Source organism: Palaemon carinicauda, chromosome 41, assembly GCF_036898095.1.
Source record: "Palaemon carinicauda isolate YSFRI2023 chromosome 41, ASM3689809v2, whole genome shotgun sequence".
NCBI classification, from domain to species: Eukaryota; Metazoa; Arthropoda; class Malacostraca; order Decapoda; family Palaemonidae; genus Palaemon; species Palaemon carinicauda.
Window position 1 is genome coordinate 21,160,523 of NC_090765.1, and position 144,179 is coordinate 21,304,701.

General features: G+C 39.9%; 2 protein-coding genes across 6 annotated transcripts in view; both read right to left on the reverse strand.

Annotated features, from left to right (window-relative positions):
* Nucleotides 1-4,106: 4,106 nt before the first annotated feature.
* Nucleotides 4,107-116,686, reverse strand: LOC137632294 (tubulin alpha-3 chain-like). 3 transcript variants are annotated; one of them, XM_068364201.1, is made up of 9 exons: nucleotides 116,583-116,686; nucleotides 68,689-68,735; nucleotides 38,570-38,792; nucleotides 38,194-38,366; nucleotides 37,659-37,787; nucleotides 37,028-37,227; nucleotides 25,427-25,601; nucleotides 25,023-25,175; nucleotides 4,107-4,933 (listed from the first exon to the last, which is right to left on the reverse strand). In XM_068364201.1, the coding sequence occupies exons 3-9, from the start codon at nucleotides 38,748-38,750 to the stop codon at nucleotides 4,634-4,636; spliced, it is 1,311 nt and encodes a 436-aa protein (XP_068220302.1). In that variant the 5' UTR covers nucleotides 38,751-38,792; nucleotides 68,689-68,735; nucleotides 116,583-116,686; the 3' UTR covers nucleotides 4,107-4,633. The 3 variants fall into 3 exon arrangements, with proteins under 3 accessions (XP_068220302.1, XP_068220301.1, XP_068220300.1); XM_068364200.1 differs by lacking the exons at nucleotides 68,689-68,735; nucleotides 116,583-116,686 and adding an exon at nucleotides 65,783-65,941; XM_068364199.1 differs by lacking the exons at nucleotides 68,689-68,735; nucleotides 116,583-116,686 and adding an exon at nucleotides 41,068-41,091.
* A 9,018-nt stretch (nucleotides 116,687-125,704) lies between these two features.
* Nucleotides 125,705-144,179, reverse strand: part of LOC137632295 (cyclin-T-like) — a 42,802-nt gene continuing 24,327 nt past the window's right edge. The window contains exons 4-8 of one of the 3 annotated variants that reach the window (XM_068364203.1): nucleotides 140,287-140,332; nucleotides 134,241-134,331; nucleotides 131,696-131,975; nucleotides 128,690-130,971; nucleotides 125,705-127,188 (exon numbers count right to left, since the gene is read on the reverse strand). In XM_068364203.1, coding sequence (XP_068220304.1) covers nucleotides 127,138-127,188; nucleotides 128,690-130,971; nucleotides 131,696-131,975; nucleotides 134,241-134,331; nucleotides 140,287-140,332 — 2,750 coding nt within the window. In that variant the 3' untranslated portion in view covers nucleotides 125,705-127,137. Of the gene's footprint in view, nucleotides 127,189-128,028; nucleotides 130,972-131,695; nucleotides 131,976-134,240; nucleotides 134,332-140,286; nucleotides 140,333-144,179 lie in introns of those variants that run through there. The other 2 variants (XM_068364202.1, XM_068364204.1) reach the window with 2 other exon arrangements.

The window sequence follows — 144,179 nt, forward strand, 5'->3', positions numbered from 1 at the left end:
ATCTGTTTATATGCACATAAGATCTCTATTAAGCACTCTTAACCTGTGGAAGGGGCCGTTCCTATTCACTTAGGGACTCTCATGCATGAGTGCTCACTTGTTCACAATAGCTCACCTGCCAGACTGCTTATATCAGATTTACATAGATACAGTCCCCTGACCCTGTGTGCTCTGGCCTCAAGTGCTCACTTGGGATCCCATGCTCTCTGGAAAAGAAACCAATTGCCATTATGTGTTTGCTTCACTAATCATAAGAGCTTACCTGTTTGAATGAACTTGCTTGTATGAGAGAAATCTATAATTCGTGATCAGACTCTGCCTAACCGAAGGAGTTCCTTGACCTTAGAAGTATAACCCAGGGACAAGACTGTCCACATATCCTTCCAGAGTGAACACGCAAGCACCTTCAGTGGTACAGGTCTTAAGGAAAGGGAGCCCCTTTGCTGTGGCTGCCATGTTCCATACTAAGACAAGAAAGGAAATGGGTTGAACTTTGACGATCTGCGAATCATTCCAATTCCCCCATGAGTCTAGGGACATATATCCAACTACTTAGGATTCAGGGCCTGTGCCAGCAGAAGCAAAAACCCCTGAAATTGAATCAAGCTTCCAGGGTACCGAACAAGACCTCATTGACCGCTTATTTGGGGCTCTGCTGGGGTTGAGACCCACTGTGGATTTTCCCTGGTCTGAACTTGCTCTTGAAGCAATCAAGAATGCCAACGTGAAAGTTTTTGGATGAAGTAGTTATCTGATTAAGCTGTTTGGAAAAAAATGCCCTCACTCTCTAGGCAGAAAAGATTTTATGCACCTGTGGAAGCCACTCCTTCCCCTCTGCCTATTGAAGTTGACGTTATGACCCTGACTCCAGGGATCTCATTAGAAAGATTCAGGGTTGAACCTTCCATCTCCTCAGCTTCTGAGTCTATCACCATGGAAGCTACTTCCATGACAGACCTCCTGGTAACATCCTTGCTAGGTCATGAGTCAGGTGCAGTGACATAATTTGCCTTTTGTTTGGACCTTAAAAGCAAAAGCTTTACCGACCATTTTGGTTCAGATTTCAAAGAAATATCATCCTGTCATCCGAAGTTGGAGAAATGCCCTGCCTTTCAATCAGAGGTAGACAAAGTGCTTGACAAAGGCACGCTACAGGTGGTACGGACCATATATCCAGGCTCTTAAAAGTACCTGTTCCTGGTGAAAAAGTCAATTGGGGCACTGGTCAATGAATTCTCCCCCTTGAACGGTTGTGTTTTTCAGATTCTATTAAAAATGGAGATGGCATGCACTGTACGAGTGGCTGTCAGGAAGGATGACTTTGTTTTCTAGACCTAAAAGTTATATACTTTCAAATACCAATCCATCGGTATTCGAGGAATTTCTTCCGCTTTATCTTTTGGGGGAAGGTTTTCCAGTTCAGAGTCCTGTGCTTCGAACTATCAATTGCCCACAAGTGTACACCCACATGTTCATGCTAGTCTCAACTGGGACTCATGAGGACATATCTACTGAGGTATCTAGATTGGTTGATCCTGTCTTCTCAAGAGATCTATCCTTCAACATACTGGGCTGTTTTCCCTGTTGGAGACCTTGCTCTTGTAGTATGCTGCTTTTCCAAGTAGGGTTAGCTTTGCTGGTAATACAGTAATAATAATGACACCTCTTTTTGCCCAATCTTGGGATTATAGTAAACCGAAATCCAACCTCATGCACAATGTTGATAGATACTGTACCTTAGCAGAGAGTTTTTCCATCAGACGATTGCATTAATAGATTTGAGAGTAGCAAGATGACCTTTCATGTCAAAACAGCTATCGGCTCTGCAGTTGCACCAACTTCAACACTTCGTCCATGAGGAAGCAACCACCTACCCACTTTGTTCAAGTAGAACAAGAGGTATGTGATGATCTAGCCTGGTGGTTATGGACCAGACCCTCATCAAGGGAACACTTCTGGAGTACCGTCTTTCAGAAATGCTATTGTTTACAGATGCATCAAGTGAGGGATGGGGATCACACCTAAGGAGTTAAACTGCCTTAGGGTGTTGGTCCAAGATGAGAAGAGGCTACTCATGAATTTGCTGGGAGTTAGAGCCAGCACTCCTGACACTACCACTCGTTCCAAAAGTCTTGAGAGACCACTCGTTAACGTTGATGAGCGACAACATTTATTCAGTTTGCAGTAGCATACATTAACAGGCAAGTAAGTACTGTTTCACAGCAGAAGTCTACTGTTTCACAGCAGAAGTATCACTAATGGCAATAGGCAATGCATTGGAGCTGTCAGGAAAATTTATTCAGGACAAAAGAACCGCAATAGCCTGCAAGCTTAGAGGTCCTTCAGTATGTAGTGACAGAGTTTTTGACTTTGTGGGGTTTCCTATCAGCAGACAAGTTTGCCCGAAGGGTTCACAGAAAACGTCCGGTTTTCTGTTCGACAGTCCCAGACTAGTTAGAAGATGCCTTTCAACATCCTTGAGACACCCTTGAACGCCTATGCTTTTCCGTCCTTTTGCCACATTCGAAGGGTGGTCAACTGGATACTGACTACCTTGAACCTCAAGTAACCCAGGTAACTCCCAATTTACCACATGCCATAGGTTACCTGTACCAGATAATGTTCCTCTACTTTGTCAATGAAATCTGCAAATACCCCATTTCAGTGATCCCTGTCATTTCAGAGATGGAGACCCAGCATTTCCTCTGCATGAAAGGCTTTCTGCGAGACACTACTCGTTAGATGTCTGGATATCTTCGAAGACCTTGGACAACAATCTACTAACCAAAGTGGGAAATCTTTTGTGATCAATGCCGTAGAAGGGGGTACTTCTCTGATCAGAGCCTCTCTTCAACTCCCTCCAGACTTTCTCATCTATCTTTGTTGAGAGAAGCTCCTCTCAGTTACAGCAGTAGAAGGCTATTGCTCAGCCTTGAGCAAAGTCTTTTAAACTCAGACCTTAACCTCTCCTCATTCTTGGAACTGTCGAAAGTTGATGAGGATGTTTGAACAATTATCACCCCCCAAACTAACCCAAACCATCTGAATGGAATGTTACCGAAGTTTTAAGGCCCCTATAGAGGGTGCTGTATGAACATTTTACAGCTACCATCAGACAAAGTCCTGACTAAAGATTTACAGTGTTCTTGCTTGCTAAAACCTAGAACCCTGCCGTGGAAGATCCAAGCTTTGAGGCCTTCTCCATTTCCTCCCTTAGGGATGTGACCAGTGATCCAAAGGAATTGCTTCCCTGCCCTACCTGAAGCAAACCCATTCCTTCAGACTGAGGCTTCAAATCCTGTCTTTTAGCCCTGGCAAGAAGAAAATCTATTAAAACACCATATGTTGATTTTGAAATATAATAAATTCATGTTCCCCTTCAGCTGAAAATTTCCGAGAACCTGCACATGGTCACAAAGTCTGGGCAATTGGTGCAACACTAGCCTTTCAGAAGAACCTGATCATTGCGCAAGTGTTGAAGTAGGGTCTTGAAATACCAGACAACACGCAATTCTTTCGACACATCTGTAGGAGAAAACCATCTCAATTGTCACTCAAGGAGAGGAGAATGAGAGCACCCTACCATTGCTACCTACCAAACCCCTCTATTGACAGATATAGTCAGGAATCGATATACAAAAGCATCTATAAAGGTATTGCCACATCAGGTGCTCTCATTTTATAAGAATTTTCCAAGACCTGTTCTCTACCTTGCAAAAGGAATAAAATTATAAGAAATAAATTTAATTTCAAAATCTATACTTGCAGTCATACAGTGAGTTATTCTCTTGAGAATGTTCAGACTACCAGTTCAAGCCAGTGACTCGATAACGTCTGAAGAAAATGGGAGAGTACCAGTCAGGTGAATAGGCAGGAATTCTTTCCCGTTGCACAATATGCAGTTTTACCTGTACTTACCTTATAAAGAAGCTTATGGATGAAATCATGTCACTAAAGATTATCCTAACCTATTAAGAGAGGTTCATATTACATGTAAGAACAAATAGTACTGTATAGGTAATTAGAAAATTTTATACTACTGTATTTGGATATCAGATACAGTATTCCCTTCTGAATTAATGTAATAGGTTATCAAGAAAAATCTATCCTTTTTCAGTGCATTTAATTATTTTAGTGGAAATAGGGTTCACTATTTCCAGTAAACGGTACAAAAAGGTCGCAAAATTATTTCAAAAGCCTGGGAATAATCTTTTTGAAAAATGACTGAAAACTGGAATAAAGTACAGTAATCTCAAATTAGAATGTAATTATTTGATTTAATACATCTCGCTGTAAAGGCTTCCATAGACTTCTCATATAGAAAAAATGTCAAATTGCATAATCTTTGGTACAATTAAAGCTGTCCAAACACTTATGAATATAAAAAATGCAGTTATCACTTGCAGAATGAAGCATGTTTCAATATCTCCATTTAACTCCATCTTTTATGACCTCTCCCCACTGTCCCTCGAGCAAGACAAGGTGCTAGCAACCTAAAAATGAAGCACTTCCCTCTAAACTGTGGATGTGTTTGGGGATCACAAACAACTTTTCATGAAAGGGGTATTGAGCTTGACATCTAAGTGCACAGGTAGCAGTGGTGAGGCACAATTCAACACTCCTCTTTGTGTATCTACATTTCTTCTAATTCTTCTTCCTCACCATCCAGAATACTATCAATGGCCACTTCCTCGTAATCTTTTTCAAGGGCGGCAAGATCCTCCCTAGCTTCTGTGAATTCACCTTCCTCCATACCTTCACCAACATACCAGTGGACAAAGGCTCTCTTTGCGTACATAAGATCAAATTTATGGTCCAGACGACCCCAAGCTTCTGCAATGGCTGTAGTGTTGGAGAGCATGCATACAGCACGAGCAACTTTAGCCAAGTCTGCTCCAGGTACTACTGTAGGAGGCTGATAATTAATACCGACCTATAAAGAAAGTATATTACTGTATTAATTTTTCATAATACCCAAATAGAATAATTACAGAAAAGTTTATTATAATAGAATGGTTATATCATCCTGGTCATAGAAGAAGCATAGTTACAAATAATAACTGATGAATCAAAGAAATTAGTCAAAATAAATCTAAATAATAAACTTTGTATTTTTATGAATAGTACTTACCTGGCAGTTATATATATATATAGCTAAAGTCTCCGACTTCCGGCAGAATTTATTCGAAAATCGCGGCAACCGCCTTGTGGTGGTTGTGCGGTTAGGTGGTTAACAACCCTTACAGGGCGGTACCTGGAATCATTCCCGTTTTCTGTTCTTCAGATTATCTTTGCCCGACCTGTCTCCTGAGGGGAGGTGGGTGGGCTTTAAAATATATATATATAACTGTCAGTTAAGTATTCATAAAACTTTGTTTTATCATAAAAACTCCATTTTTATGAATAGTACTTACCTGGCAGTTATATGTATATAGCTGAGTCACACATTTGGAGGCGGGAACCAGACAGTAAACATCGTTGGGGAAACAACAAAAGAGTTGTAGGAGAAAGAGTTTTTCGAATCGCTTTCCCTACATTGCTGTTTTGGACTTCGTTTGGTGAAGTACACTGTGTTGGGATTTGGGAATCGTGTTTTGTTATTATTTTTTGTATTTTTTTGCTTTGTTTATCACGAGTGAAAAACTTCATTTTCGTGTATGTATGAGTGATGTATGCAAGGTGAGGTTACTGAAAGTGTTGGTTGACCCTTACACAGTTTGTATAGGTTGCAGGGGGTTTGAATGTGCACTAAATAATAGGTGCAAGGAATGCGAGGGTTTAAATGAAGATGATTGGTTAACTATTTACTGTAGTGCTATGTGCGCAAACTTGAACTCGATAGAGTTAGGAGAGCTAAATCAAAGTCAAAAGTCTGCTAGTGAAGCTAGCTTAGATTTATCTATTGACCCTTTAATTGTTACCTCTTTGGAAGTTGTTCCTTCCCCGAATGTAGTAACTCCTGCCCCTTCTACAGGATCTGCGCCTACGGATGACCCTCAGTATGCCAGGATGGCTGCTGAGTTGGAGGCCATTAAAGCACAAATTGCGGCCTTTAAAGGTAATTGTGAAAGTGATATTAGTGCTTCTGAAAGTGCAGTGGAGGTGGCGGCTGATCGAATCTGTCATACCCCTAGGTCTAGACCTCTACCAAGCTCCCAGGACCAAGGGAGAAGGTATCTCGAAAGCTGAAAGGGGGTGAGAGGTGCTTGTCCTCGGTCAGTCGTTGACTCAGACAGTCCTCTTGCAACCTCCCAGTGGCTATACGAATCAAGACCGACGAAGAGAAGGTGGGACCGGGATGTGCAGTCTCGCTCTCCTCTCCCGGTTCGAGTAGCCAAGAACCTGATCCTACGGAGGACAACTTCGATGTTCCTGTTAAGAGGACGAAACAGAGAGTCCTTAGCCCAGTTAAACTTGATAAACTTCCTGCTTCTACTGCCAGCGCTCCCAAACAGCTGCCTCCTTTGGAGCCACGAGACCCAGCAGAAGTTGCTAAAGCTTTCATGGCTGTTATGCAGGAACAGCTTTCATCGCTAGTGCAAGCTTTCAGCCGCCCTCCTTCCCAGTCCGTCAGACGTAAGGATGTCTCTTTGCCTGTTAAGAGATCGTCTTCAAAGAGGGAACGAAGTATCTCTCCAAAGAAACCTCTGCGCACTTCGTCGGCCGTACGGCAACGCACACCCTCTTCATCGGTGTGACGCCAGGTCGTTACTTCCTCTCGCTCTCGGTGCCAGGACGATATTGCCTCTCGTTCTCGGTGCCAGGATGATTCCGCTTCTCGCTCGAAGCTCCAGGACGATTCCACCTCACGTTTTAGGATGCAAGATGAATGCAGCCTGCATTACCAGGACGAATGCAGTCTGCCTTATCAGGACGATACCGCTTCTCGTCATCAGGACGATACCTCTTCTCGCCGACAGGACGATAGCAGCGCTCGGCGCCAGGACGCAAACAGCTCTCGGTGCCAGGCTGCTTTCAGCCCACTTCTCCAAGATGTTGACCTTGATCAGGACCTCGATGATATGTCGGAAGAGGAAGAGAAACCTACCGACTCTGCTAGTGACTATAAGGTTCTGTCTCGCTCTCTTTTAGAACTTTATGGGGAGGAATTCCGCCTTTCGGCGCCTCGTTCTCCTCAGTCTCAATTCACCAGGAAGAAGGCTACGAAGCATTCGGCCTTCATCAAAATGAAACTTTCAATTTCTGCCAGGAAAGCACTTGCTAAGGTGGGTGATTGGATGAAGGAACAGAGGCAAGCGGTCAAGACCACCTTTTCTTTTCCACCATCTCGGCTCACTTCCAAGGCTGGTATGTGGTATGAGACAGGGGAACCTTTAGGTCTAGGAGTTCCTGCCTCCTCCCAAGGTGACTTCTCTGCTCTTGTGGACTCAGCAAGAAGACATGCATTGAACTCTATCAAGCTGATGTGGTCCATGTCAGAGCTTGGTCACCTCGTCAAGAAAATTTTCTGGGTTTTCGAGGTTTTTAGCTTCCTAGACTGGTGTCTCGGGACTCTGGCCAGGAAGACAGAACTCCTTGAAGGCACAAAGGATCTGACGAGTATCATGTCCTGCATGGACAAAGCTCTAATGGAAGGGGCTAATGAGTTGGCTTCCCTTTTCTCAGCAAGGGTATTGAAGAAGAGGGCCTTGTTGTGCTCCTTCACCTCTAGATCGGTGACTGTTGCCCAGAAGTCGGAGCTGTTTTACACCCCTCTGTCACACCATCTCTTTTCCGAAGCTCTGATCAGAGATAACTCCCTTTCTCTGGCACAAAAGGCTACTCGGGACCTTTTATCTCGGTCTGCCAGAAAGCCGTTGCCTGCTGCTACTGCTCCTCTGAAGAAGGAAGAGAAGAAGTTCCAGCAGCCCTTACGGAGTAGGGCTTCCTAGAGAGCGGATTTCAGGGGGAGAAGACAAGAGTCAGGGCTAAGGACCAGCAGAGATGCATTTAGGCCCCAATCCAAGAAGTGAGATGTTAGTCCTTCAGACAACAGTAGGGGCAAGACTGTCTCGTTTTTGGCAGTCTTGGAAGAGGAAAGGGGCAGACACCTGGTCCCTCTCGATCATCAAGGAAGGTTACAAGATCCCCTTTTTGAAGAAGCCTCCTCTCTCAGACACTCCCCTAGCCTTAGTAGCTCAGTACGCCGACACGGGGAAACAAGAGGCTCTTCTGGAGCTTGTCGACCTGATGTTGGTCAAGGGAACAATAGAGCCAATTCGGAACCTTACCTCCCCATGCTTTTACAATTGCCTGTTTCTGATTCCCAAGAACTCGGGTGGATGGAGACCAGTCCTAGATGTCAGCTCTCTGAACGCCTTCGTGGAGAAAACAAAGTTCTCCGTGGAGACGACTCAGTCCGTGCTGGCAGCAGTTCGTCCAGGCGACTGGATGGCATCTCTCGACCTGCAGGACACTTATTTTCACGTCCCCATTCATCCAACTTCAAGGAAATATCTGAGATTTGTGATTCAAGGCAAGCTTTCAATTCAGGGCACTTTGCTTCGGTCTCAGCGCAGCTCCTCAAGTTTTCACCAGGCTAATGGCGACCGTGGCAGGCTGGTTACATCAGGAGGGGATAAGGGTATCCTTCTATCTGGACGACTGGATGGGATAAGGGTATCCTTCTATCTGGACGACTGGCTGATCCGATCACAGTCGAAAGAAAAATGTCTGGAGAACCTACAGAAGACGTATACGATGACTCAGGATCTATTTGGGGATAGTTCTGAATTCAGTTCTTTTTTGGGCTTCTCCCTCCCAGGAAAGGCAGACCAGGTGCCTAGAGAAAGTCAGAGGAATTTTAAAGAAGCAGGAATGCTCAGCGAAGGAGTGGATGAGTTTGCTGGGAACTCTATCCTCCCTAGAGCAGTTTGTCTCATTGGAGAGACTGCACCTAAGACCTCTGCAACACTTCCTTGCAAAGGTATGGAACAGGAAGACCCAGAAGGACTCCTTTTCTTTTCCCATTCCGACAGAGATCAAGGATCTTTTGATATGGTGGCTGGACCCAGCTCTGTTAGGAGAAGGGATCTCCTTGTACAAGAAGAACCCCGACCTAGTGTTATTCTCAGATGCGTCGGAGTCAGGCTGGGGAGCAACACTAGGGAACAAGGAGGTCTCAGGTATTTGGGAAGGAAGTCAGGTCAGTTGGCATATCAACAGGAAGGAGTTGATGGCCATTTTGTTAGGGCTAAAGGCTTTCAAAACCTCGGTGTCAGGGAAGACTGTGGAGATCAATTCAGACAACACCACAGCTCTCTTGTACATCAGGAAACAAGGGGGAACTCACTCCCTCTCTCTCTTCAGAACAGCGAGAGAGCTTCTCCTTTGGGCGAGCGAGAACAAGACTCTGCTGTTGACGAGGTTTGTTCAAGGGCAGAGACACATTAAAGCAGACATGCTCAGCAGGAAGGGACAAGTTCTTCCCACAGAGTGGACTCTCAACCCGCATGTCTGTCAGAGCCTCTGGAAGTTGTGGGGCAGACCTGTAATAGACCTTTTTGCCTCCAACTTGAACAAGAGGATCCCTACCTACTGCTCCCTAGTCCCGGACGAAGAAGTGGTAGCAGTGGACGCCTTCTTGATGGATTGGACGGGGATGGACATGTATGCGTTTCCCCCGTTCAAAATCATCAATTTGATTGTCAGGAAATTCGCTCTCCTAGATTCGGGACGAATGATTCTAGTGGCTCCCTTCTGGCCTGCAAGGGAATGGTTCACCGAAGTGGTGGGCATGCTGATGGACTTCCCAAGAAGACTCCCGGCAAGTCCAGATCTTCTCAGACAGCCCCACTTCGAGAGATATCATCAAAACCCCCTCACTCTCAAACTGACTGCCTTCAGACTCTCGAGAAGGTCGTTAGATCTCGAGGCTTTTCGGCACAAGCGGCGAAAGCTATTGCCAGAGCAAGAAGGATCTCGTCACAAAGAGTCTACCAGTCTAAGTGGAAGACCTTTAGAGCTTGGTGCAGGCGACACAAGATTTCCTCGACCACTACCTCTCTGAGCCAGATTGCAGACTTTTTATTGTACCTCAGACAGGATGTTAAGCTGGCTGTATCTACCATCAAAGGATACAGGAGTATGCTCTCAACCGTATTTAGGCATAGAGGCCTAGAGTTGTCTCAAGATAAAGATTTGCAGGACCTCATTAGGTCTTTCGAGACTATGAAACAGGTACAATTAAGACCCCCATCTTGGAACCTGGATGTGGTGTTTAAGTTTCTGTGCTCCAAAAAATATGAACCTATCTCGCAAGCCTCTCCGAGATGTAACAAAGAAAACCCTCTTTCTTATGACTAGCGACTGCCAAAAGGGTCAGCGAGGTCCAGGCGATTGAGAAGCATGTAGGCTTCAATCAAGATGGAGCGGTTTGTGCCTTAAGGTTCGACTTTCTTGCCAAGAACGAGAACCCTTCGAAACCCTGGCCTAGGACGTTTGAGGTCCCTAACCTCACGAACCTAGTGGGTCAGGAGCAGGAGAGACTCCTTTGCCCAGTTAGGGCCCTCAAGGCTTATTTGGCCCACACTAAGAACGTGAGGGGTGCATCCAACTCGTTATGGTGTTCAGTGAAGGATCCTCAAAAACCCCTATCAAAGAATGCTTTGTCCTTTTTCCTGAGGGAAACTATTAGGGAAGCCCACCTCTTATGTGAGGCAGAACACTTCACCCTGTTGAAAGTACGGGCTCACGAAGTGAGAGCCATTGCTACCTCGCTGGCATATCAGAAAAATATGTCAGTTAGGCAAATCATGAACGCAACGTTCTGGAGGAGCAACTCTTTCTTCGCTGCTCATTACCTCAGAGAGGTGAGAGTAGACTATGACAAGTGTTATACCTTGGGCCCATACGTAGCTACGGCTTCTGTATTAGGCAAAAGAGTTACTAACCCCACTCAACCTTAGTTTGTATGCCTATATGAAGGGTTTGTGTTTTTATGGTTGTCTGTGTTTTTATGGTTGTCTGAGGAACTTGTCTTGTGGTACAGTTCCCTCAGTCCAATAGATAGTTTATATCTATTTCTGCAAGGTTAGGTGGTTAGGGTTAGGAAGGTTGCAGGTTTTTATTATATGGGAAGGTAGTTTCTGAAGTCTAGTAAAGTTGTTGGTCTTACCCCTTTGAATTTGACAAGACTCGATTGAGTTGTTTGCAGCGTAGCAGGTCTACTCCTGGCTGAACATTCCTAAGGGAAAGCGACTTAGAGGCAGTAACCTTTGAAGTCAGCTATCTTAGCAGGTAAGGAATCAAGGTGGTTTTTTTTTTTTTTCTCCTACAACTCTTTTGTTGTTTCCCCAACGATGTTTGCTGTCTGGTTCCCGCCTCCAAATGTGTGAATCAGCTATATATATATATATAACTGCCAGGTAAGTACTATTCATAAAAATGGAGTTTTTATGACAAAACAAAGTTTTATGAATACTAAACTGACAGTTATATATATATATTTTAAAGCCCACCCACCTCCCCTCAGGAGACAGGTCGGGCAAAGATAATCTGAAGAACAGAAAACGGGAATGATTCCAGGTACCGCCCTGTAAGAGTTGTTAACCACCTAACAGCACAACCACCACAAGGCAGTTGCCGCGATTTTCGAATAAATTCTGCCGGAAGTCAGAGACTTTAGCTATATATATATAACTGCCAGGTAAGTATTCATAAAACTTTGTTTTATCATAAAAACTCCATATTTCTAGGAGGATATAGAAATGTGAACTTGACTGATTAATTTGCAAATTACACTTCATATATTTTGAACACATGCCTGCTCAAAGAGCAATATGGTTAGCAAAACTATTGTGATTCCATAGTGTCTGCTTACCCAAGCATTCCTTGTCAGCTCCACTAAGTTCAGTGGAAATTATTATATAGTTCACTAGCTACAATTACTCTTCACTAAAGTACATTATATGTAAAGGAGCACAGTAATAGAAGTATCTTATTGATAAAAAATAAATAAAATAAAAGAACGGGGATATTACTTTATACACGTTCTCTTTTAATAGGAGTGTTACTGTTGGCACTGCATTATATAGCGGATTATAATTGCCTATGCACATTACATTAATGACACTATAACAATGAACTCAATTGCTTATTAATAGTTACACTTCTGTTTCATTGTTCAACATAAAAGACATGAGTATGAAAAATAGCATTGTCTTATTAATGACCACAACCAGAGATCCTAGATAACTGTCATTTGAATGTTACTTCCCATAGGTTATCTTGACAATCTTGAGGCAGCTATAATTAATACACTGCTCCTAGCTAAACACTTCAACATAAAAGACATGAGTATGAAAAATAGCATTGTCTTATTAATGACCACAACCAGAGATCCTAGATAACTGTCATTTGAATGTTACTTCCCATAGGTTATCTTGACAATCTTGAGGCAGCTATAATTAATACACTGCTCCTAGCTAAACACAAACTCCAGGCTAAACACAAACTCCAGGACCAGACACAATAGTGAAAAAATAAAGACTTTGTCCCGACGCAAAATACAAACCTTACGAGTGCATTACTATTTTGGCGAAGCTGAAAACTAGTTGAAACTGAAAGATAAACAAGGTTTAGCTACCAACTGCTAGTTAGCGTGGGTAGCATTGTTTGTTTATCCCCCTGCTACCGCCAGCACTGGTGACTGTTAGTCACTTTTTAATTCAGCTTGGTAGAGTGTAGACATGTCTCACTCTCCCATTAACCTAAACTGGCTGGAACCGATTTCTTTTTCTATTCAGGTGTGCTTGCCTGTGAGGAATCAACCATGTAGGTTTGTCCGGGTTTGGAAGGGCACCGGTTTGGCACCTTCATCTCCATCGAGGAGACAGATCCCACGATCTCTGCCCTTCGTTCTAGGGTCACTCGTACACGGAGTCTCCTTGTAGTGTGTGTCAGGAGTGATCGCCCTCTAAGTGGTTGAGGTTTAGTAGGCGGAAGAAGAAGAAGGCTAAGAGGGATTCTTCCCCTTCAAGGTCAGCCTCGAAAGGCAAGAAGGCTTGCCTCCTTTCTCCTCCAGCTCGATCGGCTTCCTCCGAGGAGCGATTGGGTACGAGTGGCACCCTTGTAACGCCGGGACAACCTCGTGTGGGGTTTCCTCCCATCACCTCCCCTAGAGGGGCAGTGAGAGAGCCCTCAGCGGGATAGTCTTTTCAGATGACACTGTCCGTATGCATTAGCTCTCCTTGGGGTTACTGTAATGGGTCCTTTGTCAAAGGAGAAGTTACAGGAGATCCTGTGGTTGGGTGTGAGTGTGCACTTGAGCGCTGAGTCCTCTTCTGCTTAACCCAATTCCCCCCCCCCCCCCCCCCTGCTTCAGCAGGAGGACACGAGCAGTTGAAGATAAGCACTCCTTGGAGTAACTAATCACGAGATTGTCGGGTCTCGGGAACAAGCTTCGGCTTTGTTCCAGAGGTTGTTTGGGAGCTGATCCTCTTGCCAGCTTTGCCCGAAAGTGCTTTAGCAAGTGATGGGGATCTCTAACAACGATCCTCCAGTGGCAGCGGCGAAGGTTCCCGTCATTCCATTGGATTCGCCTAAGGGATCAAGCGATCTTTCTGACCCTAGGCAATTTAGCCTAGCTAGAGTGCCATTACCTCCTCCACTTCCTGTTACCAAGAGAGCCTAAAGGTATGAGGATTACCTCAAGGCTAAGGATCCGAAGATCACGAATTCCAACTGGGAGAGAGCGGTAGTGACTCGGATCACAGCCGCGATGACGGTTAGCGAAAGAAAGGTTGCTTTTCCCAGAAGGACAGAATCCACTAACCTAAGTGTAGACTCTCGCACCAAGCGCTAGAAGCCTTTTAGGATCAATTGCCGTGGAGATCCATCAACTAGATCAAAGGATACCTCTTAAGTTGTTTCCGAGGATTCTGAAGAAACGAAATCAATCGGGGAGAAGGAATGTTCTCTTTTGGACGAATTCAAGATTCAGCCAAGAAAGGAAAGACATGAAGACAAACATCAGACTCGAGGGGAACAGTCTCCTGTCTTGGCTGGTAACACAAGACTTTTACAGAGCGGCCTTCACCCTGTGAGAGCCCATCTGGCTTCCAAAAGGTTTGCCGTTGATAACCCTTGCCTTCCCCGGGCTACTACGGGTGTTAGCTCAGGAGAGGAAGAACCTTTTGACGAAGGTTCAGATCATTTGGATGGGGTGTTCTCTGCTTCTGTCAGCCCAAATTTCACACCTTTGGAACAAGATTCTGATCCGATCTTTTTGAAAGTTCTAGCTTGCATCAGGAATGTTAATAACCTGGAAGAACCTGATGACGTCCCAACCGAGGACAAAGATATGGTCCTGGACCAGTTTTCTTGCGCTCCTAAACTCTCTAGAATCAAGGTAGCTTTACCGTTGGAAAGGGAGTTAAGGCAGCAAAGAGGAGAGCTTGTGCCCAAGTGTCTGGTTCCTCTCACACTCTTTGTTTGGTAGACTCCTCTAGGTTACTACTTCCTCCTTATGTAAAGCAGAGGAAGTACTATGATGTAGTAAGTGACGATCCTTCCCCTTACCACTGGATCCAGCGATCGCATCGTTGACTCGGACATCTTTGGAAAAATTGACAACTTTTCCTATCCATTTTTCTACTGCAAATGCTGCTAACATAGAGTGGGTTGCAGTGTGCCTTGCAATCCGCCTCATGTCTGGACTACTGGTTGGGCATGGTCGGTTATTTGGTCAAGAACGAGGATTTCTCCACTTCTAAGAGGAGGGAGATGCTGTTCTCTTTCCTTCTTTCTGGTACGGGAACAACTGAGTTCTTGACAGAGAACGTGGTTAACCAATGGGTTAACTGGGTCTTGAAGCAACATGATGCAGTTTTCTCAAGAATTTAGAGACGGGTGCCAAGAGACACTCCTCCGACAGGTTGTCTCCTCTCACTCATATCAGCAGGCACCTCCAAGGCTGAGACAACCTTCTCCAAAGCCACAAGCCAGCCAGAACAGGGGATCCCAAAGCAAAAAGGACAGGACTCAGTCTCCCTTTCGTCACAGAGGACACAAAGGGAAGAGCAAGAAATCCTGGCGAGGACATCTACGCTATAGAAGGCAATCCCCTGACCAATCCACCAGTAGAGGAATGCCTAATGAGCAGACTCTTGGTTGCCTTCCGTATTAAGAAAGGGGTACATTATCCCTTTCACCAACTCTCCCTCTCCAACTGCGACAAGGTCCTATGCCAAGGGATCAGCAAAGGACCAGGACTTACGAGCTGAAGTCAGGACCATGCTACAGAAAGGCGCTCTTTTGCAAGTCCCGGGAGGGTCCCCAGGCTTTTACAATTGCCTATTTCTTGTAGAAAAGGCATCTGGAGGCTGGAGACCAGTTATAGACCTCTCAGCCCTGAACGAGTTTGCCCTACAGACTTCGATCAAAATGGAGACGGCACATATGGTCAGAAAGGTTGTCAAACTGAACGACTTCACGTTTTCGTTGGACCTGAGAGATGTTTACTTCCAGATCCTAATACTGTACGTCCAATATCAAGGAAGTACCTGCTCTTTATAACAGATGACTGGATATACCAATTCAAAGAGCTGTGTTTCGACCTGTCCACAGCACCTTTGGTGTTCACAAGAGTCTTTACTCTAATGTCCGCTTGGCCACACAAGAACAGCATTCGTCTTCTTTGTTAAATAGATGATTGGCTGATTCTGTCAGACTCGAGGGAGTCTCTTCTCCTCCATTGAGAAAAACTTCTGGCCTTTTGCAAAGATCTGGGCATCCTAATGAATCGCAAGAAATCTCAACTGCAACCGGTCCAAGAAATGGTATATCTAGGGATGAGAATCTAGACCACACTACGCAAGATCTAACCGTCCGAGGACAGAGCGGAGACTGAAAGAGGTGGCCCACGACTTACTCGCAAGAGACAAAATGCAAGCAGATCGTTGGCAGAAGCTGTTAGGACACCTAACTTCTCTCGAGAACTTGGTTCCTCACTGCCATTTCTGCATTCGGTCACTTGAGTGGCAGCTGAAGACCTTTTGGACTCGGCAGACAGACCCCCTGGACATACTACCGCCAGTAGGAACCGAGCAGAAGAGAGACCTGATCTGGTGGGTGTTAGACACCAACCTACACCAGGGAGTAGACCTTCCTCCTCCCCCAGATTTGATGCTCTTCAAGGATGTATCAAAAGAAGGGTGGGGGCTCATCTGTTACACCTGATGGCATCTGGGCTATGGTCTGAATCCGAAAGGCGGTGCCACATCAACCTCCTGGAAATGAGAGCTCCTGTTCTGGCTCTAAAACATTTCCATCAGCTCCTTCCAGGGCACCACAGTGCTGATGGATGACAACACTACAGTGGTAGCTCACATAAACAAACAAGTTCGCTCTTTTTCTCACCTCCTATGCCAACTAGCTGTAGAAATCCTAAGATGGATGGAAGAGAACTCTGTAACATTAACAGCCCACTTCATCCCGGGCAAGAAGGTGCTGCTGGACAATTTAAGCAGGTGGTCTTTGAATTAACAGATAGCCAACAAAGTCTTGACTTTGTGGAGTTTGCCGACGATAGATCTGTTTGAGACTTCTCTCAACCAGAAGCTTCCAGTGTCAGTACCAGACCCACAGGCATTCGGGTAGGATGCCTTCCAACATCTGTGGGACAACATGAACTTCTATGCGTTTCCCCTTCTGCCTAGTAAGGAGGCTACTGAACAAGGTCAGGACATCTCAAGATCTGATGATGACCCTAATAGCTCCACTATGGTAGCATGCAAAGAGGTTTCCCGACCATCTACATCTGCTCATGGAGACCAAGGGAACTGCCCCACTTTCCAATCTACTTAGACAGCCACACATGAAGATTTTCCACAGAGCAGTGACATCGCTACGATTTCACGCCCGGAGGTTGTCCAGCAACTCCTCGAAAGGAAAGGCTTTTCGACGTCTGTTGCTAGACACGTCAGGATACCTCCGGGATTCATCGACTACAGTGTACCAGTTAAAGTGGCAAGTCTTTTGTGGTTGGTGTCGTGGAAGGGGTATCCATCCTTTCAGTGCCTCTATTCTAGCAATAGCGAAGTTTTTACTGTACCTCAGGGAGGAAAAGCTCTATTCGGTTTAAGTGGTTAAAGGCTTTCTCTCGGCCTTAAGCCTGGTCTCTGAACTGAACGAAGTGAACATTTCCTCCTCGACAGAATTGTCCCGCCTACTTTGAAACTTTGAGCATTCTTGCCCTCAGTCGAAAGTTAGGCCACCCCCTTGGAACGTTGTCAAGGTCTTACACCTGAAAGGAGCCCTTACGAGCCTCTAAGACAAGCCTCGGACGAGGACTTGGCTCTAAAGATGGCTTTTCTGTTAGCCTTGGCTTTTTCAAGCAGAGTTAGCATGCTTCACAGCCTTTTCTCCGACATAACCATTCGAGGGTATTAGGACAGGTTACTCAGTTTCATTCAGGAGTTTATACTTTAAATCCAGTGGTAGCTGATGCCAGGTTTGGCTCCCTCCAGATTGAGTCTTTGGTCAGTAACAGACAATCCTGATCAACTGTTACTATGCCCCGAAAGAGCGCTGAGGCCAGACCTCATATTAACAGGCTCTTCATGAGCACGTGAAGAATCAAGAGGAGAGTCACAAAGAACTCTATCTTCTCGTGGATCAGGTGTGTGATTGAAAGAGCCACGGCTCAGGGTGCCATACAATCAAGTAGATGCCCCTGTGCACATGATGTCAGAGGGGTTAGCACCTCTCTGGCATTTAGAAAGAACCTCTCAATACAGCAGGTACTACTCACAGGCAGGTGGAAACGCTAAACAACGTTTACTGCTCATTACCTGCAGGACATAACCCACAGGAGCCTAGACTATTCTCAATTGGTCCGGTGGTGGCAGATCACAACGTGAACTAACACCTCGGCTCCCTTTGGGGACAAGTAGCAGAAGATCGAGGGTGGAGGTTACCCGCTGTTAAGTCTAGGATGAATGTGAGAGTGACTGGCTACTTCCTACTTTCTTCCTCCCCTCTCTTGGGGTTCAGCATCCGAGGGACTCTGCAAAGCTGACCTAGATTTTCTGCGGGCGCTTATCATGCTCTGTAAGTTGCCCACCTACCCAGGAGGAGGTTATGATCCCGACCTCCAACAGGGGCAGGCGGTTTGGTTTATGATTTTGATGCAATTTACTGTTAATCCCTTGGATAAAAACAAAATCTTTTTTCCCTTCCAGCAATTGATTACTCAGGCCGTCATCTAAAGAGGAAAACGTGGTGCGAGGATCCCTCAAAATTTATACAGAACTAGAGGCCATCCTGGGACAGTTACCAGCCAGTTTGACAGGACTTCCATCCACCTAAAGGCGAGTCTACACTCTTAAAGAGGCTAAGGTTTGCATTTTGCATCGGAACAGATTTGGGAGTGATTTGTATTTTCCAGATCATACAAACCTGGAGGTCTTTAATCATACTGATCCGACTAATGCCAACACCCTTAAATCCTTTACTAATTAATTAATATGTGATGGTTAGTCACCAATGCTGGAGGGGGGGTTAAGCATACCCCGCTAACTAGCAGTAGGTAGTTAAACCATGTTTAACTTCAGTTCAGACTAGTTTTCAGCTTTGCCAAAATAATAATGCACTCCTAAAGAACTCCAGGTTTTATGTTAAGAAAAATACAAATTACTCCCAAATTTTTCATGAAATATCAACAGCTACGTTGAAGCATTGAAAATTGCAAGCGGTGATAAGGTAACTCAACTACTAAGAGTGCTGGGTAACTGATTGACCTTTCTCTGAAGAGAGAAATAGGCAGCAATTGCCAAAAACTATACCACACCAAGAAAAACTATCCATAAGCATTACTCTGCTCCCTGTTCTAAGTTTTGTATTGAACAGAGTTCCCTTGGCTGAACCAGTGGACGCTGCTATTTCTGGCCTAAAGACAAAGTTGTATAAGTCCAAAATGACCGATCATCTGCAATTTAGTGTGACACTGACTGATCCTTTCCAGCTTAGGCAAGGGAAGGATAGTGTGTAAAAAGAACATATCCATCCAGTGAAGAGATTTTGGTATATATTCCTTGTGTACACAAGGGAGAGACAGTACATACAGGTAATGTATCTGGACATTCATGGGACAGTTAAAAATTTCCCTACAATTGTTCTCTAAGATCGTATGAGCGACACGATCTTCCGTTGTGAGTGTGAAGAGGATCCTAATTCTCTTTGTGATTATCCCTTTGTTATTGATTAGCGAAAGATTATTCTCCACACACTTGGGTTACACATTAGGTCACCTTGTTATGGGTCTCTGCATGATCAGTAAACCTCAGACTCGTTCTTCCTAAACTCTCAGTCTATGCAATAAAAAAAAATTAAAAAAATTCTAACTCACCGAGACCCTTTCATGCACCAAGATCTTCAAACATGCCAAGAAACATAATACAACACTAGATCTAAACATATGCTAAGATTAATGTACAACACAAGATGTCCTATGTGCTAAGACCTTCCTATGTGTTGTGGTAATAAGGGATTGTTACAGTACAACACAAGATGTCCTGTTTGCCAAGACCTTCCTATGTGTTGTGGCAATAAGGGATTGTTACAGGAGACTTTACAGAACTGCTCTCAGCACCCATATATGCACCAGGATACCAAGATGCCACATCACAATTGGCAGCAAAGCTCCTGTCCATCCAGTGACAGGCACATTAGTGACCCTACTGAGAACATCTCTCGCCACATTCTCAAACTTGCTCTTTAGATGTTCGGCCCCTATTGCTTCATCAACTTGAGGGCACTAAAATTGAGCTCAGGAAAGTTCAATCACCAAAAGGGAGTCTGATTTTAGGTCTGTTATCCTTTCATTCTCATCTAGATATTCCCCTGGTTCTGTGCTTTGTCCAGTTTGTAAGTACTGGTAGTCATCGACTTACGACTATTCAGCTTTACACCCATTTTTTGACGGTGATGATGTCACAAATCTGTCGGAAATAGTACACCAATGGAACAAATAATCTATTTTCTTTTATAAAAATGAACTAATTCCTCTTGGTGTACATGTCCATTTTAAATAAAAAATACATTAAGAAAAGTTTTAGTATTTGTCTAGTTCATAATGTGTGTCTGGTGACGTCATATTTCAGATGTAAAGGGGGCGGGTAAATAGTGATTTCCTTCCAGTAAGCTACCAAGTAATACTTTACAGTAATTCCTTGGTTCTTTCTCGTCCATAATTTGTTCAGGAATTGTGGTAGAGAACCGATTGGTTCGAAAACTGAAACTATTATTCCCATAAGACATATTGTAAACTAGATTAATCCATTCCCAAGTACCAGATAAATGTCCACATTCTAAAACTAAATACTGTATCAATATGTGAAAATGTGTATCTAAACTATTAAAACTGAAACTAAAAACTTGAAGTAAATTTAAACTTTTTGTATCATTTGCTTATCATTTTAACTGCGGTGTGATGGCATACGGGAATGGATGTGGAGAGAAGGAAGGGGTAGGGTTTCTGCTTTGAAGGGGAATCCCCTTCCATAAAAGCAGTGGGTAAATGTCCCTTGATGCAAAGTAAAAGAGGCAAAAGGGAAAAAACCCTTTTGCCTCTTTTACTTTGCATCAATCTCTGCAGTTGCTTTTCTTTTTCTACAACTAAGAACCTATCCATATTAAGTTGTTTCTTCCTTTGTTGCACAATTTTTCCTAAATGGTGCATAACACTCATTGAAAATGTTCCCGGAACAATTTACTACAATTGTATACGGGTGATATTTTTCAACAAAAATCTATAGTTTATCATTTTGCGAACATTTCATTAAGGCACTCGGAACCTCTTCCCTTCCTTCATCCTCTTTTGACGACAGTTTTTCAACCATATCCTTCTGCTCATGTTGTTGCAAGTGCAACAACTCTTTGATGGTTAATTAAGTAGAGTGGCCTTCGACAAGCTCAACAATAACAGCAATTTCTTCGACAGAAGAAATTGATTCAGACTGAAAGCCCTAACTCAGTCCTTCCAGTACTAATTCAGACCAAAGTTTTCGCCTTGCTGAATTTAATGTATGGTAAGTTATGTTACTCCTAGCACTCTTAATTAGATTTGCACAGCTCAGGATACCAAGCGTTCTTTCCAAAATTTTCCAAGTGTTAACTGGGTGTCATTTGTCCCTTTGAAACACTTCCGGAAGAGGGCTTTTGTGTACAATTTCTTAAAATTCGAAATTGCCTGTTGGTTTATGGGCTGAAGAATAGGTGTCCTATTCAGTGGTAGGAATTTCACTTTGATGAAACTAAATTCATCAACTAAATCATTCTCTAAACCTGGAAGGGGGGGGGGGGGGGGGTTTGAGCAGGAGCATTGTCCATGATTAAGAGGCATTTTATTGGCAACTTAACTGCCCGTAAGATATTCTTTCACTTGGGGGCAAAAACTTTTTGGACTTGCTCATTGAAAAATTGTCTGGTAACCAAAGCCTTGTGTTTGCGCGCCACATAGGCAATTTACTCTTCACAGATTGTTCTTTTTGAAGACAAGGGGGTTGTATGAATGATACACAAGCAAAGGTTTCATCTTACACTCACCACTAGCATTTACACACTCTAAAAGAGTGAGCCTATCCTTCATAAGCTTGTGCCCGGGCACAAGCCTATGTTATATACATACATATACATACTGGCCAGCATATTTTTCAAGAATAGCCCGGTCTTATCACAATTTATAACCTGTTCTTCCTTTATATGGTCATTAAATTCTTTCACAAAACTTTCAGCCACAGCTTTGTTCGAACCAACCTCTGCTGGCTTTGAACGTAAATAAATCACTTTCGGCACTTGTACTATGCGTTTTCTTTTCAAGGTCACTTTAAATCTGTGAGGCTTTTTCACAAAAAATAAGCTTCACTAATGCTATCACCAGCTAACTCCTTTTCCATGATGGATATAAGTAGCAGCTTTTCCATTTCTTCAATTACTTGAGACCTTTGCTTAGTTATCAGTCACACTTTTTTGCAACATTAGCTGCCTTTATCACGTCTTTGTTCTTCATGGAAGTTGAAATCGTCGATTTGAGAATGCCGTACAGTACTGAAAAGGGAGATCCGAGACACGAATGCAGTTTCCATGTTTTTAATTCAATTATTTTTCTCACTGTCTTCCTCTTATCTTTCTGTTCACTTCTGACTTTCTATGGACCCACAATTAACAGCTAGAGTTTATTTAAAAAAAAAAAAAAATTCAGATCAGCATAATCTACAACACAACACACTGCGTGAGTCTTCCTTTAATAGCAGGCCCGCTCAAAGTGATGCCGTGCAATTGGCGGGGACGCTGTTCGGCTGACTGCTGTTGGAGTTCCGTAAATCTTTTCGGATTCATATACATTTTCAATTCAAAATTTTTGGTCGAATACCGAATTGTTCGACTTGTGAAATGTTAAAGTACCGAAGTTCCGCTTTATTAGTAACGATACAAAGTATTCATGGGTCTGTATTGGTTATGAGTTTACTTATTGCAAATTTTACTATGCTATTTTTACTTTACTTGTTACTTCTCAGATAGTAGATCAATATAAAGTACTATAATAGTACAAATATTTTCTTAGAAATATATTTTCTTTCACATAAAAATGAGATAAGTTCATTCTTTTCTTGCAAGAAAACAGAATGGGTTCTACATACTTTGCAAAGTCATGCTTTGTTGAGTTGACGTCATACGTCTGGTCACGTCATATTACTGGAGGAGGGCGAGCTGGCAAACCGAGCAATTTATGCATCATCTTATTATTCCCAAGATCGAGTAATGATGCAGTGTTTCTGTGATTTGATTGTTGTTATAAGAATGAACTACTTAACCATAAATATATGAGAGAGAGAGAGAGAGAGAGAGACCCCCCCCCCTTGTCGGTACGTCATGAACCAGGGTTCATTGACGAGTAGGTGAATGGGGAGCTGGCAATCGGCGTGCTGGTGATCGGCAATCGGTGAGACTGGAGAAAGAAGAGTTGCAATAGGTCGCAATAGGTCGGAACAGGTCTGGATACGGGATGTGCCCTTTACAAGGGCAAGTATCCACGGCAGAGGCTCGCGAACGAGACCTCAACGGTGTGTCACGAACTGGAGTTCGTTGACGAGTGTGCGAGTCTGAAGAACCAGGTGTTTGGGAACGGTGGAGTCAAAGACCACGGTGACAAAACACCAAAGGGGCAGGAGGATCAACAAGCTGATCAACGGCAATAGGCCTCCGAGAGAGGTGAACACTCGCAGGAGAGACTTGCCTCGGACTTTGCTCTTCCCCCGACGGAAGTCGACTCGGCAAAGGGGGGAACGTAGTCTTAGGCGAAGCAACAGCAACAGCAATTGGTGTCGATGTGAAGAGATGAAGATGATGAAGGGAAGTTTTCCCTCGGAATGGATGGTAGTCCAACCCCTGGAGGCAGATCTCTAAGCAGCCAGTTCCTTGAATATGGTGTGCTAATCAGGAGCTGCCTATGGCGCAGAAGGACAGGAAAGTGATAGCGCAGTGACAGTAGATTACCCAGGCATGAACGGCACTGCTCTTCTATCTTAGTCAAACAAAGAAGAACGGCATCGCTAACTGAAAAAAAATAAAATAAATTATGTAACAAAAACTCCCTCGGGGGAGCACCTAGTCCGCAGACAGAAAAGGTGTCCTCCAAGAGAACAGACACAAAATAAGGACTGCACCCTCCTTTTCCCGGCCGACATCGATGGTAGGAGAGCAGCAGCGTAAAAACTGAAACAAAACAAGAATTACAATTAACCAATTCAGCTAAAAATGAGATCATGATGAGGGGTAGATGGAGAGGGTTTGGGCATGCTCTTTGCACTCCCAAGAGAGATTAGTTCACCAAACGTTTAGCTGGGCTCATCAAGGCACTAGAAGAGTTGGAAGACCCAGGGCTACATGGCTGAGGACTATGCAGCGCAAAGTAGGAGATGATGAAAGGAAAAGTATTGAATTAAAAGCTCGATAAAGATAACTGCCAAAATCTAACCGAGACCATTTGCGGTAATAGGCATAGGAGGAGATGATGAGCTAAAAATATTCACTAATCGGAAGAACCACTCGTCCCTCCAGCTGAAAAGTTAAATTACAAACAATTACAATTTCACTTAATTAATGAAGAAACCATTCGGAAGCGCAACCTAACCCACGAACGGGAAAAGTGCTCCCTCCACAGAGTATACAGTACTGCCGGCCACTCATGAAAGGTGAACGGTGAAGACCTTGAGAAAGAGTAAGACTGAAGCCAAGCTCTGAAAAGGCCACACTCCCTTCCCCCAGCAGAGTCCACATAGCTGGGAAGGAGACAACAGTTGAACGGTGGAGTATCCAAACAATGACGATTAGCCTTCGGCGGCGGTTGAGTCACATGGAAGGCTATCCGCCAACGAGATGACTGATGGTCAAGGGGGGGGGGGGGCCAAGGGGGGGAAGGGAAGGTTCTCCATCCTTGAGAACTTATCGTATTATGCTGTCACACACAGCACAAAAAGCAAAGTAAGCTCAGTCTCAGGTGTGTGAGCAGGAGAAGTAGCGAGCTATCCCAGCTAACTAGCAGGATGGGTAGTTAACCCTCGCTAAATTTTAATGGCTCGTCCTTGCAGCAAGTAATACCCCATATAAATAGCGTAGGTATGTATTCCAATTACGGAACAACTGGGTAATTTAATAAAAAAAAGAAATTGGAAAACATTATCAAGGCATCTAAAGCAGTGTTGTAACTTCTCCAAAAATCTTACTTTGTAAATTCAGATAAGTGTAATATGGATTTGAGGGAATAACATGGTAGCAATATACAGTTGCTGTTAAAATAGGACATGACTGGTGAATGTCAAACTTTTTTTCCATCTATCGACTGATTTAAATAATAGTATAATTCTTTACCAGTATGTATAAAAACACTTACGGATGATTTTAATGGTCTTGATCCTTTCATCAGTAGAATCCCAATTACAGATACCCTGTTTTGTACAACAACTCACTCACCTGATGATGATATAACAAAATAATGTGATTGAAATTGGAACTAATATTACCTTGAAACCTGTTGGGCACCAGTCAACAAACTGAATGGATCTTTTGGTCTTGATTGATGCAATGGCAGCATTGACATCTTTTGGGACAACATCGCCTCGGTATAACAGACAGCATGCCATATACTTTCCATGTCTTGGATCACATTTCACCATCTAAAAACAGATTTCTTAATATATACGCAAAAACTAAAAAAAATACATTTTAGTAAAAGGTAATCTATACAAAGTGGTCTTAAATGAATATTTAAACCATATTGCCTTCATTGATTATATATTATTACAGAGTAATATACTTTGAAAATATTTAGAAATAATGAGAAGTAAAATAAATACCAAATGAAAAGTGTCATTCTAAATATAGAATTTCATGAAAGAAAATATTCATCTACTAAGGAAATTCTTACTTGATTGGCAGGTTCAAAGCAGGAGTTGGTTATTTCAGACACAGAGATCTGTTCATGGTAGGCTTTCTCAGCTGAGATGATAGGAGCGTAAGTCACCAATGGGAAATGTATTCTAGGATAAGGTACAAGGTTGGTCTGGAACTCTGTCAAATCTACATTTAGGGCACCATCAAACCTGGAATGTTTCATTAACTTAAGTCATACTGGATGGATTTTCCACTTTTAACAATGAGAAATGAATATACAGCATGATTATTACAAATGTATCCTTTACACCATGAATTTAGTCACATAAATGTGGTATATATCTTATCTTAGACATATCACAGACTGTAATGGATTGGATTTATGAATTTTGGGCTAGAAGAGCTGACATTGGGCCCTGGGAGGCTATTCAGCACCTATGTGCAACTGGGGTAAAATATTGCTGTTGCACTAAGAAGTAGAAGTTGAGAAACTGGACATAAAAACGGGAACGAAGGTATTACTAAAAGAACAAAAGGTGCGTGAAGCTAGGGGACTAAAAGGTGCGGCAAAGACCTCTAATCCATTTTTTTTCCTTTCTTACATCTTGCTTTCCAATCTCTTCAACTTTTACCTCATGCTGTAACTAGGGTTTTAAATGAGTTACATATGGCTGCTGAATAGCCTCACAGGCCCCATTGCTGGGCTTTATAGCAGATATCTATAAAATCTATAAATACAATCTAAAAGACCTCTAAGTAATGCTTACAGTCAAATACTTATTTGAACTGATATCATTACTACCCTATGGAGTACACTGTAATGAACTGAAGTGCTTAATACTAATATTGTATTTTCTTTATTGCTTTTATTATATCCACAATCTTTCTGACACTCATATAGAGGCCAAACAGGTCACAGGCAATTGTCAAACCTAAATATCCCTATTTAATTTTTATGAAAACTGTACCATAATGTATTTGCTATCTGAGGCCAAATGTATATTCTTAGCTATGCCTTCATAACTTCCAAAAATTCCTACATACATTATTCCAAGATGATTCACCCATACTGAAAGTATGACCAAATATATATTTGGTCATGGTGATTTCTAGAGCATAACTAAAAGAGGCTGAAAGAAGGATTAAAAATGCAAGTTTTCTAGAAAGCAAATAGAATACTTGCAATTTCCTTATAAGGCATTTCTCAAGAGAAAGAATGCAGTTATAGTCATCATTATAATTACTAGCCAATTTCATGGAAAAGCAGGATGCTGCAAACCCAAGAACTCCAAAAGGGAGAGCAGCCAAGTGCTGAAAGGATATACAGTAATAAATAATGAAATATATAAGATAATCATTAAAAACAAATAATATATATGAATATCAGTAACAACTTTAAAATACTGTTAGGTCTATCATATATAAACAGTGAAATGAAACTTATGTCAACCTGTTCAATAGGAAAGCCCTTACCATAACAAATTTTAATTTCTGAAGTTCTACCGATTCAACTGCCAGATTAGGAAGATCATTCCACAATCTGCTCACAGTTGGAATCAAATTAACTGATAGAATTAACTGCATACCTAGTACTACTCTATGTACAGTATGAGAAGATATGAATCTAAATGATGGTCAGAATTATCAAAAGTACAAAAATATAACTGAATGACAGTGTCAGAGATCAGTATCTAGATCAGGGCTATGGAATTTCATAAACTGCAAGTTTTTGTCCAGCAAATTAAGATGAGCCAGTATCTCAAGACCTGACAGGAAAAAAAATTCTGTTCTGAAAACAGTAGAATGAAAGCATTAAGTATTTTCTCAGAATAGATTGATCACCAAAAATCTTGACACTTCAAATATGTCATTTTTTGTGCAATTGACGAGATATATTTGCCCAAAAAATATTGCCTAGAATTATAAATGAGGTGTATATAATAGTTAAATAGACATTGTCAATGCAGTGTTTGGATGTTGTGGAGCCTCATTCCTCGACATACACTCATACTGTACTGTACACCGAGTTTTATGGAGGTTTAACTTCCTCCCCCATAATTTACACCACACACTTATTTTAACTGCATCTCTATCAAGGGATTCAGCAATCACATGATATGAAACTGATGCAAGATGCAAAGAGAATAGAATCATCTGCATATGCAACAAGCTTGCTTTCTTGGCCAAACCACATACAGTATGCATATATAGTGTGAAAAGTAATGGGCCCATCAACGACTAATTTTTACAATCCTACTTAAAAACTAAAAAATTATGCTAAGAAAAGACCCTACCTTTTTTCATCTATTCAAGATTGAAAATAAGGGCCTCAGAAATAACAAGGTCAAAGGCAGAGCTTGAATCAAGGCCAATCCAATCATACACTTCCTGACCTCAATTAATGGATTTTTGAACACCACTTAAAATTCTAAGAGGGGAATCACTTAAAATTGCAAATTAGAGAACACCTACTTTAACATTTCGCCAAAAGATTTTAGACCATATTAAATTCATAGAAATTGGACAGTAATCAGCATGGATAGAGCTACCACAAACACTTTAAACTAAAGGAGTAACATTACCAATTCTCCAACAAGTGTGAAAAGAGCCTAGTAACTTGCAAAACATATGCAGACAACTTAAGAATTAGGAAATCAGCTGTCTTTATAAAAAAAGAGGAAAGTACTGTTTTGGTCTGGAACCGCATAAGCATCAAGGCCCCATAAAATTGTTTAAATTTCCTTGGAACGAAAATAGAAACTAATTAGTTTAGCTTCAGAAAAACAGGAAAGAGGGAGATTAAGCTTCTCATTACTCTGCTTACTGTCAAACACATCAGTCAAAAGTGGTGCTTGAGTGAGACTATCTGTTTTAAGCAAACGAGAAACAGTTAAGTCTACATCAAAGGTGCAAATTCATATTCCTGGCTTGTAGCAGAAAGGGTTTCTTCTATAGTCAAATTATTTTCATTATTAGTTGAAGCATAAGCTCTGTGAGTGACAGCGCTCAGTTGAGGATACCCTAATTATTCGAAGTTAAATCTGATCACCTGTATTACTTATAAAAAGATGATAAGCCTTCTGTTTATCCAAATAAATATGTCTATAAACATCACAAAACCCGGCTATTATAATTATGTTTATAAGGTTTTCAATTAAGAGAATGACAGGCTCAACCTTTTTATACAATATTGACCAATTCAAATGTATAAGATCACTCAAAATGCAATCTCAGTCTGCTTGAGATCTGATAAATATCTTACAAGAGAATGGCACATTAGTGACAGGCTACTCAGTCTTAATTACCCTACTAAAGAAACTAAGGCATGAACAGACATCGCAACTGGAGCACCAACCTTGCTTGTTATAGAAGCATCATGTGGATCTGACTTTGCTTAGCGCAGCTGCCGTAGCCAGGGGATCCACAATAAGAACCGGATTAATTTTATATTGCACATTATCAACACTACTCTAGGTGATAACATTTTAATGAAATTACAGCCAACGTCCTTCATGACAGAAACCTCAGAGGGCTCCTGACACGAAGAATGAAGTGGAGAGATCTCTTGGCTAGTTTCTTATGCCAAGAACAATATCTATCCTACTGAGAGGATGACCACTCCTTAAATATTGCACCTAACATCTTTTTCCTCGACACGACAGACATACCAGGTGAGGATCCACTTCTTACCAGCTTTTGAAGGTACCATGAGGGCGACCATTACGGCCCAGACAGGAATGCATCACATTCGACATAGTCGAAAGGCACACACAGTTAACTCGCGAATAATTAAAAAGAAAGTGACAAGGAATGTCAAAGATATGAGTACAAGCATTGAAAGGGTGAAGAGTTGGCAATGTGGTTGTCTGATCGTAGAAGTGAAGACAGGCACGTCCTACTACCTTACACGGCCAGAAGTGTTCAGCGTTGTGAGTAAACGCTTGATAGTTGATACAAGCGGGACGCGTTATGGGCAGCAGTTGGCTACCAACACAGCATTTTTTTTTTATTTTATTGTCTGGCCATAGAAATCATAAAAGAAACCCAATAATTGACTTGGAAGTTTGTATCTGCGTAGGAATAAATACTTTTTTGTGTTAATCACGTAATTCTGAATTCAATTAACATAACTTTCAAGAACATAACATCAATACTGACAAAACAATTACTGTACGGTATACTGTTCCTAATTTCATCAATTTTTTGCACCCTCTTGTACATTTCTAATATTGTTTTCTATTCACAAGGTATAAAGATTGAACATAGCAATTAAACAAAGTACTAAGAGAGATTATAACATCCAATTACTTCATGAGAGGTACTCTCTTGACATGTTTTAGGATACTTGTATGTAATATGTTATTTTTATAATAAAATAAATTTTTGAATATACTTACCCGGTGATTATATAAGCTGCAACTCTGTTGCTCGACAGAAAACTCTACGTTAAAAATCCGCCAGCGATCGTTATACAGGTAGGGGGTGTACATCAACAGCGCCATCTGTCGGGCAGGTACTCAGTACTCAATGTAAACACAGAACTCAATTTTCTCCTCGGTCCACTGGGTCTCTATTGGGGAGGAAGGGAGGGTCCTTTAATATATAATCACCGGGTAAGTATATTCAAAAATTTATTTTTTTATAAAAATAACATTTTTCAATATTAAACTTAGCCAGTGATTATATAAGCTGATTCACACCCAGGGGGGTGGGTAGAGACCAGCAATAATTGTTTACATTATTATGAGCTAAGGATTTTTTATTTCATTTTAGCAGTTATTCAAAATAACAAACATAAAATAAATAAGTACCTGGTAAGGAAGTCGACTTGAACAATTACTCTGTCTTTTTAAGTACGTCTTCCTTACGGAGCCTCGCGATCCTCTTAGGATGCTGAGCGACCCCTAGGAGCTGAAGTATCAAGGGTTGCAACCCATACAACAGGACCTCATCAAAACCTTTAATCTAGGCGCTTCTCAAGAAATGACTTTGACCACCCGCCAAATCAAGTAGGATGCGAAAGGCTTCTTAGCCTTCCGGACAACCCAAAAACAATAATAAAACATTTCAAGAGAAAGATTAAAAAGGTTATGGAATTAGGGAATTGTAGTGGTTGAGCCCTCACCCACTACTGCACTCGTTGCTACGAATGGTCCCAGAGTGTAGCAGTTCTCGTAAAGAGACTGGACATTCTTAAGATAAAAAGACGCGAACACTGACTTGCTTTTCCAATAGGTTGCGTCGATTATACTTTGCAGAGATCTATTTTGTTTAAAGGCCACGGAAGTTGCGACAGCTCTAACTTCGTGTGTCCTTACCTTCAGCAAAGCTTGGTCTTCCTCATTCAGATGGGAATGAGCTTCTCGTATTAACAGTCTGATAAAATAGGATAAAGCATTCTTTGACATAGGCAAAGATGGTTTCTTAACTGAACACCATAAAGCTTCAGACGGGCCTCGTAAAGGTTTAGTTCGTTTTAAATAGAACTTAAGAGCTCTTACAGGGCATAAGACTCTTTCTAGTTCATTTCCAACCATACGATAAGTTTGGAATATCGAACGATATTGGCCAAGGCCGAGAAGGCAGCTCGTTTTGGCTAGAAAACCAAGTTGTAGAACATGTAGCCATTTTGGATGAGAATCCGATATTCTTGCTGAAGGCATGAATCTCACTGACTCTTTTAGCTGTGACTAAGCATACCAGGAAAAGAGTCTTTAAGGTGAGATCTTTCAGGGAGGCTGATTGTAGCGGTTCAAACCTGTCTGACATAAGGAATCTTAGTACCACGTCTAAATTCCAACCAGGTGTAACCAAACGACGCTCCTTCGTGGTCTCAAAAGACTTAAGGAGGTCCTGTAGATCTTTATTGTTGGAAAGATCTAAGCCTCTGTGACGGAAGACTGATGCCAACATGCTTCTGTAACCCTTGATAGAGGGAGCTGAAAGAGATCGTTCTTTCCTCAGATATAAGAGGAAGTCAGCTATTTGAGTTACAGAGGTACTGGTCGAGGATACGGATACTGACTTGCACCAGTTTCAGAAGATTTCCCAATTCGATTGGTAGACTCTAAGGGTGGATGTTCTCCTTGCTCTAGCAATCGCTCTGGCTGCCTCCTTCGAAAAGCCTCTAGCTCTCGAGAGTCTTTCGATAGTCTGAAGGCAGTCAGACGAAGAGCGTGGAGGCCTTGGTGTACCTTCTTTACGTGTGGCTGACGTAGAAGGTCCACCCTTCGGGGAAGTGTTCTGGGAACGTCTACTAGCCATCGAAGTACCTCTGTGAACCATTCTCTCGCGGGCCAGAGGGAAGCAACTAGCATCAACCTTGTCCCTTCGTGAGAGGCGAACTTCTGCAGTACCTTGTTGACAATCTTGAACGGAGGGAATGCATATAGATCTAGATGTGACCAATCTAGGAGAAAGGCATCTATATAAACTGCTGCTGGGTCCGGGATTGGTGAGCAAAATATTGGGAGCCTCTTGGTCATCGAGGTTGCGAAGAGATCTATGGTTGGCTGGCCCCAGGTGGCCCAAAGTCTCTTGCATACATCCTTGTGGAGGGTCCATTCTGTTGGAATTATTTGTCCCTTCCGACTGAGACAATCTGCCATGACATTCAAGTTGCCTTGGATGAACCTCGTTACTAGTGATATGTCTAGACCTTTTGACCAGGTGAGGAGGTCCCTTGCGATCTCGTACAACGTCAGAGAGTAGGTCCCTCCTTGCTTGGAGATGTACGCCAAAGCCGTGGTGTTGTCCGAGTTCACCTCCACCACTTTGCCTTGAAGGAGAGACCTGAAGCTTTTCCAGGCCAGACGTACTGCCAGTAGCTCCTTGCAGTTGAAATGCATTGTCCTTTGACTCGAGTTCCATATCCCCGAGCATTCCCGACCGTCTAATGTCGCACCCCAGCCTACGTCCGATGCGTCCGAGAAGAGAACGTGGTTGGGAGTCTGAACAGCCAGGGGAAGACCCTCTCTTAGGTTGATATTGTCCTTTCACCAAGTCAGACAAGACTTTATCTTTTCGGAAACCGGGATCGAGACCGCTTCTAGCGTCTTGTCCTTTTTCCAGTGAAAAGCTAGATGGTATTGAAGAGGACGGAGGTGTAGTCTTCCTAGTGACACAAATTGATCCACGGATGACAGTGTCCCTACCAGACTCATCCACAGCCTGACTGAGCAGCGTTCCTTCTTCAGCATCTTCTGGATGGATAGCAGGGCTGGGGGCTGATCGTCTTGTTGTTCAGCAACGTCCTCATCAGAGGGTTCCTCATCCGAAACTGATGAGGAAACAGCAACGGAGTGGGCAACGTCTGGCTCGCTGAATCCGGTCGCACTGGTGGATGCGTGACGGAGCCGGACGCAATATCATGGAACTGCTGCACAGTCTGTGAACTGTCAACAACCATGAGTGCGCGAGGAAGCACAGCGTCAACCCGAGACTGTCTAGACCGTCTGGGTTGTGCAGTCAACACCCTACCGGGTTGCTGAGGTTGACGCACAGCGTCAAAACAAGTCACCTCTGCTGGTTGTTGAACGTCCTGAACGTCAAAAACCACCTCCGAGCGTCGCTTAATGTCAACGTGCGGCTGGCAACCCACACTGGGTCGCATCGGTGGAGTAACCACCTCAACTGGCAGACGCGAGTAGGTTACCTCAGCGTCAACAGGGCGCACAACCGACCGGTTGGAAGGTTGTTGGCCAGAAGGTTCTCCTCCGCATTTAAGTCCTCTATCAAGGACGCAAGCTTGGACTGCATGTCTTGCAGCAAAGCCCATTTAGGGTCTACGGGAGCAGGTGTGGCAACAGACGGGGTTAGCGACTGAGGCGGAACCGTTTACCATCCCTGAAAGCCTTGTTATGCGTGACAAAATAGTACAGCAAAACTTCAAAGGCTCGACAACAGCTGTGAAGTTGACCTGTAAACAACTTGGAGCGTCTCCTGGCTAGGCGCCAGGGAGAGTCTACCAGAATTGAGAAGTCTATCTGGGCAGAGCTATGAACTCCCAAGCCGAGAACTTCTCTCGTGTCATATCAGACTCTCGCTCTATAAACCAGTTTAAAAGAAGGGAAAGCAAAGGCTGTATCCCCGAAACTCCTCCTGGTGAAAAAACAGTCGCCTAGCCAACGTAACGCTCTCTAGGAGAGCGAGAGAGCACTCACTAGCTTAAAAACAACGGCTTCGAAGTAGCTAGGCCTAGTGTAAGCTCTGACGTTTAGGCGAACGAGGAGCAGCAGTTACAAAAAGATCCGGACGAAGATCCTTAAAAAAATCATCATGATTTAATTAAAGTCCATAGGAGGCTAAGCAGCTTTAGGCTCCTCTCCATCTGACAGAGTCCTCAAGGGAATATCAGTAGGAGGGAGAACAGCAACTTCCTCATCTACAGGAACCTTGTCCGATAAAAGCTGAGTCTCTTACTGGTGCATTAGTAGCGGACCAGAACGCAACGTCATGTAACTGCTTGACAGTCTGTGAACTGTCAACAACTGAACTGTCAACCACAACAGGTGCGTGAGGACGCACAGCGTCCACTCGAGACTGCTTTGACTGCCTAGACTGAGCAGTCAAAACAACTCTAGAATGCGGAGGTTGACGCACAGCGTCAAAACAAGTCAACTCCGATGTTAGTGAACGTCTTGAACGTCAACAGGAGCTTTAGCCAGTGGCCTAACGTCCAAATGCGGCTGAAAAACCACACGAGACCGCATCGAGTGTGGTTCTAAACAACCTGACTGACGTGACTAAGCTACGCCAACGTCAACAGTAAGCACAAAGGAACGTTAGGTTGGCTGAAAGCCAGGATATCGATGAGATAAACGGCTAGACTCAACGGACTAATCGGCAGAATAGTCTTCCATAAGGGAGGCAAGCATATACTGCATGTTTTGCCATACAACCCCTTAAGGATCAACGGAAATGGTTGTGGTAATAGACGAGGGTAACGTCTGTGACCGCAACACTTTGCCTACAAAAAAACTCTCTCGGAGTCTGTGTTACGCTTTTGTTAGGCGGCGAGCAGTTATCCGATGACTGCATAGGGTCAGAGCTGTCCTAATGGCTGTAACCAGGATGCTGGACCTGTCCTGAAAGGACTGACTTTCGCTTAAGGGCTCCGAAACCTTGTGACAGGTTTCTTATGCGAAAAGCCTACGGATGGCGAGGAGAAACAACGTCTCTCTCGTCTTATGGTAGGGGAGATCTTGGTAAGATACACCCGATACCATAGAGGGAAAACGTCTGTTCGTTGGTCAAGGCCTCTCGAACCCATAAGTCGTTTGACATTACTTCTCCCATGGGCTTGGGAGCTTGTAAGAGGTCCCGGACTAGGTGAACGACAGGCACGAACAGACGAACCCTCGGACGCAACACTGTAACACTTTGCGCCTCGGACGCAACACTGTAACACTTTGCGCATATCACTTTATCACTTCGATTTTCTGTTTTGCACTTATTTCTACCTGAAACACGCAATTCTACCCTTCATTAAAAGGTAGTAATTGCGAAAATAGTCGTATAATGCAAGCTCATAATACCAGCAAAAAACAGAAAACATATTTTAAGATAAAAAGAAAAATCAGTGGCTGGGAAAGAGACTAAACACTAGTTCATATAACTACGTTTTCAATCTCTCACCGCACATAGCCTGGGGACGAGAATAAAAACCTAAAAACGTTTTATCCTTCCTCCCCGTACAGCGACTAGGGACGTGAGTAACACGAGAACAACGTTACCCGCTTGAACGGAACGTTTTCTCTCCTCTCTCTCCCTCCGTCTCTATCTCTCTCTCTCTTTCTCTCTTGATTTCGCACCTAAGAGAAGAGCCCAATTATATATCGTCAAAAAAAAACATGTTATTTGACTAAAGGAAAAAACTGAAAGGTTTTTCAAATAAAAAATTCCTTTAAATTAGAATTTAAAACATTTAAGCTAAGAAAGAATGAACAAAACGTTAGAATCGATTTACTCTTACTGCAAAGTGAAACCGTGATACACTCTCTCTCTATCGTAACGATAGAGCGCATGTTGAACGTCCTGAACGTCAACAACTGCGTAGCATAAAAAACTAAACGTTCGTTCATCTTTGAAAACAGTACGAAGACTATCAAAGAAATTCTTTCATAAAAAATTACATTTAAAAAGTTTTAAATCCTTTGCTCTTTAAAAGCTAAAGACGATATAAAGGGCTCAACGTTGATTAACTTCGGTTTCCAAGTTAGGACCGCCTACTCTCAGGAAAGTTCTATATAAACAAAGCATTAAAATTTATTTTTATATGGTTATAAAAAATGGAAAGTTAATCGAAGAGGCCTAATAAAGGCGGAGAGATATAAAATATATAGAGGAAAATCTATAACGTGATATAATTACTAAAAGCCTAAACATACTTCCGTCTAAGGGAAGGGTCGGCCATTTAAAAGTGAAAGAAAGTCCATACTATCTTTGTCACCATAATTAAATCTATCCAAAACGAGTTCAAGTTTTGAGATGAAGATAAAACACCTGCATAGCGAAAGCTCAAAACTAGAATAGTGTACTTCACCAATAGTTGTGAAAACAAATCCAGTTAGCACAGCGAATTAGTAGGTCTTGCCGGTAGCCCGACAGAGAGAAAATTGAGTTCTGTGTTTACATTGAGTACTGAGTACCTGCCCGACAGATGGCGCTGTTGATGTACACCCCCTACCTGTATAGCGATCGCTGGCGGATTTTTAACGTAGAGTTTTCTGTCGAGCAACAGAGTTGCAGCTTATATAATCACCGGCTAAGTTTAATATTGAAAAAACACATTTTAATATGATTAAATTTACAACTTGAATAACTCAAAAAGAAAGCACAAAATAGTTTAGGTTTGGTGGTATAATAAACCTGATTGCTATAACTTAAGACTCACAAATATTCTTAAATTTACCTTTCTTGCCTAAACTAACGTAACCATGAGGAACTAACGTAACAATTTAACTAACAACATATTGCTTTCTCTTAATTCCTGGTGTTTCTGTATTGAGTTTCTACTAATTTCTTTTTTACTAGCATATATTTTCTAATGCTACAGTAAACAGCTTCAGCTCATCCACTTTACTTCTGCCAGAACAGGTATTAATACCAGTTCTACAATGCTAATAACTTTTTTTTTTTTTTGTATTCTCCTATAACTTATTTGATGTTAGTCATGAACATTATGACAAGGCTCCATTTCCTTGTTTTCTTTACCCTTTATTGTCTAATTCATTCTTTTCTTTCCTACTTCCTAATTACAGTACTGTACGTATTTCATTTTTGTTTTATCATCTTATAATAATCTACTGTATATAATTTCTACAGAAATACTGTATTGTATCACTTCCATAAATCAAAGTTAAAGTAATGTACTTCATGTGTTTGTTTTTTTAATAAATTATGCCTGGGTATTAGTCATATTTCCATTAATATGAGCATTTATCACCACCTTAAGTAGGGAAAAACATATTGTATAATAAAAGTTCAAATACAGTCCGCATTTAAAAGGCAATCATAAAAGCTGCTAAAGCAATGTACATAGTATTCTGTTAAATTACAAAAAAATTATGAAAAATATAAAATTTTAAATAATATAGAACAAATTAGAATAAAACAAAACAAAATTCAGTAATACCTGAGAGAAGCAGTGATTGAAGACACAATTTGTCCAATGAGTCGGTTGAGATTTGTGTATGTTGGTCTCTCGATACTCATGTTCCTTCTGCAGATGTCATAAATGGCCTCATTGTCGACCATGAAAGCGCACTCAGAATGTTCTAGGGTTGTGTGTGTTGTAAGGATGGCATTGTAGGGTTCGACAACAGCTGTGGAGATCTGCAATAGCACACAATTGAACAAAAATTATATTTAATCTGAATGCTATGTAACAGGACGGTATTTCAAAAAATTAGTACAGACATTTTATATTCTATTTAAACATACATATGGTTAATAAATATTTATACTAAATGCCTTTATATTAAAACCTACAGTATTTACTATATCTTGAAAATTTCTTTCACATGAAAAAATTTGGTTTAAAAATTATCATTACTTGTGATGCTAGTTGCTAAAATTGTGATTATTTTAGAAAACTTAAATCAAATCTGAATAATGGTGAAAAAAAGCTCTTACACATGACAGTAAGTATACAAGTGGTAGACACATAAAATTTTAATAAAATTTCAATAATGGTAAAAAGAAAAAAGCTGTTACAAGTGACAGCAAGTAAACAATTAAGTAGGAGACAGAAAAATCCTTCTCACCTGTGGTGCTGGGTAAATGGCAAACTCTAGTTTACTTTTCTTTCCATAATCCACTGAAAGCCTTTCCATAAGGAGAGAAGTAAAGCCTGATCCAGTGCCACCACCAAAGGAATGGAACACTAAGAAGCCCTGAAATATTTAAGGAAAACCACAGATAATTTAAGTGTTACAAGGTTGACAAGATGGCAGTGAACTACCCCCACATTACAATAGCCTGTCACTGGTTTGTTATAAGACGAGCACATAAATTACTACTACTATTTTCTGAATGATCATGGCTGTACCATACAACGTTTTTATATAAATTCAAATTAGTTCAAGTTATCAGAAAATTCCTGTTGAATGCAAATTACATCAGACAAAAATAATCAACAATAAAGTTATGAAGAATAGATGTAAAAATTACGATCACTTCCTCAAATATTCAAAGTAATTACTGTACATAAATGTGAAACCACAACCCTCTAAAAAATTAGGGATCAATAACATCACTATGTAGAGCAGTATTGTATATGCAATCATTCCTACGGCTCACCTGAAGTCCTGTGCACTGGTCTGCAATTCTCCTTGTCTTGTCCATAACAATATCAACAATTTCTTTCCCAATGGTGTAATGACCTCTAGCATAATTATTTGCAGCATCTTCCTTTCCAGTAATCATCTGCTCGGGGTGGAATAGTTGTCTGTAGGCTCCAGTACGTACTTCATCTACAATAGGAAAAAATAGCTTGTCGAGATGTTTCCTAGTTTGCTAAGCACCCAAATAATCTATTATTCTTAAAATTGCTTGATTAAAGTTCCAGTTACATGTATCTTACTAATATGATGAGATAATTTATACTGAACATTACTAAATACACTTACTACCGCATAATGAGATGGTAAAAAATCTCTTTCTCTCTCTCTCTTACCAATAACAGATGGCTCAAGATCCACAAAAATGGCTCTTGGGACATGCTTTCCAGATCCTGTCTCGCAGAAGAAGGTGCTGAAGGAGTCGTCGGCATCACCGGCAGTTTTGTCTGAAGGTATGGTACCATCAGGGCCAATGCCATGCTCCAAGCAGTACAGCTCCCAACAGGCATTGCCCATCTGCACACCAGCCTGGCCAACATGGATACTGATGCACTCACGCTGTGAAGAAATAAGAAACGGTAGTCAATAAAGTGCCAAATCCTTTATTACGGTGATTAGTGTATATTGTAAATCAATACTACATACTGTATTACAATGGTAAAACCTGAAAACTACAATATTTTGTTACATAAACTTATGCCTTATTTGTTTAAGGTTACAGTACTTGCATAAAGGACAATTAACAAAGAACCAATTGGTCAATCCACAGCTGAGGAAATTGTTGAAGATGAAATTTTAAAAGAAATAGTGACAGTGATACAAGCTTTTAGTGTTTTGCTTCATAATATCAATGACTGAGGAAATTAGTATCCTCTCTCACACTAAAAACAAATCGTTAAACTGGAGGATTTCCCCCAAAAAAAAGTTTTTTAAGGGTAAAATTATTCTGATATATCTGTAATGAGGTTAATTTTTGTGATAAAAAAATACAGAGTTTGGATTGCAGTGTGTATGGAAAATCATACTTTACTACTAACGAGGATGTTTAAGAGTTGTAGCATCCAAAGCTGGAAAAAAAAAGCCAATCCACAGCTGAGGAAATTGTTGAAGATGAAATTTTAAAAGAAATAGTGACAGTGATACAAGCTTTTAGTGTTTTGCTTCATAATATCAAAGACTGAGGAAATTAGTATCCTCTCTCACACTAAAAACAAATCGTTAAACGGGAGGATTTCCCCAAAAAAAAGTTTTTTACGGGTAAAATTATTCCGATATATCTGTAATGAGGTTAATTTTTGTGATAAAAAAATACAGAGTTGGGATTGCAGTGTGTATGGAAAATAATACTTTACTACTAACGAGGATGTTTAAGAGTTGTAGCATCCAAGGCTGGAAAAAAAAAAAGCCAGAGATGGGGTGGGAATATGATGATAGAGGGGAAGCGAGAGTTATCATATGTGGAATTCTGGAAAAAGGCTCAATATAGATGATGAAGAGAATCCATTGCATGTTGAAGCTCATGAACAGAAAAACGCACATGAATTTGGGCAAGGAACTGATTCCGTGACCATGTGCAATCAGGAGAAAATCGTGCAGTTGCACTATGAACTAGAAGGCAAAAGGCTACATAATAAGAAGGAAGACATAATGTAGGAACAAGGCAGAAAGCTAAAAAGTGGGTGCAGATAGGGACCATAAAGACACTGCAAGTCACTCAGATAATGCCTATAACACAGAGTAACATGTACACTCGCATCACTAAACCCCCCCCCCCATACAAAAAAAAAAAAAAAAAAAAAACAGGAACAAATTTGATGATAGTGTATGGTGTTGAAAAAAGGAAATACATTCTTAATTCCTTAAAACTGTTATAAATTCCAACTCCTACATATCTTGATTCTATTCTAATTGATATTTCTATTTTGTTTTGCAACACAATAACTCCTCCTCTGAGTCCTGTATTACACCATATATTAAATCATTGTTAATAAAACACATTACAGTACATTATACTAAACATACTACTGTAAATGGGTACTGTACTTGCATTGGTGGTAATTATAATCGTAAAAGTAAATTTCCTAAGTAATTATCTATCAAAATTCCAATAACTTATCACTAACATGTGTTGATTTGTAGAATTTGGGTCATAGGACACAATGCTTGGGGACTGTGACTGGGTGTAACCCATAATATTCATAATGCTCTGCCCACAAGCAACGTGATTGCCTGCTACGCAAATAGTCTCTGCTTCACCGTGGCTCATTTCGTTCACAAACTTTATCTCACTCTGCTTTTGTGTTCTGCAAGCAATAAAGCATGTGCTGTGCATAGCGTGGGCCACCATTAAAGTACCATAATAACCTATAATTTGTTTTATTATCACCATTATTACTGTTATGTTTAGTTTCCATGAATCAACCGTAGAAGGTGACAACCAATCATGCCTGTGAGAACTGAGAGGAGCATGTTAAAAACATTATGGGCTGCATTCAGTCGCTTCCAAGAGCTGGGGCCTGGTAGAACATTTAGGACATGAGTGCAACTGTGGGAACCAACTTCAACCACCTACCAGCAATTACACTGAAGTTAAGTTCAGAGGTTGAATACCAAATTGAAAGCAAGTGATAACAGAAGCATTGCGTATGTAACATACATTGATTACACTGTTATCTTACACAAAGTAAGGTTTAGATAAACATTCAGAGGAAAATATATTAAAATACAGAAATGAAAACATATCAAATAGTCGGCCATCAGTTTATTCTGACAGGGCAAATTAAAAACCCTACAATTAAAACACCCTTCAACGATGATAAATGATTCAATTAACCCAACACATAGTAATTATTCCTTCATGCGTCCAAAGGTACCAGACATTCTTGCACACCACGTCAAAGAAAACGAGGGTGCGTCCCGTCCCGTGGCAGACCCCAAAATCCAGAGTACTTTCGCGTGACTGGGACTGGACATCGACAACGCTAAGGGTTGTTAAATAATTGTCAGGCCAAGTTCCCACCAGCCCCTAAGCCTGTCACTAACCACTCCGTTACATTGGCTTTTATTGACATTTGCGTCAACACGATGAATGTTTCCGTGATAACAGCTGTACTTGTGCACTTAGTCTTAAACAAAACGCATGGCTATAAAAGATCTGGAATTTGACTACCGGGGAAAGGTTTGTAAAATACATTTCTTACTCTACAATATTTTTATCCATCACTTATAAATAATCGTATCTCACTTCGAATAATGTGATGAATAAATCACAGATGTCTGTTTGATAATAATAATGGTTATAATAAGAATAATAATAACATTAAGTCTCTAAATCTCAAGTTATCAGTAACACCACATTAAAACTTCTGTATCAAGAATTCATACACGAGGGAATGGTAGGTTTCAGTCAGGAAGAGCACTCTGTTACGGTCCAGGATGAGAGAAAGAGTGCATGGAAGCCTACAGTTCAAAGCCTGTTGCTATACATTATTTAAGAGGGAACACGCAGGGTGAGTGTTTTCGTGGGGAAGCAGGAATGAAGGGGAGTGGTGTCAAAAAGAGGCGTGAGGGAAAAGCAATGAGCAAGACGAGACACGAGGGACAATTAGGGTAAGAGGAAAGGGGGAGCGGTTACAAGGGCGTAGCTGGCTCTCAGCCATTGGTCAGAGGGAAGGAAATTAGTCGCAAACATGGAAGTATTATACCTCAGTGGTCTTAATGAATATAATGAGCAGCCTAGTGCGACGAAAATTACTAAAAGTATCACCAGTCGTTTACTTTTATAATGGTCATCATCGATATTACAATGATAAGACACGTTAATGTTACTAGAAGCATCATGGTAAAATCATGTTAGCCAAAGTTCTGTTTCAAGGGTGGACGGAATTCCGGTAGGTAGCAAGTGAGATTCCGTGAGATTCCTCCAGAATACAGTCCAAGAGGCTAATGAGCCTGGCCCATACCATAGAAATCAATACGAGTACATCTACATACACCAGTTTAAAAAAAGAAAAAAAAAACTAATCAATTTGTGATCAATCCATGTGGAAGAAAACAAATATTAACTTGTGAATTTCGAGTAATGGAGAAACCCGTTTCTATGCATCCGTTGCGCTGATAGATTATTAAATAATATAATGTTTGTTGACAATTCCATAAAATAATAAATAATCTACAAACGAAAGAATGAGAAAGAAATTCGAATGGCAACAATTTCATTTCTGATATAATGATAGATATTATGAGTCCTTCTTGTTGTTAAGTCAATGAAGATAACATGAAACGTTAAAATTAATATTACTGTAGCAATATTAGCTAATAAGAACATGCATGCAAAATAAACACCCAACTTGCAGAATAAATCACGATAGACGACTCTATAAAATATATTTTTTTATATAATTCGGATTTGGTTTAGAATTTTCCACTTTCTAATTCTAGCTCTCCAAGTACACTCAAGATGTGATAAAATTTATTCTAACTAATATAACTATTTTGATGATTATATCAATCTCTACTAGTTTTGATGGTCAACGTATACATGAATGTTTTGGTCCTTCATTTACTTGAGAGAAGAAAGTTTATTCACCTTTTCAGTTTCTTATCCAGCCATAAATGAATTTGTTCGTCTATCTTATTTCAACATGTTCGATATCTGCTTATTTTTTTTTATTCATGTAGCGTAAAAACACCATATGGTGGCATCTTCTATTTCCCTGAAAGTTGGGTGTGGCTGTTACCCGAATTGGACACTGCTAACTAAATTTAAAATAATATCAACGCGTTGTTATATTCAGAAAGACATTTTGTAAAGAAATAAAAAAAAATAGTTATAAAAATGGCAAATTTAGATTATGTGTCATAACATATGACGTCATCTTGAGTTATTTGACAAATAATTTTCCATACACAAATCAAGATTCTATGACTCATCGTCCGAAATATGAAAATTATTACTGGCTTATGGCACTGGAATTAAACAGTAATTAATCCACCTTGACACAGCTAAGGCAAAACATAATTTCATTAATGTATTTGATTTAAATCACTTATTTAAACAAATTATAAAAGAACATTCAAAATGCTTCATATGTCGAGTTTAGTTTCCGGCATTGTAATCAAATTAAACTATAAAACAGCTTATAAAATATTGATAATCTTAAATTACCGCTATAACGTTGCGACAATGAAGAATTCAATACCAATAAGAAATGGGGTAAAAAAACATTTACCTTTTTTTTAACTTTGAAAAGCATTATTTCAGCATAAGAATTTCATGCGTATTTTCTAATCCATTTCAATGACGTACTCTTCAAGCAACGCAATTCCTTTATTGATCCCCTTATGCTTAGGCGCTCCATGAATACAATCTTATGTATTTTCAACATATGCTTGAATGAAGTCCATTAAACCTTAAAGAAGAACTTGCCTTGACCAGGTAAATGGAACAGACACAACGGTACAAAAGACGAACGATTTCCCTTAAGTAATTCATTATTTTGTTCTACTCTTATACGAAGTTTGAATGGAATTTATATTACTATGTACGAGCTGCAAAGACAAAGTAAGCGTGACACAAGAATTGATTGACAGATCGAGAAATGTATTATGAACCTGTAGTCCTTCATATTTCTAATTGGTGAAATTGCATATTACTCTTACTACATACAAAATACTACAATTTACATATATTTATGAGATCTTAACTATAAATACTATATTGCTCTTCAAAATATTAGAGAGAATGCAGTAGCGTTAAAACGAAAATCTCATGGCTACTATTTTCCTCATAATCATGCCATTATAAACGCCTTCTCCGATCTGGTATTTGAATCTCGACTACACCAACAGGAGCTTTGGTTAATGCATGACGACATTTCTTCCAGTGCCATTCTCAAGGCCTGACATTTCCAGGACGAGGTGAGTAGCCTTGATCGACAAAGAGGAAGACACCATCTGACTTGCTGGAAATAGTTATCTTCTTATTTCATGATTTTTTTTTTTGTCATGGATTTTGTTTTTGTTTTTACATCCTATATCAGTTATATTTTTTATATTACATTCTTTACCAGTCATAGAGGTTTTCTTCATAATTTCACAGAGAGAGAGAGAGAGAGAGAGAGAGAGAGAGAGAGAGAGAGAGAGAGAGAGAGAGAGAGAGAGAGAGAGAGTAAATTAGCAAGTGTTATTTGAAAATAAAATCACTCATTTTATATATATATATATATATATATATATATATATATATATATATATATATATATATATATATATATATATATATATATATATATATATATATATGGCGAAGGAAAATGTAGTTTTCTCAGCTTATTTCATTTTCAAGACAACAGACTTTCTTATTAAAGAATAATAAAAAACAAAAATACAATAAAGTTACTTTTATGTTATGCTTATTACCGAGTTTGCCGCTTGGACTAAAAATAGCTGTGAACATGAAAATCGTTGCATTTCTTTAATTCTATCCTTTATAGTAATACGATAAAATTTATACTCAAATCAACAAATTATTTATTTTTATGCAGAATCACATTTCACACAGGGGCAAACTTTCCTCTCATTCTTCGAGGCAACTTGTTTGTACGTGAGTCTTCTCGTTCCCTTGTCAATCAGCTGTTTCCTCTGTCCTAGAAACCGCATCACACCCACTTAGAAGGCTTCTCCAGATCTACACAGTTTTCAGATCAGTGGACTCCAATGTCGAGCGATTGAAGTCTGCTCTATATAATCAATCAGCAATTTTGGACGCGATTGAAAGAGCATTCACGATTAAATCAACGTTGAGCTCTTTCTTGATTTGTAATCTATTGGTAAATAAATTAATATTAAATCTCCTAAACGGTTAAGCCGATAGAGATATAAAACTGTACTGATATATTCTGACAAAACGTTATGTTGGAGTTTTAGTTGTCTCTAAAAAGATTAAATTCAAGGACTCGAAGGAAAGGTTAGAGATTAATCAAATTTGAAATGGATAAAGATATGAAAAAGCGCTAGATTGATTTTTACTTGATTACAAAATTACCACAAAATTTCGATTACGTAATTTATGAACCATAACAAAATTCCTTAAGATTGATAGCTTCAAAAATAAGTTTGCATAACAATGAAAAAGATATTTCGTTCAAGGTATTTCGCGCCCATGGAAAATCAGTGGTTGATCTAATATATATATATATATATATATATATATATATATATATATATATATATATATATATATATATATATATATATATATATATATATATAGAGAGAGAGAGAGAGAGAGAGAGAGAGAGAGAGAGAGAGAGAGAGAGAGAGAGAGAGAGAGAGAGCGTTCGGTGAACAATTTTACTTAAAAAGCAATAACTTTCATCAGGCCTTAACATCCATCACTATTTCGGTAGTTAATTACAGAATAAAGAGGATTTATCGGTTTTGTGATGAAAGTATTGATATTCAGCACAATAAATGTTATAACAAAACAACAAGCAAGCGCACACATACACATATATCCATATATGAAGTGTATGTTATGTAATGTGTTGGTACATTCAACATCAAGCATTCGACAGATGTATAATGGATGAACCGTTGTGCAGAACATTTCCACGAAGCCAGCAACGTCATATACCAACGCACACGGGTTAACGCATTATACATTCACCTATTAGTAAACACCCTCTTCACTTCTTTTTATGTGGACTCATGCACAAACAGAGCTTGAGACGCAGGGATGTTGAATACTATATACCAAACTGAGGCTTAGCATTTTCCTTTTTTTATGGATTCCCGTGAATAAATCACAGGGTAGAAAGTGACGTGTACCATTGCCAAATTTGTTGCCACTCTTTCACACAACAGCCTGAATTGTGAAAATTAATTCCCGACGGGATATCCATCCATCTACCAAGGCATTCTCCCCAATTGGGGGGGGGGGTTTAGCCGATATAAAAAAAAAATATGGGACTTTTCTTCTATTATCTCCTCCCATTCTGACGAGGGATTCAGCAGTTTGGTTGATAATGCTAGGGTGCCGCAGCCCACGTCCCTTTCCTACCTGACAATCTGTCGGACAGGGGTTCAAACCACTCATACTCGATTGTTCCTAGTGAGATAGGGATGGGGGGGGAGCCTACAGGTCTACCTGCTGAGTCATTAACAGCCATTGCCTGGCTCTCCATAGTCATAGCTTGATGGAGAGAGGGCTTAGGTACTAATCATATATGGTCAGTCTGTAGGACATTCTCCTGTCCCTTGTCCCTCGCATTCACGTGTCACTTTTAAAGCTTTGCTTTAAAATCAAAGTAAACTCATTATGGAGTAAGTAAGTAAAATAAATTGGAACTTCATCACAGACAACATAAGATTTCTTTTTAAAAATCAGGAGTAGTTATCTCCTAGTCGAGCGGCATGCGCGCTCCGTTTGCAATGAGAGAGACCGGAGTTGACATTAGAACCGAAAGAGACAGTTGTGGAAAAGAGAGAACTGCAGAGAAGAAACTATACTTGCATGTTCATTGTTTTGTCATATATCTCCCCCTATATAATAAAGAGCAAGTCTCTCTCTCTCTCTCTCTCTCTCTCTCTCTCTCTCTCTCTCTCTCTCTCTCTCCTCTCTCTCTCTCTCTCTTTATATATATATACATACATACATATATATATATATATATATATATATATATATATATATATATATATATATATACATATATATATATATATATATATATATATATATATATATATATATATATATATAAACTTTCCTGTCACAGTGGGCGGCATTGCCAAAATATGATGACTACTGTACTCGGTCTCTCTTGGTTCTTCGGGCAGGGGGGAGAGGGAGTTATTAGGAAAGGGGGAGGGGATGGGAAGGGTTAAATCTATGTATGTATGCGTGTGTGTATGTATATATATATATATATATATATATATATATATATATATATATATATATATATATATATATATATATATATATATATATATATATATTGCATAATGAAAGCACTGAGAAATAAGAGAGAAAAAAAGCACGGAGAAACCGACTAAGTCAGTCTGAAGACAAATCGGTGTTGACAAGCGCCATGCAGACGGTTTTGAATTACCGAGTGGCGCACATCCCCTGAAATCTTATACGCCACTCAAACACGAAACGGAAAATCTCAGCATTTTAAAACGAGATTCCGTGCAATTTTACCAGTGAAATCTCTTATCATATCTTTTTTTTATACATATTATACCGGGTGTAAAATTTCGGTGTTTCAAGCTTTTCCTTCCTTGGAAAACACTACATGAACCCCAATTAATTCTATATTCCATCTTCATATAGGAAAATTATTCCAAAACCTCTCTGGCTGCCACCAACGGTAACTATACTCATTATTTTTAATGGGGCGCATTTGCACTGACTCGCAGCGGTGCTCTTTCAGCTCGGAAAATTTTCCTGCCACCTAATTGGTTAGAATTATCTTGTCTAACCAATCAGCGATCAGGAAACTTTTCCGAACTAAAAGGGCTTCCCTGCGAGTCTGTGTAAATCTGCCTCACTAAAAAGAATTGACTGTAGGCTACCAATAACAACAAACTTCCATCACCCATAGTGCAGACATTTCTTTAGGATTTTTGAAGCGTTCCTTTAGCCACTATATGCACTTGCTTTATATCCTTTTATTTTACCGACATAGTCACTACTCTCCTCCAATATGGCTTTTGGGTTTTACAAGTTGTATTTGGGTGGGGGGGGGGAGTCAATGGTCTGAATACATATAGTCCAAGTTCGATAAATCCAGGAATCAAATCCAATCATCTCTCATTTCAACTAGCGGAGCATCTTTTAATCTCGAATCTCTCACTGGTTCTCTTCCAGATAAGTCAAATGAGCGAAGGCATGCAAAGATTTTAATAAGTCAAGAAAAGCAGGATTAACTTAGGCCTCGAAAAGTACAGCCCTTAGGCAAGCATCGGTTTATGGCAACAGGTTTGTTCTCTCGCCATTGCTACAGCCTTTCAGCATTAAAGGTTAATTATTGGAGGAGAATTGGTTCATATTGGGAAATAAGGTGGATATACAATAAGTGCCATTCGTTTTTATATGACAACGTAACGTTAATCAGCCGCTTCCAGGTTTCTTGTCTTTCAACATCTACTTATATTTTATTTAATACCTGTAACTGCTGTTGTTGTTGTTGTTGATGTTGCACATTTTGGAATATCTATTATGAATATAAAATAATGATAAAACTCTTAAGGTTACTGCAATAAAAAATGCATAAGCTCTTTTATAAGGTGAAATGAAGCATGTACGGAACTTCTCCGGCAGTTTGATGCGAACAAATAAAGCTGAGTCGGCGAATTTTTCACAAGCCTTTATTCGTGACAATTGCAACATGTAATAGACAAGTGATTATTACCAGAAGTACTAATTTGGTTATACAGATAATGTGTCACGAAAGTGAAATCCTTGGCATCAACTAAAACTGGTACCTCTATGAAGTCTTGACAAACTACTCTTTTAGGAATTTCCCTAGTTCAATTAAGCGGTATCATATTACTTTTTTCACCTTGAGCTGCGACACATGCTGCTATATATATATATATATATATATATATATATATATATATATATATATATATATATATATATATATATATATATATATAATATATATATATAATATATATATATATAATATACATACATATATATATATATATATATATATATATATATATATAATAGATCTATACAAACACACACACAGTAGATTGTCCAGGGCACCAGCCACCCGTTGAGTATAACGGTAGAGAGTTATTGGGTCCTTTGATTGGTCAGACAGTACTACACTGGATCCCTATATCTTGTTACGGCTCATTTTTTCTTTGCCTACGCATACACCGAATAGTCTGGCCTGTTCTTTCTACATTCTCCTCTGTCCTGACACACGACAACACAGAATACCAAACAATTAACTAGTGCACTGTAATTGTTCAGTAGCTATTTACCCTTGGTAAAGGTTGAAGAGACTCTTTAGCTATTGTAAGCAGTTATTCTAGGAGGATACTCCAAAATCATACAGTTGTTCTTTAATCTTGGGTGGTTACATAGCCTAGGCACTATGGTCTTCGACAGTATTAGGATAGAGTTTTCTTGCTTGAGGGTGCACTCGGTCACAATTCTATCTTATTACTCTTCCGCTTGTCTTTTTGGAGTTTTTTATAGTTTACATAGCAAAGATTTAATGTTGACACTGATCTTAAAATATTCTATTCTAATTGTTCAATACTACTCTTGCAGATTATTTATTTCCTTAATTCCTTTCCTCACTGGCCTGTTTTTGCCTGTTGGATCCTTGCTTTTCCAACTATGGTTGTAGCTTACCTAGTAGTAGTAGTAGTAGTAGTAGTAGTAATATATATATATATATATATATATATATATATATATATATATATATATATACACATATATGTGTATAAAAATAATTTTACAAGTGTAAAATGATATCTTATTCAATTATAAATTAACAATTTACAGTAAGGCCCGAACGGTGTCGAACAACGCATATGTATAGAAAGCAATGCAAAAACATTTTACTTCTTCGTCACAATGATCAAAATAATATTTCTCAAGGAAGCTCCAAACAAATAAACCAACACAGAAAGACAATCCTCAACAAGGTACAAAGAAGACGACGTTTGAAAAATGATACGGATAGCAAAAAGACTCTCTCTCTCTCTCTCTCTCTCTCTCTCTCTCTCTCTCTCTCTCTCTCTCTCTCTCTCTCTCTCTCTCTCTCTCTCTCTCTCATTGCAGATGCAATGGTTGTTTTTGGTATTCCTTTTTTCTTTTATATATTGCAAAAACGAAAAAATATTTCTTTTTCATATATGAAGACATATGGTATCCAACACCTGAAGGATTATGTATTTTATTTAAATGGTAACTCGAATTAACAGTATGAAAAATAAACGCTAGATTGGTAACAAAAATAATCAAATAATAAATTTATCGTCACACGCAGCGAGAGTGTCTTCCCATTTTCCCATGTCTTATTTACATCTGATATCATATATATATAAACACACTAAATGGAAGAGCTCCAGAGAAAGCAATAAATCCCTACCTTGGCTCCTAAATTGTTAATGAATCCCTCGACCAGAAAAAAACACTAAAACATTGGGCGCCTCATCCACCTACACAGGAAGCTCGTTATTCCTCCTAACACCAATGCATTATATATTCTTTCCACAGATCTAGCGTCCTCCATTCTTTTAAAGGGACCGAATCATTTGAAAACGCTTATCTATACCGCGTATACCTACATATCTCACCACTTCAATTCCTTCTTATAAGACTATGTAAACTGTTTATCTAAATAGCTTCGATCTTCATTCTACAAATTGTATTCAACATCCATTGTTCACTTGCTTGAGGGAGAGTTGGCCTAACAGTTCATTTGTACATTCCCCTCCTCGCCGGCAACTTTCTTGCTCCACGTATTGAGTTCCTCCTCTTTTATCCCATCTTAGAATCAAAATTTAGATATCTATACAAAGTAACTGGTTTAATTTCCATTACAAAGAAAAGCATTCCCTGCCCCACCTTCCTGATTTCCATTCATCTTCCTAACCTGTACCGTGGATCACACCTACTATCAGCTTTAACATCTTGCAAATCTTACGAACTTTAAAACTCTCCTTTCTCACGACTTTTGACCTACATCTGCCGCACTTCCCCGGACTTCTCACTCTATGAATTGGGATATTAAATAATCATGAAAAAATATCTTCTTGTCTTTATATCTATTACACCAAAGTAGTCCCTCTTCCATGTATATATACTTCCCTTTCATTGGGAAAGTTCTTAATCACTCAGCAATCCATCGTTTATGTCACTAATTCTCAGCATCCTTACACTTCCTATTGATATTATCAAAACTTGTCCCTTTTACTTTCAAATTTCATTCTTGTCCTATCAGTATTTATGTAATTAATCTTATTACTAAAAGAAATTCTACCATAAACCTTTCGAGGTGTAATGCTATACTCCAATAATTCTTACAGGTCATTCTGTTACCTTTAAACAGTATAACGAGAGAGAGAGAGAGAGAGAGAGAGAGAGAGAGAGAGAGAGAGAGAGAGAGAGAGAGAGAGAGAGAGAGAGAGAGAGAGAGAGAGAGAAGGGGGGGTTACGGTTGGGAAATAAAGAATTCTTAAGAGTAAATGAGAATGGAGAGGGTCATATAAATGTATTTATAAAAGGAATCCAATAATGGAATTACATACTTTCCATGGATAAATATTCATAAATATATTTGGGAATGAAAAAACTGAGGAAAAGAGCAGATTGAAAAGCAAAACGGAGGATGAACTGGCGAAAAGTGGAAAGGTCGAACGTACAGTATATCTGATCATTACTTGGTTGATGTAAAAGATGAGGTTTATATAAGTTGGAGAGAAATGGCTGAAATAATTTTAAAATGGAAGTAAGAAGAGCATACATGGAAAGAAAGGATAAAATGTGGTTTGGGTTAAAGACAAGAGGTTAAAACAATACCTGCAAATTTCATTTGGTGTAAGAGGGTAGGAAGAGGGAATAAAAATAAGTTAGAGGAAGAAATAAAAGAGTATTTTTTCAGTAGGAAGGATATCGTAATAAAGAAAAAAGAACGAAAAGGGCAAATAATAAAATTCCGAAATTTATACAGAAAATTACAGTGAATAAAAAGGTACTATGGAGAGAGAAAAGTTATTATAAACAGACGGATTTAAGAAAAAATGTGCAAATGGAGATTATTATTGGATGTGGAGACGAATGGCACAGAAATTGAAAGAACTAGTGTACAGCTGGGATTGCTTATAAAAATGACTGCCGAAGGCATAAGAGGGCCATTATAGAGTTGAAGAGTGGAAAGACAAAAGACAATGATGAGATTGGGTGGTTCACCAGGGTTTTTAAGCTAAGTCCGGATGAAGAACGGTTCCCAGTTAGTATGTGTATACATACATACATACATACATACATACATACATACATACACACACACACACACACACACACATATATATATTATATATATATATATATATATATATATATATATATATATATATATATATATATATATATATATATATATGTCTGTGTGTGTGTTTGTGTGTGTTGCAATTATCCACTCAACTGATATATCCCAAAGAATAACATCAATGAAGAACATTTTGAGGACCACTTATGACATCATTAAAAACATGCTTATTCTACTTAAAATTAAATAACTTGATTTAACAATAATGGACATAATCCTTTTATTATAAAACTAATCCAGAAAAGACGACAGTGGACTGGGACAGCAAGTAAAAGAGAGGTCAAATTCATCGACGGGAAAGCCAGAGAAGACGGGTCAGTATTGATCATATCAGATAACTGGGTTGAGGTTTTTCTCGGGATTCCGCACCAGGAGGCCTTACTACTCAGGGACTAAAAATCATCTTCAAAGATGAATTATTTCTAATTCCCTTAATTTTTCAATAGCTTCAAAAATAATCATGGCTATAAAACGTATAATATCATACACATATCGTAAATCTTTACCATCGATTTCTAAGCGTAAAAGACATGATCATCTGTAAAGGTTTTTATGTAAGTTCGTGAGCAGCCTCACGAAAACTTTCGTGAATTCTGCAGGAGCTGACCATATATTACTAAAATGAACGTCAGTCCAAACATTTTACAGTTTTCAGTGACATGCACGCACCATCGCTCAACTTCTATTTACGTCCAATAAAAGCGTATAGGGAAAAGACCACACACAAACAGAAACAAGCCAAGATGATGAACGATTAAGACAACGGCAAAATTACTAACACAACAATTCCTACTATTCGCGGAAACTGGATTCTAAAAAAAGACCCAAAATTATTATCTACACCAAAATTACTCCTGCCATTCAACATCCCGCGCATGCAAGCAAACACATTTCCAGCACAGCATTTAGCCAGCATAAACATTCAAGTTATAATTATCCGCACGGAAGGGAATAATTGGACACCGTCTGAACCAAAGAATTATTAGGAATCCTACATAAGAGAAAGCGAGTAATTTTACTAAATGTCTTTACAAAATGCAGAACAAGACGATTCCCGTGACAAAGGAACTCTTGCGTGGAGGATCGCATGCAAGAACTGCTTGTTGGTTGTCCAGCAACGCAATGTTTTGCTACGTTTGGAAAGTCCAGGCTTGCGTCAAATGGATGGCGTTCGAGTTTTGGGAGGGGCGGGAGGGGCACTCTCACAAAAAAAAAAAAAAAAAAAAAAAAAAACGTATTACAACTTCATTTTGCATTTATAACAAGCTTTTTAAAATGAGATCACCGAACGGGTACGCATTAAATATATGGCCAATGTCGAGTCGAGATATATGAGGATATATAAATCCCATTAAATATATGGCCAATGTCGAGTCGAGATATATAAATCACAACTAAAAAGGTCATACATTATAATGATAGATTACAAAAGCCCTCTGTAGCAAATATAATTCCGTATTTCCATGGCAACGTTCATGCATAAAATATATATGAAGGATAACATAGCGTTCACTGACCCAAGTCATTCATTTGGATACATATCTCTCAAATTGTTACTTAGAATACCTCTTGACGATATCAGTAGCGTCATAAAATAGTCAATATTTCAATCTCTCTCTGTCTCTCTCTCTCTCTCTCTCTCTCTCTCTCTCTCTCTCTCTCTGTGTGTACCATAAAAAAAGGACGCAGAGGGAGAAAAGCCCCATAATGAAAGTTATATGACCAAAGGTCTCACCCTTTTCAGGTGCTATGACCAAGAACGAAATCGAGTCTCCAGAGACCTCATTAATGGACTTCGCTCTCCTTTCAGAGGTAGTTTCATCTACCATAATGCCATCTGAGAAAGAGCCCAAAATTACTTTGAGAGAGAGAGAGAGAGAGAGGAGAGAGAGAGAGAGAGAGAGATGAACTAACACAATAATAATAATAATAATAATAATAATAATAATAATAAAAATATTATTATTATTAATAATAAAAATAATAACTTTAATTATTTCAATAATAATAATAATAATAATAATAATAATAATAATAATAATAATAATAATAATAATAACAAACACTATTTGTGGCCTCACGAAAACACTAGTCTTTTGAGAAACCAACAAATGCATTCCAGAATCCCGTTTCTTGCCCAAATTTTAAATATCGTTTGATACAACAGTTATTGACGAATTTAAAACAAAATAAAAATGGTGGGGAGGAGAGTAATGTCATATGATTCTTAGTTACAATAAGTTTAGTCAGTCAATTTGAATCTGCAACGAAGGAAAGCAATACTGCTATGGTTGTTGGGGAATTCACCCGTGAGTCTCCCGGAGTTGCTGGGCTGTATTCCAGAAGTATATTGGAATTTATATATTGTCCATACTATAGAAATGTCTTATAAGAATTTTGGTAAGCTACTTGTTCATCTTATATATATATATATATATATATATATATAAATGGAATAACAGAGGTTCTGCTTTCACCAACTGAGTTACTATAGGTTTATAAAAAAACATTAAAACCTTCACAAAATTAGAATTTCCCGTAAAATAACTGAAATTCATGCTTACAGTAGTTTCAAGCAATTACCATGGAATGATACCAACACTTCTGAATTCGTCACATTAAAATATAGTATATAGCATTTAATTTTGATATGTTGATACAATCACCAAAATTAGTTATAGAAATCAACAACAAAAACAAAAACAAAATATACCTCCACTGAAAGATAAAAAAAGAAATATACTGCAAATGTCAATAAACAACTAATGAAGCGGACATTATTATCAGCAAATATTCCAACTCGATAAATCAGAATTCATTCGATACCATATTGGTGAAAGAAAAGTGAAGAGAAATTTCCCAAAGTCTCGAATATACAAAGGGACTATAATTACGTTTGTGTGCCATGTCCAAGACAGACTGCCAGGCGCCACGAATTCATTCCTAATATTGATTAGTCTGAAAGGTGTCTAGATCGAGTGTGTCCCACTGTCAAATTGCTCTCTCTCTCTCTCTCTCTCTCTCTCTCTCTCTCTCATATACTACCACATTAATAACGTGAGGTGTAGCTTGCACGAATATCTACGTCAAGTGCAGGTATTCATAGAAAGCATGTAAATGCACGCATACGAATCACTAATAATACTCGTTAAGATTGTTTTACATCGTTTATAAAAGCTGCAATTTGGGCGTTGGTATATAAAGCTTGTAACTGGATGATAACCTCAAAAACATTATAAAAGGGTATATTTAAAATATATATATATATATATTATATATATATATATATTTCGAATCACGCTCAGCGGCATTGGCAGAAGTATTATTACTCTGTGTTCTCTGTTCCTCGGGTAAAGGGAGTGTAGTCATACCCTTATAAGAGGGGGGTATCCCAACTGAATCTGCGTGTGTGCAAATCTATTTAAATATCTAGGCGTCATTTTTGACGGATCGCGTACACTAGTGTTGTATATTAGGAATCTAAAGAAATTCATCCTTCAATATACCAACTCTCTTTCAAGCATAATTCAAATCTAACAACCAGCACTTGGACTCAATATAACTCCCGAATGTTCAGGTTAAGTTTTTTGTAGTTCCTAACTAAGACACTCATCAAACTCCTTCAAGTACAAGTAGTGGCTTTTGTCATGCATTAAAACGCAAACAAGACAAGCAAGGTATTACGGCGCCAAAGTCTGATCGATGACGACGAACTCCACAAGTATTGGACTTTTCGTCATGAAATATTCATAGGACTGGTTGAACTATTTCCGTGGCCGCTCCAAGGATCGTTACTTCGCGAAAGGCGAAGAACCTCCATCGACAATTCTGGCGAGGCTTCAAAATCAATGAAAAGTTAATAAGGGAGGATTTTCACTAGATTCTATTTTCACTGAAGCACTAAAGTGTAGATGAAAGAATCTAAGTATATATATATATATATATATATATACACACAGTAGGTAGGTAGTAGGTTAGCCTTTTGACAGGCCAGACAGTACTATACTGGACCCTTCTCTCTGGTTTCGGTTCATTTTCCCTTTGCCTACACACACACACACTGAATAGTTTGGCCTATTTATTACATATTTTCCACTGTCTCATACACCTGACAACATTGGGATTAGCAAACAATTCTTCTAAATCCGAAGGGTTAACTACTGCACTGTAATTGGTCAGTGGCCACTTTCCTCTTGGTAGGGTAGAAGAGTGACTTTAGGTATGGTAAGCAGCTCTTCTAGGAGAAGGACACTCCAAAATCAAACCATTGTTCTCTAGTATTGGGTAGTGCCATAGCCATTGTACCATGGTCTTCCACTCTCTTGGGTTAGAGTTCTCTTGCTTGAGGGTACACTCGGGCACGCTATTCTATCTTATTTCTATTCCTCTTGTTTTGTTTAAAGTTTTTACAATTTATATCGCGAGATATTTAATTTAATGTTACTGTTCTTGAAATATTTTATTTTTCCTTAAGTTTCCTTTCCTCGCTGGGCTATTTTCCCTGTTGGAGCCCTTGGGCTTATAGCAATCTGCTTTTCCAAATAAGAGTTGTAGCCTAGCAAGTAATATATACATATATACAGTGTATGTATATATATATATATATATATATATATATATATAAATAAATATAGATAGATAGATAGATATATAAAGTTCAATGGAAATACAGACACAACAAATAAGGTTATAGACGAACCTCTTGAGATTGTTAATGAAAATACATACTTAAGATAGACAGTGTTTCCCCGGTGCAGGAGACAGAAATTAAAAGAAGGATAAGCTTGAGATAGAGAGCATTTAGTAAATAAAATGAGATTATGAAAAGTAAAATACCTCTTTCTCTAAAAAGAAAAGTATTTAATCAGATGGTCCTACCATTATTGACTTATGCATCAGAAACTTCCAGTCCTACTAAAGCCTTAGAACAAAAGCTAGTTACAACTCCAAGTGCTATGGAAAGAATAATGATGGGGTCAACACAAAGAGACAGAAAAACAGCAACATGGATACGAGTTAAAACTAAAATAGAGGATATTCTAACATGTAAGGAACTTAAATGGACGGGGCAGGACCTATAATGAGAATGACAGATAATAATGAACAAAAAAAATAACAGAATGGGTACCTAGAGATTGTTAACGAAGCAGAGGAAGGAAGAGAAGACGATGGATTGACGAGCTAAGACAATTTTCAGGTAAAGACTGACATAGAAAGATCATAAACTGACGCGAGAGGAAGGACATGTCTGAGATCTTTGTCCTGCAGTGAGCTAATAACGACTGATAATGATATATATTCCGTTAGTACAGTGCTTATGAAGTTATTCAAATGTTATAGTCCTGAAAAAAAAGTGGCTAAATTCTGTTTGTTAAAAGCGTTAAATAAAATGATCAACAATTATAAATTTATGAATAAAGACCCAATTCCTACAAGGATATTTTCAAAGATAGAATGTTCATATTTTTAGCTGAATGAATAACTTCAGACAAATAAACGAAATCCCTTTAAATAGAGAACAGGAATTGAACGAATTGAAGACAGGAAAATGATAAAAAACCGTAATAGGTACACTAGTGGTGAATCTAAGATTCACATTTCAAAATCGTTCAAATTTCCTCTTACCAAAATCACACACAATACTACAATTCAACATCTCCCAAAAATGTTAAAATACGCCTCCTCATGTCTACCATATTCTAACATAAATGTAACAAAGGTATGATGAAATCGTTTGGGCTGGAAAATAACACGCCATGAGTCATATCGTAGCCAATCGATAAAGCCAAAATGAAATATGAATGAAGCTGTAAGGGTCCTTAATCCCTAAAGACGACGAGTGAGGGAGGAAGAGAGCGTTCGCAAACACACGAACGAGAGAGAGAGAGAGAGAGAGAGAGAGAGAGAGAGAGAGAGAGGAGGTATCTTACCCTTACCTTTTGACATGTTTACCTTGGGATCAACAACAGTCGAATTACTACCATGTACATGATTCTCAGTTGGAGCCAATAGGCTAAAATGGGGTACAGAAAAACGTGTTTACAGAGTTCTAAAACACTATTACACACACACACACACACACAAACACACACACACTAAGATTGGTATCAAGGGTAATTATGTATTCTTTCATTCCTAAACAAACACGCCATTTGTTTACATATTTCATATTGCAATTAACACAACTGAACATATAATTACCATCACGCGACATAAATAAGACATAATAATTAACCATGAATAAATAAATGTAAAGGTGTCCAACTGTTTATTTACAACAGGATTGAAAACCAGAATTCATTAATGACTGGTAATAATTTCAAAAGGGCATAATGTTGAACGAATCTAAAAAACACCATATCTATAAATTCAGTCAAGAGGAATTGAAATGCTTACTAAATAAATTTACTGTTCAGTGGAAGCTCGCGTTTAATTGAATGAAATTACAACACTACTCCTATTTCATAAAAAAAAAAAACATTGCAGAAAAGCAAATTAATACATGCCCTCAATATATCATTAATAGCCATAACTATTATCATTATTACCAATACTAATATCATTATAATTTTTTGGTTAAAAAAGAAGTATAGGGGTTGTGGCAGCCTATTGAAAACACGAGACACGATTAAGGTTCATAGTTTCTGGTAGTGTTTACATCACCATCGTTGTAGGGGGTGGGGAAGCCTATACATAAATCTACCAACTGAGACATCCACAGCCATTGTCTGGCCCTTCCTGGTCTTAGCTTGATGGAGAAGGTGCATGATCGCTGATCATGTGTATATGGTCAGTCTCTAGGACACTGTCCCATCCCTTACAGAGAATTATCTTAACATACTCTATCATTGACTATATAATCTTTATTATCATAATCAATATTATTATCAGCATTACTAAGGCGAAGATCCAGCCAATCCTATCGCAAGCAAACCCAGGACTGAAGAAGGTACCAGCGCTCACTACCCGAGGCAAGTGTCATCACCAAGGCAAAGGCATAATGCGGTAACAGCACAAATCAATACCTTCAATACAAACTCGAGTTGACAAGCAACCACAGGCAGACACTTGGCAGTGTTCTTTCGATGTTAGCAATGGTTCATCGTCTTGTTTATTTGCTACAGTGGATAACTTGCTATTCGTGTAGGTTATATACACATAATCGACCCCAATAAATAAACATAGTGCATATTCACTTACCATATGGAGACATTTGGGAGTATAGTAATGAAAACACATTTAAAATACAAGGAATAAAACAGGGGCTTTTAAAAGAAATCCCTTCCTGTGTTTACGATCATATGTCATCCTTACTAAAGTAGGTCATCATTTTTGAAGAAAACAATAAACGAAAAAAACAAAACCCGTGTCGAAGAAAACACAGCCAAAATAATACGGTATATCTATAGAAAAAGAAAATACAAATAGTGAAAAATTAAGATGCAGCCAAGATATTACTGCCAATTTTGATACGCCACATAAAATCAAAGCAATACATGATAATCCTAATGTAGACAACAGACAACTAAGGCCATGAATTTGCAAGCATAGCAGAATGAAACACGAAGGAGGGAGGAAGGCATGCGAGCTCTATATTTAAAAAAATAGGTCACGAGGCTTTAATTCACGCACAAATTAGCATACAGAATTTTTAATAATTGCCGAAAGGAATAAATAGTAATTTTACAGGCATTTTACAGGTTGCCGAAGTATTAAATAAATAATCCAACGTTGAGCTCAAGATAAGGTGCACCAGCTATGCGAACTGACTGGCGCATATAGGAGGAGAGGGAGGGAGGGAGGGAGTTAAGCAAGACTGAACGTGGGGTGTGACAAGAGTCGAGGGTGGGCGTGCCTTGGGTGTATGGTGCCATGGAGAGGGAATGTTTAGCTATACGCCAATATTGACCGGAGCCCCTATAATTGGAGTAATTCCATTACAAATGTTGTTTTATTGCCTTTGTAAGGTCTTCGCTGAGAGACAGGGACATTATAGGGGTGAAAAGAAGCATCAAGAGGCTCTATGTATTTCTATTCCACCTTGGTATAAACACCTTCGTTTTCATAGGTATTAAGTCCTTCAATAATTATACACACACACACACACACACACACATATATATATATATATATATATATAACAACTGAATACATTGTAATTCGCTAAATCATTTGAAAATGTGTATTTAGTTTCCATGCTAGATATCATCTGACAGTTCCTGGATTTCCTATCAAATGTTCTCCAAAATGATAGTAGTCACAGACAGGATCTACATCAATGCATCCTCATCAGCCATTAATAGTCCACTGCAGAACAAAGGTCTCAGACAAGTCCTTCTACTTGCGTATGTGTATGGTATTTCTGTGCCAGTCCATACCTGCAAACTTTCTCAGTTCTTCAATCCTTCGTCTTCTCTTCCTTCCCCTGCTTCTTTTACAGTCTTTAAGGACCCATTCATTTTTTCTCAATGTCCATCTATTGTCTGTCATTCTCATTATATGTCCTGCCCATGTCCATTTCTTTTTTCTTACATGTTGTTAGAATATCCTCTACTTTAGTCTGCTCTTGTATCCATGCTGCTCTTTCTCTGGGTCTGTGTGTTATTTTTTGTCATTATTCTTTCCATAGCTCTTTGAGTTGTAACTAGCAATTTTCTGATACATAAGTTAATTATGGTAGGACTATCTCATTAAATACTTTTCTTTCCAGAGAAAGTGGCATTTTACTGTTCATAATCTCATTTTGTTTACCAAATGCTCTCCATCCCATGCTTATACTCCTTTTAATTTCGGTCTCGTCTCTCCAACCCATGCTTATCCTCCTTATAATTTCAGTCTCGTGTCCTAGGGAAACTCTTACTGTCTGCCATAAGTACGTATATTTATTAACAATCTCTAGAGGTTCGTCCATAACTCTTATTTGTTGTTTCTCTGCATTTTCATTCAACTTATCTTAGTTTTACTCATAATAATTTTCATTCCTACATTTCTGCTTTCTCTTTTCAAATCTTGTAACATCTTTTGTAATTCCTCCCATGGTTCAATAAACACAGCTATATCACCTGTTAATCTTAAGTTATTAAGGTATTCCCCATTAACATTAATCCCTAAATTTTCCCAATCTAAATGACAAAATTCTTCTAGGCATGCTGTGAATAATTTAGGATAGATAGGGTCTCCCTGTCTAACCCCTTTCTCTACCGGAATTTTCTCACTATATCTATTTAGTTTTAAGAATGCTGTACTTCCTGTATAGATATCTTCAAGTGTTCTAACATAAGATTCTTCTAATCCTTATTTTTTAGGGGCTTTCATTACTGCTGAGGTTTTGACAGAATTAAGAGCTTTCTCAAAGCCTATAAATGCCATACACAGTGATTTGTCATACTGTTGATTTTTCCATTAGCTGGTTAATTACATGGATATGGTTAGTTGTTGAATACCCACTTCGAAAGCCTGCATGCTCTCTTGATTGGTTGATTAAAGTCTAGATGTAAATATTTTATATATTACGGAGAGTAAACTTATTGGGCGGTAATTTTACAGGTCTTTTGTCTCTCCCTTTTTGTGAATTAATATAATGATAAAGTTTTTCCAATCTGCAGGTATAGCATTCTTGCAGACATTTTGATTATGTGATCACTTTAATTACGATACACAACTTCTCATTAATAAAAATAATATCCTAAAGATTATGAGACTTGTGTGAGGGAATTTTATATATTGTGAATGTAAAACAAAATAACTTATTTGGAGTGTAAGTGATGTAAATAAAGTATTAGAGAATAATCATAAACATCTCAATAATGGCAGTAGACTTTACATCCGGACGAATCACATGTCAAACAAGACCATATAAGTAAATAATTACACTTGAAGTTTAACATAATTAAAAGATATGAGTATATATAAACTTTATTTAATCTTTCTATTAATCTTTCTATTAATCAGATACCTTTCGATAGAGTAATGGTTGCTGTCAAAGAGTAATGGAAAAAAAATATATTCCTTTGAACGAAAAATGCTAAATATACTCTGGCAATGGTAGAACTATAGTAACTGGTTAGTTAATGACCAATTGAAAATGGTTTAATCTTAAAGGTGAAGAATTTGGTAAATAAATAACTATAGGATATACATGCACTACACCGTAAGCTTGTTGGATTCTTTTAGTAAAACTATAAAGCCAGACAAAGTATGGGAACACATTTCTTCATCTATTAGCGTGGTTTTTTCCATTCGTATGGGGTAACACGGTTGCCTTCTTTTTTAAGGACTTTGCTTTGGCTACCCTGCCTGACATCGCCTGGACCCCGGTAGCGCAAGTATTCCTATAATAATTTACGCTAACAACTCTGCTTCATAGATGTGGATAGCGCAGTATAAGCAAGAAGTTTCTATATGCTACTAATGAGCCTTTATGTAGGTGTGTGAAGTGGCTATGAGAATTTTAATTTTTGTTAAAGTTCGTTATGGAAAACATTTTATTGTGAATGTCGTTTTACAGCATCCATATAAGGGAGAGGGGATATTCTTTAAAAGATGTGTTAATATTCAATGCTGCAAAGAAAGAAAATAACGAGAGAGAAATTGGATAAAAATAGCGGCTATTAATTATAAGATTGCTTGGTTTTAATCAGCTGAAATTTTCGTTGAATTATAATTAATGTCAATTAGATGAAGGATAGTATATACAGTAACCCCAGATATACTATACACTAGTTTAATGGTTTAAAGGCAACGCAAGAATGGCTGGGGCAAAGGACAGTGACATCGCTCTATCGAAAAGGACAATGCCCTAGAGACTGACCATATACACATATGATCAGCGCCCAAGCTCCCTCTCCACCCAAGATAGGACCAACGAGGGCCAGGCAATGGCTGTTGATGACTCAGCAGATAGATCTATTGGCTCCCCCAAACGCCCCATCCTTAGCTCACAAAGATGGTAAAGTTGCAACGACCAAAGAAACTAACGAGTTTGAGCTGGACTCGAACCCCAGTCTGGTGTTCACCAGTCAGGGACGTTACCACATCAGCCACCACAACCATAGTGTCGGAGCTGTATTGGAAGTGTAATTTGCTGCATCATTCTACAATTTTGTTTACTTAAATACACAAATATACTTAAGGGCGTATATACTGTATACTTAAGAGTGTGTGTTTGAAGGAGGAGTGACTGGGTGTACGGATGTATATGAAAAAAATTTCTCATTGCAGTGTATTACAAATTTAGTTTATTTAAGATGTAAATACTTTCCCCCCCCCCTCTCTCTCTCTCTCTCTCTCTCTCTCTCTCTCTCTCTCTCTCTCTCTGACGGAAGTGATCATAAATAGGTTGTAAAATGGCTGGAAATGTTCCCGGTCCAACCCCCAATTTAAGGATGATCAAAGCTTTCCCTTCGAATCATTCAATCGATTGTGCAGTATCTTCAATGGTGATATATTTACCGTGTTTGGAAAAACAGAATTTTTTGTCTGTTTTTAGGTTTAGATGACCTTTTTGCTTAAAAATATCTTCAGAACGAATGAACTCCTTCATTTTGGGAGAATGTCCGCATGATCGATCAAATCTCAGATATATCGATAAATGAGATTTATCGCCATGAAAATCCTATTATCCTTATTAATAGAAATAAGATCTTAATTTACTTAGCGTCCCTAATTTCGGATAACTGAAGCCCTTTACAGCCAGCTTGGCCACTCAGTTCTGTTCCAAATAAGCTACTGATGTTAGAGGAAGATGGTTTTATGTCACCCAGAGTTCTTCCTTCCCTTGCAGTATCTATCTGATATAATTACAAAAGATAATTATTACACAATTATGATAATTGAGACCACAGAACGCGAACACAGACGTACATTTGCTTACAAACACACATTATACACACACACACACACACATATATATATATATATATATATGTGTGTGTGTGTGTGTGTGTGTGTGTGTGTAAAGATACAGATAAATATACAAGAATGTCTATCGCTCTTCATTAAATGTTGACATTTCCGAGATAAAGGTTTTGCGTTTATTTTAGTTTTATTATAACTTTTTATAACTTATTCAATCCTACAAAATTACTAAACAAAACAAATAAACTACGATGTAAATAACCTATGTAAGGATAACCAATAGAATTAAATCATTCGTCTAATGACATAATAATCAATCAAGAATAGTTTATATCAATTAGACGAGAGAGAGAGAGAGAGAGAGAGAGAGGAGAGAGAGAGAGAGAGAGAATGTGGGTGATATCTGCAAAGATTTAAAGATCTTAAAGGTGAGAAAGATTTTAGTTCCTTCATACAAATTGCTGGGAGCATCTCTCTCTCTCTCTCTCTCTCTCTCTCTCTCTCTCTCTCTCTCACACAGCTTAATTGCCCATTCCAATTTCATGACGCACAACACAAGAGCAACGCCTACAATACGCATTCGTCATTGCATTCTTTTTATTAGTTGAGTAATAGGTAACATGTTATGCGGTATCCGTCATACAGGCAGAGATGCCTAGTTAATTGTCGTGATACTCAATCTAAATTTGTAAACAAATAGTAGATTAAGAAATGTCAACAAACTTTTACATGTTTTATTTTAGTACACACGAACACGCGCGCGTGCGCTCACACACACACACACTATATATATATATATATATATATATACATATATATATATATATATATATAAATCACTTCCTGAGCGGGGATACCGTAGCGTGGTGAAATGGTTTGTGTATCGCCATGATCAACATAGCTGTATTCGTCAGGGCCACCCATACTAGGTTGGTTTGCTGAGAGCGATCAAACAAAATTCCCCTGACATAAACTGACATGCCAGAGGCCTTTGTCCTGCAATGGACTAGAAACGGCTGCATTTGTTGTTGTTGTTGTTGTATATATGACATATGCATATATATATATATATATATATATATACTGGGTAAGTGCATTCAAATAAGGCTTGTGCATAAGTATGTGCCTCTACTTTCGATCCAAGAATATCGATTGAAACGAAGCTTATCCCCAAAAATTCCAGCTCCAAAGATTATCGATTAAATGAGGACTTGAAATGAAAATATATTGCCAACTCATCCTTTAAATAATCCAGGAACTTCAGTTATACTTAAAGGAAATTCGATTAAAATTTGCGAGAAATTCTAGCGCAAAATCTGAATGTGAAGTTGGTTAATTGCTTTGTGTAATTATAATCCCCAGGAAACGGGACAACCCGATGTTGACAAGTGAACTGGAACAAATGTTTCCAGAGAACCTGCGAACAAGTGACGGCCTAATTTACTGCGACTATCTTCTAAAACCCAATAAAATTTGCGTTGGCTCTATTAACGACGCAAAATTTAACTTGCGACGGGAATGACGCAAAAAGATTAAAGAAAAGGATAAGTGCCAATGTCATTTCGATTCTCAAAAATGAATGTTTCCAAGACTCACCATGATGAGAGTTTCGGTAGATTTCCGGGCGAATCGTCAAGGAAATAAAGTGAAAAGACGAGGCGTCGATTGCCTAAGGCTTGCAAGAACTGGGAAATGTAGCCCTCGCAACACACACGGCCTAACTACTTCAACCGCGGAAGGAGACATGCGGAGAGAGGGCGGGGCTGGTTCGTCCACCAGTGGAACCTGCGCGCGCAGCCCATAAAACCTTTCCCACTAACACATTTCGCCTACTGCCAAAAAATACTCTCAGTGCCATTAATTTTTCAAAATTAAATCAATTTAAAAAAACAGAAAAATTACAATATCAAAGTTAGTAACAGAGGTAACATGCAAAAGGGGGAGGTTTTATTGCAACTCTTATCCTTAAACCAAAGACTTCCTTCTCTCCAGGGGTATAAAGTCGATTATCCCACTGCTGTTGACGTCAATAACAACTTATTGATTAAAGCAAAGATATGTTGCATTAGGCTGCGACGGTCAAGTTTCATCGCATAACTATAGCTTCTCTGGAGTTATGTCACAAAAGCCTACCTGCTCCCTGACATAACTATCTCTCTCTCTCTCTCTCTCTCTCTCTCTCTCTCTCTCTCAGGTGGATAAAACTCCATAAACTTGGCTGAATGTGCACTAACTTTGTAAATATACGAATTCCTTGGTTGACTGCAGTCTGCAGTGGTTGCTTCGGTCTTTCACAGGTGCATATTTTATTTTTGCTTACGAACCTGATAACAGTTCTAATAATATATATATATATAATATATATATATACACACACTTATTTGTGTGTATGTGTGGTAAAAAATTGTCAAAGTTAAGCCATTTACCATGTCTCTAGAAAAAAAAAAAAAAGTTTTGAGACATTCATACCTTGAGAGTTGAACCAAGGATGAATCTCTCAAGTAAAAATCTTTCATGCGTCTGCCTGCCAAAGTACAGGTAGGTCTACATGTCAATCAGTCCATCGTCAAATCTCCCAACGCCATTATCCTTTATTTTTAAATGACCTCTTCTAACTGCTTTCTAATTCGCAGCACCTCCCAATAATCTAATCTTTCCTGCTACGTATGGCCCTCGTTTTTATCACGTGACCAAACCTTCTCATAAGGACAATAACGATCATCACTCGTTTTCATCACATGACCAAACCTTCTCATAAGGACACTAACGATCATCACTCGTTTTCATCACATGACCAAACCCTCTCATAAGGACACTAACGATCATCACTCGTTTTCATCACGTGACCAAATCATCTCATAAGGACAATAACGATCATCACTCGTTTTCATCACATGACCAAACCTTCTCATAAGGACACTAACGATCATCACTCGTTTTCATCACATGACCAAACCTTCTCATAAGGACACTAACGATCATCACTCGTTTTCATCACATGACCAAACCTTCTCATAAGGACACTAACGATCATCACTCGTTTTCATCACATGACCAAACCTTCTCATAAGGACACTAACGATCATCACTCGTTTTCATCACATGACCAAACCTTCTAATAAGGACACTAACGATCATCACTCGTTTTCATCACATGACCAAATCTTCTCATAAGGACACTAACGATCATCAATCAATAAATCAATCAATCTTCCAACGCTGGCATTTGTACCATATATCTCGCACTTTCAACATATCTTACAGCACATCTTTCAGGTAAAAAAATTCCTCTTTTATTAAGTCAATCTTGATCTCTCACGGTCAATCATCATCATTTCATTTTCGCGAGAAAGAGTTAGTTAATAAGTTTATCCAACTAAACTTTAGCTTCCACTGAAACACCAACCTAAATACCTTTCTCATGAACCCTGATATACTCTTTTCCTTCTCTCTCTCCCTCCCATCCACCTTCAGCTATATTCACCCAGATATACTTACATGAATCCTCTGTTTTGATTCTTCAATCACCCTTATGTTCATCCATACCATCTTTTCCCAGTTTTCTATCTTCATAATAATCACTTCTCAACATTCTCTTCTTGCAAATAGTTTCAAACTTTCACAAGACTGGAAGTTTTTCTTCACACCCCCAAATCAATCCTATCTTCAGTAAACATCAGCATTTATACAGAAACTAACTACTTATTTCTTACTACACAGCTTTGAAATTATATTCAATATTGCAACAGGACTTTTCAAATCAGTCAATCAATAAAAGCATTGACTAACAATGGATATATTTTCATCCCAACCAGTAACTCTATTCTGGCACATGCTTCTCATAAATCATAAAAAAATATTATTTACTTTTTAACAACTTATCATTTATATCATGTGATATCAACACCTCCGACAGAGAGAGAGAGAGAGAGAGAGAGAGAGAGAGAGAGAGAGAGAGAGAGAGAGAGAGAGAGAGAGAGACTCTATTCTGGCACATGCTTCTCATAAATCATAAAAAAATATTATTTACTTTTTAACAACTTATCATTTATATCATGTGATATCAACACCTCCGACAGAGAGAGAGAGAGAGAGAGAGAGAGAGAGAGAGAGAGAGAGAGAGAGAGAGAGAGAGAGAGAGAGAGAGAGGGAAAAACATACAACACATTTTTTACTTGCATATTAAAACAGATTTTATTCAAAAGACATCTATTGCTGACTGAAATATCTAGGATACAAAATCATCTGCAGTATATGCTATTTTCAATACAATCATAGACCCAAATTAAATAAAACTCTATGTTTTCCCTGAGTGCAGTTATAAAACTCAGTTCAATGAACAGATTAATAAAGAAAACCTAAAAATCTGGTTTGTGACGCTCTAAGGTATAATAACTTCTGCAAATTTTGGCTATTAGAACCAGAATGTTCTTATAGAACAATAATTAAAACACTGACATGTAATAAACTTCATCAAATGAAATAAACTATTTCGTACTTACCAATTCGACACAACGAAAAATTTAGTCATCGACAGGTCAACTCAGATCTGAAAACAGAAAATAAAGCGTTTATAAATACATTTTATCATTATTATTGTCACTGCTAAGTGGTAAAAACACTATTTTTTCCTGAGAGAGAGAGAGAGAGAGAGAGAGAGAGAGAGAGAGAGAGAGGAGAGAGAGAGAGAGAGAGAGAGAGAGAGAGAGAGAGAGAGAGAGATACTATATAAGCTCCTGTATACAGAATGACAGAAATCATATTCATATTTTCCTCTAGTTGTAAACACTATTTTCCCAATGACATTTAAGACCAAGAAATTAACAAGAAAAAATAATTAAAGAAACAATTACCGAGATGTTTATACGTGTGTTTACGCAATATACTGTACGCAAAAGCCAGTAGGATATAATAAAAAGCTTTAGTACCAAGCGCTTTCGTGCATTTTAATACACTTCTTCAGGGTACTTTTTATTGTACCCTGAAGTGTATTAAAATGCACGAAAGCGCTTGGTACTAAAGCTTTTTATTATTTCCTACTGGCTTTTGCGTATACCAAGTCACGTAATCCTTGTGGCAGTAAAGCGTAATATACTGTATATACAACATCGTATACCTTTACCCATAACGGATATTAATACCTCCGATTACTAACTGTGTCAACAGGTATCATTTGTTGACTCTCCCTCTTTCCCTTTTCACTCATGTTTCTCTTTACACCCTTATTGATTTCTCCAACATAACCCTCAGGTCCCTTCCTATGCAATACACCATATTGACTTCGAGGGGTCACATTCATTAAGGGCAGGAAAAAGTAAGCGGTCAGAGAGAGAGAGAGAGAGAGAGAGAGAGAGAGAGAGAGAGAGAGAGAGAGAGAGGGAGAGAGATAATTTGCTTCGTTAATATAATTTCCGGTGGATTATTGATAGTCAAGTTTGTCGAGTGTATTGTGTGCCAAACAAGTAACAAAAGCCACAACGTTACCTTAACCAACGATAAATTAATCTATTCCGATAAACGATTAATATCGATGAGCTTCGACAGACTGAGGCCAATATCCATGAGAGAAAGATGACTCACGCAATTAAGTTCTTGACTATACTGTACTTACGAAAATTGCACAAAAGAATAAGCACAGTTTTGTGAAATTATAGATTTTAGTTGAATTTCTAGTAGAAAAAAAAATATTTGATTCAGTGCAAAACTATAAACTATAGTCCATTTCTTTTAGCGATGCAGATTTGCACCGACTCGCAGGGGTGCCCTTTTAGCTCGGAAAATTTTCCTGATCGCTGATTGGTTAGAATTATCTCGTCCAACCAATCAGCAATCAGGAAACTTTTCCGAGCTAAAAGGGCACCGCTGCGAGTCGGTGCAAATCTGCATCGCTAAAAGAAATTGACTATAGGTATGTTCACTTTTACATGATACCAGCTATGCCATCTTTGAAAAAAAAATAGGTAAAAACACTGGACATACCATACTAATTTTCCACCGTGCTGCTCCCTGTGCCTAAGACGCTTCTCTCTGAATTGTTGGTTTGAGATTAATAAGTAAACCATATTCTTTTGAATGCTATATCCATCATTTGAGACACAGTTAACCATGCACGGATGACTGACTGGGTGTCTACCCCCATAGATACGTACAAACAGAAGGCTAAACGTGCTTAAATTACAGACAAAAGCAAGAGAAAAATAATATAGATGGAAAGTGTGGATTATTTAGCCTCAAAAATCTATGATGGGTTCATGGTGGTTAAAAAAAAAATGAGTATCTGTATGTTTAGTAGGACAAAAAGAGGGACTACAAAAGTGGTGAGACAAGGAAAGGAAAAGTTGTTGCTTTATAAAAGATAATGATTTAGATTTGTGGATTTGGACTATATAGCAAGGCGCTGGAACCTGGGATGTCATTCAATGTGCAATTGCAACTCAGGAAAATCCTCATTTACACAATAAAGTTTATAGAGGCTGGACAGCAAAATGGAAGAAAGAAAGCAGGAATGGAGGTAAAGTAAAAGGATATAAATAACAAATGCGCCTAGGGGCCAAAAGAGAGCTACGAAGACCTTTTGGTAATTCTTACAGTGTACCGCGTGAGGTTCGCTGTAAGCATTAATCCCCCTGAGTGATTACTGATGCCTAAGAGAGTTAATGGTGGTGTATGGTTTGAGTAACCGGGTCAGGGTAAATAGAGAAAGTCTTTCACAAAAGGAAGTGGAGGGATGAATAATGGTTTCTTGAATAAAAGTAATGATAAAAGAAGCATGTGTATTCATTATAGGAACATAGCACTGCTCAGTATACCAAGGAAGGTGTATGGTAAGATTTCCAGTGAGAAAGACAGGTGACAGGAGTAACACCGAAAGAACATTGGGGGTTAAGAGTGGAAGAGTGAATGAATCAAGAGTTTGCTAGGAAATAGTTAAGTGGAAAGTTTGGATGTAGATGACAAACGTTGTCTGCAGTATGCAAGGACTTGGAAATGCTGGTGATATGATAGATATAGTGGCAATGTAGAGGGTGTTTGGGATACATGGTATAGAAAGTATGTTGAAAGAGATAGTTTTGAATATGGGAGTGACTGGTTTGCTGTAATTTTGGCTAAAACCATAGGTTTGTTGTAGCTACAAGAAAGTTCAATTTTTTTTAGGAGATTTTCTCCCAGGCGCATGTGGGTGACACATGATTCACCCACTCGGAGACAAAGGAGCTCACTCTCCTTCCCCATAAAATCAGATCCTACCGAGACAATGTGATGGGTGGGTGCGCTGTCCTCCTCTCTGCCTGGAATTTTCCACAGAGGGGGAAAGTTTGTGATTTAGGGAGATTTCTACCCTGTCTACAGGGCTACCATAAGTACAAATTAAGTTTACATATCAACATTCTAAAGTTCAAGAGTTGCTCGTTTAATGTAGATTTATAATAAACCTGTTTTGAATTTAAGCATGCTTAAAAAAAAAATCCCGGCGAGTTAGGGAGATTTCCACCCTGCGTACAAGGTTAACACAAAGTACAAATCAAGTTTATGTATCATCATTCTAAAGATTAAGAGTTACTCTTTCAATGTTTATTTTGTAATAAATCTGTTTTGAAATATTTTTTTTCCCAAAAAAGGGTAAAATTCTCCCGGCAATGTGGTTAACGTCTGTCAAAAACGATAGGGTTCTAGGGTTAAACTGAACACCAAAGTCCTTATGACAAACTTCATGAACGGAACAAACTTACTTCCTTCAAATAAATTCTTAAAGTAAAATTCTGTACCTAATTGAAGGTTTCAATGCATTTACAATTTTATGCAGTCCTCAAATATGCATATTTTATAACAGGGGAAATTCAGTACTATGCACATGGAATGCCAAGTTATTGAGCTGCTCTGGTATTCGGTTACCCATCTAATCGTCTGTAATTTGCATAAGAACTCCGTAAGTGTGTCAACTTCAGTTGAGGCCAAAGTCTGAGTAGTTTGGTAGCCCAGTCTATGAATATAAACTACGTGCCACTATTGCAAAAACTGAAGCTAAAGGATTCGCCAACTGGGAGGTATCTGAAATCAACGTTAGCCCGTAGCCAACGAAGAAATTTAACTAGATTTGGCCTAATATCACAGCTCATTCCAACTTTAAGACTGATGCTTTAACAAAGCTCCATGATCTATATGGTCAAATATACCTAGATAAACATTTAAACATATAAATTTGAACTAATCGAGAGGAAATCATAATCCAGATTAGAAAATCTACCCAAACGAAATTATTAAGTTGAAGAAAATCCTAAAGCCTTCTGATTAGTAAACCTACGATTCCTCAAATTGCAATGAATAGCAAGTCATTTAAGACTATGGAATCTTCAGTGGACATTCTTCCCTTTATTTGTCAGCTGGGACTAGATCTCGACAATTTAGTCTCTTGCTTCATGGACATAAAAGGTCGCATATGACATTTGCTGATAGTTTGAGAAGACCCGTAGGTAGAATAGGGCCATTTAAAAATTAACATGTCCAGGGTCCTTTCAACTGTCAGAGATACTGCAGGTATTCAACAGTGTGTTTAAAACACATCAGAAATGTTCGTTCATTTGCAGCTCTAAGGTAGCAGAGTTCAGCTTTAAAAAACTAAGATATGTACATCTAGATACAGGAATTACTGGCACACTTTGATCTGATGAAGTGCATCCTGTCAACACCCTTACAGCAAAGTGAGTTCCTGTATGCAGCCTTAGCCCTTCACCATGGGCATCTATCCCATACACTATCTGTTTGGTTACTCGCTGCGCAGTAAGGGTAAGACAGCGTACACTTCTTAAGGCCTGTCCACACAATCGTGCATGCCCGACGGGCAAACAGTGATACCAGACCACAATAGTTAGTAAGAATGAAGGTTAATGACGTCAGAAGCGGGAAAACCACAGACAGGGATCTGGCATCATACAATGTTACCAGATCCCTGCCTTTAGTTTAACCGCTTCTGACGTCATCAACCCTCATTTTCACTAACTATTGTGGCCTGGTATCACTGTTTACCCGCCGGGCATGCTCGATCGTGTGGACAGGGCTTTAGAGCGAGGTGTGCCATGAATTCCTGTGTCCAATTGGACCTTGAAGCCATCAAAACCAGTTCTGATAATAAGTTTGATATTAATACTGCCTTGAAACAAAGTAATCACTTGGTTATGGATATTCTTTTCAAGTTACCAATTGGAGATTTAACGTATTCCAAATTTCCGAATTAATTTACAAAATGTGTTGTTATTTATGTTTTAGTGCTCTCATTTGGCGTACCATTGAGTAGTGTCAAGGGATATTTGAAGTACAAAGTTATATGATATGAATAAGTTCAAAATCTAAGAGTAAAATATGCAGATGATACTTATCAGAGATCTAGATAGCGTTAGTAGGAAGTTTAGTTCGTGTCGTATGTAACAAAACTAACTTCTTATTGATTAATTGATCTCACACCCTTCTTTCACCACATACTTCATCATGGACAGGCACCACTACTTATTGATATGAATATTTAAGACTCAGTGGTTTTTCTTGTTTTTATTTTTTTTACTTAACAGCTTTATTCTATAAATCCCTTTAATATTGTCAAAATGGTAATGCTCGCGAGGCTTCCTATTGAAACGTCTACTGACACGATAAGGAAAAAAGGTAAAATCTAATTTACCAATACTTTGGTACTATTTTCCTGCTTGGATGTCAGGAGGTTATATGGAAACTTCACATTTAACACAAGATTGCTTGGAATGGAAGTCTCCTTGTTCATAACAATGGCGATTAACAATTTTAAAATAAGGCCGCCATGTTTACCAAAAGAGTCCTACTTCCTCATTTTCGATAATCTCTTAAATAGGGGATTTCCATTAGTTTCCTTAGTGCTGCATCCAACACAGCGTCATGAAGGGAGCGACCATTAATTTTTAAACCTAAGTAAAAGATTAAAAAGTGTTAACTGCTAGGAGCGAAGAGATGTAGGTACTAGGACACCGCCCCCCACCCCCCTGGGATAAGTTTCGTACCATCTACCTTGTGTGAAACTGCTTCAAAGCAGTTTGCATCAATGGTCCCATTTCTATATATTGCAGTGCTCAGCATGTTTCTTATTTATATTTTTATGAGTTATCTTCCCTGTCATTCATTTATAGTTTCCATCTTCATTTAGCCTCAGAAAGGGATATATATATATATATATATATATATATATATATATATATATATATATATATATATATATATAAGTTTTTTCCAACTTAGAATAGTTAGTCCCCTAGTTTAGCTTTTTTGTGGTTGGGGTTTTGTGTATTTAATTCTTCGTTAAGAAATAAAAGACTAAAAATGTTTGCCCTAGTAAAGTTAGATGTCAATACACACACACATGTATATATATATATATATATATATATATATATATATATATATATATATATATATATATATATATATGTGTGTGTGTGTGTGTGTGTGTGTGTGTGTATTGACATCTAACTTTACTAGGGCAAACATTTTTAGTCTTTTATTTCTTAACGAAGAATCAAATTTACAAAACCACAACCACAAAAAAAAAAAGCTAAACTAGGCGACTAACTATTCTAGGTTGGAAAAAGCTTAACAAATAAGAAAACCAGACGAGGGGGGAAGGGTTGGTCAGCAGAACTAGACTTGTGGGTGGGAGAAGTTCTAGACAGATTTTGGTAGCTTTGCTACCCCCGCAATGCAGCAGGTGGAATCAGGACGGGCCTCGGAAGAAAATCGTTAGCCACTGGGTTGTTGCTAAACTAGGACGACATGCAATCCGGTAATCTTTATTACAACACTACTCAATACCGTTAACAACCTCACACAGAGGGACGAATAGCTACTATGTGACGCTCGAAAGACGTTCAATTATCCGCCCTGGTAAATTGGGCGTCAGGGCTGCCAACCTGCAAGTCATGAAGGGATACTGAGGGTCATTTACGAGAAACCTATCGCATTAGAGAGAGAGAGAGAGAGAGAGAGAGAGAGAGAGAGAGAGAGAGAGAGAGAGAGAGAGAGAGAGAGAGCTATATGCTGCATTACCATATTTACAACATTCTTGACAATAATCGTATATATTACGGACATATTCTAAAACGTGAACAATTTTCGTATAATATATTCACAATAGTTTCCGACAAATAAACTAAATCGGTATTCAGAATAACAACATAAAAACACTTTTCAGAACACAATTATGTAAACCCTTTAAACATGAGTATTGTGTTCACTGCAATGTTCTAAGAGAAATTAAAGATGCATTCCATAAAAATAAAAGTGATATATTTCAAAACTTAACAAAAACAGCTTATAATTACTTCTGATTAAAAATTAATTTTCTTTAAAGAATAAAAAATATATTTCAAATCCAGTATCTATGATTTCAATGACTATAACAACTTATTGAAAAGTCATAAATCTGGCTTTTACAAATGAAGTAATTATTTAGGCAGTCTTCCAATAGGAAATTGGACATTTTCCATTTAGACCTGTCTGAGAGAGCGTAGACTTCATACTGACAGGCACTTCGATCAGACACGCAACCCTAATTTTAAAACTTTTCCCATGACTGGGCGACTTAACTGACTGACAAGTCTCCTACAATGCTTCCTCCCCGTGCCCCCGAGTTCTTGTATGACGTCAATTAGTCCAACGTCACTTCCTCCATACTTTTTAGTCCCATATCTTTTCGTCCAAAGAATTTACTGTCCAAAGGTTTTTACTTTACTTTACTGACTTTGATGGCTGCTTTTCCGGTCCCATACAGCAGGGGAACTCCACTCTCTACAGGACCTCCACTGTCGTTTTATCTTGTTCGTTCAAAGTATTTATCTTTTCAGATCACGTATTTGTTCATTTACTGTTAAATCGTCACTGTCAAAAGACTAATGAAATTGAAATAAGAAAGTCTTCAGTTACCTCTTGAAAGCCTTAATGTCTTCTATCATTCGAATGTTTCGTGGGAGCTTATTATATAGTCTCGGGGCCGCACATTTAAAGGTTCTGGAGCCCAAAGTAGACATAAATCTAGGTTCCAACAGTTTGAAGCCATCTGTAACTATTCTCGTGTCGACACGATTTGTTGTCTGCGCAATATGTAGCAATTCTCTCAAGTATTTTAGTCCCATTCTAAACTCTTTTCAATCCAAGAAGATAGGGTCTCTCCTTAGTTTAACCTCACGCCCCCATACGACTTCCTTGCAAGTCAAGTCAAAGCAAGCGATGAATTCAGAAGGTATTTCTTCCTCTATTGATACCTCATGGGTCTCTTTAACCTCTTCAGTAGGAAGAAATGCTAATGATGAAAAAACATTTTATTTTAAGACTCAAAGTCTTTATTATATTTTTCTTTGAGACCCAAATCTACAATTTTTCGAAATATTGACTGGCCCAAATGAAGAGCTTAGGGAAAGACGAATTAAATTCTGTTCTAAAACTTCGAAATCTCCCACGATATTAAGTAGATCTGCTTTAGGTTGCATATACGTTTTTAATTGATCGAAAACTGATTCCTTTGTCTACCTTGTTTTATTCGGCAGTAATGCAAAGACCAACAGGAAAATGCACCCATTAACTTGTACATGAGTGTAAATTTGTTGATACCACTGTTCTGGCACAATTTTGAACGTTCCATCACATACCCAATGACGATATGATGCTACATCCTGTTGCAAATACTAAAATGCGTTGATGATCTTCGATACCTGAATCACAGCTTAGAAACTGTTTACAATTCTCGTCAGGAATTGCAATCTACGTGTAGCCACTGAAATAGCAAGAATCCCGGATTCCTTTTTATTCGGCACGATTGAAGTCTTTAAAAGTACCTGGACACGAGGGAACTGTGGGCAAGTATTTTCAGCTAGTTGCGTGAACTAATATGCAACACGAACTTGCTACTATGTTTTCGCACGCTTCATGCTTCATTTCCACATCTGCTTTTCCAGCATTTAATGCATCTACATTGCTGGATGAAGGTGCTCACTAGAAAAATATATAATTTTTGGTGCATTGTTTTCCGTTACCGTGTGAATCTGCATAAAACAAAGCCGCATTTTCTCACACCTCCAGTATTCTTTTCCTAGTTTCGTATTACTGGAATGAAAATCGTAAATATAATTACTTCCATCTTACTCTCTTTGCTCTTGGCTGATTGCGTGAACTGTGGCATTCCGGGACGGGCAAAATCAGAAAAGGAAAAACTAAATTTACAGCACACTATATATATACAGTACCATACTTATGAGAGAGAGAGAGAGAGAGAGAGAGAGAGAGAGAGAGAGAGAGAGAGAGAGAGAGAGAGAGAGAGAGAGAGAGAGAGAGAGAGAGGGGGGGGGAGGAAAAACAGAATATCAAAAAAAGGCTAATAGACTTTTAAGAATAAGAGTATATTACTTCACCATAAGCAAGTTAATGAGTATAATCAAGACTAACAACTTTTAACATAAAATGGAAGTAAACGGTAATAAAAATCCCATAGCAAGGTTTGTTTCCTACATGTCCTTAAAATTCGACCTAAAGTCGTTGGACAGAATATTGTCCGGACGAAAAGACAAGAATAACAGCCGTGGACAAAGTGACGTTTGACGAAAAGACCACCAACCCTTCCTTCCATGACTTAGTTTCTACAAGTGGCACCACAATTGAACATTTTAAAAATCTCGAAGCAATGGTTTCACCTTTGATTTCCATATCTTTTTAATAACAATCGAAAGGTCTATTAAATAATTCTATCCGTTAAATTCGGTGAACTACTACAGCCTGTTAGATTTCTATAATCTAATACTATCAATAAAATTATATACTTTAAAATACCAGTCAGAAATCTATGGCATATTGCTGTCATTTGAAAATAAAACAAATGCACAAGTTTCACGTTTCTAGGTTTTTTTCTACACCGTAGTTGTGAACAAGAACATGTATATATTCAAATCCTTTAATTGTATAATGAAATATATTTCTAAGTTACAAATTTATATACTCTATTATTTGAATTGCAGATATCTCCTATCAACAAATAATGTATCATATGAAAGCCGTCAACCATTTCCGGGTGACGTTCATAGTATAGATAGGCAAGCTCTCTGAAAAGGTGTACCAGCATGGTAATAGGGAACTCTCCCTTCCTCTTTCTTCTCTTAAATAAATGTATTTTCCCTTCGGAAGGTCTGGTTTTGAAAGGCTTCTTTGATATTTTCTACTGTTATTCGTCTTGGATTCATAACCTTTGCAACAACTGGCTTAACCCAAATTCAGCCATTATTTTTGTCTCTTTGCACATTCATCAAAGGTAAATAATAATAAGTCCTAAAAATAACTTTTTACAAACCCTGATATCCACAAAATTCTAAACTTATAAAAATGCAAATAAAATACAACTACCGTGTTTCCATAACTACAAAATTATAATAATTGTTTCCTCAATGACCACACATTCTCCAAGAATATGTCGGTACAGTAACCGAACAAGCACCAACCAGGAATATCCGAATCAATCCCACTGGCAATCACTGGTTACAACCGGCTCCAACCGGACATCCAGTCGAGCAGAGGGTAAAACCTTTCCAAAGCTATGGACGCCAATTTAATATCCTTGTAACTGTCATTACTTAATTTCCATTTAACAACCAAATGTTCCTGTTTGGAATCTTTCGATAATATAAACAATTTATAGTTTCTGTGAGTCTGACAGTATCTACCTATCTATTTATCTGTCTATATTAACACACGCTTCCTAATCTAATCATGTAACTGGAAAAATTGAAACGCTATATTTCTTGACAATATTTTGAAAGGGGTAGCCAGTAGGAGAAAAACAACAACACACAGTATTCGGATTAATGTTCCAAAAGAGACATTAAATGACGACTCGAAAAGTATATCTATATCAGCGTCACAACTTTGAATCCCAAATAAAATGAAAAATCGTCTGTTTTCTATGGGATAGTTATTGCAACGTGCAGGGTACTGAAATATGGGTGCACCTACCCGTAGATTATCAAGAGACATTTCTGCACAGCATACAAATATGCACCAGATAATTTATTGCGCATAAACCTCTTTTCTTTCTTTATCATATGTCTTTCCCCTAATGGAATTGGATAGCACAAGAAGGTGGTATCCATCCATTTTCTGCAATAATTTCTAAAGTAGGGTTGCTACCCTCATGCTCTGCCATATTGTTCGTTAATGGGGCTTATATGCTGTCATTTTTGTTGGAGAGAGAGAGAGAGAGAGAGAGAGAGAGAGAGAGAGAGAGAGAGAGAGAGAGAGAGAGAGAGAGAGAGATTAATATGTGAATTTTTTAGCATACAGTCTGGAACTGGGACCAGGGATACCATTCAGCAATGAGGTGAAATCGAAGAAAAATTCCTTGTTTAACTAAGAGTGAATGGTAAATGAAGTTGAACAGCTTAACGGATGAAATAAAAGGGAAACAGGTAAAGTGAGAATACAAAAAAATAGGTGCAGCAATAGGTCGAAGTGATACATGCTTTTGTCGCAATGCCTACTGAGAGAGAGAGAGAGAGAGAGAGAGAGAGAGAGAGAGAGAGAGAGAGAGAGAGAGAGAGAGAGAGAGAGAGAGAGAGAGAGAATGGAGTTTATGACTGTTTTTATTGGTACTGTCAAATACTGCTCAACGTAGCAAACAGACTAAAGTCACGAAACATCTAAAAATGAAATAAGAATCCCCACTGTAGTATGAATAACGTTTTGCAAAAATCAATAGGATCAAGAACTGGACACAACATACTTATGCTCAAGTCACGCGAGTATCTTGATTTGATAATAAAAGTAATAAAAACTCTGTCTAAAGTACGAACACTTCTAATGTTGTTGCTGCTGATGGGCACCACAGTAAGTTTAGGAATGTGATAGCTGGTGTTCCTCAGAGTAGTGTTCTTGGCCCATTACTTTTCATACTATATACACATGGCATGTTGTTTGGCCTAGAAAACAAGCTTGTTACATATGCAGATGATGCTACACTCTTTGCATCAATTCCATCTCCTGATCTAGCTAAAATTAGTGCATGGTGCAAATTATGGGGCATGAAGTTGAATCCTAACAAAACCCAAATCATAATTATAAATAGATCAAGGACAGTGGCTCCTCAACATCCAGATCTCAGCATTGATAATGTTTTTTTAACTCTGTATGACTCCGTGCTAGGCGGTATATCTTAGCATTACCTTGCTGGGCTGTATATCTTAGCAATCCATGTTTGCCAATGGTTATATTCGTATGAGCAGATGAGCAACTTGGTGGAGTAATGAGAGCTTTGGGTGTAGAGGAAACATCCCCCTAAATCTCAATGAAGTCACTGGCAGCAGGGTGATGGATTGGGTTAAAGGCAAAGGACAAACTGTCTCTTTGGCTTTTACTCCTGATGCCTGGTGGTTGATCTTACTAGAATTAGTATGAACCAGCAGGGGTCACTTGCCTTAGTTAGATAGGCACTGCACATTACAAGAAACTGGCTATCCTTTGATGTATCTAGCCAATGAATCCTCTATGGATTTAGTTAGTCCAGGAGAGAAAAGATGACAGAATAGCCCCCAGTCCCGGGTGTAGCGGGGTGCTAAGAATCTCCCAGTTTATAAATACTAAAGAAAAATTGAAAATAGGTAATTGGAATGTTAGAACCTTCAATCAGATAGGGAAGTTACAGCAAATGGAGAGTGAATTTATGAAATGACAAATTCGTAGATAATTTGTATTTTCCTAACTATACAAACCTTAGCTATTTAATAGGGGTATTACTTTCGGCGTAGCTGAAATGACGAGCTATTAATTTTTAACGAGAGTTTACTACCCACACCGCTAGTTAGCAGGGGTAGGGGGGGTAGTTTGCTAACCCGCCCCTCTCGCACACCTGTGCTTAAGCTCATTTTACTTGGAGGTAGGACTTCAAGGGGGATAGGGCTGGCGGGCAAGTTTGATTAAATAGCTAAGGTTTGTATAATTAGGAAAAATACAAATTATCTACGAATTTGCCATTTGTTTCGTAACTGGAATACAAACCACACTATTTAACCCTGGATAGGTACGCTCCTCGGACACCCCTTTAAGGGTATACTCGGACGCGAACGACCCCGACGCCAAAAAAAAATCTTGAAAAATCAGTTTTTGCAATAACCTCTTTTTTTCTTTTGCCAAAAAAAACTTCAATGAATGCTTAAAACAGCTGTAAAGATAAATACTACTCATCTGCAGAAAAACTATTTATTATAAATATTTTAAAAAATTAAGTAGAAAAAAAAAGACCTGACATAAAAATTCATAAAAAAAAAGTTTATACATATATACACAAATCCTTTTAGGAATTGATTCTTGAATGTTTAGGACACATCTTGATGTATTTTGGAGGAAGTCAGACCCATGGAGGTGAAGATCTGAAATGAGAAAAAAAGGGTAACTTTTTTTGGCCAAAAAAATTTGTCCAAATTTCATGAATTTTTTTGAGTACCCAAATGAAATAGGAAGTGGCTAATTTTTTTAGGGAATAAACATATGTTATCCTAAAATAGAAATATGTAAAAAAATCTTCATTATTTTGTAAATTACATTTATATCAGGGGCCATATCTAAAGGTAATTTTTTGAGTACTTAGAAATTTCGTAAAAAAATAAATATATTTAATATATAATATGATATTTATGCAGGTAAAAATATACCAAAATATCACAAATTCTATAGGGAACAAGAATATATATATATATAGGGCAACTTACGCTTCGGATATGTCCACAAAATGGCCGCCAACCACACTGACTCAGACTCCCTAATCTGCCACTTGAAATGTAGGAAGGGTATGTCAATTTCAAGGTGTTATTTACTAATCTAATTATTATTGGATATGCATAAAAATTGTATGGTGGGTTGCTGGATAATTGTCGATTATTTTACGACTATAAAATTAAAATTCTGACCCAAAAAAATTTTTTTTGAAGGGAAATAAAATCGAAAAAAAAACAAAAATGTGAAACAATAAAATATTTTAGCTAAAAAAATTTGATGATATTCAATCAAAAAAGAAGTAAACAAAATTTTCCGACAAATAAACATCTAGAGGAATCATTACTCTGTGATAGTTCCTTAGTACGTAGTAATTTTGAAAGAAATGGGAAAAAAACGAAAAAATGGCAATCACCGGAAAATCGAACACATACCTATATATACGCCATATCTGGCTGAAAAAAAAGATAGGCATGGGTAGCCAGATCATCTAGAAACACTTTCCAACACTATAAAAATATAAGTTTTGCGACACTACTTGCCAATTCCTTATGGTAACATGACTAAGCAAAAAAATGCAAAACAAATAAAAAGGGGCACTCGCGGAAAAATGGCTAACATTCTAATATACGGCATTTCAGAAAAAAAAAAATTCAGCCACGTGCTAGGCAAACCATCAAGGCACATTTTCCGACAAATAAACATCTAAATGAATCATTACTCTGTGATAGTTCCTTAGTACGTAGTAATTTTGAAAGAAATGGGAAAAAATTAAAAAATGGCAATCACAGGAAAATCGAACACATACCTATATATACGCCATATCTGGCTAAAAAAAAAGATAGGCATGGGTAGCCAGATCATCTAAAAACACTTTCAAACACTATAGAATTATAAGTTTTGCGACACTACTTGCTAATTCCTTACGGTAACATGACTAAGCAAAAAAATGCAAAACAAATAAAAAGGGGCACTCCCGGAAAAATGGCCATTCTAATATACGGCATTTCAGAAAAAAAAAAAAATTTCAGCCACGTGCTAGGCAAACCATCAAGGCACATTTTCCGACAAATAAACATATAAATGAATCATTACTCTGTGATAGTTCCTTAGTACGTAGTAATTTTGAAAGAAATGGGAAAAAACGAAAAAATGGCAATCACAGGAAAATCGAACACATACTTATATATACGCCATATCTGGCTAAAGAAAAATAGGCATGGGTAGCCAGATCATCTAGAAACACTTTCCAACACTATAAAAATATAAGTTTTGCATCACTACTTGCCAATTCCTTACGGTAACATGACTAAGCAAAAAAATGCAAAACAAATAAAAAGGGGCACTCGCGGAAAAATGCCCAACATTCTAATATACGGCATCTCAGATAAAAAAAAGACATGCACGTGTTAGCCCAACCATCAAGGCACACTTTCTAACACATAAACATGAAAAAAAATCAATAACATACGGCAATTCCTTACTACGTAGTAAATTTTTACAAATATTGAAAAAAAAAACAGAAATTGGCAACCACAGTTAAATACCCAATATACCAATAACTACGTCGTATCTGACAAAAACAAAGTCACGCATGGGTAGCCAGATCATCTAGACACACTTTCCAACACTAAAAAAGCAAAAGTTTTACGACACTATTTGGCAATATCTTACGGAAAAATGACTTGGCAAAAAAATGAAAAAAAATGAAAAAGGGGCACTTGCGGTAAAATGCCCAACATTCTAATATACGGCATCTCAGATAAAAAAAAAGACATGCACGTGTTAGCCCAACAAACAAGGCACACTTTCTAACACATAAACATGAAAAAAAAATGAATAATATACGGCAATTCCTTACTACGTAAAATTTTTTACAAATATTGAAAAAAAACAGAAATTGGCAACCGCAGTTAAATACCCAATATACCAATAACTACGTCGTATCTGACAAAATCAAAGTCACGCATGGGTAGCCAGATCATCTAGACACACTTTCCAACACTAAACAAGCAAAAGTTTTACGACACTATTCGGCAATATCTTACGGAAAAATTACTTGGCAAAAAAAATGAAAAAAAATGAAAAAGGGGCACTCGCGGTAAAATGGTCCTCGTGGTGATGAACGACATTTTAACTAAAAAAAAAATCATGCACATGGTAGCCAAACAATCCACCAAGACTTTCCACAACTGATAACCTATACAAGTTGCACCATTCTACGACAATTTCATAATACGTAATAACTTTGATAATTATGCAAATTACCTTAGAAGGGTAAACTCGGTCGCGCTCGACCCCGACGCGTCTCAGAAATCGGGGAAGGAGTACAGCTACAGCAATGCACATCTGGACACTACTAGAGCGTGTAGGGGAGACACCTCCTGCAGGTCGATCACCCACAAATTCAGTCACGGGGGTGAGTCACGTGAGAAAAACCTCTTTTTTTTTGACGCTCGGGGTCGCGTACGACCCACCGTACCTATCCAGGGTTAATAGGGGTGACTTACCCATTAGGAAGGGTGGACGTCCCAGCCAGTCTGGCTTTTGGCTTTGCCCGGGGGCTCCTTATTTGAGTGTGTTAGCACTCAAGAAATAAGGAGTCCCTGCACCTCGCTAAAACCTTGCTAAGCAAGGTCTGCGGCCTACGCAAGCTGTGTGTGAAGGTGTGAAGAAGTGTGACTCGTCCAAGAAAGGTGTTCTGAAGTTCTTTAGATGGAAACCTGTAGACTAGGACTTTCCCAATACTACCTTGTCAGGGTATGGGGACGTAACAGTATTAATATTAATCTTAAGAACACAAGGTGGCATGGTTTACCTGCAGTGGTTTGAGGTCAGCTATGCAGAGAACCCAGGATGCTGCTTTCCCCAAGAGAGGGGATGATAAAGAAAAAAATAAGGGCCAGTCAAACCTTTTCATTCATGCAGACTAAAACTGAGTAACAATGACCTCAACCTTCTGCTACTTGTCCAATAAGGAGCTTGAGGTTTTAAACCAGCTGTTAAGCAGCCACCACAGAACCGATGTAGAAAGTATCGAGTCTCCTGTGGGTCACGTCTTGCTGGTAGTGGGATGTGAACGTTGTTTGCTGTTTCCACAGCCCAGATGGAAGAACCTGCGTCACTGAAAAATTTCTTTTGAAGGCCAGGGACGTAGCTATGCCCCTGACATCATGTGCTCTGGGGAGACGTGACGGAGGAGGGTCTGGATTCAGTGCCAGGTCAATGACCCTGCAAATCCATGTAGAGATGGTGCTCTTGGTGACCCTCCTCTTAGTCCTTCCTGTGCTGACGAATAGTGCTGGCACACGAGGACGGTCTGTGGCTGTTCTTTTGAGGTACAGCCTCTGAGATGGTCTGGGTCATCTGTTACAGTACGGAGACTAGAAATCCGGAAGGAGTCGAAGAGCCAATACTGAGTCTTAGCTATAAACTAAGGGACGAAGCTGAACCTTACCTCCCCCCATCCCCTTGAATGGGTGATGTCATACGAGAGACCATGAAGTTCGCTGACTCGCTTGGCCGAGGCCAAAGCTAGCAGGGACACCGTCTTCCAGGTTAGGTGGCGATCTGATGCCTGGTGTAATGGTTCATAGGGAGGTCTCTTAAGAAACCTGAGAACTCGAACCACCTTCCATGGGGAGGTCTCACTTCCGACTGAGGGCAGGTAAGTTCATAATTCCGTATGAGTAGAGAAAGTTCTAGCGATCAAGAAATGTCCATTCCTTTCAGCCTGAAGGCGAGGCTTAGGGCTGAGCGATAGCCTTTCACTGCTGAGTCTGATAGGCGCATTTCTTCACACAAATACACAAGGAACTCCGCTATTGCTGGAATAGTGGCACTGAACACTAGCACTTTTAACTATTTCACATTAGATCATAATAGACCTGCCCATTGCGAGAGATTATACTCTTTCGCCAAGGGCTAGAAAGAAAATACAATAGGTTATATGATCAATATTATTATTTTCAAAATCAAAATATTAAATAACGATACAAGTATTGTGAAACAATAACGATCATCAAGAGTACTACGTAGCATAAATTGACTGTACGCTCGTGAAATCTCTATATAAATCGAAAATTAACTAAAGGAAATATACTAATAGGACAAAAATATACATAAAAATAATATATTTCCCTAAATTATAAAAATTAAAAAACTTATGCTTAGTAAGTTAATATTTTAAACATTTCTTGCAAGAAAAAGAAAATAATTCACATATTGCAAGTCATACTAGGATGATTACGTCACAGGATTGTGACGTCATAGGGATGGCGGACTGATTTCCTTCAGGGCATTCAGATCTCGTCCTGAAGGAGCGATCTCGACGCTCGGTTCCATGACGAGCAACTCTCTTGTGCGGGGACAAGGCCTGACTGCATGCGTGCTGTGGAGACAAAACCTGACTGCATGCGTCCAGCACGCGTCCATACTGCTGCATGTGTCCAGGTTGCCGTGAGCTTCCAGTGTGTTGTATGCATCCAGAATGCCGCGAGGGAGTGTCCATGAGCGCTGCAGCTCGCGTGAGTTCTTGCCGCGATTCTGATGCGGAGGAGCGTACTGCTCGCGTGTGTACAGCATGCGTTCAGCTCGCGTGCATCCAGCATGCTGCATGCGTTAAGCATGCTGTGAGGGAGCGTCAAAATCCTTGCTGCCTCCCGTAACGCGTCCAGATGGCTGCGAGGGAGCGTCCATGAGCGCTGCAGCTCGCGTGCGATCTTGCCGGGAGAGCGCGCTTGGAACTATGACGTTCGCGATCCTGAAGCGGGGAAGCGGTCCGCTTGCATGCGTCCAGAAAGCTGCATGTGTCCAGAATGCTGCATGTGTCCAGAACACTGCGAAGAAGCATCCTGCTCGCGTGTGTCCAGCATGCGTCCAGCATGCCGTAAGGGACAGTCAAGATCTATACCGCCTCCCGAACCGCGTCCAGATTGCCTTCTAGCAGGAAGGGAAAACGTAAAACGCCAGCCTCGCGTCAACCGACGGCGAGGATAACACTTTTACCTCGCCTTTCCAATGGCAAGGGTGAGCGTACTGGGATACGTCAACAGGATCGCTCGAGGGGACGTTCGTTTGCTGATCAAAGTCTAACATCTCCCTTCACCTTTCGACTTTCCTTCGCCCAGGGGTTGGGGAGCATAGAGAGGTCCCGGGCTAGGAGTATGACGGACACGAATGAACGCACCCTCCACTGCACTGTGCTGAGAGTTTACGTCACATAAGTGTGACGCCATAGTGTTTACTGTAAATGTTTTTCCTTCCATTATATCTTTAAGAGCTGTTCATTAGTTAATAAAGTAGGGGAAAAAATTCCTTGATCCTATCCATTTCAATTTTACGAACAAGAAAAGAAAACAAATACACACATGCCCTCTGCTACATACTGTGTGGGAATCAAGAGCAGCTTGAAAGCTGGTCTAGCCCTACACAAAAAGTTTAACAACAGAGGAGCCATCTTGAAAATCAAGTTAAATTAAACTGTCCAAGTTGGACCAACAAAAAACTATTTTATTTCATGTGAAAATTAAAATCCAATATCTTCGATAGTTGAAAGGCACCGAAAACCATTAACAATAATCAGACAAAAGGTACTTCACCATATTGTAGAATAAAGTAATAAATCAGCGAAACGAATTTCCTAGGTGTTGACTCGATCAACGGCAGGGAATTTCTGAGGAATGTTGGGAATAGTTCTGGTAACCTATGAGAGATGGCACTCATGTATGATCACCTACTGTCATGGCGGAGATTGCCACGAAATTTGAATTTCTGCCGTCGTGCGACGAAACGCGGGATTTAAGCTATATATATGTAACTACCAGTGAAGTTACATATTTAAAAAGAAGTTACGAGTCATACTATAGCTTACGTCATATGATTGTAACGTCATAGAGTAGGCGGGGTGTTTACCTACCGCTATCATGTTTTCCGTTAGTTTACAGTAGGTTGAAAAAACTTCTAATCCTACCTTTTAAGCTATAAACACAGCGATCAAATACCAAACAAAACAAAAATAAGAGAATGCCAATAACCAATTTAGAAGTACTGTACATCACCAAGGTAACTACCAAAATTCAGGTCAATAACGAGTGAATATCCGACGATGTTGTCTGCGTGAGTGGCAGAGAAAATCTGAAGATACATGGAATGGTTCTAAGTACCGTCGTGTGAGGGCTTACTTGTGGTACACCTGGCTCCTCAATTTGCGATTGCCGCGAGTTTTGAATTTCTGCCGTGACGTCAGGGACTTAAGCTATATATATATCCACCGGGTAAGTCAGATGTTTAAAAGGACGTTTATGGGCTCAGCCATGTCGTGCTGATGGAAGGTTCCTTAAGGTAGCATTTTAAGGGATATTTTGCTGCTGTGATACTCCCAGAGAATTAACCATAGGTCTCCAGAATTTTAACTCCTGGTGCGAGTATCCTTAATATATCTTTAAGGAGATCGCATAAAATCAGAGGACATATTTTTTGATACGGCACATAGCAATCTTCACCCCGAAAAAATTTTACTCTTTGAGGGGGAAGAGTGGCGAATGAAGGGAAGCCGTCATCAAGGTACCTGGTGGACCCCCTCCCTCTACTTTGAACGTAGCATTTAAGCACGGTGCTCTCCGACGTTTCTCTCGGTGTTGTTACTGTTTTAAAGGAATATTATCACGCAATCTCCAGCATCTTCATCCTCTTGAAAGTTGAGTATTTAATCTTTCCTGTGTATAATTTTTAGCTCCCTTCTCACAGTTAAATTAACATAATTAGGTGTGATAAGTGGAGCACTGCCATCCCCGGAGGCGGCCATTTTAAGACCGCTACCGCATGCCATAAATTCTTTATTTAGTTAGTAGTGCGACGTTCCCAGTATTTAGCTATAAAGAATTTTCTAGCTAGCTAGGCAAAATTATACTAGTGAAGATAGCATTACACATATGATATTTCCTCTTCCGAAAATAACGTTTCTTTCGTATATGATAGGGCCTCGGTGGTATCACTCGTAGCCGAGATCCCCACTCGAGTTAGGCTAGCCTAACCCATTTTAGTATAGGTTAGTAACGTTAATCCCCCGTTTAACCTCTAGTATCGTTTCTATTAATTCGGTCGGGGATATATATATCCCCTATAATTATTGGTATAATTCGATATGCTTCTCTTCTAGAGAAAAGAAGATAAACCCTTCTTCCCCCCTATCTCCCGTCATCGCTAACGAGTAGTTAACTCCAGCTTGACAGGAATAGTGTTTTACCGTCGATCTTCTTTGCCGGTGAGTATCCCGGCTTTGAAGTATGACAGTAACTCAGGGTGTATTGTCTTGTAGCCGACAATATCATCAACAGAGGAATCATTATTCCTCTGCCGGCTATGACCGAAAGTGGACGGCATAATTGCCGCCACCTTTCTCCTTTGTGGACTAAAGACATGCTCATATCCGGCAATGTTATCGGCTGCCGCCCATGACGGCGCCGGTATAGGAAGCTATGCTTCCTTGATTTACAGCCGAAAGTAGGCGGCATACATGCCGCCGCCTTTCCCCCTGTAAACTATAAGACCCTTTCCCTCCCACATCTGTCCTTTAGTGCCAGCCTAGCCGTCACAAATTTCCTTTGGCCGGTATTCTACAATCATCCCTGCTTACCGGGCTGACTGGGTTACCGGCCGGGTTCCTACAAACGGCGGTTAGGTTACCGCCTTGACCAACTCCCTAACGGAAGCAAAGCTCCGGGAAAGGTTAAGCCACCCCTGATGGCTGCTGGTGGGAAACCCATTATACTGTTGAGAATTCTTCAGTCCTCTCTTGGAATGCCATCCACAAACCTTGTAACCGGCAGTACAGCCGGCAACAGAAATTGTGGCTGGAAGGAAGCTAGAATCAATGTATTCCTCCCCTTCCATTAGAATTCTCATTCCGAGAAGAAGGCTGTAGAAGGCAGTAGCCCCCTACACTCATAATTATTGTACCAAAACTATAATAATACGGAATCCTCCTTCCCATTCTTTCTCCCTCCCTATCAGTTAGTGCCACCAGGCACTAGCCTAACCCCGGTAGTATACCGTTAAACTACAGTATATGACAATACAGTGGCAAGTATTCCTGCAGTATAGCAATATAGCAGTTAGAAAACTACAGCATACAATGATATAGTATAAATCTTTCCAACATTCTGTGTATCCTTTCACAGTCTATTGCTGAGACTGAATGAAATGTTGAGGTGAAGTATTCCTTCAATATCCTGATGAATCCTAGATCATCGGAACACTGATTAATACCGTTCAGTATTAATATTCTACAAGTGCAGGAGTTAGTGTAAATGTTCACCGACTCCGGCTCTACGTACAAGAGTTATTCCACTCTGTATTTTCCTAATAAGGAAATTAAAAATATTAATAATGACAAAGGTCACAGAAATTGCCTGGAGAGGAAACACAGGTATGTGTCTTTCCTACTTCTTTTCTAGCTTACTATCCTAAGCTATTAAAAATAATAGTAAATAATATTATTGTTAAGCATGTGCCTTTATATCAATGATATAAACAACTGAGTACTCATTTCACCCTTTTTCTCCCCTACAGGAGGAGCCAATGGTGAAGGGTACAGTTGTGTTCTGCAACCACAAGAGTAAGAACTTTGTGGGCCTACGATGTACAGGTCTCATGCCCCCTGCTGCATTGTATCTGGATCCCTGAGGTACTGGGACCCGTATTTTAAGCATACATTATATCAACGATATAAACAACCTAGTACTCATTCACCCTTTTTCCCTTACAGGAGAAGCCAATGGCGAAGTGTACAGTTGTGTTCTGCAACCACAAGAGTAAGAACTTTTGTGGGCATACAATGTACAGGTCTTAAGCCCCTGCTGCATCGTATCTGGATCCCTGAGGTTCTAGGACCTGAAGGGTCGCTCCAATCGCTGGACCTTGCTGACCGACGGCTTTGGAAAAGATATCCCTCACACTATGGAGTCAAGGGATACAGCAAGGGAAACCCTTTGAAGGTGAGTATGAGGCTTCCAGAAGAACTCTCCGTAACCTTACCTACCTAACAAATCTCTAAAGTGCCTGCTGTTCCCTAAGGATCAATCGAATACGTTTGTGCCTCAGGTACAGATCCAACCTCCCTTTATCCAACGGACAGTGGACGCGGATATCAACAAGGCACTGCAAGGCTTGGACATCCACCAAGAACGGATGTCGGAGGTGTCCATTGACACCGGAGAGGACCTACTGCAAAAAGACCCTGAATAAGGAGTGGTTCAACCACCCACGGAGGAAGAATGATCCGTTTCGACGGTGACTGAGGTCCCTCAGCTCACTGTGTCGGCATATCAACCTATACCGTCAACCTCTTCAGCCCCAGCTCCCCAACTGGCTAGAAAGGTCGGCAGGAGCGGAGCGCTCCTAGAGTCGATCCAGCAGATGTTGACACTGTTCCGGACGGAACAAGAGGAGAATAAGCAAGATCTCAAAGAGATGAAGAGAGAGGTACAGGAAGGGAAACGCCCTGGCGCTTCCAGGGGCTCCGCTAAGCCCCATAAAATATCTGACCTCCCTCACTACTCCGAAACCAACCCTTGGAGGTAGACGGAACATATGCCCACGTTGAAGGGGAAGCTTTATATCTCTGAGAAGTTGGGGTCCAAACCCCTTGAAGAGCTTCAATTCTGGCCCAGCTTTCAGCGTACCCAGATTGCTAAGTGAGACTGCAAAATGAACCTACATCCCACGAGGAGACTATACCAAAGGAACTCATTGTCCTTGAACCTGACAAGTCACAAGCCATCCTTACTAAGATCCAGAAAGGAGCCGGGTATATTAACTCCGAAGTCTCAGCATTGAGCAAGAAGCACCAAACCTTCATTGCTCCTTCCTCCAGAGGATTCCCCCTTTCGGGGAAAGCCCTAGACTGTGATGAGAACAGTCGAAGAGGGCCAACCCTGTCCAATCCTAGAGAAATGCAAACCATTATCTCTAGCTATGCCCACCTGCAAGGAGAAGTGGAAAAAGGTACATCTAACCTTCTCCATCTCGAAGTTGGATCCGGAGATAGCAGGCCAGCAGTTTAATGAGAACCTTCCAAAGTTGCCAAACCATCTTTTGAGAAGGGAACAGGAGACGAAAGATAGTCTTGTCGCCTTCCTGTTTCATCCGAAATGCTTGGAGATGTGTGCAGACCTTAAATAACGCCCCACCCTTGTGATGGATTTGTTTGCTTTTCTTAGGCCAAAAAAGGACCTGTAGAGAGCATGTGTTTGCCACAACAACGGTGAAACACGAACCCAGAAAACTGATTTCATCATGTATCTGGGGTGAAGACCCTTTCCCACAGAAAGGGGTCTAAGAAGTCATTGCCAAAGCCACCATGAAGAATAGGAACCTTCTCCAAAAGTGGGGCATGCCCTCAAAGAGGAAATCTTCATTAGAACTGCACAATTTCCGACTGTGACCTCGACCACCTTTCAGCCCTACAAGAGTAAGGGCCCAAAAAGAGGATTCTCCGGAAATCCCCCAAGGGTGGAGGAGGACGCGGTCACGGAAACAAGTCCTCAGGAACCTCTAAACAATGAGAGGTTCCTGGTAGGAGGCAGACTTTTCCACTTTTGGGATTGTCGGACCTTCAATCCCTGGTCCACAACCAAATTATGAATGGACTTGGTTGGAAATGGAACAAAATCCACCCCACTTTTCCAAAATTCTTCCCACACTCCACCCCCTTATTGGAAGAATATACCTCAGAACTCTCAAATAAGAAGGTAATGAGAAAAGCGAAGTCCATCAAAATTCCAGGGAAGGCTGTTTTGTGTTCCCAAGAAAGACTCGGACAGGCCCAGAGTCATTCTAAACTTGTCTTCACTCAACAAGTTCATTGAGAACAATAAGTTCCGGATGCTTACATTGCAAAACCTAAGGACCCTTCTACCGAAAAGGGGCGTACACAGTCTCAATAGACCTGGCAGATGCTTACTGGCACCTACCAGTCAGTTGCCCCCTCCCCTCCTACCTAGGATTCAGGCTACAGAAGACAAAATACGTTGTCACAGCCATGCCCTTTGGACTAAACATAGGTATTCACAAAGCTAGCGGACACGATCATCCAGCAACTACGCTCCGAAGGAGTACAAGCAGTAGCATACCTGGATGATTGGCGGGTGCAGACAGCATCCAAGACTACTTGTCTGCAAGCGGCCGGAAATGTGATCCAGTTCCTGGAACACCTGAGCTTCAAGATCAATCGCTAGAAGTCTCGCCTTTCTCCAGCTCACAAGTTTCAATGGTTAGGAAACCACTTCTCCATTCTATTAAAGAAAAGGAGAGAAATAGCGGCGTCTGTCAAGAGACTAATCCAACACAAGAGGATTTCAAAGAGTACTGGGCTCTCTCCAGTTCACAGTAGTGCTAGAAGCACAGCTAAAGGATGAGTCAGGAGTCTGGAGAAGATACGCATCAAACGCTCGAAGAGATCAACAAGGTTGACACCGACCCGATTGCACATGCTATTAAGGCCGTGGTCAACGAATAAGAGCCTAGCACAGACAATTCTCTTGCAACCACCACAAACATCAGTGGTGATACACAAGGACGCCTCCCTGGAAGAATGGGGAGGCCATTCGTATGAAATGAAAGTGCAAGAAATTGATCACTCCAGTTCAAAAACTTTCACATCAACATCTTGGAGTATGGCAGTCCTCCGGACGTTGAAGAGACTATCCTCTTACAGAGCAGTCCACATCAGACTGGTTCTCGACAACGAGGTGATAGTAATATGTGTAAATCGACAAGGCTCGAGTTCACCTCACATTAATCACGTGATGTTAGCCATCTTCCGCCTAGCAAGGAAGAGATGGAATTCACCAGCAGTTCACCTTTAAGGGTTCCGTGATGTGACGGCGGATGCTTTATCCAGGTGAAGGACGATAAAGACAGAATGGTCCCTAGACGCAGACTCATTCTCCTTTATTTTCGATAAAAGTCCCGGAACTGCAGATCGACCTCTTGGCAACGAGCGACAACAAGGAACTACCTCGGTATGTAGCCCCTTACGAGAACCTTAAGCAGAAGCGATAGACGCCATGTCTCTCGACTGGAACGGATGGAATCGACTTTACCTGTTTCCACCAACCAATCTCTTGCTAAAAGTCCTCGACAAGCTAAGATCCTTCAGAGGAACACCCCCTGGAGTGGGCCCCAAATGGCCCCTCTAGTTCTAGAATTGAAACTGAAGCTGTTTCCTCTGCCAAACCCAGTTTTATTCAAACTGGTGCAGAAGTCGACTGTTTACATTTCACCCTCGAGAACCAACAACCTGCATCTCATAATTTTTTCGCCCTAGCAGCGAACAAAAAGTTTGGGATCTCGAAGAATGAGGCTGACTTCATTGTAGAGTACAAGTCAAGTTCAACCAAGAAGACAATGTGAATTGTCTTTGAAGAAATGGGTAACCCTTGTGAAAACAAGGGGACCAACAGAAATTTCAACAGATTTCTGTCTCTCTTTCTTCATTTACCTACTTGAACAGGGCCTGACTTCCACTACGATAATCGTGTGTAAGTCGACCCTGACTAGACCTCTTCTATGCACCTTAGAGGCGGACCTAACAAGCGAAACCTTCTATAAGGTGCCAAAGCATGCACTAGACCCAAGCCGGCAACCCCTCCAAAGCCCATTACATGGATGTTGGTCAAAGTCTTGCACTATGCTTCGAAACTAAACAATGAGGATTGTACTCTAAAGGAACTAACACAGAAAGTCAATTTTCTGTTCGCAATAGCCTCAGGGGCTAGAGTTAGTGAAATATTGGCCCTATCAGGGATGTAGGCTATATTCAGTTCCTAACCAGGAGAACTGAACCCCTTTCCTGATCCTGTCTTTCTGGCCGAGAACGAGTTACCCACCAAGAGGTGGGGTCCTTGGAGAATCTGCCCACTGAAGGAAGATGTCTCTCTATACCCAGTAGAGTGTCTTAATGTCTATCTTCGTAGAGCTTCAGACTTTAAGGAAGGACAGCTCTTCCGAGGCGAAACCTCAGGATCAAAATCTATCCATAAAATAACTGAGAGCAATGCTCACCTACTTACTCGCAGAGCGGATCCTGACAGCTCACCCGCAGGTCACGATCCAAAGAAAAATGTTATTTTCATTAGTAAAATAAATTTTTGAATATACTTACCCGATAATCATGTAGCTGTCAACTCTGTTGCCGACAGAAATCTACGGTCGGGATACGCCAGCGATCGCTATACAGGTGGGGGTGAACACCACAGCGCCATCTGTGGTCAGGTACTCCAGTACTTCTTGTCAACACCACCTCAATTTTTTCCTCGGTCCACTGGTTCTCTATGGGGAGGAAGGGTGGGTCAATTAAATCATGATTATCGGGTAAGTATATTCAAAAATTTATTTTACTAATGAAAATAACATTTTTCAATATTAATCTTACCCGATAATCATGTAGCTGATTCACATCCAGGGTGGTGGGTGGAGACCAGCATACATGTTAACAAAGAAGCTAAGTATCCCGTATTTTATTTTATTAGTTATTCAAAAATAACATAAAATAAATAAGTACCTGGTAAGGAAGACGACTTGAACCATTACTCTGCCTTTATTAAGTACGTCTTCCTTACTGAGCGTAGCGGTCCTCTTAGGATGCTGAACGACTCTTAGGTGCTGAAGTATAAAGGGCTGCAACCCATACTAAAGGACCTCATCACAACCTTTAACCTCGGCGCTTCTCAAGAAAGAATTGACCACCCGCCAAATCAACAAGGATGTGGAAGGCTTCTTAGCCGACCGTACAACCCATAAAAAGTATTCAAGAGAAAGGTTAAAAAGGTTATGGGATTATGGGAATGTAGTGGCTGAGCCCCCGCCTACTACTGCATTCGTTGCTACGAATGGTCCCAGGGTGTAGCAGTTCTCGTAAAGAGACTGGACATCTTTGAGATAGAATGATGCGAACACTGACTTGCTTCTCCAATAGGTTGCATCCATAACACTCTGCAGAGAACGGTTCTGTTTGAGGGCCACTGAAGTAGCCACAGCTCTCACTTCATGTGTCCTTACCTTCAGCAAAGCAAGGTCTTCTTCCTTCAGATGAGAATGTGCTTCCCTAATCAGGAGCCTGAATAGGTAAGAAACTGAGTTCTTAGACCTTGGAAGAGAAGGCTTCTTGATAGCACACCATAAGGCTTCTGATTGTCCTCGTAAAGGTTATGACCTTTTTAGATAGTACCTAAGAGCTCTAACTGGGCAAAGTACTCTCTCCAGTTCGGCCCCCACCAAGTTGGACAGGCTTGGGATCTCGAACGACTTAGGCCAAGGACGTGAAGGAAGCTCGTTTTAGCAAAAAACCGAGCTGCAAGGAACATGTAGCCGTTTCAGATGTGAAAACTATGTTCCTGCTGAAGGCGTGGATCTCACTTACTCTTTTAGCTGTTGTCAAGCACACGAGGAAAAGAGTTTTTAATGTGAGGTCCTTAAAAGAGGCTGATTGGAGAGGTTCAAATCTTGATGACATAAGGAACCTTAGGACCACGTCTAGATTCCAGCCTGGAGTGGACAACCGACGTTCCTTTGAGGTCTTAAAAGACCTAAGGAGGTCCTGTAGATCTTTGTTGGTGGAAAGATCCAAGCCTCTGTGGCGGAAAACCGCTGCCAACATACTTCTGTAACCCTTAATCGTAGGAGCTGAAAGGGATCTTACGTTCCTTAGATGTAACAGGAAGTCAGCAATCTGGGTTACAGTGGTACTGGATGAGGAAACTGCATTGGCCTTGTACCAGCTTCGGAAGACTTCCCCTTTAGACTGATAGACTCTGAGAGTGGATGTCCTCCTTGCTCTGGCAATCGCTCTGGCTGCCTCCTTCGAAAAGCCCCTAGCTCTTGAGAGTCTTTCGAAAGTCTGAAGGCAGTCAGACGAAGAGCGTGGAGGTTTGGATGTACCTTCTTTACGTGAGGTAGACGTAGAAGGTCCACTCCTAGAGGAAGAGTCCTGGGAATGTCGACCAGCCATTGCAGTACCTCTATGAACCATTCTCTCGCGGGCCAGAGCGGAGCCAACCAACGTCAGCCGTGTCCCTTTGCGAGAGGCGAACTTCTGAAGTACCCTGTTGACAATCTTGAACGGCGGGAATGCATACAGGTCGAGATGGGACCAATCCAGCAGAAAAGCATCCACGTGAACTGCTGCTGGGTCTGGAATCGGAGAACAATACAACGGGAGCCTCTAGGTTATCGAGGTAGCGAACAGATCTATGGTTGGCTGACCCCACAGGGCCCAAAGTCTGCTGCAAACATTCTTGTGAAGGGTCCACTCTGTGGGGATGACCTGACCCTTCCGGCTAAGGCGATCTGCCATGACATTCATATCGCCCTGAATGAACCTCGTTACCAGCATGAGCTTTCGATCTTTTAACCAGATGAGGAGGTCCCTTGCGATCTAGAACAACTTCCACGAATGAGTCCCTCCCTGCTTGGAGATGTAAGCCAAGGCTGTGGTGTTGTCAGAGTCCACCTCCACCACCTTGTTAAGCTGGAGGGACTTGAAGTTTATCAAGGCCAGATGAACCGCCAACAGCTCCTTGCAATAGATGTGAAGTGTCCTTAGCTCCTGATTCCATGTTCCCGAGCATTCCTGTCCGTCCAAAGTCGCACCCCAGCCCGTGTCTGATGCGTCAGAGAAGAGACGGCGGTCGGGTTTCTGAACAGCCAAAGGTAGACTTCCTTGAGAAGAAAGCTGTTCTTTCACCACGTGAGAGTAGACCTCCTCTCTTCGGAAACAGGAACTGAGATCGTCTCTAGCGTCATGTCCTTTATCCAGTGAGCCGCTAGATGATACTGAAGGGGGCGGAGGTGGGGTCTCCCTAACTCGATGAACAGGGCCAGCGATGAAAGTGTCCCTGTTAGACTCATCCACTACCTGACTGAGCATCGGTTCCTTCTCAGCATGCTCTGGATGCAATCTAGGGCTTAGTAGATCTTTGGGGCCGACGGAAAAGCCCGAAAAGCTCGACTCTGAAGATCCATACCCAGGTAGACAATGGTCTGGGATGGGACGAGCTGGGACTCCTCAAAATTGACCAGGAGGCCCAGTTCCTTGGTCAGATCCATAGTCCATCTGAGAATCTCCAGACAGCGACGACTTGTGGGAGCTCTTAAAAGCTAGTCGTCTGACGGAGCCGGACACAAGATCATGGTACTGCTGCACAGTCTGTGAACTGTCAACCATGGGGAAGCGAGGAAGTACAGTGACAACCCGAAGCTGTCTAGACTGTCTGGGTCGTACAGACAACTCCTTATCGGGTTGCTGAGGTTGCCGCACTGCGTCACAACAAGTCACTTCTGCTGGTTGTTGAACGTCTTCCCAGTGACACACTGACTCCGTAAACAAAAAATCCTCTAACAAGGACTAAGCTTGGACTGCATGTCTTGCAACACAGCTCAAGGTCTATGGGAGCAGGTGTGGTAACAGACGGGGTTAGCGACTGAAGTGGAACCATTACCCTCCCTGGAAGCATGTTATGCTTAAATAAAAGTCCATAGGAGGCTAAGCAGCTAAAGGCTCCTCTCCAAATGACAGAGTCCTCAAGGGAATATCAGAAGGAGGGAGAATAGCACTTTCTCATCTACAGGAACCATATCCGAGAAAAGCTAAGTTCTCTCAGTGAGGGTTTCACTGGTGCAAAAGCAGCAGACTAGAAGGCAACGTTATGAAACTGCTTGACAGTCTAGTGAGTTGGCAACAACCAAAGATGTGTGACTGAGAAGCATGCGGTAAGGTATGCAGAGCATGCTGTATGCAGAGCATGCTGTATGTAGAGCATGCTGTAAGGTAAGCAGAGCATGTTGCATGGCGTGCGGCTTATGCTGCATGGGATGAGGCTCATGCTGCATGGGATGAGGCTCATGCTGCATGGTATGAGGCTCATGCTGCATGGGATGAGGCTCAAGCTGCAAGGGAAGAGGCTTATGCCGCATGCGTTGAGGAGGATGCCGCATAGTATGAGGCTCCTGCCTCATGGGTTGAGGCGGTTGCCGCATAGCATGAGGCTCCTGCCTCATGGTTTGAGGAGGATGCCGCATAGCATGAGGCTCCTCATAGCATGAGACTCCTGCCTCATGGGTTGAGGAGGATGCCGCATAGCATGAGGCTCCTGCCTCATGGGTTGAGGAGGATGCCGCATAGCATGAGGCTGCCTCATGGGTAGAGGAGGAAGTCGCATAGCATGAGGCTCCTGCCTCATGGGTTGAGGAGGATGCCGCATAGCATGAGGCTCCTGCCTCATGGTTTGAGGATGCCGCATAGCATGAGGCTCCTGTGAGGTTCCTGCCTCAAGAGTTGCGTCTGCCTCAAGGGTTGAGGAGGTAGCTGCGCAGAGAGAGGCTCATGCTGTGAAGAATGCGGTTGCTGCATGCGTTGAGGCGGCTGCCTCATAGCATGAGGTTCCTCAAGAGTTGAGGCTCTTGCCTCAAGAGTTGAGGTTCTTGCCTCAAGAGTGGAGGTGGCTGCCGCAAGAGTTGAGGTTGCTGCCTCAAGGATGGTGGAGGTTGCCGCAACGCAAGAGGTTGCTGCATAGCGCTGGTAACTGGCAACTCCCAATGCGGCAGCTCACGCGTGGAGGTAGGTTGAGGAACCTCAACATCACACGTCTGGCAGGGTGGACTGCGCAGAGGTGGAGTTGAGGTTGCTGCCTCGAGGATGGTGGAGGTTGTCGCACCGCAAGAGGTTGCTGCCTCGAGGATGGAGGAGGTTGTCGCAACGCATGAGGCTCCTGCCTCAAGGGTAGAGGAGGTTGCTGCAAAGCATAAGGCTCCTGCCTCAAGTGTTGAGGAGGTTGCCGCGTGGCAAGAGGCTCCTGCCTCAAGGAAAGTGGAGGTTGCTGCACAGCGCTGGTATCTGGCAACTCCCAATGCGGCAGCTCACGCATGGAGGTAGCTTGAGGAACCTCAACATCATACGTCTGGCAGGCTGGACTGCGTAGAGGTGGAGGAGCGTTCGCAGGAGGAGGTGTGTTAACCTTCTCTGCCTGAAACTCCTGCATCAACACCGCAAGCTGAGACTGCATTGTCTGCAGCATAGACCACTAGAGTTTAAGAAAGACAACAACAAACGGAGCTACTGTCCGTTGAGACTGAGGGTCTAAAACAGCTGGTGCGGCAACAGACGGAGTTACTGCCTGTTGCGATACCACCTTGCCTCTCTGGGAGGTGTGCAGTTGTCGTACTGCAGCAAGTCCGAACTGACCCAGTGCTAATGGCATCACCTAGGAGTTGGACTTGCGCGGAAGGGACCGACTTGCACTTAAAAGCTGCAAGATTTGGTCCATGGTTTCTGCGAGAAACCTCTTCCGCAGACGAGGAATAAAAGGGCTCTCTCGTCTTTGTGTGGGTGGGGTGATCACGTCGGCAACGTGTGTAGATACACCCGAAACCACGGAGGGAAACGTCTGTTCGTCGATCAAGGCCTGCTGAACCCATAAGTCCTTCGACATTACTTCTCCCCTGGGCTTGGGAGCTTGTAAGAGGTCCCAGACTAGGCGAACAACTGGCACGAACAGACGAACCCTCGAACGCAACACTGTAACACTTTGCGCTTATCACTTTATCACTTTTGATTTTCTGTTTGCACTTATTTCACTGAACTCGAAACTTTAAGTGGTTTGTACCTGAAACACGCAATTCTATCCTTCCTTAAAAGTTAGTAATTGCGAAAACAGAATTACAATGTAACAGAAAAATATAATGAAAGATAAATAATTCAGTGGCTGGAAAGAGACTAAACACTAGATCAAATAAACTACGTTTAAAATCTCTCACCGCATAAAGCTTGAGAACAAGAATAAAACTCTAGAAACGTTTACCTTCTTCCCCTAAAGAGACTAGGGAGAAGAGCAAAAACGATAACAACGTTACTCGCTTGAACGAAACGTTTATCCTCCTCTCTCTCCCTCCGTCTCTATCTCTCTCTCTCTCTCTCTTGACTTAGAACCTGAGAGATGAGCCCAATTATATATATCGTTAAAACATATTATTGTTAAAGGAAAAAAACTGAAAGATTTCCCAAATAAAAAGTTCCTTTATTAGAATTAAAACCATTAAGCTAAGAAAGAATGAACAAAACGCTAGAATCGGTTTACTCTTACTGCAACGTGACACCGTGAATATTCTCTCTCTATCGTAACGATAGAGCGCAAGTTGAACGTTCTGAACGTCAACAACTGCAGAGACAAAACAAAACGTTAGTTCAACTTTGAAAACAGTACGAGACTATCAAAGAAATTCTTTCAAAAACATTAAAATAGCATAATATGTTAACAGGTAAAAACGAAATGACGGGCTCAATGTTAATTAACTTCGGTTCCAAGAAAAGACCGCCTACTATTAGGAAAGGTCGAATATAAACAAATATAAAAATTAATTTTAATAAGTTTATAATAAAAGGAAGTTAATCGAAGAGGCCTATAAAAGGCGGAGAGATATAAAATAAATCTATAACTTTTGTTAAGCAAAATTAAGAAAGAGAGTCTATACTCTCTTCGACACCAACACTTCCGTCTAAGGGAAGGGTCGGCCATTTAAAAGTGAAAGAGAGTTCATACTCTCTTCGACACCATAATTAATCAAATTAATTCCAAAAGCTAGCTAAGCTAATGATAAAACTTCCTGAATAGCGAAAGCTAAACTCTAGAGCAAATACATCACCAAATCGTGAGCAATAACTCCAGAATCAACAGCGTATCCATGTAGGTCTAGCCGGAGGCACGACAGAGGAAAAATTGAGGTGGTGTTGACAAGAAGTACTGGAGTACCTGACCACAGATGGCGCTGTGGTGTTCACCCCCACCTGTATAGCGATCGCTGGCGTATCCCGACCGTAGATTTCTGTCGGCAACAGAGTTGACAGCTACATGATTATCGGGTAAGATTAATATTGAAAAAATAATAATAATAATAATAATTAGGAGGGTGGAATTAGGAACCAACTGGCTTTGGTATTTGACTCGGGGTTTTCTTCGTACGTGCTCTGCACGTAACAGGTAAAAACTCATGGTCAGCGCCCTTATCTATCAATGAGTTTGTGATACTAGCAATGTGATAAGTCTTGGTAAGAGGTATCAAAGACATAGGAATCTTAGAATGTACCATAAACGTTACCCAATCCAACCTCGCTAGGTGTATGGGGATGTAACAAGTATTATTTGAATAGTATACTAGGTTACACAAGGAAAATGGTTTTACCTGCAGATAGGTGAGGCCTGCTTGCTGAGGAATGTGGGTGCTGTTCCGCAAGAGAGGGAAAGATGAAAGAAAGACAGCCAGTCACTCTTAAACATTCATCACAGACTAATCCCGGGTAACCTTTTCCCTCAACCATCTGCTATTTGTCCATCAAGGAGCATGAGGCATTCAAACCACTTGTTGTGCACCACAGCCCCAAAGGAGAACATCTCCATGTTTCTATGGATCATATTTTGCAGGTAGTGGACGGTGTAAGTTTTTTGACGCTTCTATACTCCTGATTATAGTACTTGCGTCACTGAGTAATTTCTTTTGAACGCTAGGGACCTTCCAATGCCCCTAACATCATGAGCTCTGTGTCATGGTGGTGGAGGAGGATCAGGATTCAATACAAGGTCTATGACTTTGCAAATCCACGCAGAGATGGTGTTCTTTGTGATCCTCCTCTTGACCTTCCCCGTGCTGACGAAGAGTTCCAAAACTCGGGGTCGACCTGGTGAGGTTCTTTTGAAATAATACCTCAAAACTCCTAACTGGACACAGTAACAGTTGATCTGGATCATCGGTTACAGAATGAAGACTCCCAATCTAGAAGGACCCAAATCTAAGATCCATTACTCCAAAATTTTGAGTTTTAGCAATAAACTCAGGGACGAAGCTAAGAATTAACCACCCCCATCCCCTTGAATGGGTGACATCATAGGAAAGACAATGATGTTTGCTAACTCTTTTGGCTAAGGCCAAGGCGAGTAGGTACATTGTCTTCAAAGTGTGGTGGCGATCCGTTGCCTAGCGCAATGGTTCCTAGGGACCCCCTTCAAGGACTGAAGGACACAAACCACATATGGAATCCTTTCAGTTTAAAGGCGAGACTGAAAACTGAGCGGTAACCTTTCACTGCCGAAACCAAGAGGAGTATTTTCTCCTGAAGGTAACAAAAGGAACTTACTTCACTATTGTTGGGATAGTGGTACCGAGGGGAGAGATACCCCTTCCAGACGGGCCAAGGATGATAGGTGACCTATGAGGGAGGAGCTTGCTACTTTCCTCAGCCTCTGTACTCTGTCGCCGGATGGAAAAACTTTCTGAAGGTTAGTGTCGATAATCCTAACGAGATATACCTGTCTTTGAGAGTGAAGCAGGGATGACTTCTCGAGATTCACAATGATCCACAGATCTTGGCAAAACCCAAGAAGTCAGTCTCAGTGTGATTTCTTAAGAGACAGATACCAATCCTGTGAGCCCAAGATGTCCCTAGGGAGAACACTCTCGTGAAAACCTGAGGTGCTGTGAAAAGACTGAACAGTATCTTGAACTGGTATTGTGTGTAGTCGAGTATGATCCCGAGATACTTCCATGAAGACAAGGACTAGAGGTGGCCTTTCATAGCAGAGACCGAGAGAAGCTTTCCTCCTGAAGGTAACCGAGGAACTCTGCGAGTGCAAACACACGCTGGCCACATATATAACCATAAAACATCTCTCTGAAGCCCTCTAACGCAAAATCTGACTCCGTCAAAATGTTGTGTCAGCCTGTTCAACATTAAAACATCTGCTGCCAGTTTGAATTTATGAAGTTCCACAATATTCATATGAAATGAAATATTTGTAATGTAAAATCTTTGATAATTCACTCTAATGCTGGTATAGTGGCATAGGAGGGGAGGGATACCCCTTCCATGATACCATCTTACAGTCCACTTAGCCTGGATGAATGAAGCCGAAGATCTACACAGGTATTCAGACATCCTATTTGCAACCTGTTGCAGGAGAGAGGAGGACCTGGATGATTATCCAGCTCCTTCTCTCCAACTGTGAAGTTGCAGCAAAGATACTGCTTTGTGAAAGATGTTCACATGTGGTTGTTAGAGTCGATGAAGGAATCCTCTCGTGATCTCCATTGGGAGTTACAGATGACTCAACTGGGAATGATGAGTCTACTAGGCAAGAGGACACTTACCCGCGAAACGAGTCTTCTGGGCAATACAAGTCTGATGGCCTATTCCCAAATATCAAGGGCAGGGGATGGTTAAATCCAATTCCTGTAGGGTCTCTTGGGAGCTACGTCAGTAGGTGAAACGAGACAAAACTGCTGATGATGAGGCCTGCTTTGAAGGGCAATGGCGAAGAATTGGGAAATTTAATTCCCGTCAGAAGAACCGCCCTGAAGGGGAGACCAACCAGGAACAGGAAGATTCTCTCGCGGATGGGAAAGATGACCACCGTTTGCTGCCACTGTCAGCGATTCTTCCAACAAGCAGGAAGATTGATGCACAGCGGCTGGTGGAGGGACTACGCCCTCAGCAGGGGAGTGGATGAATCCCTCTCTTCATAGGAAGAATCCTCCGAAGGAGAGACCAATGAGTAAAGGAAGTCTTTTCCGTGGAAGAGAAAGACACGATCAACATCTGCTGCCGTATTCAACAATTCTCCCCACAAGCAAGAAGATCGTTTACCAGTGGTTGGAGGGATTCTCCCTTGAAAGGGACAGTTCCAGAATCTAGAGGCAGTCCAACTGGCTGTACTCTGTTTTCCATCCACAAAGTCTGAGAAACGAGCCGGAGCTCAAAACTGAGTTCTCTTCGAAGGGCGTGGTACCCCTTGTCTGTAAGAGGGTTGCCCTCATCTCTGAGAAGTTTAAGAGACGGTACCTTTCGTACTCTGACCAGAGCCCAGATGGAGAATGGTACAGCATGGCCCCCACCACTTTCTTTGAAGCATCTGGAGTGAGAGTTCATCCAAGGGTACCTGTCTCTGATAAGGAAGCCAGGGTATCTCGAGATTTACTTCAATCCTCCGATCTCGGTAAACTCGGGGTGAAGTCTTGGTGGTAAGCAAGGTTAGTTACCGAGTCTGTTAGGATCAGTCCGTTGTACTGAAGTCTTCGAAAGACGAAGCCGATCCTGACAAACTAGATTAACACAAGAGTAAACCTTGTGGTGAAAACTGCTAGAAGGTCGAAGATACTTCTTCGATTCCGGAATTCCTGAATCTAGGAGTAAGATTCCTAGTGGTCGAATGTAACCAGTTAGTCCTGTGGAATAACTGCTTGTTTGACCGTATACCTTCTCCTCATCGAAAAGAGCTTGAAAAACTAACCTGTTTCAGGAGAAGAGGCTTCGAGACCTCGACGAAAACATATCGTTCTGTACGAAGACGTAACAGCTGAGACAGGCGTCCAAGTGGATGTTCGAAACACGTAGGTAAGGAGAGAATCCCACACACACTTCCACAGGTGGGAGAAAGATAGAAAGTGTATTCTCTCATAGTTGAGCTGTAAATTCTCTGTCCTGCTTGGAAAGAGATACATACTGTACTCCAAACTCATAAGAGGGGACCCATCACGGGACAACCTCCTCGAGGACAAGAAAAAGGGAGTTATCTCTTGAATAAGAACATCAATGATGTCCAGAGCATCCCTTTCCAAGACATGACCAAGATTCATTTTCTTGGTGACGCGAGGTTCACACAAGTACAATGCCGTAGACGTGGTCCAAGACCGTGTCTTTGACGGCAGTCCAAGATGTGCCAGAAGTCAAGCTCCAACTCCTGCTCAGCCACTGATAGCTTTGGACTAGAAGTTCTTAGAAGATGGTCGTCATTGTCATCGAAGTCATCCACCCACGAGACATCAATCATCTCGAGTTGGGTCGAGGTCGTCCCTTGCACGATGGGTGTCACTGAAGGGCTCAGAGATGATCATTGTGGACCGTCTTGCGAAGGTCTTGATACCCTTGCTGAAGACTTGGGCACAGTCGTGACATCATTCAACTTCTTCCGGGGAGGAAAGAACTCCTCCAGGAATGAAGGTCTCGAACAATTTTCCTTCCGTGCCTCTCCTCCTGAGGGAGAGAAATTCTCCCATAAGGGTCTGGATACAGGTCATAGTTCCGGTGGAACCACCTCGGTTGTAAAGAGGAGGAAAGCATCCACCAGAGACTCTTCTCTAGAAGGAAGAGACTCTTGGCTAGATGGATGAGGGTGTGAGCCTACTCAGGGAGGAGTGGGCACAACAATGCTGAGCCTTCGCTTAGACGTCCATACCAGTGTCAGCTTAATCCTGGGTGAGTCCAGCCATTCAGGTAGTGGGTGTACTGGGTGGTCATATGAGTGGAACACCTAAAAAGGCTTGATGAGCGGCTCTAGCCAGGGCGTTGAACCACGGTTCTTGACCGTCAGCAGCGCTAGCTGAAAGGTCCACCGAGAGGATTGAAGCCGTGGGTTTCTGAAAAGGAATAACACTCCTACCTGGATCAATCGACGACCAGATGGAAGAAGCAGTGCCGTTTTGAAGGTTCATTCTTACGGGGGAAAGGAACAGGTTGTTTTTGTTCCTTGGGTTCCCTAAAAATTAGGTCTTCCCAAAGAGGAGACCATCGGGAGTCGTCCTTGAGAGATGTTCTCTTAGGAGAACGTGATGGTTGGTGCTAGCGGGCCAAAGAGCGAGAGGATAAACCCCTACAAGGCGCTGGCGAACGGTGGGTTGGCGAGTGCCAATGCTCCGGAGCGTCTGGACGACTGTCTCCTGTCTGGCGAACGTCAGCATTCCGTTAAACGACGACGTTCTAGTGAGCAACGGTGCTCTGGCAAATGACAGCGTTCCATTGAAAAGCAGCGTTTCGGCGAACTATGACATTTGGCAAATGACAGCGCTCCGGCGAATGATGGCTGGTTGGAGACCACTTAGGAACTGACGAACGATGTCGTTCTAGCAAACAATGGTCGGTTGGCGAATGCTTACGAGTCACATGAGGAATATACAAGGCTGGGGAGTGACGAGCAGTTGTCAATTGATGAGCTACGGGTGATAACTGGCAAACACCGGGAGGCTGGCAAACGGGGAGCAACAAGAGAATGACGGGTAACCACCGAACGTTTAGTAGGATATCTATAAGTCGTTGGTTAATGACAAGCTGTCGGAGAATGACGAGCAGCTGGCTATTAACAGGAAGCTGTCGAACAGCGAACACTAGGGATCGGCGAGAAGCCGGAGAATGATGGACAGCCAAAGGTTGATGAGTCCAATTCACATAATTGGCCATAAGTTTGGACATCATTGTAACTGACTTCAAACTTGATTCATATTTGTGTATGAAAATCCACACCAATTAATACATGTTAAGGTCAAAGGTCAAGGTCGAGAAATAGGCTGCCACGGTGAAGGTCTCCGCTCTACTGAGTGCCCATTTAGTTGTGCATATGTTGGTTTCAATTAGTGGAGCTTTCTGTGTTTTTACATTCATGTATTTGAAAGCTGTCTTTTTTAAACAAATTAAGACCTTACAAGTGCTTATTCATAAGTTCCCGTATGTAGTTTTAGAAAACCCATCCCCGCCCCATTTTCTCTTCAGTTCCATCTTGAACACCGTGTGGATTGGATCTCCCATAAGACAGTGGGTGATCGTGAATGTATTTTTTTCTTAGAATACAATGAGACGCATTAGTTTCTAGAAAATTATAATTCACCCATATACAAGAGATAGAGTACCAGTGCTCCCACCATTTACATAGGACCAGCAACCTTTACCCTCCCATACTTCGCCCTGCCTACTTATGATACTTTAATAGTACCCTACAGGGATGTACCACTTACCAGAATGGAAGCGCAGTAAAATTGTTTGATAATGATGTTTATCTTAGTGTGGAATATAATATGAAGCTAGTTTTACAAAATAATATCATGATTTAGTGTTACCTCACCAGGTGTGAAGTCATTTGGGAAGCAAACAAGTTGAGACTTAGTCCTAGGGTAAGCTAAGGATATGGCAAGCTAAAGATATGGCAGTCTAAGGGGGTTAGTCAAGTATATAACCCAATAACGGGTGGTCGCAGGGAGCCATACCCAACCCCCGGTAGGTAAGGATACGGTTTCCAGATTAGGTTAGGTTAGCTGTAATCTTGTGTTTGTTTCCCTTTTCAAATGGGATTTTTAGTCAATTTTTAAAATCGTGGTATGGTACTTTGACACCGCTTAAATGAACCTTATATATACAGTAGCTTAACAACTGGTTATCTTATGATTATTATGCATTTCTGATCATTATTAATGCTGCGAATCCCTTTTTGGGGGCATTTATCCAGTTTTATTTCATAACACAATATTCCCAAAATGATATTAATCAGCATATTTCAAATAATCATTCCTATTACATTCATTTATCTCTCATAACCAACAATTGCTGAGTAATAATAACCAAGGTAATAAAAATGATATTTTAATTATAAAATAAATTTTTGAATATACTTACCCGGTGAATATATAATAGCTGCAACTCTGTTCCTCGACAGACAAAAAACAGTAAAAACTCGCCAGCGATCGCTATACAGGTTGCGGGTGTGCCCACCAGCGCCAACTGTCGGCCAGATACCACACCCGATGTAAACAAAGACTCAATTTCTTCTCATCCCACTGCGTCTCTATTGGGGAGGAAGGGAGGGTCGTTTAATTTATATATTCACCGGGTAAGTATATTCAAAAATTTATTTTATAATTAAAATATCATTTTTAAATATTTAACTTAGCCGGTGAATATATAATAGCTGATTCACACCCAAGGAGGTGGGTAGAGACCAGTTAAATATGTTTACATCGTACAAGCTAAGAGTTTTTACTTCATTTTGGAAGTTATCAATATAACAAAAACAAAATAAATAGGTACCTGGTAAGGAAGTCGACTTAGACGATTACTCTGCCTTGTAAGTACGTCTTCCTTACGGAGCCTCGCGATCCTCTTAGGATGCTGACAGACCCCTAGGAGCTGAAGTATCAAGGGCTGCAACCCATACAACAGGACCTCATCAAACCCCTAATCTGGGCGCTCTCAAGAAATGACTTTGACCACCCGCCAAATCAACCAGGATGCGAAAGGCTTCTTAGCCTTCCGGACAACCCATAAAAACAACATTAAAAACATTTCAAGAGACAGATTAAAAGGGTATGGAATTAGGGAATTGTAGTGGTTGAGCCCTCACCCACTACTGCACTCGCTGCTACGAATGGTCCCAGTGTGTAGCAGTTCTCGTAAAGAGACTGGACATCTTTCAAGTAAAATGACGCGAACACTGACTTGCTTCTCCAATAGGTTGCGTCCATTATACTTTGCAGAGATCTATTTTGCTTAAAGGCCACGGAAGTTGCTACAGCTCTAACTTCGTGCGTCTTAACCTTAAGCAAAGATCGGTCTTCCTCACTCAGATGTGAATGAGCTTCTCGTATTAACAATCTGATAAAGTATGACAAAGCATTCTTTGACATAGGCAAGGATGGTTTCTTAACTGAACACCATAAAGCTTCAGATTGGCCTCGTAAAGGTTTAGTACGATCTAAATAGAACTTAAGAGCTCTAACAGGGCATAAGACTCTTTCTAGTTCATTGCCTACGATCTCCGATAAGCTGGGAATATCGAAAGATTTAGGCCAAGGCCGAGAAGGCAGCTCATTTTTGGCTAGAAAACCAAGTTGCAGCGAACAAGTAGCTTTTTCCGACGAAAATCCGATGTTCTTGCTGAAGGCATGAATCTCACTGACTCTTTTAGCTGTGGCTAAGCATACCAGGAAAAGAGTCTTAAGAGTGAGATCTTTCAGGGAGGCTGACTGTAAAGGCTCAAACCTGTCTGACATGAGGAATCTTAGTACCACGTCTAAATTCCACCCAGGAGTAGCCAAACGACGCTCCTTAGTGGTCTCAAAAGACTTAAGGAGGTCTTGCAGATCTTTATTGTTGGAAAGATCTAAGCCTCTATGCCGGAAGACCGATGCCAACATGCTTCTGTAGCCCTTGATAGTGGGAGCTGAAAGGGATCGTCCTTTTCTCAGGTATAAGAGAAAATCAGCTATTTGGGCTACAGAGGTACTGGTCGAGGATACAGAAACTGACTTGCACCAGTCTCGGAAGACTTCCCACTTCGACTGGTAGACTCTAATGGTAGACGCTCTCCTTGGTCTAGCAATCGCACTGGCTGCCTCCTTCGAAAAGCCTCTAGCTCTCGAGAGTCTTTCGATAGTCTGAAGGCAGTCAGACGAAGAGCGTGGAGGCTTTGGTGTACCTTCTTTACGTGTGGCTGACGTAGAAGGTCTACTCTTAGAGGAAGACTTCTGGGAACGTCTACTAACCATCGAAGTACCTCGGTGAACCATTCTCTCGCGGGCCAGAGGGGAGCAACTAACGTCAACCTTGTCCCTTCGTGAGAGGCGAACTTCTGCAGTACCTTGTTGACAATCTTGAACGGTGGGAATGCGTAGAGATCCAGATGTGACCAATCTAGGAGGAAGGCATCTATATGTATTGCTGCTGGGTCCGGGACTGGGGAGCAATAGATTGGAAGCCTCTTGGTCAGCGAGGTTGCAAAGAGATCTATGGTTGGTTGACCCCAAGTGGCCCAAAGTCTCTTGCACACATCCTTGTGGAGGGTCCATTCGGTTGGAATTACTAGCCCTTTCCGACTGAGACAATCTGCTAAGACGTTCAAGTCGCCCTGGATGAACCTCGTTCCTAGGGAGATGTCTCGACCTTTTGACCAGATGAGCAGGTCCCTTGCGATCTCGTACAACGTCAGTGAGTGGGTACCTCCTTGTTTGGAGATGTACGCCAAGGCCGTGGTGTTGTCCGAGTTTACTTCCACCACTTTGCCTCGAAGGAGATACTCGAAGCTTTTCAAGGCCAGATGAACTGCCAACAGCTCCTTGCAGTTGATATGCATGCTCCTCTGACTCGAGTTCCACAGACCTGAGCATTCCCGACCGTCTAGCGTCGCGCCCCAGCCCAAGTCCGATGCGTCCGAGAAGAGAACGTGGTTGGGTATCTGAACAGCCAGGGGAAGACCCTCTCTTAGGTTGATATTGTCCTTCCACCAAGTCAGACAAGACTTTATCTTTCCGGAAATCGGGATCGAGACCGCCTCTAGTGTCTTGTCCTTTTTCCAGTGAAAAGCCAGATGGAATTGAAGAGGACGGAGGTGTAGTCTTCCTAGTGATACAAATTGTTCCAGGGATGACAGCGTCCCTACCAGACTCATCCACAGCCTGACTGAGCAGCGTTCTTTCTTCAGCATCTTCTGGATGGAGAGCAGGGCTTGATCTATTCTGGGGGCCGACGGAAAAGCCCGAAAAGCTTGACTGTGAATCTCCATCCCTAAATACAGAATAGTTTGGGATGGGACCAGCTGCGACTTTTCCAAATTGACTAGGAGTCCCAATTCCTTGGTCAGATCTAGAGTCCACTTGAGATCCTTCAGACAGCGATGACTGGAAGAGGCTCTGAGAAGCCAGTCGTCCAAATAAAGGGAGGCTCGGATGTCCGATAAGTGGAGGAATTTGGCCACATTCCTCGTCAGCCTCGTAAATACGAGAGGAGCTGTGCTTAGGCCAAAGCACAGGGCCCGAAACTGGTAAACCACATCTTCGAAGACGAATCTCAGAAAAGGTTGGGAGTCTGAGTGAATGGGGATGTGGAAGTAGGCGTCCCTTAGGTCTAGTGAGACCATCCAGTCTTCCTTTCTGACCGCTGCTAAGACTGACTTTGTGGTCTCCATGGAAAACTTCGTCTTTGTGACAAAGACATTCAGAGCACTGACGTCTAGCACCGGTCTCCACCCTCCTGTCTTCTTTGATACTAGGAAGAGACGGTTGTAAAACCCCGGTGATTGTAGGTCCGAGACTTTGACCACCGCTCACTTCTCTAGCAAAAGAGACACTTCCAGTTTCAGGGCTTGTCTCTTTACTTCCTCTCTGTACCTGGGAGAGAGATCGATGGGGGACGTTGCTAGAGGGGGTTTGCGTACAAAAGGGATTTTGTACCCCTCTCTGAGTAACTTCACAGATTGTTGATCTGCGCCTCTCTTCTCCCAGGCTTGCCAGAAGTTCTTGAGTCTGGCTCCTACTGCTGTCTGAAGTTGCGGGCAGTCAGACTCTGCCCTTAGAGGACTTGGATCCTTTCCTCTTCCCTCGCTTCCCTTCGGCACGAGCACCTCCTCTGCTGGAGGCTCTGCCACGAAAGGGCGGAATAAAGCGAGAGGCTGGAGTGTCTATCCTCGGTCTAGCAGACAATGTAGGCAAAGGGGGAGCTTTGCGAGCCGAGGACGCAACTAGATCGTAGGTGTCCTTCTGAACTAAAGATAAGGCAATTTCCTTTACCAAGACTTCAGGAAACAAGCACTTGGAAAGGGGAGCAAAGAGTAACTCCGATCTTTGGCATGGCGTCACTCCAGCAGACAGGAAAGAACATAGAGACTCTCGCTTCTTCAGGACTCCGGACGTGAATGAGGCGGCTAGCTCGTTGGACCCATCACGGACGGCCTTGTCCATGCAGGACATAATGAGCAAGGAAACATCCTTATCTGCAGAAGAGATTTTCCTGCTCAGGGCTCCTAAGCACCAGTCTAGGAAGTTAAAGACTTCGAAAGCCCTAAATATACCTTTAAGAAGGTGGTCCAGGTCCGATGGTGACCAACAAATCTTCGAGCGTCTCATGGCAAGGCGGCGGGGAGAGTCTACAAGACTTGAGAAGTCGCCCTGGGCAGAGGCAGGAACTCCCAAGCCGAGAACTTCTCCCGTGGCATACCAGACGCTCGATCTAGACGAGAGTTTAGATGGGGGAAAGGCAAATGCTGTCTTTCCTAAACTCTTCTTAGTCTCTAACCAATCTCCCAACAGCCGCAAAGCTCTCTTGGATGAGCGAGAGAGAACGAGTTTAGTAAAGGCAGGTGCGGTAGCAGGCACGCCTAATACAAACTCTGACGGCGGCGAACGAGGAGCCACAGAAACAAAGTGGTCAGGGAACAACTCCTTAAATACAGCCATGACTTTTCTAAAGTCCAATGATGGTTGAGTTGCCTTAGGCTCGTCAAGTTCTGAAGGTTGATCCTCTTGTGGTTCAGCAACGTCCTCATCTGATAGTTCCTCATCCGAAAACTGATGAGGAAACGGCAAAGGAGTGGGCAACGTTTGGCTCGCTCAGTCCGGTCGCACTGGTGCATGCGTGACGGACCCGGACGCAGCGTCATGGAACTGCTGCACAGTCTGTGAACTGTCAACAACCATGGGTGCGCGAGGACGCACAGCGTCCACCCGAGACTGTTTAGACCGTCTGGGTTGTGCGGTCAACACCATACCGGGTTGCGGAGGTTGACGCACCGCGTCAAAACAAGTCACCTCTGATGGTTGCTGAACGTCCTGAACGTCAACAACCACCTCCGAGCGTCGCCTAACGTCAACGTGCGGCTGGCAACCCACACTGGGTCGCATCGGTGGAGATACAACCCCAACTGGTAGACGCGAGAAAATTACCTCAGCGTCAACAGGACGCACAACAGACCGCTTGGATGGTTGTTGGCCAGAAGGTTCAGCAGCAACCTTCTCCGCATTGAAGTCCTCCATCAAGGACGCAAGCTTGGGCTTCATGTCCTGCAGCAACACCCATTTAGGGTCTACGGCAGCAGGTGCGGCAACAGACGGGGTGAGCGACTGAGGCGGTACCGCTTTGCCTCTCTTAGGCGGCGAGCAGTCATCAGATGACGGCAACGAGTCCGAACTGACCCAGTGGCTACAACCGGGACGTTGGACTTGTCCTGAAGGGACCGACTTACGCTTCAAAGGTCGTGAGACCTTGGTCCAAGGTTTCTTACGAGAAACACCTTCGGACGACGAGGTAAAAACAGGCTCTCTCGTCTTACGTTGGTAGGGGCGATCTTGGGGAGATACGCCTGATACCATAGAGGGAACGTCTGTTCGCTGATCAAGGCCTCTCGAACCCATGAGTCGTACGACATTGCTTCTCCCCTGGGCTTGGGAGCTTGCAAGAGGTCCCGGACTAGGAGGACGACAGGCACGAACAGACGAACCCTCAAGCGCAACACTGTTCACAACACTTTGAGAAACACTAAGCACTTTAACACTTTCCGCGGCACTTTGGCACTTTAGTTCCTTTACGTCCGCCATGAGTTGATTGCGGTCACTTGCAAGGGCCTCAACTCTCTCCCCCAAGGCATGGATAGCACGCATCATGTCTGCCATCGATGGTTCCTGAGTGCTAGGAGGGGGGTTAGGAACAACCACTACAGGGGAAGGATTAGGTTCAGGGGCATGTGGAGAGGAAAAATCTACCGACCTAGAAGAGCTTCTCCTTACCCTATCTCTCTCTAGTCTGCGTGTATACTTCTCAAATTCGATAAAATCGAATTCCGAAAGGCCCACGCATTCCTCACACCGATCTTCCAATTGACAGGTTTTACCCCGACAATTGGAACAAACAGTGTGAGGGTCGAGAGAAGCCTTTGGAAGACGCCTATGACAGTCCATAGCATTACATTTTCTGAACTTGGGAACTTGTGAAAGGTCAGCCATTTTGAATTGGTCAAGGGAAAATTCCAAAAAACGATCGAAGTCATCAACAATTAATCCGATCCAAAAAAGAGTTCAAGGATTTATTTGAAGAAAAACACCTGTACTGTGAAAGCTCAAACCAAATTAAAGTACTTCACCAAATATGATGGGAAAAACTCCAGGTTTCAACAGCGAGTAAAGTACGTCTTGTCGACACTTCGACAGAGAAGAAATTGAGTCTTTGTTTACATCGAGTGTGGTATCTGGCCGACAGTTGGCGCTGGTGGGCACACCCGCAACCTGTATAGCGATCGCTGGCGAGTTTTTACTGTTTTTTGTCTGTCGAGCAACAGAGTTGCAGCTATTATATATTCACCGGCTAAGTTAAATATTTAAAATTCTAAGTTTATATAATTGATAATTAACGCTGAAATATTAGCACCGCGGCTAACACACAGCGAAACATCTCCCCCTTGCCAGAACATAGGAGCAATGAGATAATGTGTAATCGCGAGTGAAACAAGCATACGGAAAAGTAAAAACCAATAAATTCTCAGCTCAATTAAGTAAGGAGGTAGGTCTATATGTAATAAGATGAACATTGTTATGAATGACTCCATGGAAAATGAGATAGAAAGTAATATTTTCTTTGCATCAGGATGTCCTGGTAAAAAAAAATTTTCAGTGTTTTGACTGTCTTTCAATAATGTACTACAGTATTACTTTTACTTGATTTGGATTACAGTAACTTTTTTTTATTGATGACTGATTTTTTATGATGATGACTGGTGAAAACAACAATGTTTAAAAGAGTTAATTCAAATATCTTACTATTAGACTAGTACACAGTATATCTTAACGAGTTTCGAACGTAACTGATGACAATATCTAGCGCAAAACCATAGCTTTTCAGTTATAGTAATTAACCCACCATAACGCAAAAAAGTATGGATTTCCGCCTGAAATTATAAAAAATAACTTTAAAACACCTATAATTATAGTATATTCAAATTTTTAAAGCTCTAAAAGATATTGTTGAAGTGTAAAAATCAGCCTACCATTTCCCCACCCAAAAACCAATTTCCTACTGGGGTCCCCAATGGGTGTTTTTATATAAGAGGCTACCATTCGTTCATTCAGATTGCAGGATGCTTATCTCCAGGCAGGGAATCTTAGACTAGATGTCATAAGCCCCACTATGAAGTTTCAAATACTCATAAACGGGTGGTTTACCGCATAATCATGGTTAGAAATGCATAAAAACCAGCTCATCTAAGACACTCCAAAATCAAACCCATTGGGGGTGAATGTACTTCGTTAGGACAGGGTAAGATAAGAGTGCAGCAGTCTAAGGATACGGCTCCTAGGTTTGGTTAAGTGGAGAACCTTAGGTTAGGTTAGGTAGGAAACATTCGGTTAGGTGATGTTCTTGTGTCTGTAAAATGTGGTTTTTCACTCTGTCCCAACAAACTATAAAGGCTCCAAACTGTTGTTCTCTAGTCTTGGGTAGTGCCACAGGCTCTGTACCATTGTCTTGGGTTAGAGTTCTCTTACTTGAGGGTACACTCGGGCACACTATTCTATCTAATTTCTCTTCCTATTGTTTTGTTAAAGTTTATATAGTTTTTATAAGAGATATTTATTTTAATGTTGTTACTCTACTTAAAATATTTATTTTCTTATTTTTTTCATTTCCTCACTGGGCTATTTTCCCTGTTGGAGCCCCTGGGGTTATAGCATCCTGCTTTTCCAACTCGGGTTGTAGCTTAGCAATAAGTAATAATAATAATAATAATAATAATAATACAGAGGGGGTAGTAACACTATGAGGTTCGTGTAATTGGCTTGAAATGAAAGTATCATACATCTACCTCTCAGAAAACATAGACAAACTTGGTTTCATTATTAAAGATTAAGTACACTATCTACTAACTTGGTAATATTTCCAGGAAAAGTTAAAGTACATGGACGAAAGGCAATTAGAAAGAACAATTTTGTGTAAATAAAAATACCTCAAGAATTAAGAAGACAAGCCGCCGAGATGACCTCCCGATGCTAAAATTAAAAACCTTAAAAGATTCCTTACCTTATCGTTGTCATACCAGGAACACAAAGTTTATTTTCAATAGCGAAAATTATTTTTATCTCCTTTGCCTTGTTTCTTTTTATAATATTTTCATTTCATAGCAATTTTGACGGAACACAGCACAGAATTACCATAACACAAGACTGTCCGACCAAGCTCCAGGGATCATGGATGTAATAGTAGTAGTAGTAGTAGGAATGAAACTAATTAAGCTATACAGCAAGTATACACCTTTCGATTTTATTTAAAATGTTTTTTACCTGTTTTATTTCTATATGGTGTCATCCCTTTTAATTAATACAATCTCTCTCATCATACATTAACTACAAGGTTCCATAACAGAGTTCTTTCAATGACGTCACTGGGAATCGCCGGTGGCCATGCTGGAGGGCATACAAAGCGAAAACATGGCAGCTGCTACAGCGAATATGGACAATGAGAGCGACTTTGTCAAACAATTGTCGAGTGATGATAAGCGCTTTTACAAGCAGAAACTCGATCTAATTGATGGCCTAGATCCATACCAGATGCAGAATTCATTCAGTCAAAATATTGAGGATTTTCCCAGTATTTCATACATTGAAATGGTGAACTACTTGGTACTGTCGGCCAACCCAGAACATGAGTGGGCATACATTTCCATTGAATAATCTGCTTCCAGAATTCATTGTTTTTCCCTTTAATGCTTCTAAGTCCAAAATTAGATAAACACTGGGCCAATGAAGAGAGTGTTTATAATTACAAAGATAATATTAATCATTTAGCCTAACCTTGTGTATTATAATTTTTGACTGTCAAAATGTATATAAAAGTTTTGCATTATAATGTCAAATCTTTATCAGTTCATGCCTAACCATTGTGTTTGTGTTTGGTTACAAATGCTATAATTTCTTATATACATATAAACGCATGATGGACAAACTCTATTGTAATGCTCTTGGATGATCGTTTTGCCTCCTTGCAATTAAATGTGCAAGTTTAATTATTTTTTTCAATGTTTCATATATTAGCTGAAGACCTTTTCGGGTTAAACCAGCTTTCAGATATTATTATTATTTATAATCAATGTTTATTCATCACATAGGCCTGTATGTCTGCACAATTTAATACACAAATTAAAATAAATATAAATATACTCTTAATTATATATAGGCATGAGCACCTTGACGAAATAGAGACCTAGGTAAGTAGCCTTTGTTAATATAGCCAATATGGGCGCTTTTAATTTTTGTTTTGAAAATCTGAGATGCCCCTTTGATGTTTAAAAATTGAAATGCCCTCTCCCCCACACACACTACACACTGAACTGACGATAATACTTGTGAAGTCACCCATGCGATCGGATATAGCATGTTTATACAGGAATAATGATACTTTTAGGGCCTAGCCGAGACTGACCTGATATGAAATGATCAGAACAAATACGTGTGTAGGGTAGTGAGGATTCACGTAGATCAGCCCGTGATATTCTAGTCAACCACAAGTCACGTCTGCGCTTGGATAATTCCTCTGTATCTTTGTCCTGATTCTGAATAACTGCCGGTATGCGGTAGAAACTCTTGTCATCTCTTCGTCCTCGATTCCCACAGCCAGCAATAGCGCAAAAACTGGGCATTGTGTGAATGTGAATGTGATGAAATGGCTAAATATTCAACAGTTCAACCATAGCTATTCACTGAACGCGTCTTTGTATGTCCTCCAAGATGGCGGACCGGATGTTTGATGACGTGTATTGAAAGGACTCTATACAGAATATTGACTGGCCAGACAGTACTACATTGGCTCCTTCTCTTTGGTTACAGTTAATTTTCCCTTTGCCTACACACACACACCGAATAGGCTGGCCTATTCTATACATATCCTCCTCTGTCCTCATACACCTGACAACACCGAGATTACCAAGCAATTCTTCTTCACCCAAGGGATTACTGCACTGTAATTGTTCAGCAGCCACTTTCCTCTTGGTAAGGGTAGAAGAGACTCTTAAGTTATGGCAAGCAACTTATCCAGAAGAAGACACTCCAAAATCAAACCATTGTTCTCTGGTCTAGGGTAGTGCCATAACCTCTGTATCATGGTCTTCCACTGTCTTGGGTTAGAGTTCTCTTGTTTGAGGGTACACTCGAGCACAATATTCTATCTTATTTCTCTTCCTCCTGTTTTGTTAAAGTTTTTATAGTTTATACAGGAGATATTTATTTTAATGATGTTACTATTCTTAAAATATTTTATTTTTCCTTGTCTCCTTTCCTCACTAGGTTATTTTCCCTGTTGGAGCCCCTGGGCTTATGGCATCATGCTTTTCCAATTAGGGTTGTATCTTAGCAAGTGATAATAATAATAATAATAATAATAATAATAATAATAATAATAATAATAATAATAATAATAATGAAATTAAGCGTCTTTATCCAACTTGCACAATTTATAGACATTTATGCATTTGTTAAGTATATGAGGCAACTTTAGTTCCACATTAAAGATCTTGCAATACATCTAATTCACTGTGCTCATTCAAAACTTAGTCTTCATTGAAATTATTTGGCAAATGCACTATTTTTCTTTTTATGATCACGCCATAATTTCCATACTCTCATTATTATTTTTATATCAAATTCTTTTTTCAACGTGGCCATGTCTCTGACAGTAAAGGTATTGACCAGGCATCTGCCATATATTGTATACCATGCGCAACTCAAGTAAATTGTTACCATGAAGGCAATTTTCAGGGGCACATTCTAGTAAATTATTTGCATGATCCCACAAGGGTTAATTTCTTAAATAACACACTTATCTAATCCCTTATATTAAGAATTGGCTGCAAATTTGGATTTTTTTTTTTTTTTGGTTCATTCATTGACTTGGAGCAAATAGGGAAAAACCTTGCAGTTATGCTATGATCTGAAAGGTCTGCTCCTCTCCTCTCCCAGGCTCGCTAGAAGTAGTTAAGTCTGGCTCCTACTGTTGTCTGTAAGGTTTTGAGAAAAACTTTGTAGAAACTTTCTTACAGATTTAGACACCAAAACCTGTGTCTTTTGACCAACTCTTAAGGGAGAAGAGAGGAAGAAAAAAGGGGTGGTGCAAAGTTATCCTGCTTCATTGCCTGCATTCCTTAAGAGACTCAGCGATCCACCCAGGGGGCTGTAAAAGTCTCTGTGGGGCTGCCAACAGGTCCTCGACCTTAACGTGTCTAGACCTCCACCTTTGCTATCCTGGCATACCTGATAAGGAAGCTGGCTTCATAGGTTTTTATGCCTCATCGCATCCAGTCTCCCATCATCCTCAAGCTCTATTAGAAGATCGAGAATTTTTCTATGTACAACGACTTCTCTCACAAAGCCGGTTGTACTGCAGCATTGTTGCTCAGGGTTTTGATGGAGGACCAGACTCAAGATCCCAAAGACCTACTTCCACAAGCACACTGCAAAAAAGGTACATTGCCTTCTCTTACAAAAGCACTAATGCACTTCCTGCTGCTCCAGCTGAAAGTGCTGCTGTACCAACATCTGCATTTAGGCTCTTTATACTGCCTTGAGGACGTGCTATTGCACTGCCCTACCAGCACCATCTTAGTAAACAGAGACTCCTTCGACGCCTTCCTTAGCGAAAACTCTGAAGGTGGGACGAGGAGCAGCAGGCACAAAATAAATTGGAAACTCTTCAGAAAAAACTCTCACGAGTTTCTTAAAAGTCAACTGAAGGGAGAAGGATCTTAGGAATTTCTCCTAAGAGAATTCCACTATAAGATAAATAAGGGAAAAGAGATCGTCAATCCCTTCCTCCTACACGTCTCTAATTAAGGTAGAGATGTCTTGTTTCCTAGGAGTCAACTCCCTAAAGTCCTGAATTCTGGCCTCAATGTTTTTAGAGGTTTAATTCTCGCCCTACAACAGACACCAAGAGTTAGTTCAAGTGGGCCTTGGTCTGAAAAAATAATATCTTTCCAGTTAATATCTATTTCTGAATCTTTTAATATAGCGCCTGGCATAACAATTGTTCCAACGCTAGACGCTCACGGTCATTACGATCGGAACTAAGACGTTCGTGATCTCATAACAATTGTTCCAACGCTAGACGCTCACGGTCATTACGATCGGAACTAAGACGTTAGTGATCTTGACACTCAACGTCAAGTCCAACTGCTGGACTCTTGACGCCATGCAACTGTTTAATGCTCGGTGTCACCTCTAACTGCTAGACACTCGACGTCAAGTCCAACTGCTGGAAGCTTGACGCCATGGAACTGCACAACACTCGACGTCAAGTTCAACTGTTGGAAGCCAGACGTCATGCAACTGCTTGACGTTCAGCGTCACGTGACTCTCGGAACAATGACGTTCGCGATTTAGACGCTCGGAACTATGCTAGACACTCGGCCTCCTGTTTAACTGCTTGACACTCGACGTCAAGTCCAACTACAGGACGCTTGACGCCATGCAACTGCTTGACATTCGGCGCCACATGACTTTCGAAACAATGGCGCTCGCGATTCAGACGCTCGGAACTATGATGTTCGCGTCTAGAACAATCGCTCGTCCAAAGTTCCAGACATCGTGCCAAACTCTTACAGCAACGTAAGCAGTGCTGGACGTTCGACGTCCTGCTGGATGCTCGATGTCCTACTGGAAGCTCGATGATGTCACGCTCGGTGTTACGTGTCATGACTTCCAGCTACTCAACGCTTAGTGTGATGTAGTCCATTCCTTAACGCTCTGCGTCCTTCTTGACGCTAGTTTATTTATCTAGAAGGAAGTGAAATACGTAAGAGGCCAGCTCTGTCTGTGAGCTGAGTCAACACAGTGAAGATAACACCTTTACCTTGCCTTACTACGGCGAGGGCGAGCGTTCTGGGAAGTGTCAACAGGAACGCTCGAGGGGACTTCGCCTCGAGTCTTACAAGACGCTCGGCGTCAAGCTAACGCCTCTCGTTTCCTTTCGCCGATAGACATTCCTTCTCTCAGGGGTTGGGGAGCTTGGAAGAGGTCTAAGGCTAGGATAACGACAGGTCCGAGCACTGTATTGCATAAATTCACTGCACTAGTCTCCTGGCTAGTACAGTGGTAACGTGTTTGCCTAGCATTCGCATGGCGAGAGATCAATCCCCGCCCAGGACCGTGAGTTTAAGCAGTTTACTGGGGAGGCTACTGCTGTGGTAGGGCACCACAGTGGGGGGTTGGGCTTGCCCGGCTGACGTTCTGGTGAGCATCTATTCTGATGGAACCGGAACTGAAACCAGTCACCTTCACCTTAACCTTTAATTTAGCACTAAAAACTTGCACTTTTGAACTCTTTCACATAAGACCAAAAGTAGACATGCCCGTTGTGAGAGATATTACTAATCTGTCAAGGGCTTGAATGAATAAGCAATGGGTATTCTCTGAATCCTATATAAAATGTAACAAAATATTTTATATAAAATATTAAATGAACAGATATAGGAATAAAGTACTCTATATATATATATATATATATATATATATATATATATATATATATATATATATATATATATATATATATATATATATATATATATATATATATATATATATATATATATAAAAGTAAGCAACCCTTATTACTTAAGGGTTTCCAATAAAAGATGATTAACCACATTTTACAATTGGAACATCTATATATTATACGAAAAATATTAGTATTTCCAAAAACAAACAAGTAAACGACGATACAAAGAATCATGAGACTATATCGATTGTCATGAATACTACGTAGTGTAAAATTAACTGTGCGCTAATATTCTAATCTCTGCAAAAAGATTATCTAAAGAAAAAATACTAAAAGGACAAATATTTTTGTAAAATAACATATTCCTTTTTATCTTATAAAACTTACATACTTTGGTTTTTAAGAATTTACTTTTCATAAATAACGATACAAAGAAATTTGTAATACTGTACTGTATTGATTGACTGAGAACTGCGTAGCATAAATTAAACTGAACGCTAGTTTAGTTAATCTTTGAAAACAGATCGAAGATTATCTAAAGAAAGAATACTAAAAGGACAAAAATTTTCTTAAAATAACATAATCCTTTTATCTTATAAGATAGTATCCACTTATTCTTTGTAGAAAAATTAAGAAATTACAAGTCATACTATAGCTTACGTCATAGAGAAGGCGTGGTGTTTACCTACCGCCATTATGTTTTCCGTTAGTTTACAGTAGGTTGAAAAAACTTCTAATCCTACCTTTTAAGCTATAAACATGGCGATCAAATAACAAACAAAACCAAAATAAGCAAAGACCAATAACCAATTTAGGAATACATCAACAAGATAACTAAAATTCAGGATAATAAAGAATGAATATACGACGATGTTCCCTGCGTGGGATTGGTTCTATGTACCTTCGCGTGAGGGCTCACTGGTGGTACACCTGGCTACTCAAACTGCGATTGCCGCGACTTTTGAATTTCTGCTGGGACGTCAGAGACTAAAGCTATATATATATCCACCAAGTAAGACAGATGTTTAAAAACACTACAGTTAAACTATGTTAATCAAAGTTAGAAGAGGTTGAACAGCAAGAAAAAACTCGGGAATGGAGATAAAATACGATATAATTAAGTGCAGCTAAGTACTCGGGGGGAGACACGAGATCTTCAAGTAATGCCTAATACACAAGTAAATTTTACACCACATTTCTGAGCATTCTGCTCAGAATCTTGGGCAAAGGCATTCCCACCTTGCATTCTATTAATCCCTGTTGTTTTGTACAATAATAAACTGAATAACCATACAACTTACACAGATCATAAACTTCTGAGGTTTGCTTTTATGTCTAACACATTCTAGTATTTGTGGAAAAAAATGGCTTCATCTTTATTACTTTACTGTATTTAATACAGGGATATTACTAACTTTTAGATTTCTTTCCAATTTTCTCAGTTCTTCTCCTGGTGCACTAAATCTTGGTGCTAATACTGTAATCAAAAAGTTTATAAGGGTTACAAAATTGGTTTTTGTTTACATCTAATCTTATTGTTTGGAGTTTATAACATCATGAAACAAGACAGAATTTGAGGAAGTTACCTCTTACATCAATCCTACCTCAGTTCACTGATGATTTCATGATAATTGACTGGCAAAGTTCCCCCTATTCTACGGTATAGTTGAAAGAAAAGTGGAATTTACTCATATGCTTACATTAATAAAAGTATAAGACCAATACAGTAAAATACTATGTGAATTAAGCAACAAATGAATGTTGCTATCTGTGGAAATTGCTCCAATACACATTTCATTCCTGAAAACAATCGTCCACTGCAGCACTAAAAAGGGCATACACAAATAATATGATTTCATCAGATAACTAATCATGAACAACGGATATTGGATTGGACTATGAATTTCAGGCAAGGGCCCAGGCACTAAAACCAGTGAGACTATTCAGAAACTATAGCAGCACCCTTTTGGAAAGCTGTATCTGTAAGATTAATATATTAGTCAGTATCTTGAATACAACTCACAAACCTCAATGAACCACACAGGTACTGAACAACTACCTTTCTGAACTTATTGGCCCAGAGTAAGAAATATCATTACAGTATTATTACTACCTTAACTACATCCCTTGTTGGAAAAGCAGGATACTATAAGCACAAGGGCTCCAACAGGGAAAAATAGCCCACTGAGGAAAGTAAATAAACTGCAGTACTTGAGATGTAATTAATAATTAAAATAATTCAAGAACAATAACATTATAACATCCTTCATATATAAGCTATAAAAAGACTTGCGTCAGCCTGTTCAACATAATATTTGTTGTTTGAACTTTTGAAGTTTATCAATTCAACTACCCGATTACGAAGATCATTCCTCAATTTGGTCACAGCAGTAATAAAACTTTGCGAATACTGTGTAGTATTGAACTTCACAATGGAGAATTCCTGACTATTAGAATTAACAACATACCTAGCGTTGCGAACAGGATGGTACTGTCCGTGAATATCTGAATGTAAAGGATGGTCAGAATTATGAAAAATCTTATGCATCATGCACAACAAACTAATTGAATGCTGTTGTTAACCTATCAATCAAGTTGCCCCAATACTTTGCTTGCTGCTTGAGTATATCCAACTCTTCTCAGGTTACCAGTCAAAAATTGCATAAAAATTGGGATACAATTCTTGTCCTAAGGCACTTGCAAGACAGATGCCAAATGAATGGTTCCGAACAACCACAGTGAAAACCTTTGGGGCAGTCAACAGTCGTAAAACACGAGGTTTTGATATGGTATTCCTTCCCTTTACAGATGAAGAGAAAGTACCGTTTCCGAAAGTACCATGACGTCTGGAAACATGCTTCATTCAGGTCTTTCGAAAGCACGTGGCAGTCTTCTCTGTTAAAAGCCAGTATGGCACAGTTGTTTTTACCTCTGCCAACGAAGTTCAAAGGAGGTTATGTTTTACCAACCGTTTGTTTGTTTGTGAACAGCTCCCTGGCCACAATTTTAATCGTAGATTAATGAAACTTGCAGGGATTAGCTGCTATGTAAAAAGATGGAATTGATTAAATTTTGAAAGGTCAAGCAAAATGTCCAATTCATGTAATCAGCCATAAGTATTCATATCGTTATCACAGAGACTTGAAACTTTTTTCATATTTGAGTGTATCAAAATCCAAGCCAACTAATAACTTAAGGTCAAAGGTCAAGAAATAAGCTGGCGTGGCAGAGGTCTGCGCTCTACTGGGTGCCCCTCTAGTTTATTCTGAATTAGGTTTGGCTAAAGAATCTTTCCCAATAAGATAGATCTGACAAGTCAACAGCCTATCTTTTCTATGAAGAGCCAACCTTTGAGAATCCTCCCCCCTCGACATACAGTACTTGATAAAAAATAAATAGTAAACATTAACTCACCTAACTACGTTGTAGAGCATCATCAGATGCTCCATGATAATTTCCATTTTATTATATCAATATCACATCTACTGCATAGGATAAAGTCAAAACTTCTAAAAACTTCCAAGTGGGAAAGCCTACAGACAACAGATCAGGAAACATATTTGGTTGTGAACAAGTACTGCTATCCATACAAAATCTAATTAGGACTTTTTGATGCAGTTAAAAAAAAAAAAAAAAAGGAAAATAAAATGCAATGGTTGGTTTACAAAAACATTGTTTACTTTGTACAATTCCTATACAAAAACTAATACATGATTTTGTCAAGAACTAATCACAAAAAGCATTGAGCAACGTGAATATTTTTTTCTGAATGATGAAAATTTCGGTCCAGTCAAACAACAACTTTACAGAAATAAATATATAATTATTATATGTTATGAAGGGGCAAAGATGACTTGCATTCACTACTGATTTACCTGAGGAGGCAAGTGAATCAAAAACAATGCCATAGTCACAATAGACAAGTGGTAGTATTAATGAGAAAAATGTACTTCCATGGCCAATATATCTTCTCATAGAGAAGAAAATGATTAATAAAGACTTCACCCACTCACAACTTCATGGTATAAGTACCACAAAACAATTAATCCTTTATACACTTTCTATAAGTATAAATGATATCCAAATACATAGAAAGAAAAGCCAAGAGATGAATGAAGTTAAAATAAAAAGTAAATAGAAATGTCACAACCACAGCCGCAGCAGCAGTGCAGCGCAGCAGCAGCAAAGGGCGATGGTGGCAACGCATCACAGCCGATGACCAGATGACCTCTCCTTCAAACGTGGAGAAACCACAGTGAGGAGTAGGTGAAATTGAGGAGGAGCAGCAGCAGCGTCAGGAGGAGGCAGCAGCGGCAGCAGTTGGGGCATGGCAGCAACGACCCCCCAACCAAGGCTCTCGGACCTTTTCAGTATATATGTTTGAGTGTACTGGCAATCCATGTAGTAGTAAGCCTGACATCCTGGTCACATGAGATGCTATCCAAGCTGGTTGATGCAGGTGATGGGGGTGTGGGGGAGAGTGAGTGGCAGAGGACAGGTGGGGAGGACTAGGGAGGTATTGACCACCCACATACTCTGGCATGTGTCTACAATGACGTGCCTATGTTATTAAATACTGTACTGTTTTTTTTTTTTTTATTTATTATTTATTTTTTTTTTTTTGTTAAACTTGCAACTGCCTGCAATGGACCCGTACAGTACCACAAGAGACAAGACTATACACATTACACAAAACTTCAGAGCAACCCCACCTAAGCAGACAAGAAGTAGAACACTACATGTAAAAGACTGTGTTCGACCACCACCTGCGCCCACCACCAGCATAGCTCTCCCCACCCTCCCCCAACGCCTGACCATTCCCAGAGCTGGCCCACACCACTCACTCCACCTAACCATTGGGAAGTTACTGATTTTTTCTTTTACAACTAAAGTTAAATTTTCATCGATTAAAATTGCAGATAAGTAACAACGTGAAACACCTTGGCCTTGTAAAACAAATGCTACAAGGAAGGAGCATAATCAAAAGGTTAAGCAAGGTGGGAGAACATGACACCAGCTCATGTAAGGTCAGGATGGCCAAGGTCAGGTCATGTCAGGTCAAATTGCCTACAACAATTGTCTGCCAGTACTACTGCCTTTGAGAGCTCCACCTACTGGGATCCAAGTCCTTTATGGGTACCTGCAAAAAGCATCCAAACACCACTGAGAAAAAACCAAGGGGGGGAAAAATGTTTTTATTAAGGGGCATTCCACTGGCATCAAACAACTCTACTTGAACATGAAGGTGGCAGTTCTCCTAACTTCAATGCATTTCATTTCTTTAAAATGCACAAATATGAAACAAATTCAGAGAATGACAGTGAAAACCTTCTTAAAATATACATTAACAAAAACAATGAGCAAACTTAAACCTGAATGGGACTATACATAAAGTATATGTTAAAAGAAAAACAGTTACACCTTTCTTGACCAAGCCCAATGGTGAATGATGCCAACCAGACGTGCCTTTATATTAGTACACCACATTCAAAAAGGAGAAAAGACAGGGTTGGGAGTACGAGAAAGAAAACAACAGAATATGCAACACACCATGTACGGTAAACATGTGCAGTGACTAAATAGGGAGAAGTCTAGGTGTGGGGTTTTCATGTCATAAAACAAAACTAATACTTACAAATAAAATAAAAAAATAATGTAAATAAAAGCTATAACTACATAAAGAGAAGCAAATCTACATGCATGATAAAGACATACAACAGCACAAAACGACTAATAATGGAAATCATCAAGGCAGCTACACGATATGAATTTATAAAAATATATAAACTTTTATATAGGCACAGTAAAGTGTATAAGGAAATATATATTCATTTCTATATAATATATATATATATATATATAAAACTTATAAACAATTCATATTTACTTTACAATTTAAATGTATGAGTATTTACAATGAAAATTTACAGAAAAATTGGAATGATTAACAAAATAAATATTATTCCAAAATCAACATTATTAATTTCAAAATGCTTAAGTTATGATTAACAGATGAAGAAATGAGGCCTATGTCAGATTATTTTGAAAAAGGTACTAAAAGTACAAATTAGTACATGCCTTTACCAATGAAAGTCTAATTGAACTACTAAACTACTTCAAAGTGTAATTCATATAACAACTTATTCTGGTGGCGGTGGGGGTGGAGTAGGGGGAGGTTCTGTGGGTAATGGTGGATTAGCAGCAGTTGAAGGGGGTTGTGGAGGTGGAGGCTGTGGGGGTCCATAAGCAGGCGGAAGTGCTTGTAAATAAGACATAGGATCATGGGGGTGATGTGGCATGGGAGGGTGATAAGGAGGAGGAGGATAATTGAAATTGGGAGGGGGAATGGGGAACTGAGAGTAAAACTGTTGGTAGGGGTATGGTCCAGCTTGGACCATTGGTATAACACCCATATGATGAGTACCTCCTGTTGCAAGAGAGGGAGGGGGTGGAAGATGTGAAGCATTCGCTGAAGATGGAGGAGGATGACGAGGTTTAGTATATTTGGAATGTTTGGAAGATGAGTGATAATGGTTATGTTGATGATGATGCACAGGCAAGTGGCTCTGCTGCTGCTGTGGATACTGACACTGCTGAGCAGCAGGGATAACATTAGTGGGTCTGGATTGACCTCCACCCACCTGAGGGGAATTGTGAGAGGACAAGGCGTCACTTCCATTGCGGGACATCTTGCTCATGTGAAGGTCACCTCCTGGGCTGTGGTCTCTCCTACGCTTCTTAGACTCCTTGTCCGAACATATCCGATCCCGACTGATCCTTATCTTTAAAGAGGTAGTGGGCGTGTCCTTATTCAAGTCGCCGGCTGGGCTGCTCTCCGGTGAAGTAGAAGTGCTACCGAAAAGATCAGGTTTTATGCGATTTTTTTGTATCTTGAACTTCGGGATTCCAGGTGTATTACCTGGAAGTGCAGTTGCTGCAGTAGGTGCTGCTGAAGAAGCATTGACCCGTAAGGGAGCAGTTGCTTCTGGAGTGTAAAGTACCTTGTCCTTAGCAATTGTAATTCTGATTGGAGCACTGCCACCAACCTCTTCAGAGCCTCTACTACGTTCCTTTTCTCGATCTTTATCTTTACGTTTTTTGTGCTTTTTGTCTTTCTTGTGCTCCTTATGTTCTTTATGTTCCCTATCTTTATTTTTGTCTTTTTCTTTATGTTTATGCTTCTTCTTTTCCTTGTGTTTATGATGACCATGTTCATATTTAACTTTTTTACCAGACTGATCAGCTTCTGGTTCTTTTACAACTTCTGGTCTCGGCCTTTTAGGATTCAAAACTGTAGTGGGCTGACAATTCTTCCACTGTGTTTGATCTGATGATACAACTGCTGGTACAGTATGTGGTACTGGAGGTGCTTTAGAGGTAGTATTTGCAGTAGAGCTTGGAACTGGAGTAGGGACTGGATTAGCAGCAGCAGCAGCAGCTACAGGAGCAGTTGTGGTAACAGTGGATGAAGGGGCTACAGTTGTGGCTACAGGAGCAGCAACAGTTGTGGTGGCAGTGGTAGGGATGACAGCAGCTGCTGCTGCCGCTGCAGCTGCAGCAGCAGCAGCTTGAGCAGCCATTTCACCACGGACTTTGACAGGAGTTGCAGGATCATTTAGAGCTGTTCGATACTTGGTGTCTTCTAATTTTGTCACCATCGGTACTAATTCGGCTTCTGTTCTTTCACTATTCTTCTTTTCACTCTCTCTGGACCTTCTACTACTATTGCTACTACTGCTAGAGCTTTTTGATTGCTGCTGTGAAGTAACTTGAGGCTGGAGAGCAGGTAACGAGCCATTCGTGGCATTGTGATGGTGCCGAGAATTATGATGACTGGAAGTGCTTACACCAGAACTTTCAGATACCCGTTGCTCAGCATTACTAGTCACAGCACCATGACCTGTTGGTAGCTGACCATGATTACTGGTTTGTTGTTGGTGACAGGCATAAGGTGACTTGTTTCTTATATGGGGTGATTTATTAAGCTTTGGATGAGATGTTTGGGGTACTAAGTTTTTATCTATCAACCCTGCTATGTCAGTTTTACCCTCAGAATCTGAATTATCAAACAGGTCTTCAGGTGGACCAACACTTAAATTCAAGAAAGAACTACCTGTATCACTCAAAAAGTCAGTTAGTGTAAATTCAGGCATGTCACTATTATTGAATATTGTATTGTACTGTGGTTTAACTTCCTCCTTTGGTTCGGCTTTAATTTCAGTCTTGATTTCATTTTTCACTTTCACTTGCTCTTGTTTTACGTCTGGAGGTTTACGATTAGTCACTTTCGCTTCAATTTTAGTACCACCTTTTCTATCCACTGCACTTTCTACAGACTGTCTAGATGGTTTTACGTCTAATGCGTGCTGTTGTCTTAAATCAGACACGCTAGGCTTAACATCATGTCCTGCCACCCGATTATCTACAACACTATTGCTATTACTACTACTAGTCCTACTAGATTTATCATATCTTTCACTATCACTACGCATAACATCCCTCCGTTGATCGGATCTGGAGGCTTCGTAAGGAATTCTCAAGGGATCTATTTGCTGCTGACTGTCTCGTGATGCGCTTGCCCCATAACCATGAGCTTTGTGGTTACTACCCGTGGATTTCCCTGGTTCAGGATGACTACTTCTTCCCATGCTGCTCTTTCCACTTTTGGATCGCATGGGAATTGCTGGATGCAAATTGGCATGGGACGAGGCAATAGTCTGAACAGTTGACGGAGGTGCTGAATGGGATGAATGAGATGTTGCTACAAGAGTGAACTGTTTACTCTCACGAGGATCAACCAGATCCCTGTCACGCATCTTTTCTCTTTCTCGACGTTCCTTTTCTCGCTTTTCATTATATTCCTTTAGGTTGTACTTTTGGGGCTGCTGGTGCTGATGGGACTGAGGAGGTTGCCCCTTTACACCTGAAATAGTTCCATTTATTTGTAGTACTTTACATAACTATATAAAAATGATTGATAACTGTTAATATATTCTATCAGCATTTTGCAGAAAAATAAAGACATGGCAGAGAAGACATACAAAATTAGTACTGTTAAATAACACCTAATTATGATTGTAAACACTAAAATCTCTGAAATTGAATTATATCACTACATCAATGTTTCCCAATTATTTGTTCTGCTACACAGAACTACGAAAGTCAAAAAAATGTATCCTGTAAATTTTTTTTAGTACACCTCAAAAATTCAATTTTTCATTTTTCAATACACTACAATCAAATAAAAGTACTTTACCAGCTTGAAAATTATATTATGAAAAACCTCTCATCTAATTAATAATAAATTTAAAGTAATCAAAAATTCATGTGACCATAGGTCATCAGGATGTGTTTTGGCTAGAACTGGTGATCAGTAATATAATACAGTTTTTAAATTTTTATCAAAATTATATAAGGCCCAAGTACTTTAAGCAACAGATGCAAGACTATTGATGAGGAAAATAGAAGACTGAGAAAGTGTGCCCTTAAAATGTCAAGATTCCTAGATCATATATGGTGGGAAAATGTTATTTCAAACAAATATATGCAGAGATGTGACACCAAGAGGGCAATAAAAAGACAGAATGAAATGTTTTTCCTACCACGACAAATCTTTGAATCAAAAGCAGTAAAAACACTGTACTCACTAGGTTTGGCATGTGAATTATTTTCATGGCTTCTTGACGATACAGACGATGAGGTGCCAACAGCTAAGCTTGACCTTGATGAACCTGTTGATGAAGAAACCGCTTGGCTACTCTTAGCTCTGTCCTCTGAATGCTGTGTGGCATTCATAACCTTCTTCAATCGGCTAGGGAACTTGTCCAAAATGGCAAGGAACTCTGCTGTTAACGTCTCCAGAAGTTCATGGGTGACGGTCTTGTCTACGTACCAAAACCAGTCTTTCCCTTCAGAAACCGACTGAATCTGAGAGTTTAAAAGTGGTTCAGTGATGAGTAACATCCAACTAACAGTACTTGTTAAATATCATTGACAAAAATACACACACACTTGGTGTTCTACATAAAATGAGAAATGATTGCCATAATTCTGTGGACACAGAAATCTGTCTCACATTAACAAAGATTTAGAATACATCCTACGTGCATGTAACATATTGCTTAATGGTATAACTTTATCTGTTTTTTCCCTTTTTATACAGGCAAGAAACAAACTTTTGAGGATGAGAGGAGGGCACTCATTGTATTACTTGAGCTTGTATAAAATCATGAAGTTCTATTCATTAAGTTTCTTCACTATTCCTTTTATCATAAATTGTCTACACTGCTATTTAGGTGAGAGGATGAACCACTAGGACCTCTTCTAGTGTAAGTAGTATAATAGAGACCTAAATAGTATTAAAGGATGAAATGGAAAAAAAAATTAAGGACTTGAAAGAGCACTAAAAGAATGAAACATAAGAGGTTCATATCAAAATGAGATGAATATGCTGGTTGAATCTCTGTCAGCATTAGGCACATACTGTAGTGCATACCATCCAATTAATATGGTAAAGATAGAACTACAGACAATGAAAACCACCAAGATCACATCTAAAACTGTAACACACAGAAGAGTCCCTTGGGAATAATAAATTAGGGTAAATCTGAAAGCAGGAAGGGAAGTAACACAAAAATTCTTGTTGACTCTAGATTCAAAAGATGAACACCACATTTACGAGTCAACTGATCTGTGAACATTAGAGAGATTCTGATGTCAAATAGCTTACAACTCCATTACTTAGGATATCTCTAAATTCAGATATTGTATTCTTCAAAACCCTGCAATGAAGAACACACTGACCCTGGCAGATCTTGGCCATCTACACCGAGAAACACCGGTAGTAGACATTAAAAGGGGAATTCTTTTATCTCAAATTTCTTACTTCTAAAGTTGTTATTCTTTTGCTAGTTAGCTAGATGGTCTCTTTGCAATTATTAGAAAACTGGTAAAGAGTACTCCATTTGTTGAATGGAATTTTTGTAATTCTAGCCATCAGAATTAGTGTCAACTTTCTAACACTCCCATATTGTCAAATATCTTAAAAATCTCTGAATACCCATGCAAAAAGTAATTACATTACCTATTTTGCAATCTGACATACTTGCAGGAGTCTTGCAGAGATAGATATACCAAGATTTTGGTAATCAAGTTTGTATGATTGGCTTTGAATTCAGAGCTACTTATGACTCTGGTCATCATGAAACCATAATTTTCTAACTTTATAGATGGGACTATACGGATACTGTACTTTCATATCTGACATTACTGTACAAATTTTTAACAAGTAGATTTTAAACCACTGTTGGTTCATGAGCACCAGTAACTAAAGGAATGTAAACTCAGGTATTCTTATCTCCTTACTTTTAGTATTAAAAATGCAATATTTATGTTTTGGCCTTGAAAATATGCTTGTGATTGATGAGGCTCTTTACAGAACTCTAGCTGAAATTATAGTACCCTGTAAATGACAGATTCAAGGCAGTAGGGAAAAAAAGGCTAGCCAAACAAAGGCTTGTGCTAGATAGCATAAATACAGTATACAAATACTGGGGAGGTTCACTGAAAACATGAGGTTACTGTAACAAAGTACCAAAGCCTAACAAAGATAACTACTTAAAAAGGAAAGGAACATTATCCAAAAGTACCTAAGGTAATCACGGATAAAAATTCTTCATATGACAACAATCTCAAGCATATCAGATTGATTAGGTTTACTACTGGGCTAATTAATAAAGTAGAAACTATACGGTAATTATGAAATACGATAGAGCTAAAATGAAACAAATAGTTATTAAATAATGTGAATCCAGGAGAACTATTGCTGCTGACTGTAGCAAGACTAACAGAGAAATACTGTAAGGCTGAAGCAAAGATAGTATCAGTAAGGAGGGCCATGCACAAACAGTGGAAGTTTTTCAGGCAATGCCTAATATAAATAAGCCAGGTACAGCTGGAATTTCCACATCCATAACCGAAAAAAGTAAGGTAAGAATAACATGGTCGAGGAAAAGCAACTAAATCACAAAATAAACAATTTCTAAATCATGGTCCTCTAAGTAAAAAAAAAAAAAAAAAAAAAATCCAAAGAATAGTCAGGAATTCTACACGATTCACGCCAAGATTATATGCATATGTCAAAATAGAAACAAATTATCTTAAGAAAATGGTTACGTAAATTAAAACACTTACCTCATAATGGCTCCATGTGCAAACAATATATATACAAACACAGGCAACTACAGTTGGCTTGTACTGGAGACACATCGTGGTCATGTGAAGACTGGGGAGAGAGATAAGGAAGGAATTAATAGGCTATTGCTGAAAATCGATGTTAAAGCCAATATCTTCAGTAGCAACCTTAAGGTGTCTTGATATTGTGACAATCTTTAAAATAAAGTGAGCAAAAAAATCCCATAATGGCAGAAGCTGAGAAGTCCTGCAACTGGAAAATGACTGTTAAACCTAAAAAAAAAATTAGATGCAAAATAAAGACATAGAATATAGATTTAATCACAATAAGACCTCCACAGACCCGTTAAGCCCATAATAACCTCTATAGCTTGCTTAAAACACATGGGAATCATCAACAGCAATACCTTGATATGTTACACTGGCATATTTGTTATCCAACAACGTTTACCCACTAAATTGACCAATCTGTCTTGCAATTTTCATTCTCACAAGCTCAAGAAACACTGGTGTGATTGAATAGTTCTAACAGCATTCGTCATGGAAAGTTTAGGGCATTTTCTGAACACAATAAAACACCCTTCCATTTCTTCATCACAAAAGAAAACCTCTAGCTATTAATGTTGTACAGAAAATAGATTACCGTCTGCATCAAATGTACTTCATGTTTTTACAACCATTTACATTCTATGGTCTTTAACATATTTTTATTTCATATGTGTTACATGGAATTGGGGGGGGGGGGGGTTAATTACTGGGATACTGGAGTCAAGAGTAGGATTAAAAATTAAACTTCAGAATACTTGTAGCATTAGTGTGTCCTTGAATGTTGTTGACGAAAGATGCTCCCGACTTATTTCATGGCATGTTTTTTGTAATTTCTTCAACACCTTTTCATAAAACTATAACCTTTTTTCTAGTTTTAAGAAATTAATGTTTGAAACTTCTTTGGTAAACAATATAATAATCCAAAGGGGCATAATCGAAACTCCAATAAGTTAAATGCCCAACAGCCACCAAATTATTTACACTAAGATTAAATATTTGTCAAGTTACAAAAGCATAAGACCATAAAATACAAATTATGAATGGGAATCTAATGTTTGGTATATCACCTCCGCAACACTGCTTAAATACACTAAACAAATGATTAATGAATATTCCTAAACATTTATGCCATGTCCAAGTCCAAATAAGTGTAAAATATTTTGATTAAATATTCCCCTTCACATACACATTAGAATATTTAGTCTATAAGAAAAATTTATTGAATCATAGTAAAATATAAAATCCTTGTAGAGTACTCCAATACTATGCCTTCAGAACACTAATGCCTCCTTACCTCAATCTTGATCTATCTATCAAGACACTTCCCACAAAGTTTGGGGGGTAGCCGACATCAATAGAAACAAAAGGGTATTCTCTTTGATCCTCCTTGCCTGACGAGGGACTCAGCTAAGTTGGTAGGTGCTGCTGGGGTACCACAGCTCCCACCCCCCTCCCCTATTCTTGCACCACAAATGAAGCTTCATATACCAAATCCCCTACTGTCGGTAATTCAGCGGTCCCCTTTAGGTAGCAGCAGGGCCTATCAGAACTGTGTCACAATTGTTCGGCATTCACTTCTATTCCTAGCATACTCTATTCCCTCACATCTATCCTCCTGATGCCTAAGGCTTTCTTCTCTCCATCCATCCACCCAAACACAGGCCTTCCTCTTTTACTTCTCACTTCAACTCTTGCATTCATCACTTACTTCAGCAAATTATAATTTTCAATACTCTCTACAAGACCAAACCACCTCACATTCATATCAACTTTAGGTGCTAATTAATTCCTCACATCCGTTATCACTCTCAATACTTCGTTCATAACCCTATACAACCGGAATACGCCGAAAACACTCCTCAGACACTTCATCTCAAACCCATTAAATTTGTCTCTCCGTCACTTTCATTCCCCACAACTCTGACCCATTATCACAGTTGGTACAATCACTTTTTCATACAGAAATCTCTCTACATATTTACTCCTAACCCTATAATCTTTACCAATAACTTCATCGGCCACCAAGCCCTTCACACATCACATTCATTCTCTGGCGTACTTCTGCTTCTACTCCATCATTAGCAGCAACAACAACAAAATCAAAGTACTTAAACAAATCTACTCCCTCAAGTAACTCTCCATTCAATCTAGCACAACCCTCCCTTCAGCCAAATCTACTCAACTTCGTTCTCTAACATGCCTTTCTAAACTCTGTCACAAATATTACAAGGCTTCTACTCCTAGTTTGCATTCAATACAGTACCATCAGCAAACAGCAACTAATTTACCTCCCACTAATGGTTACACATATATGTCTGTTTCAATCCTCGACCAACCACTTGAGCATATCTCTTACAGCTCCATCAACTAACAAAGTGAACAACCATGGTGACAGCACACATCCCTGTCTCAGACCCACTTTAAAGGGAAACCACTCGTTTGTTTCATTCCTATCCTATCACAAGTTTTAGAGCAGACACGGGCAACTGATAGTCAAGCAGGGGCCACATTTTGCTATATTCAAGGGAGTGAAGGCCACATGATAGTACACATATGCAAGGAATACCACTTTTCTTTTTCCAGTTTTATTTGTCTTACTGGGAAAGTTTAGAGAAAACTTACATTTCTTTCATTATTCCCTAATGATAATAAGGATGATTACTGGAATAAATAGTTATGGTTTCAGTAACCTAGATAGTCTCAAGGGCCGCATGTGGCCCGCGGGCCAAAGGTTGCCCATGTCTGCTTTAGAGAGCATGTAAAAACTCTTCACTGCTTGCAGCAACCTTCCACCAATTCCATACTGTATAAACTCACATTCCATACCACATTCCTATCAGATCTAACCATTCATGGATTTTCTGTTTGAGAATTTAATCATTCGTTAAAAAGGCCTAGCATTACATTACATCCTATTTGTGCAACTCTAATAAAAATTATCTCTTTCTCTATTTACTAAGGCACTTTCCCCAATTTTAGGGGTAAATCAATGAATAAAAGGGGACCTTTCCTATCTCCGCTCCTCCCAGAAATTATGCCAACACCAAATACAGACAGGCCTTGGTAGAAAAAAAATACATTACAGCGTCACAAAATTGCTTGAAAATTCTTATATATTATTATCAGCTTCAGCTTACCATAATGAAGTATGCTGTGCTATATCTGGATTTATGTAAATAATATTTTTCCCGTTAAGCTATATAAACAATAAAATAATAGTAAATGCAATTTGACTTTAAAGAAGAAAAACTTGAGTTATATTATCTTGAATACAACACAGAACATTAAGTTAAATTACAGGGAAGAATAAATTAACACTGACATGATTTCAGTATGTTTTAAAGTGTTTGCCTAATAATGAGTTGTCTTTTATTTTGTGATGTTTAACAGTTAAGGCTTTACTGTATGACTATGTATACTGTTACTTTTGTTTAGACAAATATTTACATTTATATAAGGGAATAGGCAGGGGGAAGGTTGGCAGTGATAATAAGATTGCACCCATATTTCCAGTTTTTCATCATTTTCTTTTGTGTTGTAACCAAATACCAAAAAATCGCAAGGTCTGTCTATATTGGATTTTTCCTACTAATCAGTATTACAAGACTATATCCTACTTTAAAATACTACCCAAGGAACAATTTCTCTTCCCAAAAATTCATATCATTAAAATATACTAGCTAATATAAGAACCATACCACTTAATAAAAACTCATAACATGTTCAAAATTAAGAACAATGCTATATCTTTAATCATGCTCTGATTAAGATAATTCAACGAACGATGAGTAAGAACACAGCTTTTTAAGTCTATTTATGTTTAAGTGGCGTACGGGAGGGGGGCCTCACAATAAGCTAGGGCACAGTGCCCTAGGTATGGTCAGGGAGGACTGTGGTTTTCAATTTGTACTAATGACTGCGCATGCACAATGATTAAAAAAAATAATTAAATCATTAAAAACAAAGAAAATATTTTTGGGTAACAAATAAGCAAGTAACACATCAAAGATCTAAATTTGATGATTCCCTCAACAGGTTTTGTAGCTTGCAATATTGCAAAATACTGCAAGCCAAGCAAGCTGTTGCACTTTTGAATTACTTATTCACCAAAGGGCTGCTGCACTTCAACTCCATCTCTATTTTACAAGTCACACGCCCACACTAGTTGAGGGAGGATGCCCTACAGGGCTAATTTCCAAAATGGACATTATAAGCCTCAGACTGAGACAAGAGGGAGAGAGAGAGAGGAGCACTAGCTAGCCCTGTGGCACCAGCAACAAGGTACAGTGAGCCCTTAAAAGCCATCTTTACTTTTTTGTTCCTCCCTCCTCCTCACTCCAGTTATTTTCTCTCTGCAAGTCTTCAGCAACTGTCATACAGTCAATTCTCTTTAAGCTAAACTGCTCTGCATCTTTCTTCAACTCTCCCTACTGACATTTATCATACATCAAGACTGTAAAAAAAGTTGCTGGAATATACTTCTTAAAACTAACAACATTGATGTACATCCCAATGCATTATTAGTAACAAAATGTTGTTAGCCTAACTGTATCTAAGACTGAGTTTTCCCAAGAAGACCTAAACATGCAAATAAAGCTGTAAGACAATCCAGAATCCAAAACATAAAATAAGGAAGGAAGGAAGGAAGGGAGGGAGGGAGGGAGGGAGGGAGAGAGAGGGAGAGAGAGAGAGAGAGAGAGAGAGAGAGAGAGAGAGAGAGAGAGAGAGAGAGAGAGAAAAATATATATATTCCAGCAATAAAACACTTCAACTCAGCAGCTGTATAGGTGAAAATGCAATTTCTAATTAAAAGAAGAGAATGGCACTAAACGTAGAGATCAACATTTCAAACCAAATTTTATATTTTAGTGTTGTTACATTTTAAAAAACAGGATTCTGGATTATATCTTGCACATTTCCCATCACCAGAACACTACAAAGTACCTATATCAAAGACTTAATTTACTATCACTGCACAAAAATTTTCAAACAAAATGCAAGCTGATAAAACTAATAGTTATTTTGTTAGTACAAAGAAGTTTCAGGGGCAAAGAAACATGGCTACACCAGAAGGGGAATGATGATGCTTTAAAATAAAGGAAAGCAAGTAAAAGACTCATATCTTAAGTTGAAATGTAGATGAGAAGCATAAAGGTACAACAGGATAAGATGATGATACCATTTTCTATGCACCACAACTTCCTTTCCTCGTGACGACAAACTAAAACTCAAGCCTACAAATACAAATAACAATCCTAACGTTCATATGAGCCTTGTTATTATGAATTCTCTCATAAAAAAATTGGATAAAACATTCGATTTGTAGAATATACAATAAAGATACTGGCTTTGCAAAATATGAAGTCATTCTTCTCTTTGCAAAACCTGCAGACCAACAAACATGAATTCCATCAATTCACAATTACATTCTGATCCTATGAATCCATATAAATAACTACCACAAATTAATTAAACCAAACATTGTTAACTAATTCAAAAACACCTATATAGCAGTGTGATCAGAGAACACTATATCTGAATAAGTTTTACTAATTATCTTGACATCAAGGATTTACAAGAGAAAACAATCATTACTATTAAAGGAGTTATGGAACTTAATCATTCATAAAAAGCTAAATATTAAAGACTTTCCCCCATGGCAAAACTAATAATGATTGGAGGAATATAAGACAATTCTATTATCTGGAATATCGACAGCAAACCTCAAGGAACACAAAACCACACTACCAATGATAAAACAACCATCCATGAATAAGGCTACAAGTCTAAGGTGCAATAGTAATACAGCTGCTGAGAGAGCTGTTACAAGTGAAGATGATGGGGGAGCAGAAAGAGAGCAGTAGAGCTAGTGATCTGCTTGACAGCCTGTTAATAGAGGTCTAAAGAGACTGCCTGCCTCTATAACTGACATACAGAGTTGGGGCCCACTGAAACTTGCTACCTTTAAGTATTTACAAATGCATCCAGTGATAATAACCTGGAGGTGGCCATAAAATATGAGGTTTGGGCCAGATCTTTGGTGGCTGGTGTTGGTGTGTGCACAGCAGCAACGTGGCACCAAGAACATATCACATGAAGTGGGGTGGACCCGCAGCCGACCGCCCCCCCGAGGGCAGCCAACCACCGGAAAAAGAAAAGAATATATTTAGAACATGTTCCTTAAATGAATAAACATTCCTTAGCTTAATCAAGATACTCACCAATTAGGATTATTACCATTCCATAAAACTTATTTACAAACAAACAAAATTATAAAATTGTGATTAAATTAAGGCAATGGGTTTCTGAAAAATATATCAGCAACAATTTTCAATCCTATGAAAATGAAATGTTCTAAATAACTCACTTCCTATTGAATTATTCTTAAAAAGTAGACATACCATAAACAATACCATCACTAAGGGCAATCATTATACTTCTCCATACAAATTTCTCAGAACACTTTAAAATTCTGACTAAATAACACTCGTTTGGCAACCAAAACATTTTGTAGGTTAAAATATAAACAAACCTGGACACCATGTACACTAAATGCAGAATTGTTACAATATAAAGATAAAAAATGTATACCATAAAACATAAATGGGAAATAAATCACTATTTCATAAAATTAGAGAAGACACTGATATTACTGATGCCTTACCAACATGGTTATAATTTATAAACTCTAGACCAACCACCACTACTCCATGTAACAAATAACCTTGAAATAATCATACATATATTGCCAACTTTGGTTAAAATTATACAGAAATTTTGAAGGAATTTTCTACTTTATACTTCTGATTCAATCTTTGGTCTCTTCCCACATAGCTGTGCAACTTCCTAAATTTCTCTTGCTCCAATTTTCACCTTTCCAGAAAATATCCTTTGGGGCAGCTCTGTCTGTAAATATAACTAATCTGTTCAAAATTTTAAAAAATACAGTATAGTACAGTAATTACAATAACAAACGATTTTCCTCAGTATGCAATGTACGATGTAGTGTAGCTCCATTGCTTCAAGACTGTCTGTATATAGAAATAAAACAACCTGGTCTGCTTCAATACTTGGTGGCGAAGTAGACAGACTTTAGAGGAAATCATGATTGAAATTACGTTTCATCTGGGTACAAAGTATGAAATAACCTACAACCTGTTTTAATCTGCAAGATCTGATTTAAGCCAAAATGAATAGCTGGAATAATTCAAAGTAATTTTTTGATAACATAACTCGGTTTCAAAACAAATCTTTGAATGGGCTTTAGTAGTACATGGTAAAATAATTCATCATTAATATTCAAAAACAATAATCCAAAGGGAAAAAAAAGGATTAAAACAATAAACCTGAATACTGTTAATGACCAACTTGACCTCTACCTGGACAGTAACCAAATATATCAAATGTTGCAGACACGAGAAATCTAATCGTTGTAACAAAGTACTGTACATGGGTGAAATTCTTTCCACTGAAGAAAATTATCATCACACTGGTAATGGTGTGAATATTTCAGTTTTAAAGTGTTACAGTAATCTTTTGGATAACCACACATGCCCACTAAGATTAAGAAAATGTTAATATGAGTGGACATAGAATGAATTGACACACGGACCCTCTAGATGAGGGAAATAAATACTATTAATCATCACGGTAAAGCATCCAAACACTGTGCTTATGCTCTGACAGGTTATAGGAATTCTTATGTTGACTGGGGGGGAGGGGGTTAGGAAGTAACAGTGAAGAGGTAGTCACTTTGACCACTCAGGTTGAAAGAGAGAACTACAGTATTTTAATACTGTAAGCTGTTTACTATTTCTTACAATATACTGTAATAAAGGATTTACTGTATAAATAAAATAATAAATACACTGTACATCACTGGAAACAAAAAAAGAATTAAGGGAATGAAAAAATTGTTAACTAGAAAGTAGTCTTACAAAAGATTATGCTATGCTTTAAATTTTCCTGTACTCTATTCTTTTTACTTACGCATTGCAGTCATCAAATGTAAACTTCTTACTGATTACTTAAATGTGATAGTATTGTACGTACAATTACTGTTATGATCAACGAGGGATTCCAGTTTTTGCTCAATGCAATTGATTAAATCTGTGTTCTGTTTTCAATACATTGTAAAGCCACAATATTGGTTTAACCTTGCCTGATGTTATCCACCACCTCATTAAACCTATGAGTGCAGATACACAAAAGAATACCATACAAGCTCAGGACAGTATAAATTTCAGAAAACTGCTTGACATGATTAAATATATTTTAAATACCCATAAAATGAAATTATTTCACATACGCTCCAACTTATTACCAATGGGTAGTAAGAAACTTGGAAACTAGGTGTGATAGTCATTACATCAATGACAACAATCAACAAAAAATAATATGAATCAGGAACCAACACAGTAGAGATAAATTAAACAAGAAACCTGAACAGGATACTTAAAAATAAAGGGCAGAGACAGGCAAACATGGTGGAGTGCAGGTCAACACACATGATCTTGGTACGACCATTAAAAACCCAGATGGCCAATACTTGATCAGCGGGCAGTAGGATACTTCCCATAGCCTATTACCTCCAGGCATCGTTACAAGCAGTTCCAACTTCCCCCCCTAAAGATAATTCATATAAAAGACAAGGATTTGTATCATCATTGCAACCTAGGGATAGTTTAGAGCAAGGTGTCGCCCAAAGAAGCTTTGGCATTAACCAATAGTACCATAAGGGGAGACAGAAACATGAAAAAAGGCATCCATTGTAAACTTTAGGGTATGGCACTTGAAGGATCCCTCTACTCAAATAGGATGCACAGGTCTAAGGTCTAACTGCAGTACATCTTGAATATCAGCAGAAACAAATATTGCTGACTCCTAGACGATGGGCACAGAAAATGGTGGATGTACAGTATGTCAGAGGAAAACATGAAACTGCTTTACCAAGAATGAGGCAAACCCTAGCAAGGAAGTTGCACATGGGTAACCAACAGCATAATCTATGCACACAATAAACACAATAGAAACCATGAAAAAAATAAACAAGTCAAATACAAAAATTTTCAATAAACTTTCCCAATATGGTTGAGGAAATGCTAAATGTAATCCTTCAGAGAAAGCAATTCAAGTACTGGGAAGAAAAATGACAAGATAAGGAAAATTCAAAATATAATCACAGTAACCACAAACCAAATGGAAATGGCTCCAGAGTCTGATGGAAGGAAAAAAAAAAAAATCTATATACCACGGCACTTCCCGCAATGTTGGGGGTTTGCAGACAAAGGAAAAAAGGAACAAAAGAGGACTTTTCCTCTCTTCGCTCCTAGCCTAACGAGGGATTCAGCCGCCCATTAGTCATCACAATGAAGTTTCATATGCTGAATCCCCTACTGCTGCTACCTCAGCAGTCACCAAGGCAACCAGAGGAAGCAGCAGGCCCTACCAGAACTGCGTCACAATCACTCGCCATTCATTCCTATTTCTAGCATGCTCCCTTGCATTCATCACCTTCTTCCACCCTAGCTGCTAAATAATTTCTTACACCTGTTCTCACCCTCACTACTTTGTCCCTAACCCTATCTAACTGAGATACACCAGCCATACTCCTCAGAGACTTCAACTTAAACATTCAATTTTTGTTTCTCCATCACTTTCATTCCCCACAACTCCAATCCATACATCACAGCTGGTACAATCACTTTCTTATACAGAACTCTTTTTACATTCATTCCTAACCTTCTACTCATTCGCACTCCCTTCACTGCCCCAACACTTTACATCCTTCATTCACTCTCTGACATACATCTGCTTCCACCACTCCATTTGCTGCAACAACAGACCCCAAGAACTTAAACTGATCTACTTCTTTAAGTAACTCTCCATTCA

Coding starts and splice junctions, on each gene's coding strand:
- LOC137632294 (XM_068364199.1), bottom strand. Junction 38,367..38,569: donor TCTTGAGCCATCTGTTATTG/GTAAGAGAGAGA, acceptor TTCCTATTGTAG/ATGAAGTACGTACTGGAGCC. Junction 37,788..38,193: donor ACCAGTGCACAGGACTTCAG/GTGAGCCGTAGG, acceptor TAAATATTTCAG/GGCTTCTTAGTGTTCCATTC.